General features: G+C 41.0%; 3 protein-coding genes across 11 annotated transcripts; 2 read left to right on the top strand and 1 right to left on the bottom strand.

Annotated features, from left to right (window-relative positions):
* Positions 1-3033: 3033 nt before the first annotated feature.
* On the top strand, positions 3034-18801 carry LOC308185155 (uncharacterized protein). The gene is given in 2 exon segments (XM_080572934.1): positions 3034-4026; positions 4028-18801. Coding segments are annotated over 2 exon segments (1344 nt in total). The 5' UTR covers positions 3034-3180; the 3' UTR covers positions 4526-18801.
* A 13221-nt stretch (positions 18802-32022) lies between these two features.
* Positions 32023-52571, bottom strand: RNF170 (ring finger protein 170). Of its 8 annotated transcripts, none has more exons than XM_080574159.1 (9): positions 52458-52528; positions 51485-51541; positions 45947-46017; positions 44373-44516; positions 39835-39910; positions 38601-38712; positions 37506-37579; positions 35086-35190; positions 32023-33413 (listed from the first exon to the last, which is right to left on the bottom strand). In XM_080574159.1, exons 4-9 carry the CDS (start codon positions 44507-44509, stop codon positions 33144-33146), a joined length of 774 nt encoding a protein of 257 aa, XP_080430285.1. In that variant the 5' UTR covers positions 44510-44516; positions 45947-46017; positions 51485-51541; positions 52458-52528; the 3' UTR covers positions 32023-33143. The 8 variants fall into 8 exon arrangements, with proteins under 8 accessions (XP_080430285.1, XP_080430286.1, XP_080430288.1 ...); XM_080574160.1 differs by having other exon boundaries at positions 38601-38709; XM_080574162.1 differs by having other exon boundaries at positions 44435-44516.
* Positions 52572-52672: 101 nt separating this feature from the next.
* Positions 52673-139889, top strand: HOOK3 (hook microtubule tethering protein 3). 2 transcript variants are annotated; one of them, XM_080574151.1, is made up of 23 exons: positions 52673-52831; positions 67441-67526; positions 76818-76890; positions 85509-85559; positions 89217-89349; positions 91500-91567; positions 98537-98599; positions 99671-99754; positions 101010-101173; positions 101777-101917; positions 105108-105309; positions 108719-108829; positions 111694-111781; positions 112370-112439; positions 114066-114206; positions 116195-116282; positions 120916-120950; positions 121781-121863; positions 123892-123992; positions 126831-126935; positions 127049-127120; positions 128382-128518; positions 137173-139889. In XM_080574151.1, the coding sequence occupies exons 1-23, from the start codon at positions 52775-52777 to the stop codon at positions 137186-137188; spliced, it is 2169 nt and encodes a 722-aa protein (XP_080430277.1). In that variant the 5' UTR covers positions 52673-52774; the 3' UTR covers positions 137189-139889. The 2 variants fall into 2 exon arrangements, with proteins under 2 accessions (XP_080430277.1, XP_080430278.1); XM_080574152.1 differs by having other exon boundaries at positions 128382-139889.
* Positions 139890-141673: the final 1784 nt, after the last annotated feature.

Below are 141673 nucleotides of genomic sequence, written 5' to 3'. Positions count from 1 at the left end.
TATATATATATATAACGTACAAAACATGTATAAAATATACACAAATACAAAATATACACAAATACAAAAATAAATGTTACTACATCCATAGCAGCTCTGTTGCATTCACTGAAGCTTGTCCCGCAGGTCTCTCACACCACCGAGTGTCAGACAACAATCTAAATAAGTCACTGTGTTAAAAAACAAAAGTGATTTTAAGTTTTTCTGAAGCAGCCGCTGCACCTCGCGTCGCTGTGGGAGCTCCCTTCTGACCTCGACAAGCCTGCCACCCGATTGCTGTTGCAGTGGGTGCTGCCTGTCTCACCTCACCTGTGTGCCTGAGAAGGGCTACGGAGCTGGTGAAGGGTCTGGAGCACAAGTCCTGTGAGGAGCGGCTGAGGGACCTGGGGGTGTTTAGTCTGGAGACGGGGAGGCTCAGGGGAGACCTCACTGCTGCCTACAGCTCCCTGAAAGGAAGGTGTGGGGAGCTGGGGGTCAGCCTCTTCTCACAGACAACCAGTGATAGGACCGGAGGGAACGGCCTCAGGTTGCGCCAGGGGAGGTTCAGGTTGGAAATGAGGAGACATTTCTTCTCAGAAAGAGCAGTCAGGCACTGGGACGGGTTGCCCAGGGAGGTGGTGGAGTCACCGTCCCTGGGGATGTTCAAGGAAAGGCTGGACGTGGTGCTTAGGGACACGGGTTAGTGGGTGACGTTGGTGGTGGGGCGTGGTTGGACCAGATGATCTTGGAGGTCTCTTCCAACCTTAATGATTCTGTGATTCCTCTGGTGGTGGCCTCAAGCCCAGGTGGACCTCTCCAGCTTCTTCTCTGCCCTCCAGCCTCCAGGAGGTCGTTTTTTCCCCCACTGGCCTCTCCTCAGCACTGTCCCCACGAGGGGAGGCAGGAAGGCTGCATAAGCCAGGGCAGGAGGCTGAGGCCCCCTGTGCCATGAGGCAGGGGAGCACACATACACATGCACCATCCTCCTCCTCTCCAGGTGAGAGGCTTTTACCTGGTGGCTTTCCCCCTCACCATGGTCCTCCCATCTCCCTTTTCTGGAGACCCAAGCACAGCCTGGGGGAGCAGCAATGGCAGGGCTGCTCCCTGGGAAGGGGAAGGCCAACGAGGTGCACAGGGGTCCCAGCATCACCGTCACGGTCCCGTGGCATCTGTGCCAGGCGGGTGCTGATAGCGGGAGCCAGCCGGCACGCCCATGGCGGGCAAGATGACGGGATGGGTGCAAGGTCCGCCCTGCAAGTCCTGCAGGAGATGGTTCCAGAAACTGGAAGGGAAACGGAGCCCCAGCGTAGGTCCAAGGCCTTCCCCGGAGGTGGGGCTGCAGAGGGGAGCAGCTGCAGTGCAGCTGGGTAGGGACCGACAGCCTCGGCTGCAGACTCGGTGCCCCAAGGTAGGCGAGCCAAGGCCACGAAGGCGTTGGTGCACTTGGACTCCTGCCTCTTACGGCCCCGAAGCGGCGTGTCTGGGGCAAAGTCCTTCCTCTCCTGGTATCAGCGTCTCTGCCTGCCCCAGGTCCTGCAGCAAACCCTGACACAGCAGAGGCACGACGTGGCCACGCAGGCGGCGAAGCCACAGCAAAGTGTGGCAGCACTGGGAGGCCCAGGAGGAGAGGGAGGAGAGGCGCCTGGTGTCCTCCTGCAGGGGCAATGGCCGGGGGACAGCAGCGGGCAGGTGGCTGAGGGGGTCACACAGCAGTGGGTGAAGTCACGGATGGGGAGAACTGGCGAGCGTGTAGGCAAGCCCCATGTCTGCGTCAGCGCAACGAGCAAGAGCTCTGCCAGGATCACGTTAGCATCCCGAGCAGAAGGGATTTCTAATGGACTGGGTGGGAAACGCTTTCCTCATCCTGTAAGAATTTTGGAGGCTTGGAGAGGGGCAGTGGGGAACTGGCTCAGATGGAGTAAGCAAACAGACCCCAAACCGAAAAGCAGAACGTGCACATTTCAGTGATGTTGACAAGATGTTTAACATCTTTCAAATCCCATCTCTAAAGTTTTTTCTCTTTCTTTCCTCTTTTCCTTTCTTTTTTTTTCTCCTTTCCTTTTTATTCTTTCTCTTTTCTTTTTTCTTTTCCTTTCTTTTTTCTTTTCTTTTCTTCTCTTTTCTCTTTCTCTTTTCTCTTTCTCTTTTTTCTTTTCTTTTCTTTTCTTTTCTTTTCTTTTCTTTTCTTTTCTTTTCTTTTCTTTTCTTTTCTTTTCTTTTCTTTTCTTTTCTTTTCTTTTCTTTTCTTTTCTTTTCTTTTCTTTTCTTTTCTTTTCTCTTTTCCTTTCCTTTCCTTTCTTTTCCCTTTTCCTTTTCCTTTTCCTTTTTTTTTCTTTTCCTTTCTTTCCTTTCCCTTTTTCCTTTCTCCTCTCCTCTCCTCTCCTCTCCTCTCCTCTCCTCTCCTCTCCTCTCCTCTCCTCTCCTCTCCTCTCCTCTCCTCTCCTCTCCTCTCCTCTCCTCTCCTCTCCTCTCCTCTCCTCTCCTCTCCTCTCCTCTCCTCTCCTCTCCTCTCCTCTCCTCTCCTCTCCTCTCCTCTCCTCTCCTCTCCTCTCCTCTTCCTTCTTTTATCTTTTCCTTCTCCTCTCCTCTCCTCTCCTCTCCTCTCCTCCCCTCCCCTCCCCTCCCCTCTCCTCTCCTCCTTTTTATTTCTTTTCCTTTCCTCTTCTCCCATAACAAAACCTACATTACGCCCACGTCCTGCACACGAGCAGCTCTCGCTCCGACAACCCCCTCCTCTCCCCGCAGCCGAGCTCTCCCGGAGCCCGCTCCCGGTGGGCGCCGCCCCCCTCCCGCCGCCCCCCTCGGGCCGGGACCCCCCCGGGGCACGGCTGCGGCACCACCGGGGGGGGGCCGAGCGGAGGCGGGACCCCCTGGCCGGCGGCGGGGCGGGCAGACGGCGGTGCCGGGGCGGGGCGTGGGGCCGGCGGAGCCGGGAGGCGGCTCAGTCCCCGCTGCCAGCCGAGGCCGCCGGGCCCCGCGGAGCAGGCGGCGCCGCGCAGCGCCCAGCCCGGCCCGCCCGCGCCGCACCGGAGCCGCGCCGCGCCCCAGCGCCGCCGCCGCAGGGCGGGCACCGGGGGACGCCGCCGCCGCCACCGCCACCACCACCGAGCAGAGCCCGGCCCGGCACGGCCCGGCACGGCCCGGCCCGGCCGCCCAGGGCACGGCGGCGCCCGCTGACCGCCGCCCCGGCCGGCCGGCAGCATGAGCGGCGGTCGGAGCGGGCGAGCCGCCGTGAAGATGGAGGCGCCGTTTTACCCCGAGGAGGGGCTGGAGCTGCTGCCCGACTTCGTGCCGCTGCCGGGCTTCGCCGCCGCCGGACCCGGAGCCGAAGCCGCAGCAGCGGCAGCAGCGGCAGCGGCGGCGGCGGCGGCCGGGGGCCCGAAGCTGCTGCTGGGCGCCGGCAAGAAGCGGGACCTGCCGCCCGCCGCCCCCTCGCCGCTGCCGGGGCCCTTCGCCCTGCGCCCGCCCGGTAGCGCCCGAGGCAGCGCCGCGGCCCTGCGCCTGCTGCCGCCCGCTCCCAGCGCCGCCGCCGCCCCGCCGCCGCCTCCGGGCTCGGCGGCCGGCTCCGGGGCCGGGGCTGCGGGGAGCCGCGGCGGCCCGGAGGCCGCGCTGGGCTCTGCGGCGGAGCTGCCGCTGCTGAAGCTGCCGCCGGCCGCCGACCTGGAGCAGCTGCTCATACAGGGCGGCGCGGGGATGGGGCCCGGCAGCCCGGGGACGGCGGCGGCGGCGGCGGCGGCGGGGGCCGGCGGAGGCTCGGCGGCGGCGGGGACGTTCCTGTACCGGCAGCCGGTGACGCAGGAGCAGGAGGGCTTCGCCGACGGCTTCGTCAAGGCCCTGGCCGACCTGCACAAGCAGAATCAGCTCCTGGCCGCGCCGCCGCTCTCCCCGCCGGGGCCGTGCTGCCCGGCCCGCCCGGGGCCCGCGGCCGCCGCCGCCGCCGACCCGCCGGCCGTCTACACCAACCTGAGCAGCTTCAACCCCGCCGGGCCGCTCAGCCCCTCGGGCAGCGCCTACCCCGCCGCCTCGGCGGCCCCGCCGCCCCCTCCGCCGCCGCCTCCCCCCCCCCCCTCCGCCGCCGGGGCTGCCCTTCGGGGCGGCGGGGCTGGGCGGCGGGCGGCTGCCGCCGTCGCGGTCGCTGGAGGAGCCGCAGACTGTCCCCGACGTGCCGCCGGCGGCGGGCGGCGACGGCGGCGGCGGCGGTAGCGCCCCGACGCCGCCGTCGCTGTCGCCGCTGGACGCCGAGAGCCAGGAGCGGCTGAAGGCGGAGCGCAAGCGGCTGCGGAACCGCATCGCCGCCTCCAAGTGCCGCCGCCGCAAGCTGGAGCGCATCGCCCGCCTGGAGGAGAAAGTGAAGGCGCTCAAGGGGCAGAACGCCGAGCTGGCCGCCACCGCCAACCTGCTGCGCGCACAGGTCACCCAGCTGCAGGGACGGGTCCGCAGCCACCTCTCCTCCGGCTGCCACATCAACGCCGGCGCCGCCGCCGCGCCGCCCCGAGAGCCGCCCGCCGAGCCGCCCGCCGCCCCGGAGAGCAGCGGCGCCTGCTGAGCGCACCCCCTTTCCCCCCCCCCTTTGCACCCGGTGTCCGGGGTGCTCCGGGACCCCCCCGCCCCCCACCCCCCCCGCGGCGTCCTTTCGGAGCCCCCCCGAGGGGAGCAGGGGCAGGTGTTGCTTGAGTGAAGTGCTTGAGGTCTGTGGAGATTTCGGAAATTAAGGTAATTCCTGTTTACAGAAAGACTGAGCTTTTATTTTCACGTGGGGATAAAATATATATATATATATATATATATATATGTTTCCTAATACACCTTAGTTTCCTAATACACCTTACCTTAGGAAGTGTATAGCGATGGATAAGCTTTTCACAGTTTGGAGAAAAACAAAACAACTGAAAAAAAAAAAAGGAAAAAAAAAAAAAGAATAAGAAGAAGCCAGAATCATACCCTTTCGAAAAGATGTGCGTGGATATATATATATATATTTAAAACACAACATGGCTATGTATATTTTCTTGGTATCGATGAATAATTCTTTTTTTTAATACCGTCTTTCTCTAGAGCTTTAATTTGCCATTGAGAGCTAAGACAACCAGGTGGGTGCTCTCGCACTTGAACGGCTGCAGGTCTAAAGTCGAACCCTGGAGGGAGGAGAATGGCTTGGTTGTAAACCTGAGGCGGGACGAAATGTATTGCCGACTCAGTCGTATGAAAATACTTTTCTAAACTGTTAGCTCCATATTTCTTGTGCCAGTGCAAATCTGGGGCATTGATAGTTATTTATTGAAACTTGAACACTTTTGGACGTTGCCTAGACCTTATTTTTATAGATAACATGTTAGTAGTGAAAACAGTTACCTTGGCAAGAAGAGCTTTACTTACTCTTTTTCTTTCACTGTGTACATTCCAGTAGTGTTTGCTCTTTGCGTAGTATAGTAACGATCCCGTGCTATACAGAAAAGGGCTCAGATTTGGGGTGGATTCGCTATGAGAACGGTAATTCCATTGTATTCTGTTTGAATAAATCACAGAAATACTACGGAGAAGGAGATTTATTTTTCGGTAGAAATCTGTATGCATTTCTTCTCGGTCTGCTTTGTTCTAAAGAAACTTTTTCTGCAATACGCAGGAGGCTGAAAGAGCCAGTGCTAGAATGTGAAGTTAATTTCTGGCTTGGAAGAACTGACGCGCTTTATTTCTTTGTCAAGATTTTACTAGCCGAAGAGAGCAGCACAGGAACTTCTTTTTTTTTTTTTTTTTTTCTCCTCTGGTCGATTAGACATAATCCTCAATAAGTTCTTTGAAAGCTGTAGATCCCTCGCTCGGTCCTGCTGCCTGCCTTGCTTCTGTGGCTCCCTCCCGCGTGTTTTGAGCATCCCCCCCGCCTGTGCAGCGCTGCTGAGCCCTGTGGATGGTGCAGTGGGAACGGTCTGTCGGAGCGTGAAGGTCACCCGGCGAGAGCACGGCTCCTCCTGAGCAGATCCGGCTGCAGAGCAGGGCCCGCTCCTGCTCCCAAGCCGTGCAGAAGGCTCTGCTGCAGCCTGGACAAGACGTGAGGCCGGGAGGCGTGCCTGTGCCAGCTGGTGAAAGCGGGGGGCCGCGTGGGGAAGCATGGGGGCTCGGGCATCCTCAGGTGTCCCGGCCCATCGCTCGGCTCTGTTGCACCTTTCTGCAGCTGCTGGACATCCGCGTCACTTCTCCTGAAGGCTGCGCGCCGTGCTTGGAAATCCGAGAAGAGAGCCTGGGATGGACTCGTCTTTTTTTTTTTTTTTTTCCTATTTTTATTTTTTGCTCTCATTAGTGACACTGTTCGAAAGGTTCAGCCGTGGTGGTCCTGCTCTTCCAGCACGCTGCCACCCAGGGCACACCTGTAACGCGGCGTGGCGGTGCATGGAGTTGGCGCCGAGATGCTCTGAGGAGGTTTCTTTTCTTAATGCATATGCAAATCAGGTAGAAGCCATATTAATCATTCTGTAACTGTTTTAATCACGTCACCGGAGCCTGTTTTCGGGGTTTTAAATGGTCGAGTGTCACGGTACCTTCTGCTGGCTGGTAGAGCTGCTTTAGAAATGCTGGTGAACAGAGGCAGAATAATTCTGATCTTAGCGTGGGTTTGAAGAGTTCTTAAAGGCATTCTGAGCTGGATAGCATGCAGCCTGTGGCAGTGCCTGCTGCATAACGACCGGGTACAAAGCAGTTTTTACTATGTGGCAGACATCACCTATCTGCAAAGTTGCTGCGAGGTTGGAGGAACTGATAAAGATTTTTTTTTTTTTTTGGCCACCCTTGATGTTCTTTCCCTGGTGGGAGAGGCAATGCCACCTGGGGAAATCCGCTGATGCGAGGTGCTTATCTTTACTGCACGTGTAGCGAGTATAATTTTTTTTAAAGCATCTTGGAAAATACATGAAAATTACGTGTACGGGCAGGACAGTTTCAGTTCTCGTGTTCGAGGATGAGTGTGGGGCTAGGTAAAGACCCTGTGGCAGGACATGGGGCAGGCTGTGCAGTACTCGGTGCTTGTTCTTCGCTCTTTGGTACCGCTTCTGGTCAGAGCAGGTTAGCGATGCCCAGGGAGAAGTGGGTGAGCCCCAAGACACAGCAGCCCCTGCCGTCCCCCTTCCTGACCCCCGGCGGTAACGAGCTGGCCCTTTCCGGCGTGTCGCTGTCGAAGCCAGCGAGTGCCACGCGTTGCCTCTCAGCTTTCAGCATGAGCAGCCCTGCATACGGCCTCTCAAAGATCCCGCCTGCAGACTTTTTTAATAGCCTGCTTTACGCCCTGGTTGGCACGTGTTGGGCGATGGAAGTGCTGACAGTCCGGCCCTGTTAAACCGGTGGCTGACAGGAGGCTGCTGCCGGGGCTGCCTGCTCCAGCCCTCTGCCAGGCTGGGGATGTGACCAAGATCTGAGAATAGGGTTTTCTTAATTTTTTTTTTTCCTACTGATTTTGCAAGAGGTTACTGATCCCCAGCAGGGAGGCGAATGGACAGCCTGAACACCTAGAGGTTTAAACAAATATAGCAAGGCTCAGGAGTGCTTGCTTTCTGCAGCTGTCAGGCTTCGTTGCTTCACGTTTTCACTTCTTCAATTATTGTCTTCTAAAATGTATCAGTACTCTGTCACCTTGTAGTGTGCCTAAGTCTTTAATTACGTCTTCTTTAGTTTGTACTTGTTTTTTTATTATTATTTAATTCAGTTCATTGCAGCGTTTTTCTTCTCTATATCCTTTATCTTTTGTTTTGATATTCTGACTGAAATTTTCATCATTGTGAAATGCTAAAAGTGTGATACCGGGTAAAATTTTTCCAGTCTGTTTATATGGTTTGGATCAATGTAGCTCACTTTCAGTAAGCGCAGGTACGTAGGGTGCGTGAGAATCACTGTAAAAAAAAAACAAACAAACAGTTCAAGTTCATTTGGAGCCTCAGTGCTTTTCCTTTTAGTATTCTTCTCCATCCTTCAAAACCATACCATGTTTTGCTACGCTTGTGTGTGTCCATGTGAAGACTTTCATAGTGCAGGCTACTCCCGCGCCCTTCTGATCTGGTTTTGTGTTCCAGGTACGAACCCGTGCCAAGTGAGCATTCCTCTTTGTGTCCTTGCCCCAGGTGTAGCCTCTGCTCTGGGGACTGTGCGGTCCCTTCCTGTATCTGTTCTGGTTGCTGGGAGGTTGCTGCTCTGCACATCTGGCTTGCTGCTCGTCAGCAGACTTTGAAGATGCTTGATGTCTTGGTCTGGATGCGAGTTGCCTTCCTGTCGAGGTGCCACAGCAAAACGGCTTGATTCATAAGTGACTTTTGTTTCCTTGAATCGTTAGTGGATCTCTTCTGTCTTGGGGAATAGGAGTATTTGTGGCTAGGGAAGTGTTGTTCACCCTTCCTGGGGAAGAGGCTTGGAGGAGCTACCACCAGCACTGCCCCTGCTTTATGTCCATGTGGGGAATGTGCCCTGCTGCCGCCACATCAAGCAAAGCCGTCACCAGGAGTTGATGCATTTGCTCCCTCCCTGGCGTCTGTCTGTGTCTCGAGTTGCCCAGGCAGGTCTGTGTGGTTGGTGAGTGGTTGTTACAGCTCCCACCACGGTTCAGGGGAATCCACCCGGCAGGCCTGGGAAGCAAAATCCCCAAGGACGAGTGCTTCATGTGCCCTGAGAAGTGTGGGTCTGTGGTAGTGCCGCATCCCCGTTACTGACTGGGCTGAGTCTCGTGGTGGTGGCAGTTTTCTCATGGGCTTCTGGTAGTCTCAGATATCTCAAGGGATTTGGGCTCTTCACCGCACATCATAAATCGCTATTGAATTTCATGCACTCTTGAAGAACAAAGAGTGGCCATACAACAGTCCTCTGTCATCTTGGTTTGTGTTCATGTCATTACTGAAACAAGTCATGAGATGCCCTGTTTTTTTCTCTTGTAGTTGCCCAGCTCAGTGTGTCCATCTGACTTCTGAGAAAGGAGCAGTCGCCCAAAGTTAAGCCTCCAGGCGATCTGCAGGAGTTTGAAGTGGAATTATAAATACCTGTTATTGCATAGCGTTGTTCTGTGGCGTTTGAAGTGTGGAGGCATAGCAATCCGAATTGCTTGTAGCGCTGAAAATAGTGACCTGGCTGCTGTAATGTGAGTCTGAACAACCTGAGTCCAGCAGCTTCTTAGGGAGTCTTTCTCTGTATCCAAAATGAATATACAAGAAGAAACTCATCTGCTTGTAACATAAGTCCGTCTTCAATGTGTTTTTGGCGTCCTGGTTTGTAAGGAGAAAAAGCAATGAGTTACATTTTTTGTTTGTTCTTGGGCAGCTGTAACTGCTGCCGAACAACTTTTGTTCCTTCCTTGCTTGATTCTCTAACTTTCTATGTTTAGCAAGGACAGAAAGTGGAATATGACATCTCTGCGTACATGCTTGACTTGTACAAAACCACTTCCATTTTCCAAGTAATTTATTTTCTATTTTGCTGTAACCGGGAGAGTGCTGGGAGAATTCCTCAGCTGTTTTGCCCCTCTCTGTTCACTTCATCTGGTCAGCGTTTTGTGCAGTGACTGTGTGCATTCCAGCACAGGTGGATGGTAACATCTGTCACGGACCCACTTTTTTAAACACTTTTCTGCATCAGCAGAAAAAGCCTTGAACAGAAAGGTTTCACTGTGCATCACAATCCTGCACATGGCTACTGATCTTTTGAAAGCCATAATTACTTGCTGCGATGCTGCACCAGGACTTACACTACCTGGTTCAGTAGGAGAAATGTTCATGTGAAAAAATCCAGAATCTTACATTTCGTATAAACCTTACAAAATCTTGCCACACATGGCGAAACTGTATTGAGAAGGTGTTGATTAGTTAAGTCTGAATTTAGGAAGATTTAGGCCGTTATGGTGCATTATGGTGCATTATGATGAGAGGTCTCGTTAATTCTCGGTTACTCCTGCCCGCTTGTTTCAAAGGTCTCTCTCTCTTTGGGCTGCTGATGAAATGGCTTGCAGCTGGTTATGCTGTGACACCTCTCTCTTCATGGTGGCTGTTAGTAACTCAGAGGTGGGACAGAGGTGACTTCTGCATGGAGTGGCCACGTGTGACAACCTAAATGTGGGTTTCAGAAAAATTCGGTGCACAGTAGAGAACCTGCTGCGGTCTGCATGCTGCTAACAGTATAAAAACCTCTACATCTAAAATTTACAGCGAGGGCATCTTTCCAAGACACCACCCTGTTGACTTGCAGCGTGCATTGGTCCCCACTGCCTGCTTCAGGCAGGAAGCACCGTTCCTCAGCTATGGCATGCCAGAAGGCTTGCTTTCCTCATCAGTGCAATTGCAGACTGGATCTCTGACTGGAAGTTCACACGGTCCACCGCACTTAGGGCTACCCGAATGCCATCTTCTAGCTGTTTCCAAATGCACATTTCTTTTGAGTAGTCTTGTAAAAGCGTGTTACCAATGTGAGAGTGCTGCATGAAAGCATCTTGTGTCTCCAGTAGACATGAGCCCTTACGCTGGGGTCCTGCTCTCTGTGGTGTCCTCTCAGCTCCAATACCAGTTCTCATTGTGATATGCCATGAGGCACCATCATTTTCGTTGCAGGGGCCAGGTTCTCCCAGAAGAAAACTAAGGCACAGCAATGTGTGTGATTGCAAGGTGATTTTTCAGATTGCCAGTCAAATTGGAGGGACTGTCAAATCCTGCAAGGTTAAATTAATGCACGAAGATCACCTACTTTAAAGTCACATTTAGCCATACTGAGATCTAGAGCACTGCAGTTCATGCGTAGTGATTTGTTGCAAAGTGAAGGGAAGGTTATTATAAATAATGATTGCAGGGGTTTGGCCCTAAATAATTACCTGCCTGCCGTTTGCTTTCGTGCCTGTCAAAAGGTCTGCTTCTGTAGCGTGGCTAGCTGTACACTGAACTTTTCTCTGGATTCTCTACTTGTAAGAAAGATGGTCCAAAATACTGTCAAGAAGCCTATGTGCTGGCTAAATACCTTTTCTCGAGGAATTATGATTTCTGGAGGAACGCTTTGGAGTGATGGTTGAATACGAGGCCCTGCTAGCACACAGAGACAATGGGTATCACCAGTTCTCTGTGCTCCAATGCTCTGCTAGATTCTGATATTTAGTGAACTACTGAGAAGACTTACTTCTACTGCTACTTAATGGTTTAAAAACAAGTTCAGAGTGGAATTGTAAGCCACATAAATAAGCTCCATCGAGTCTTGATGTATCCATAACAAACACTCCATCCCGTCCCAGAAAAATAAACCTTTGACTGCAGTTTTTTCCTTTTAAAAAAAAAAAACAAAACAAAACACAACAATTTAGCAATTTTAAAACATTTCTGCTAGGTACCTTCAAGCATCCCTTTTAACTGTTCGGTTACTCACCCTTTGCCCTCAGTGAGATTGTGGTATTGCTTCTCTCGTAAATGGAAAAGACTAAAACTGTTTAAAGTCAGGCTTCTCCTTGCAGCCCTGTTCTTAGACTGTGCACTGATCATTCTAAAAATCATAACCAGGAGCCTGAGCGTTGTAGAACTGTTTGGTAACATTTTCCTGTCCTCTCCAGAAAGCTTCCTGCCACCTCAAGGGGTGCACGGCCCTTCAGCCTGACACAGAAGGTTGGCTTTTAAGGATGAACAGCCTTAAAAAAAAAAAAAAAAAAAAAAAAAAAGCTTATACAGATAGTCTTGTGGCTCATGCTGAGCCTCTCAAAGGATAGCATGTTGCGCTTCACAGCCTTTTTCCTCTCCTCTGTTTCATAAACCACCATGTTTTCTTGCAGTGCTGGGCACAAGTGGCATAGAGTAAAGTTAATGGACTGCTCAGGAGAGCGTGTTTAGGATATCCTCCCTTTCTTCCTTGGAAACTTGAAATGAGACTGATAGAAAACTTGCCTCTCTGAATGAACAGAGTCAACAGCTGAACTCGTGTTCTTTTGCAGGTTTTACCATTCTGTCTTTCAATATCCATCACGGAAAGGTGCATTGTAGGGAAACAGTGGGAAGATAGTGACTTCTACTGAGTTACAACTCTTCTTGTTATATATAGTATGTCACATAGGCCTTAAGTACCTAGGACGCTGTGGTGGGTAAAACCACCACAGACACCTACTCTACTCACAGTCTGCAAGATGACACCTTCAGCAGAGCAGGGCTTTCTAACGTGCTGCCCAAACGTCAGAACGTTACCAGTTCAGGCCATTTTGTGCCGGTTACTGAAATGGTATTGTAACTCCCTGTGGTGTTTTAAAGCCCTGTGCACGCTGTAACTGAAATCACAGCACAGGCTGGTATACCTGTGGTATGTTTGTGGTATGCAGTGTGATGTCACGCTGCCAGCAGGCCAACAGTATGTAATACCAAGCACATTTTTTATTCCTTTCCCCATGGTAATACTTAGAGATGTTAGTTGGAGAAACCTGCAGCAGTGGGAAAAAGCAAGGAACCCAAGGAAGGAATAAAAGTTAACTACGAGAGATTATTTAATGTTGATATTTATTGTATGTGGAAGTGGGGGAGAATTAATATTGCTCTTCAGGATGCTTTTTATCTTGTTTTGTTTTATTATTACTGCTTAAGTGTCTTCTAACTCATCTTCTCTGGAAACCGTGCCCCTCCCTGTTTTGCCCAATGAGTGGTAATTTCACACTTATCCTTATTTATTTAAAGCCATGGTAACCACCATACTGAAATGTCATCAAGTAAAGTCCAGGTCTGAATGCTGGCTGATGATGCAAAGGTCTGCTCTCTAATAAAATGAGGCTCATGAAGGACAACTTCCAAGAGGCAGCTACGCCCTGGCTTCAAGCATTTGCTCTAATTTCAAGGCTTTCCCATGTGGTGTTGCTCAATATGTAGCAAAACAAGTTCTTGCGAGTCCCTTGAGCATTCCTCTCTATGTAACAGATTAGATATTCGCACTTCATTAATTTCTGTCCTCTGTCCCCCCCCCAAAAAAAAGCAGAAGAAAAGACCCAACACAAGCAAGCCTTAGAGAATTGTTTTGCTTTGTGACGATGCACAGTTTATTGATGGCAGAGACACCTTGCGCAGTGCTGGCACTGCGCTCGGTGTAAACACTTATTTACACGTGCAATTTTGCTTTGGTTGCAGTAGGGGACAAAGAGAAGGGAATAAGTGTTGCAATGTAGTATTGTGCAATTCCTGGCTTTCAAACTGAAAATGATGAGCAAGCCTGCATAGGCCTCTCGCCCACCGAAATCTGGCCGCTGCTTCTTACCACACCCACTCGTCTTAATTAGGAATGGGTCTACAGGCTTTTTAAGGTCAAAAGGAGAGATGTGTAGAGACATTAAGGGAAGGCAGTAGCAGAGGTTTTCTGCTACGAAAGCAAGGAGCAGACCTGCTGGTCCTTGAAACAAGCTCACCTGTTAAATTACCTCTAGTTTACGCTGTCTGAAGGTAACCCTTAAGATGCCCGTGCAGGTTCTTACCAGCTGGATCTCTCTTTCTGAACAAGTCTTGCTGGTGGGGTAGCTCTTCAGCTTCCTTGTTTTTCAGTATGGGGACTTGTAGGTCATTCTTCCAGGGCAGTTTCTCTTTTTTCTGGAGCCGCTCATCTGAGGCTTGTTTCTTCTTTCTGCAATTTCTGCCTAGACTGAAAATCTGTCTGAGGTGTAGGGGACCGCGAATGTGCCCTCGCAGTGTGGTGCTCGTAGTGGCTTGTCCTGTATCACTCAAAACAGATCCCTGTAAGAAAGGAGCAGCTCTGGACAGGTGCAGGCTAGGAAAGTAGAAATACATCCTTCTTAGAGAAATATGCTTTTAAGACCACTTGGCTTCATCAGTTGTATAGAGACCTTCCATCAGCCAAAAATGAGAGGTCTCTTGGGCAGTGGAACCCAGGTTTGAGAGCTCTCGGTGTTTTCTGGTGTCTGGTCCTTGCTGAACGCCCATGACGTAGAAAATAATGCTGCACAGTGCTCTGAGCCTCGCAATATCGTCTGCTGGGATAGCTGCTGGGGTCAGTCAACCCCCGTGGTCATCCCTTGCATGATCAACAGGCCCCAGGGATCTCTTGAAAAGGAGAAGCAGCCCCTCCCTGCTGGTTAGCCACCAGCATCCCCAAGCTCTTTTTCTGTCCGAAATGAGAAGTGTGAGCAAACTGTCACTTCCTACAGCGCTGAAATCCAAACTGGTTCTTCCGAGGCCCTCGGGCAGGGCACTGCAACTCACTTGTCCAGGATAGCTATTCAAAACGAAAGGTGGAGACAGAGCAGTTCAGATTTACCTCCACTCTTGCAGCAGCTTACGTGCAGATACTTGGTGGGTGGCTGTCTGCCCACATGCTTTGCTGGGTTTTTACAAGTTGGGTTTATGTGCACCTTCGTATTCTGCCTTATTAAACTAACTGGCACAGAGGAACCCTCTGAGAAACCCTTCCAAAATCTCTGCTTCAGGAAGAACTTTTGAAAATTAGCAGTATTTGGATAGATGAAAAATAAATGCAAAAACCTGCTTTGTATGGATTCAGAAATATTTCTGCTTTTTTCTTTTTTTTTTTAACTGATTATTTTGGGGAACTCTTCAAATGGGTGTGCTGGCAAGCGTATTGCATGCAGACCGAGGCAATAGTAGTGAAACAAAATTCAGTAGCTACTGACTGGCTGGATTTGGTCAGGAGAGGTTTATCAAGGACACCTCTGACAGCTTTTTTTCTTGATATGGTGATTACTTTTTTTACATAAACGGAAGCTACAGGGCTTAATAATATACTACAACTGAGGATTATGTCCATTGTATTTTTTTATGTTACTTTAAACTATGTAATACTATAGTCAAAATGCTTATTTCTGAGACAAAGTGGACTATATTTGGTTGGCAACTTGCACTTGATTAAATGTAAAACATTTTCTTAATTTAGTGATGTGTTTAGGAGAATACTGTAACTTACTGAATATACAACGGTGATAACTGTGTTTACAATAACTTTCCAATTCCTACTGTTCAGCGGTGGCCAACTTGTTTAAGAATTAAAAGTAAGGCATACTGCAACTGGTAATCTTGGAAAAATTAATGCAATCCTGCTACCACTAAATACTGTGGGGTGGATACCATGGATATAAATGGCAGCAGAATTGTATTCCAAGTCTCTGTCTTAAGTGCTTATGACTAAAAGGCGACTTGCCTTGTGCTCATTTATGTATTCCTGTGTGTAGTACATCAGTTATAAATCTGTTAATGGTTGATTTGTAACACTAGAACCTTTATGGGGATCACAATGGGATTTTTGTTTGTTTGTTTTTGTTTGTTTCTGATCAGAGACTTAGACATTTTGGAATGTATAACGTTTATCCTTGTGCTGGAATTGTTTACATGCAAAAAGGTATTTATGATTTTTTGCAAACTGCAATGTGCAATTTTGTACACGTGTTTTAAACTAAAGAGTTTATAAGGAAGATATTGTATGTACAATACTTGGACATGAGTATTATTTCTTTGATATAAATATCTAGAGGAAAATTAAAGTTGCTTTATATTCATATTTTTGGCTGTTTTTTTTTTTTTCATTATTTCAGCAAGAAATTTAAAAGCCATCTTAAGGCATAATTCTCACTTTGTCGGAAAATCAAAGAGCTGGTCCATCTAGGCTTTTCCTGTAGTATCTTTTTATCATGCTTAATGTGCTGCTCCTTTCAACTGTATCAGCATTTTGGAGTACAAGGAAGGAAGGATTTCTTTTGATAAAAACGCTGCACTTTAGGACAACTTCCCTATACACTAGTGCAGACGCAGCTCAAAAATTGAGCTTCTAAAAAGAGGAGAGGCAGAGAAGAGAAAGCCCCACTGCTGTGACATCAGATCCCAGGCCATCCTCCAGAGAAGAGAGCACTGTCACAGCAGAATGAGGGATGGCAGGGACTTGGTCTGAAACCACATCTGCAACAAATCTGTTGAACGAGGCGGCACTTTTTTCCTCTCCCGTGATCGTTCTCATGCCCATAACTACATTTCGACATATTCCCACGGGAGGGCTGCTTGGCAAACACTGCTGCATGCTAGAAACACCCCAGAGGTTCCGCTTGAGAACTCTGCTGCTCCGGGAAGGCAGCCCTGCCTCCCAGATCTGTCTTCCCAGCTGAGTTACGCGGGGAACGACGCAGTGCCAAGGCTGAGCAGGAATGCTCAGAGGATGCCAAGCTCAAGCAAAAGCTGAGAAGCTCAGCAGTGGCCATGGAGGTCATGACACCAGCCCATGATACAGCTGGATCCTGGCTACCTCTGCAGCGGTGCACGGGACAGAATCTGGTGTGCAAAAAGTTAGAGGGGAAAAAAAAAAAAAAAGGAAGCTGCGAGCATTGTAATTCAAGCTGTTGTACATAGCCACTTATGTTTTATAGCCACATAATCTGTTTGGTGTGGGATTACTGTGACTTCTAAATGGGAACCACGCCTCCTTTGGAGTTATTTAATGTGTTTTAATCTTCATGTTGTGCATGGCTGCAGACTGTATTTCACACGTGCTAGCCAGACCACTCTGTACAGATTTCCACTCCACTTCAGTACAGATTTCTTCCTCACTTCAATACAGATTTCTTCCTGAGAGAGTCCGTAGTACTCTTGTGATATACTTGATGCTTTCCAAATTAAGTACTTGAGTGCTTTGAAAGATGCTTCAGGGTATTGTTTCTAATTCTGGATGTCAATTTGAGCTACAGAGCCCACTTACATAAAGATATGTTTTTAAGTGTAGTATAGGAACCAAGCTACTTGTTCGCTCTAAGTGCTCAGTTTGGGCCTTGGGTGTCTCACAGAGGTGCCCTCAGAATCAGAAGAGCTCAGCGAGGAGAGAGCTTCGTCTGGTTGCACTCTGTTATCTGACAGGCATGGAGTAAAAGCTGGGTGCTTTGCATTACTTGCATGCTAACCTGCAGCATCATGTTAAACTTTATTATGCCTCTGATGGCCCTTTTCCCTTCACCTTCTGTCACCAGAGGCCTTGCAAGAGTGGAGCAGAGGTGGCTCTTGCAAGGCTTCCAAAAGCAATGTCCCATGGTAGTAACTCAACCCGCTACCAGATTTAGTGCCACTGCCTGTGTCCTAGACCAAGCGTCTTCTTCAGTCAGAGCTACTCAGGTTCTGATGTATGCCCTTCAGGTGGATCTGGCAATTGCATCAGTTGCCAGAAATCAAATGGCAGGTGACGCACAAAAGCTGGGGACCTCTCTCATTGGTCCTGGTGTGGGCTGATTGCTCCCTGCTTCACCTTCAGATGTGTGAGATACCCGCTCCTCGGCTGAATTACGATCATTTTCCAAAGTTTCCCCTTCCTTGGTGTGACGTAGTGAAGTGCAAGATATGACACACAAGTTGTGTTGGGTTTCCCCCCACCAACAGTAAATGAGATCAGGAAGTGCAAATGGCAAACCCTCAGCACATTTGGGCAGATATCTCATCATCCGAGCCACCCTGACACGTCTGAAATTCCTGCTTCCCTCACTTTTGCTCTCAGATGTCAGCTCAGTGCGGCCCTGGGAGGGTTTTGGCAAAGGGAGGTGTTTGGGTGGTTTCTTCCTGCCCCCCCCCCCCCCCAACATCGACCTGCGAGTCAGGCAGGCATGAGGGCCAGATTCCTGAGGGTACAGGTTACAGGGGCCAGCTGCAGCTCTTGGGGTGCCTCTCGTGTCCTGTGGTTTGGCTGTGGGGGCTAATGCACACACTCTTCCAACGGTTCAGTTTCGGAAGGTATCCAAAAGCTGGGGTCAGCTGTCCCCAGAGCTGCGCTGCGGTGCCAAGCGACTCCTCCTCCACTCCAGCCTGGCGTCTCCTCTGCGAAACCATCGGCACTCTCGCTCTGAAGGAGCTGCACTGCACGGCCTGAGCTGCGCCAGCCTGGGAGCAAACCTCCAGCCTTTGCTTTTCCTCGGCTTACTGGTTGTTCTTTTGTACCGAGCAAGTCATTTCCCTCTGGTGCCCAGCAGAGCAGTCTGTCTGCTAGTAAATTTCCAGTATCTGCAGTAAACACCTGACACGAGTCCACCTGATGCTCTGCAAGCCTTGAGGCTTTACACACAAACAGAAACTCTTTGCCTCCCTCTCCACCCTTTCTCCATGCCACATCTCCCCTTGGGGCACCTGTGTTTCTCTTACCCCAGTGCTTCTCCTGCCACCCCTCAGCCCTGCAGCACCCTGAGCACACCTGCAAGGATGGGAGCGCTCACCTCCACATTTTTCATAGAGTCATAGAATGGTTTGCATTGGAAAGAACCTTAAAGACTAATTCTGCCCCCTGCCATGGGCGGGGACACCTGTCATTAGACCAGGTTGCGCAAAACCCCATCCAGCCTGGCCTTGAACAATTCCGACTTTCACCTGTCATTTTGCAACAAAAAGAGGAAAATTTCCATTCAGTGAGTTAGTAAATGGATTGACAGCTGCATTTGCAAAGGAGAGACATAGCGCAACATGCCAGCACTGTGAGCATGCAGGGTCAGTGCTGCCTTGCTGCCCCATGCTGGGTAAGACCTGGGTACATCCACAGCAAGAACGTTGCCCTAGAAGCTGGGAGGGCTTTGCAGGTTTGGCTTTCAGCTCCAAGTTGCTCCTAGATGGAATTTCAGGCAAGGGTTATGCTCAGCATGATTCAAATAGGGAAAAAATTAAGGAAGATCCTGGAGAGAGAATTACACAAAACAGAGAGCAATATAAATGCTTAAGGGTTAAAAAATAAAATAAATAAAATAAAATAAAATAAAATAAAATAAAATAAAATAAAATAAAATAAAATAAAATAAAATAAAATAAAATAAAATAAAATAAAATAAAATAAAATAAAATAAAATAAAATAAATAAAATAAAATAAAATAAAATAAAATAATAAAATCAGCGTTAGGAAACTTGTAACTATTCCCTGAAACATACATTAGAAAATTGGCAACCTCCAGACAAATAATAATACATAACAAAGGTGCCAGATTACCTCTACTGCCTTTCCCTGTGCCCTTGCTCTCCAGTTTACAGCTGGAGATTAAACACAAGTTGCTGTGGCGAGGAGGTCTTCCAGTTTGTTTGCCTCCTCACTGAAGGTTTTTGGGGAGAGCAGGGTCTCTCCATGTGCTGGCCAGCTGGGCTGATCTCAGGACATTGAGAGCTCTCCCTCTTCACCTTCACCTTCTCTCCGTCACAGTGCAGTTATTTGTAGTGTCGGGTCAGCAAAATAGTTCCTCGTTTCCAGACGGTCTGAGAGCATGCCCTGTGGGTTAGGTCACTTGAACACCTTTAACCCCAGCATCCCCTGAGGATCAGCGCGTGCTGTCAAATGTCACTGAGGCCCCACTGATCGCTCATTCTAGGGGTGTCAAGGGACACTCTCACCTGTGGGTCACGGGCTAGGAGGAGCCAGGTGAGCTCCCTGGTGGTGAGGCTCCTGTGGATGACTCGCGGGGAGAACTTCCCCAGCGCTTGCCCTTTGCTCCTTTCAGTTTCTTCGGAGGAGGCACAGGGGTGGCTGTGACTCATTGCTGCTTTCGGGAAGTGGCAGGGGCTCACGGCTGTGCTGCTCATCGTCAGCGTCCTCCCCGGTAAGGCTGCACTGGCTGCAAGACTCCAGGTGGGCTTGGCAGGCTGGGCATCTCCAGGCTGTCTCTTCTTCCTCCTCGCTTGCCAGCAAGGCACACGTGAGGGTGGGATATGGAAGCCTGTGCCCCCGCAATGTCATGTATGTTCGAGCACCTCAGGGTATATGGATGGGGCAAGCGCGATGTTGAAGGCACTGAATAAAGAACCTGGGCAAACAGGAGTGAGGTAGCGTCTGGGACCGCAGAGCAAATATTTGCCTGCAAAGCACTTTGGCAGATAACTGAGAGGCAGCCAGCATGGGGCGGAGAAGTCCGGAGGAGACAAGGCACTGCTTGTTTGCTCAGCAGTGCAGAGGATGGGAATGCATAGCCCGGGTGACCCAGGCCTCTCAGGCTGTTGCAGAAGGTGAAAGACAGGAGTCGGGAGGGCACATGTGCCCAAATGCCCTCCCAGCACAGTTTGGGGGTGAAAATCTACTAATGTGCAGCAACACACCTGGCAGGGGGCTTACAGGCCACTCTGGAGGCGAGGAGGGGCAGGATCATGCACCCCAGCACCTCAATGGCTGAAGAAACACTTGTCCGTGTCCCTGAAGGACGTTTCACCCACCACTTCCCAATGTCGCCTCCGTGCAGCAGCTGCTGGAGGTAGGAAGGGACCCAAGACCTGCCCTGCTCCATGCCCTTCTCCCCACAGAGAGGACCTGCTCCTGCCAGCCAAGCCGCAGGAGTCCCCAGGACAGGTGGGTTCCCCCTGCAGACCTCCACCAGACACCAGGCACACCGCTGCAAGTGATGCCTGCTGCCCCCGGGACGTGGTGGGCCTGGTCTCCAGCCATACCCTGCCCTTGGTCGCAGGCCCTGTGTATAAATATCTCTGGCAGATAGCAGCAGTCACTTCAGAAGAGAATGAGGTGGGATAAAAGATCTTCCTCCTGCACCCCCTCCCAGCTGCTGTCAATGACCATTAGGAACTTCTGGAGGGAGAGATCGCTCTGGCACCTTACCTCCTCATTTAATATTTCTCACATAAATGCCACAGATTTGTTTAGAAGCTTTTGGAAACTGCACAAACTCCTGACTTCTTCAACAAGAGGTTAATTGTGCACCACGCGGAACAGTCTGTCCTTGGGCTGACTTTAAGGCCTATCCACGGCCAACATCATGAGGCACCCTCAGGCCTTGTGCTGCGGGGGCGGGGAGTGGTGTTTCCCTGCGCACATTTCCCGTTCTAGTCCTGGTTTCACAGAATCACAGAATCATTAAGGTTGGAAAAGACCTCCAAGATCACCTGGTCCAACCACCCCCCTACCACCAAAGTCACCCACTAACCCATGTCCCTAAGCACCACGTCCAACCTTTCCTTAAACACCCCCAGGGACGGTGACTCCACCACCTCCCTGGGCAACCCGTCCCAGTACCTAACTAAATGATGAAGTTTCTTAGACCTCTGCTATTTCTCCTCTGCTCTGCAGGTTAAGAGCCCTACTGTCTTTGCTGTGTCCTCATACACAGCTCTTCCAGTCATCCTGCTCCTCAGGGTCCTTCCTGGTTCCCCTACAGCCATTTGCAGGTGGGGAGACCAGAGCTACACGGAGGGCTCATGGTGCAGACGAACCAGGGACTTACATTAACAGCTCTGTTTTTTGTTCTTTATTTCATTCCTTGTACTTCTTGACCTTTGATTTCCTCTCCTGACCCCTCCTGAGAACACCAAGCCATTCTTGGCACCTCCCAGGTCTCTTCATGAGTGGTGACAGCTGGCATGGGATCAGTCATTATGCCACCACAGCAAGGGTTGCTTGAGCCCTGTGCACACCATTTTGCATTCACCAAAGCTGGGTTTCATCTCCCACTTGATTGCCCAGTTACTTTGACTTTGAGAGAGACTTGTGCTGTCATCAAGTAAAAAGATAGCTTGCTAGGAACCTGGCTGCCAAGTAAACCTTGGAAGTGTAAGCAAGGGAGCAAGGCCCATGAGTTTTTGGAGTCTGAAACAAGAGGGTAAAAACCTTACCCCATCCCCACCATTGCCACTTGTCAAAAAAGCAGAGAGGAAGGATTGACATGCAGAGATCTACCCCATCCAATCTTGCCTGAGTTGTTTTCGTTTTGAGGCAGCCTTTGGAGCAGGTTATGCCTTTGGAAAGCCAAAGGCTGCTCCAAACCCTGGATTGCAGTTCAGCACCCGATGCTGTTTCTGGGGAATGCTGACTTTCCCCACGGCAGATGGAGCACTCATGTGACACTCTGTACACTATGTATCATCTATTTACATCTTTTTTTACATTAGCAACAGATGGCTTGGCATAATTATTTTTTTTTAAATTAAGGGTAAAATACATCTAAAACTTAACACATTTTCTGGAGCCTATGTTTTTTACTTTTACAGCACCAATGCTAAGGTCTTCATCAAAAGGACTTCCCTTACCCTTCCATTAACTTCCTTGAAGAAGTGTCACACTAAAGATGAAGACAGAGGGCACAACAGTAAGTAAGCAGAAACTCTCTCAGTTGTGCAAGGGAGACAGGAAAAGGCAGCACCAAAGCAAGAAAGATGAAAGTGAGAAGAAACAGACTTAAGGGCAGTAATAAGAGAGCAGGGGAAGAAGAGAAGCAATAGTGCTGACAAACACTATCCTCAAAAGCTGATCTGACTCAGGTCCTTCAAAAGCATGAGACTACTTTATAAATACAAAACTTACCAGAGCATGAGTTCAACAGTTGGATTTTCTCTTCTTCCTCTTTTGGCATACAGGGCTGTAGGCACTGGTTCCTTGCTATCAAATTTTCACTGGAAAAATGAGGTTTGAAGAGGGGGAGGAGGGTTAATGTAAACCAGGACTTCCACACGCTCACATGACTCCCAAAGTTGGGGGTGTAAGTGAGCTGCTAGCTTGGTTTGACCTAGCAGTGCTGATGGTGTCAGAAGAAAAGAGGAGCTATACATGATAGACCAAGAGCAGCCAAGGTACTGAAATATCTTTATCAGGCTACATTTGCCTTGAAATCTAAAGGCCTTTGAACAGTTAGGGAGGAAAAAATTCGCCAAAGTTGCCATGTGGAAGCATCATCCTTTTGCATGAAGTCAAGCCTTGCACATGGACAATATGAAAAGCTGCTGCCATCTGTTGGGAGGTGACTGGGGCATGGTGGGAGAGGTCTGCCAGAGCAGGACCTGAGAATCCTGTTGGGACACAAAGGATTTAACTTCCATCCTCACTGCTAAGGACCACATCCGAGGAAAGGAGCTCTCCATGGGGTATCATACCTGCCCACAATCTCAGCAGGGCTGTAGTACTATGACTAGGCAAGGATCTGGTATGCCTGGTGTCGATGGGCTAATAGGAATGAGTACAGAGCAGTTTGGGATGGAAGGTCTTTTTGATTGTATGAAACATGTCTCAAGGGAAGGGCCATGCAGGGAACACCAGGATCTGCAGACAGAGTTCAGGGCAAAGGCTGCAGGACCTTTCAGTGACCAATAGGCCAATGGTGCACTGCATTTATGAATAGGTCTGTCCCAGTTTGGGCACGTACATCTTCTGGCTGTTATACCACTCTTCTGCTAGATTATTTTGACCCATGAACCTTCAATGCAGTAAATCAGATGATGCGCCTACTGTTTCTTGCTTGATGTTTCTTAGCAAGCAAACATGGTATGGTGGGTGGATGCAAAGCTAGTTTACATTTTTACGCTAGTTTTACTCCTCTGTAAATCCTACTCAGTAATGACTAATCCCCAAGTTGATTCCCCTTTCCCATTCGGATTATTTTATTTTCACTAGATTTTGATACTTAATACAGTTTAACCATTTAGAGCCTACCTGTTAAGATTTATCAAATGCTATAAGACTGGCTCTAGGGTAGGACCCCATTATTGCTTGTATGTAGTAGTGAATACCAGGATTGTGATAAAACCAAAGGCAATGGAAATAATAAGACACCAACCCTCTAGAAAAAGCAGAAATACTTGAAGGAAAATGCACAGAAAAAGCAGATTGCAAAAGAAACTGTGGCAAATGCCTACGAGAAGTTGAGCAAGTAACCGAGGCCAGGGAAGCCCACCCATCCTGGGTTTATTCATGAATCTTCCCATAGTGGCAGGGGCAGCTTGGGCCCTGCAGCCTCTGCTTAGCAGCTCTCATTTTTTCCAGGAACAGTGCTACCCAGGATTCATCGCACTGCACTGAAGCCAGGAGGATGCCAGCAAGGCAAAAAGCTATGCTACTTTGTGAAGAGTTGTGCAACTAATTCCTGCTGGGCTTAGGTCAGTCTGCAGAAGCTCAAAAATGGCAGTAAGTCCCCTGGGTACTGTGGGGTACACTCACCAACGCTGGGACATGTTGCCCCGGCTGCGTCTGCACCCTGGCTTTGCTTTTTGGCTGTCTCACAGTCCGCATGGGATCACCACAGGCCCCTGCTAGGATCTGATCTCACCACCCTTTGCAAGGAAGCATACCTGAGTCAGGGCTGTTCTTTCGGGCATTTTCTGGTGGGTTGGTGCTCCCCTGCCTCCCTTTCTCCTCCAAAGGGTAAGGATCTGCCCACTTCCTTCTCCCTTTCCTTGGCAACGAAACCTCTGTAGTGCAATCTCCTGGCTCGTGAGGAAGTGTTTCAGCTATTCCCGATGTCCTTCTGCCCTCAGATCTACCACGGCATCTGCAATGCCCCCAGCAAGTCGATGAGGGGCTCAGCAGGGTACAGCAGCCCAGACCAGAGCACAAGGTAGAACAGAAGGTCTGCGCTTTGGGGCCTGTGTGGCTACTTCTGCTGGTGAGCTAACATCTAGGCTTACTGCAATCAATCACCTCATTCTCCTGAGCAAGATGAAATAAATCAATAGCAAAGATCTGAATCCAGGAAAGGGTTTGCCTAGCAGGAGAGAAGGGGAAGTTCATGGGATTTCCAGAGAAGCAGCTTTGGTGACACCATGTTGACAGTCCTTGTGGTTTTAATCATGTGACTTATATGCTGATTTTATTTATTTATTTATTCTGGAGCTCTTGTAGTTGTAACATGATTACTGAGTTCTCCTTCTTTCCTTTTCTTATAGAGAAATTTCTGTATTTATTTATTTATTTGTTGGAGGGAGCTGTGAAAAAAATGATGAGAACAAAAACCCCAGGGGCTCAAACTACCCGTATGCAGATAAAGGGTAACACCACAGAGATTATTTTCAAAGCAATGTCTTGCTTTTCTTCAATAAAAGAAAGTTGCACCCAGCAGCCTCAGAGACAGAGAAAACCGATCTTTCCAGACACGACCAAAACTTTTTGCAATAGCTCCTCAGTGCGTGGGCTCTACTTCAGCCTCCCAGGTGCAAACAGAGCCCGGCTAACAGCAGGTCCACTTCAGTGCCGTGCTTCTGGTCTTTTCTTTGGTTTCAGTCATCAGACAAAGGGCATTGCTGAGAAATCTAAACCAAAACTCTGCTGGGCTTCAGGTCCTTCATCCTTCATGGGGAAAGGCAGCAGATGAAGGGTGCCCAGGTCCGTGAGCAGGGAGGAGACAGAAGGATGGGGCTGCCCAGAACTGTCTTCTCCAAGCTGCTGCATTTGACCTTTTAACGACATACATTTCTCACCTTCCTTGCTGATGCATCACATGTTGAGGGGTAGGCAGGAAGGTACGTCTGGGGATAAGGCGCTGAGTATTGTGAGATAGGAGCAAGTGATTCATCAAAATTTGCTTTGTGATATTTACTGTGCACCACAGTAAGAAAGTGGGAGGGGAGAGGTACAAAAATGTGCAAAAGAAGAGAGAAATGACCCTAAAGCAAATTCCGGTTGTTTTGTTGGATTCTGAAGACTTTAGAGGGGATGAAAACATTAGCTTGACCTAAACCAGCTCACTCATGAGGCATATTTTAATAGCTGGTTGGAGTCAGCTTGCATTAGACAGAATCCCATGAACTTCTGTGATGAGCCCAGGCACGAAGGCAACAGCAGCAGCAGATAACACAGCCCCTGGCACCCAGGGACCGAGATGGTGGCGAAGGCAAGGAAGACCAAAGTGTGACCCTGTGCTTTAGAGAGCAGGAACACATCCCGGGGGAGGATGGGAAAAGCATCTCTTTCAAAAAGGTGATTTAATCATAGGTGCTTACACTGCATACAATGTGGTACAGGTTGTTTTCAGGTTCTGCTAGCTCCCTGTTTTGATATTAGAAGAAGTAAGTTTCCAGAGTGAAGGCAGAAATAGGGGGTACAGGGAAAAATATTCTTGACTGTGAAGTACAACATATGCTAGTGTGAAGCTGAACAGCTTTCCATGTAACATATTCTAGCCAACTCATTCGTAACACCTGATATACCCATGGCTCCTCATTAGTTACCTGCCAACAATGAGCAATTGACTTAATATTATCAATTGTGTTCCTTTCCCCTCTCCTTCCCTCCCACCAATTAAGCATCTGTTAGTCATGAGAACTAATCCTCTTCTTGGAAAATACGGGACAAACAATGAGTTTTTTGTAATAAAATTGAATATTATTGTAAGTAGTCATTAAGGTGTCCTGAAATAAGGTGGAGCCACATTGTTACCTCAGGGATTTTAAGCACTGCAATTTTGCAAAGCTCCTAGGTAAAGGTATGCTGGTCAGGCCTGCTGGCTGTTGTGTACAGATGAGGTTTCTTAGAAACCCAAGACAGACTTGGTCGGATCAGGACTTCTCTTGTCCCATGTCTATTAAGGCCCAGAGCCAGCTGCCTTGAAAAAAAAAGCCTTTTTTTCATTCATCTACTTCTTCCTGAGGCAGGGCTAGCTGTACAGATGCCAGTCTCATCCAATGTGAATCTGTCTTTAGAAGCCTCACAGCAGAGTTCCCACCATTGTCCCAGACGATATCCTCTGCTGGTTCACTTAAGCAAGTTTGGTTTTTTTTCTAACCTAAGCCTCATTTGGTACAATTCAAGCTCACTGCCACTTCCTCTAGTCATGCCAGATGTATAGAATAGCATTTCCTTTTAACATATTTAAAGACAGTTCCCTGGTCGTCCTCAGTCTACCTTACAGACAAAATAACAGTCTCTTCAATCTGTCTTCACTGTTGCATTTTCTAGACTTTTTGTAATTAATGTCCTTTTTACCTAGTCTTACATAATGAAAGAATTACAAGATATTTACTTGTCACCATAGAGGGCTATAAAGTAAAAATAACAGTAGATCACAAAACTACTTTTTTTTTTTTTTGAGGCTCTTTTCCTCTTCACCCCAACCTTTGTCATCTCACTGTCCTTTGATTTCATCCACCCAACAGTGAGGCCCTGACACTTGTCATAAGAGTTGCAGTGGAAGTTCCCAAGGCAAAGTCTGAGATTAGCTAGACATGAAGAAAACCTAACTGTGATTGATAGACTCTTTGTGTGGATGCTGAAGAGACAGACATCTTACGTAGCACATAAGCACGCTAGATCTCAAAGAAACAGGGATGGGAGTGTGACTTTGTGCTCTGTCCCCTCGGAGCGAATGCCCACGTGGCTTCTGGGGCTGGTGACTAACAGGCACTTGTCTGTTTGGCTGGTGAAAACCAAGTAGCAGAAAACCTACAGAAAGGCAGAAAGCAGTTTTCTGTAGCAGAAAACCTGCCTACAACTGTAACTGTATTATAGGCCTTCGACAAAAGGCTCTAAAAGAGCCATCTACCGTGACAGCCTCGTCTGGGGAACACGCGTCTTCAGCCGAGTCTCCCACAAGCAATCATAAATGCAACAGACAAAAGGACAAGTGTGTACCATCACAATTTCAAGGTTATTTAATAGCTTTTTACCAGATACATAATTAAATGTGTTTCCATAAACATAGAACCGTGTACCAAAACAAGCTAAAAAGTCTACCACAGAGTGTACCCTCAGCAAGTTTGCAGATGACACAAAACTGGGGGGGAGTGCCAGATACACCAGAGGGCTGTGCTGCCATCCGGAGGAACCTCAAGGGGCTTGAAAAGTGGGATGGCAGGAACCTCGTGAAGTTCAACAAGAAGTGCGAAGTCCTGCACTTGGGGAAGAACAACTCCAGGCAACAGTGTATGAGGTGATCCTTCCCCTTCTCTTCTGCACCACTTAAGTCACACCTGGAGCGCTGTGCCCAGTTCTGGGCTCCCCAGTACAAGAGAGACGTGGGCACACTGGCGAGAGTCCAACACAGGGGCACAAAGGTGGTGAAGGGACCAGAACACCTCTCCTCTGAGGAAAGGCTGAGAGAGATGGGACTGTTCAGCTGGAAGAGAAGGCTCAGGGGGATCTCTCTGTCTGTAATGCCTGGAGGGAGAGTGCAGAGCCAGGCTTTTTTTCAGTGGTACTCAGTGCCAGGACAAAAGCAACAGGAACAGACTTGAACACAGGAGGTTCCCTCTGAACATCAGGAAGCACTTCTGTGCTGCGTGGGCGACTGAGCACTGGCACAGGTTGCCCGAAGGGGTGGTGGAGTTTCCCTCCTTTGAGATCTTCAAAACCCAGCTGGACATGGTTCTGGGTAACCTGCTCTGGGTGTCCCTGCTTGAGCAGGGGGTTGGACCAGATGGTCTCCTGTATTGGGTTTATGTGGCAAGGTTTTGGTAGCAGAGGGCTGAAGGGGGTGGTTTCTGCGAAAAGAATCCAGCAGCTGCCCCATGTTAGATAAGGGCCAGTTTCAGCCAGCTCCGAAAGGGACATGCTGCTGGCCAAAGCCAAGCCAAAAAGTGAGGTTGTTTGTGCCTCTGGGAGAGTACATTTAAGAAAGGGGAAAAAAAAAAAAAAAAAAGAAAAAAACCTGCTGTGCAACAGCAGCTGGTAGAGCAAGGAGTGAGCAGCAGCCCTGCAGCCCCCCAGGTGAGTGCAGCAGGAGGGCAGGAGGTGCTCCAGGCAGGCAGCAGCAGTTCCCCTGTGGCCTGTGCAGGGAGAGGCCCCTGGTGGAGCAGGCTGTCCCCCTGCAGCCCGTGGGTCCCACACGGAGCAGATCTCCACGCTGCAGCCCCCCCGTGGAGGAGCCCCCGGTGGAGCAGGTGGATGTGGCCTGGAGGAGGCTGCGGCCCATGGAGAGCCCCCGCAGGAGCAGTCCCCGGGCCGGAGCTGCAGCCCGTGGAGAGGAGCCCACGCAGGAGCAGGGGGTCTGGGGGGAGCTGCCGCCCACCCGTGGGGGACCCGTGCTGGAGCAGTTTGCTCCTGGGGGATGGATGGACCCCGTGGTACGGAGCCGTGTGGGAGCTGTTCTTGAAGAGCTGCTGCCTGCGGGCAGCCCCCACAGGCTCAGTTCGGGAAGGACGGCATCCCGTGGGAGGGACCCCACGGGGAGCAGGGGCAGAGAGTGACCGAGAGGGAGCGGCAGAGACAAAGCGTCAGGGACTGACCGCAGCCACCGTTTCCCATTCCCCTGTGCTGCTTGGGGGCAGGAGGTGGAAGAGGGTGGATGGGGGGAAGGTGTTTTTGGTTTGCTTTTCCTTTGTTTCTCACTGCTCTAGCTTGTTAGTAATAGTCAATAAATTGTACTAATCTCCCTACTCTGAGTCTGTTTTGCCTGTCATGGTAATCGGTGAGCAATCTCCCTATCTTTATCTCAACCCTTGAGCCCTCTGCATTGTATTTTCGTCCCCTTTCCCTTTGAGGGGGAGTGAGTCGTTGTGGTGGAGCCCAGCTGCCCACCTGAGTAAAACCACCGCACCTCCGGAAGTCCCTTCCACCCTCAACTGTTCTTTGATTCTGCAAGTCTTGTAGGTAATTTCTTAGCAGAACAGATCTCATCTTCCCAATAGCCAGGGGCCATTCGTGACATGAATCGTGAAAAGCACAGGACTGCAGCACATGCTGTTCTCATTCAATTTTTGTTTGTCCCACATTGGCCTTCACCATTCCCTTAAACCTATGGAGATTATTTTCTATTTTCTTCAGTTTAGCTTACCATCTAGATTCTATCTGCCCGCTTTATGCTTCTGTTTGCCTGGAGCATTGACGTACGAATGTGCTTAATAATCGTCTGTACTGGTTTGGCATCCCGAAAGCTCAGTGCCTATGGATCTGAAGGCACTAGTTGGACTGTTCAGGGAAAAGACATTTAATGTACCAATATAATTTTGGGACTAAAATCTGAGATTGTAATTCTCATAATGGAAATTAAATAAAGATGAAAAGCACTGAGTTACTGCCTGTGGACAGGATGCGCAGACATAAGAATCACTCAGCATTGGAGCAGAGCTACCACTAACTTTAGACTGGTGGAGGGGGAAAAAGAAGAATAAAAAAGTTCCCATCCAGAAAGCCAACAAAGTAAATCAAAAGAATCTCTCACTTTAATAGCAATTTATTATCATTAAAAGTAACAACAAGTAGGTTTAAATCCTTTTGTTTTAAAAATCTAGTGTAACACACAGGTCACTGTTACAGTTCTATGAAATCTATGGCAAAATTGCATCCCCAAATTACACCATTTTGCCTCATCTTCATAGGCATCCATGGTGTGTGTCACAAACAACATAGAAACAGACTGCTTTATACAGCGCTTGTGATAAGGATTATCATTAGGCCTCAAGATGCTACAAGTTATTCTGTAAAAACACTATGAAGTATAACTTTACTTTTCCTCTTTGTTAATATTGCTGAAACTATCAAATATTTCACAGGTTTTGGTGAAGCCATAAGAATCTTTTAAGAACTGTCTTTCCCCCTCCCCACCCCCTCCCCCAGTATTGCTTCTTTTCTTCTAAAGGCTTCCTCTTCCCCTCCTTTAGTGATACGGCTGCCCCATTCCACGCAGCAAAACCGCAGCAATGTTGGCAGTTGCTCCCCAGACAGCATTTCTTTCGCATTCTGAAGCTAGTGCTCAGGTCTAGCACTTACCTTGAACATTGCTAACAGAATAACCTGGCAGTATGTCGTTAAGGAATACTAAATACTCACGTATTTATCTCCAGCTTCGTGGGAGCTCTGCAGCTTCAGTTAAGCTCAGGATATTAGCATTACTCAAGATAGCTAACTTAGAGCTTATTCAGATTTGCCTGAAGGAGCAGCAGCCAGACACTGCTGGGCAGCTGCACCTGCACATTACAGCTGCTCAAAAGAAAAGCCTGAACAACTCATAATACTGTTCATCAGTCCCTTGAAGGAGCAAAAAGAAAGCCAAAAAAGTCTCCACATGCAAGCACACATGTTGGTGAAAAGGCAGGATGGTCTTTATTCTGTCAAGCATTTTCTGTGCTTAATTAAAGCTTACAGTCTTACTCAATATTCAAAAGTAAGCTGAGGCCTCTGAGTGAAATCCTGCTGGCTAGCAGCAGAAACGTGGTGAACAGGACACAGGTAAACTTTACGTAGTTACTCAAATGTGGCTTGTACATGATTTCGGAGACAAAGGAAGATCTGTTCTTTGGGAACAGACTCCTTGGAAGGGCTTTTCTGCGTTAACTTCTTCACAGTATCATGTGGAATTTGGGAGCTCAATGAAAAATCACTAGGCAGTTTCTATACCAACTTGATCTAGAGAGTCGTGGGAAAAAGTATAACCACAATCACAGGATAAACGCATGTAGGAGGTACCAGATCACCAGATTCTATGAACAGAGTCCAGTTATCCTACAACAGCAGTACACACTGTTCTCTAAGCAGACCCACAAGCTAAACTCTAGGAGAAAAAGGAGGTGTTACATTTACTTGATTATAAATACTTTTTTGGAGTTTGCTCTCAGCTGGATCTCTTGGAAAAACAAACAAACAAACCATGCTTAAAGCAAAACTGCAAAATTCTGTTTATTCTAAATTACTATCTTGCTTTGTAAATATGTCTAACAGCTTATGAATATCCCATACTTACTCAATAATACCTTAAAGACTTAACTGAGGTAGCCACCACACCATCACCGTACATTAACAATACCAAAACAGAGAGTTAAGCTCAGCTAATATGCTCAAGAATGGCTGGTTTGCTAAAAACAACAGGATTTGCTAATCAAAACATCATGTTCTGTTCTGCTCTTCTCCCCCTCACCCTTGTTTCACTTCCTGTTTCTCTCCTTGCCCATCTTTAACACACATAGCAACAAGGAAAAATTTAGCCTCCCAGTTCATTTGGAAAACATCACTGGACTTTCAATAGCAAATTTCCAAATGAAGAATCGGTCAATCTACCTGTAAATGAATGTAATTTAAAACACTGAGGGACAGTCTCCAGCACCAACCATGGAATGACACATCAGGTGCCAGTTATATCATCTTCCTGAACATGCCTAGGTACTAGAAGCTGTGGAAAGATGCCGACATGGGCAAAACACAGAAGTGGTGGAAAGGTCCCTTTCATTTTAAGTCTCATCCAATACAATGTAAACATGCAAAGAATCACCTGTCTAATCGCTGTCTTTCAAGTACTCAGGAAGTTAAAGTAAAATGGCAATTACCTTTCCTCAAACTAAGAAGTACATAGATATGGAATATTCTTGAGCTTTCTAGTGGCATTCCCTTACATAAAATGAAAGTACTTCCAAATGAATTCTGTAGTTATGATAGCCTATATTGAAATTCATCAGAAAAAGAATCAACTTTAAGGATAATTAATACTCTGGTAGGTTTGAAAACATTTCCAGATTTTTATTTTTTTTTTGGTGGTCCCTATTCACAGATCTTTTTCAAGTTAATTCAGAACACTCTCTGCCCACATCCAAGTCAACCAGCCAATCAAACAAGAAATCCTCAAGTGCAAATCAAACACCCCCATATCTAAGTTGTTTAATATTAGTGTTGCAAATATACCATCAGGTAAAGTTCTGTAAACATCCAGTTCTGAGTTCTTTTATTTGATCACTGCCTAAAATCTGAGGGTTCTTTCTATTGGCCAGATTCTTGAATGCAGTTACAGGGATGCAAACGTCCAATACAGATATACTGCATTGACCTAAAGCGGCACAAAAACGCCACTTTCAAGGTACATAACCCACCAAATAAACAAGCTGAAGATAAAAAACATGCTCCCATTGAAACACAGAGCACTAGCCAGTTTGGTGTGCATAATACTGGTTTCTCCATGTAGATCATCTGGTGTGTGCATATTACGAAATATAAAAATAAAATTGTACGAATTGCATGCAACCGTACATAGTGCAGCTTAAGCAATACTGAGGTGTTCTCCTTGTTTTTGTGAAGCAAGTGGACAGCAGCAAACTGCAGGCTGATACCTGTAATGCTGTCCTTGGGTTTCTTCTTCCACAGAGATACAACAAGCTACTTTGATTTTAAAAAACTCTAGCCCACAGCGGTGAGACATTAAACAATTTAGTCATGGTAACTGTCCTCCAAAGAGCTTCTGAAATTTCTTTATACATGTCTAAGTACCCAAATGTATTTTTTCTTGGAAGTTCTTTACCAGAGCTCCCTTTTCACAAATCACACCCCAAAAGAGGTGTTTTCTGCTTTGATTACATACAATTGTTCATTAGATATAAGCAGATGAAGGTAGCTTATTACATTATAAAACTAACCTCATCATTATGAAGCTTTTGTAATACACAAAGATTCCAGTTAAGCATCACCACATACTAATTGTTCATACTTGTATAAGATGATCAACTAGAAGCCATGAAATTGCAGTTACTGAAGCTGTGCACAGGCACCTTACTACTCCATACTTATAGTTCTCTTTTTAAAACCTTCCACAAACACCTGTGCATCTCAGAGATTTTCACCCATTTCATCTATTCAGCCGCTGTGTTACCACTTCTCGGTACATGATGGAGATGTATATCAGCAGGAGAAAAATGACAAAGAAATCATCCAAGAACCCCAGGATTCCAAAGAGGGCTTCAGGAAGAAAATCCAGAGGTGATGCCAGGTAGAGCAAAGCTCCAAGCAAGCAGAGGAATATTCTGATGCGAAACATCCAGAAGAGGCCCCCAACAGAAAACATCTCCCTGAACGCATGCCGCAGTAAAGTGGGCAGATCCATAATTCTTTCCATAATCTATCAAGAAACAAACCAAAGATTAATATTTTGCTTCAGCTACAGGTCCACGCTAAATGGGTCTTTTTTTCAGTATGAAGTTTCTATTACTACATTACAGCTTTGGTATCTCTTCATTTATAAGAATGAAAATAAAAAACAGTAAGATAAAACTCTCTGGATTTAATTTTACTAGGTAAGAAGTTAGTTTTAGAATATATATGTTTACAAGCAACAGTCAAACTGTATAACTCTATACAGTAAAATGTACATTTGCCTTACCACAAAATACATCATTATCTATTAAGAAGGGAAAGGAGTGACTATTAGAGGAAAACAAAATATGGAGAAATTATGAAACAGCAAACAGGGTAATTGGAATGATATATTGATCAGAAGGAAAGACAACTAGGGATTCTTGGAAATAAAAGAAACAATAGCTAAATTAGAATACATGGAATTTCTTCAGAAACACAACACCCTCTCCTATGGCATACAACCAGTGATTCTTATAAATCACCAAGGATCAAACTTTAAAGTAAACTAAAGAACCTTTAAATGAATCCATCCCTGGCTCCTTCCTTTTTTTCTTTTCTTTTTTTTTTGAGTATGATTCTGTCATCTTAAGTGAGGGACTGCTCAGTAGAAAATATTCAAGTATTTGTTGTGAGGCTTGGGGAGGGATGACCTTTGAATTTTACTTTATTTTTTTAGGTACTGATTCCATTTCTACTGTACACAGAGCCATGACATTAAAAGGACTTATCACCAAGGCTGAAAAAATCCCCTATAAAAGAATGTTGTACGTGGTTAAGGCAAAATACTGTGTATAAATCAAAAACAAATTATCTAATTCAGGTTAGGACTTTAGTGCAGACTTCTGGGATGACCTTGGACAGTTACTGAGGACCAGACGCAGAGCCCAGAAAGGTCCACTGGAGCCTAAAATGTACTTTCAATCTATTCTGGATAAAAACCATTCCTGTTTTGTGCTTTAGAACATGAAAAACAACAAAAATCCCTTCTGACAATTTTTTTCTTTTTGGACTGTAAATTTTCTTAGTAATGTTTTGTTACTATATCTAAATCCAATGAACAGGTGAAGACGAACAGTGTATCAGAGTTACTGGTATTCGTGTGCATGCATTTCACTTTCCAAATCAGGCCGTGCACACAGAATAAAGGGGTACAAGGTTGATTTTCTAAAGTTCATAGAACTTCAACCATCTCTTAGCTATTCATCAAAAAATCCTGTGTTCTTCACTCAGAGGGCAGAATAAAGACTGTAATATACTCTAGCAGGAAAAAATACCAAAACAGCATACAGCTTGAAATCTGAAGAAGAAAGGCAGTAGAACTTCAGATTTTTCTATTCGATTTAAACAGATAAATCAAGTGAGTATTCTTTCCTACAACTCACTTGTTTCATTAAGTATTAAGAAAAGGGAACTCAAGATTATTAGCAGTTCTCACTCACAACAAAAATAGTAGTTTCAATATAGCAACTACAAATATATGTTAAGCTTGTGGGCTTGTCTTAACCACAGAAGCACGAGTTTCCTAAGGAAAACCTGCATAGTCCCTATACATCACGAATAGAAAATTCACATTCCATGGGAAAAAGAAGTCACCAAAAATGCTGTTAATCTCCCCTGAAATCACTGATGTCCACCCAAATTTACCGCAAACTTACAGATCTGGGTTGTCCTGAGAATCTCCGATTGTAATCATTAACATCTTGCAATACTTGGGCTGCATCCTGCTGATCTTCACCGAAGAGTGGTAAAAACAATGTTACCTAGGCACAGCAGAGATTTTAGAACATGTGCAATTAAACACAGATATTGTCAATTACAAATGAGACAACAGTGACGTTCAGTTAACTATACAGGACAAACTTTGTTTTAGTTCAATACTTAGTAGCAGAATAAAATGAAAAATATTAATATTTAATACACGGATACTGCTTCTAAGTTTCAACAAATTTATTGCTTAAAACTATTTAAAGAATATCAATGCATTTTTTTTTAAAGTTTGCGAAAAGCAAGCAACAACAAACAACCCTCCTTCTAAGAGTAGCTTGCCACAAATTTTTCTCAACACCCAAATCTTTCATGTTTTAGAAGTGATTTGGATAATAAAGTTAGTTTCACAAATTAATCTAGTTTTGTTTCTTAAACTCAAAATCAAGTAAAGCATGCACTGAGGCCATTCTCTGCCACCTTTAGAAGGACGCTGCATTTCAGCAAACAAGCAACAAAATTCATGCTTCATGTTACAGACAGTTATAAGAAGACCAAAGAGAGTAACAGAAGACAGTGGAAAAAGATAATAGCCTTCAGCTCTCTGGTAAGTACAGAGAATTCGCTTATGTTCTTGGGTTAATTATCACGCAAACATAAACATATGTGAAGTCATATTCAAATATATTTTATTTTTCTGCATAAGAGTTTCTGGAAACCTAAGCCTTGCATTTGGAAGTATGTTTAGGTATAAAATGCGTATTATCAGAGCAAGCAGAAAAAGTCTTTATTTCAATTATAACTACTTTTGGAAGTTTCCTCTGTACCTGCCCAGTAAATATACATCTTCTAAGCTTCCAAAACCAGTGTATAGCTCCAATGGCTGTTACTACCCAACCCCATTTTGAATCAAAAAGAAAAAAAAAAAAAACAAAACAGAAAAAGCAACGTTCAGAAGGAATGCCCCCTCCTTTCTCCCAAGCACAAAACCATTACTCTGTAAGTTGTATGTTGAGCAATATTTATTTCTGAGCTAATACTAGATTTAAAATGAAGCATTTATTACATTTTGTGTCTAGATGTAGAAGCTTAAAAAACAAAGCTTCTTTAAGCTTTCTCATATTAACTCATCCGTATCTGTGGAATGCTTCAGGAGACTGGACTTTGAAAAGCTTTTCAGAGCATAAGGCAAGGGAGGATCCTGTAGGAGTTTTTACAGCAGTCACACTTGGCAAATAACAGCACAAGCAGATGTATATTCAACTTCTAGCCCTGCCACAAACCTTCTGCGTGACTCATGTCGTTCATGTATATACACTTCCATTCCCTGTTCAAGTGAGACCTCACTTTTCTTACCTCACAGGGGGTGAGAATGAATGCATAATCATGCAAGCAGTTCCACCCAATGTACTTATTACTCAGAGAAAGATAGAAGACCATCTATCTCCAGAGAAACATTAAAAAGCACTTAAAAGTATCTTATTTTCCTTTTTTCCATCTTTCTCACCCTTATTGTCTCTCTCTCTCTCTCCCCTCACTTGGTGTTGTCTAAACCCATTAATTCTCCCTCTAGCCATACATATTTTTCTTTCCTTCATCTCTCTTATGGTCACTTGACATGCTGATACACAGAATCAAAACAGGATATAATGTATGGGCAAGGGGGTGAAGCATGTTAGTAGCTTCCAATGAATTATATAACTCTGTAATTTTACTACTGTTAAAACACAGATGTACTTTTGCTAAAACAGACTGTGAGGCTCAGATTGAATGTTAATGAATTGCAAGGACATACTTCAAAATAACAATGTAAGTAAATTGTGTAGGAAGGAAGTAATATGCTTGCTCTATAAAGCTCAAATTAATAAAAACCAAAAATAGGAACAGAATAAGAAATTGACATGGATAGTTTTTGTTTTGGTTTGTTTTTCTGGCAAGGAGAACAGATGTACTTCTTAGAAACCAGTCATATTTTGACTACTGGCAGTCTTCCAGAACAGCCAGGTCTTTCAGATACAAGTTCTAGTTAAGAAGTTGTGTAACATCACAACTAGGAAGCAGAGAAGAACCATAGTTAAGGTCTCATGATTTTCTGTTTTCATATACTCCTTTACAGAAAAATGGCTGAGTTACCAGTGCTGTTCACTTAAATTTGAGTTGCAGGAACAGTCTTTATTTTTTTGATTTATCTGACAAAGCAAAATGTTTAAGAAACAATGTCCACCATCTATGTCTCACATATCCATATTCTTTCAGCTTCTCAGATTCCCTCTTCTGTCACTCTTAATACAGCAGTTCACATGTAATGCTTTTTTTGGTGAACTGTACAAGATGGCCAAACCATCGGGTCCGCAATTACTTGAATTATTACCGTTTGTCTGCAGATTGGACAACGGATTGCACCAAGCCACGATCCATACCTCCAGTATGCAATAATGCAGGAACCTGACAAAAATAAGTTACAGTTGTTGACATTTCTGAGCTGAAACTATTATTGTATGAAATGACAAGCTAAGCACCAAGCAAAACAACGAAGATGTGTATTTTTGTATACAGCACTCACTGAAGATACCAAGGACCATATTCAGCATGATTAATGAGAAAAATCCTGAACAGGTTCACATGCATTATTAATTTTAAGAAATTATTTCCTGAAATGACAGAAAACTTCTTAATCATTAACTGAAGAAACAAATAATAAAAAAAATTTCCAGTTTAAAATTCAGAAGTGACAAAAATATCAAGAGATGTAAAATTCATCCTGAAAACCTGGCTTTATCATCAGAGTTTCAATGGGTGAATCAATGTATGAAAATCTGGGTCCCCTTACTGTTTTCCACATTTATAACTTTTGTCTTTTAAATGACCAGGCATGGTAAGCATGATACATTCTGTAACAGTAGACAACCGCAGTGAAAGAATCCTACTGGGAAAGTGAAGGAGGGGAAGCAAAATGCTACATAGAACACTGATATATATTTATAAATTTCAACAGCTGGGCCTCAAAGAAAAGAAAATATTTTAATCATTGTAAGCTAGTAGCAACTCTTTAGGACTTGTAAGAAAAACAAACAAACACAAAAAACCACCTCTGTAATAATGAAAACACCAAGCAGATATTTTTTGTTCTTTCTAAACCAGCTTTTTTAATGGTACATTTCGAAGTGTACTTCAGCCTCTTCTGTTTTTCACTATCAGGAAGTAAATGATACTCTCTGTTCATAATATATTTAAATTAAATGCATTTCAAGCCTGATACCATAGAAAAAAATCCAGCACATTCTGAGAATGACTATTTATTAATATGCATTTTTTCAACACGTTATATAAAAAATTATTTCTAATGGACTTGCAGATAAGCAGTTAAAATCTAGCAAAGCTTTGCATTAGGGTAACAGTACCATTGCCAGAAGTTTGTATTTCTGTTCTGGTTTTATCAATGGGGTTTGGGGTTTTTCTTTCTTACCACAGAAGAGATGTCCACAGTTTGTTTCTATAGGAAATGTAGCTTGTTGCAAACAGACTGGACAAGACATATCTGTATAGAAGCGATGTCTGTCACCAGCAGAGGCATCCTGCTGGGACAAAAGAGAAATGGAAAATGTTAGAGATCCTATTTCTTATGAGAGAAGTCTGCTGAACTTCAAGTACATAAATAAATATATATGTTACCAGAAGTCAAATACTCAAATGCAAAACTATGTGAAATAAAATAAATTTCAATTCAAAAACAAACATACTTAAATGCAAAAGCTGTTTCACCAAGAAACCTTTTTTTTTTTTTCTGGTGACGAACACATTATTTTCCCCTCATATAAGTATGTGCTTCCATCCAATTAAAGACCACAAAAGAAGAACCTCCCCAATCCTTCACATTAAGTAGACCCCTTAGATTAGACACACTGAAGCATGAATAACAACTTAAATTCTAGACTTTTACTTTATTATTCTAAATAGCTCTGGTACCTGAACTGTATTGCTTACCAACTGCACTATCTAGGGTTCCCAAGGCCAAACAGGGACATCAGTTTGTTTATTTCACTGTGGTGAAATGTGTTTTCCTCCCCATTTTGCCATATTTTTCCTCCTCATAAATAAGCATTCTGGTCAAAAATCTGTCATTATTTCAAGTACTACTATCATTAAAGACTCTTCTGAACAGTCTCCAAAAAGTATGGGTTCTCTCATTTGAGGGCTGGGAATCAAAAATTACTGCTAACATGGCCTAGGCATTAGATTCTCTCCTACATGTCAGAATTGGGTGCAATTCCTGTTGCCCAGCTCCAGCTGTTGTGCCATTGTTCTGCTACACAGTTTATCAGTTTAAACATCTAACCCCTGTCCTGTGGCAGCAAGCTGTTCTCCAGATTCCTTTTCCTTAACACTAAGTTTCCAGGAACACTGCAGGAAGCACACAACACAATCTAACATACTCCACCTTGTGGCAAAAGCTGGTTTGAAAAAAGAACCAGTCAAATCTTCAATTGTAGACTTGATTTATCCATTAAAAAAAAAAAAAAACAAAAACAAACAAACAAAAAAACCTACATAACCTCATTCCTAGATAAATTTTAAGGATGCCTCTGAACAGTAAGTAAGGTCCTGAAACTTTCAACACTAGCTTCTTCCAGACCTTCAGAAGAGAAGTCTACGCTACCCCAAACCAGATAGGTGAACGATTTCAACACTTAGTAAAGTACCTGTTCAGTTTGAAGCTGCTGTCGAAGAGCTCTTACTAGCTCTTGATTTTCTGGGTGTATGTTCTGATGTTCGTTTCTGTGAGAGGAAATATAAGCAATAAGAAAAAACTGAACACTGTGAACCAACACTAAAAAATAATTGATTGGAAAACAATGAAACTTGAAAAAAGGGGGAAAAAACATTCTTTCCTGCTATAAGGGATTTTAAAGGAAGTACACAAATAATTAAGGAAACAGTACATTTAGTGTAGATCCTAAAATTACTCTGGCCACTTAAAGCTCTACAGCAGCAAAGTTTTTCAAATAGAGGCTCCATAATCAATCACTAAACCATATTAAAACTCAATTTTGTCATGAAAAAAAAAAATCAAGCCATTAACCTGCAAAAAAGCCAAGCTGCTTTAAAGATATTATATTCATCACTTAGAAAAAGTTTTATTTTTTCTCTCCATTCCAGTTTTTATGTTGTTGCTTTACTTATTTTTTTTCCCCACTCACTACAGAAGCTATCATCGAGTTGAAAAATCCTCACTATTTCAGATTTATCTGCTATATGAAAGATTAATCCACAAGATTTACATAAGAAGGGGTAGGCAAACTCTTAGCTTTAGAATGTTGACTTTATGTAACTATCAGCAGCTTGGATATAAAAAGAAATCACTGCAGACTCTACTGGCAAGAAAACTACAGGTTAGAAACACCAAGATAAAAAGGATTCAAAGGGAAGGGACTCTGAAGAAAGGAGGCTGGATATATTAAGAATTCAAAAACACAATGGGAACAGGATTGGAATTAGAAATTATGCTGACAACATTAAGAGATGTTGAGTTACAATAAATATGAGTCAACAACATGTTCAGAACTGCAAATTTCTGTGTTTTATTTATTCATATGGATTTAACTGGTGATAAATTCTGCTCAGCACTGTTGAAGTCTCAGCTGGATTGTGTCTTCCATTTTGAGCTAAATGCATAAAAACATGTAGAGAAATTGGAGGAATTCAGAAGAGAATTATAAGAACTACTGCCCACATAGTTCAAGCGTTAGAAAAAGACTGAAGAAATGGGAGCTTGTTTAGAAGACTGCTTATGGAGAGAAGAGGGGACAGGATAAGTCTTTTAATCTATAAATATGAGCAATTATTTTCCATAGTTATCCAAGGTTGGTGGAAAAACATTTGTAACTACTAAATGTACAAGGCCAGAAAACTTTACCTCAGGGTAAAGTGACTTATCTTTGACTAAAAGTTAAATTGAAGAACAGGTTACTCTGATTCTAGGGATGATCTAGGCAGGCTGATCCTGTGTCAGAATTAAATGGCTGAATTTTTAAGACCTTTTCGGGCTGCAGATCTATTTATGTAACTTCCTCAGTGGCTCCAGGCACATCTGCAATATTTTCCTTCATTTGATGTGAGCAATCACAATACTGCATACTGCTATCTTTAATGTTTTGCCTTCTTCATTCTTTTTTCAATGAGGAACAGACGAAACCCATATTTTCATGCTAGTAACAACCTGATTATCTGCAAAAGGTATATTTATTTAGCAGTTAAGTGGCTGACATACGAAGCTTATATGAGAAGAAGCTTACATTAAAAACTTTCTTGTTCTCCCTGGTTCTCCACAAATCACATCTTGTGGAAGTTGTCTGTTGTGCAAGTTATATGTTTAACAGTATTTTCCTGTTTAGACTCTACAAATTAGCATGCTTTGCACCTTCAGTTTGCCAGAACTTTGATATATATTGAAATTCAATGCAAATCACACACAAGTGGAAGGTGTGAATTATAAGCCAGTTTATCCTGAGTCCTTTATAAACAACTAATTGCAAATTTCTTACCAGATTGTTATCTAAAAAAAGTAGACAAAGTTACCAGGGCAATACTGGCATATCATCCTTATGCAAATATTACACATACGTGACTTTAGTCTGGTACCACATGCTGTGCTCAACATATGAGAGTGTTTGTAGAGGTACAGTGTCTGTCACCAATGCATAAGATGGTTCAGAAGCAGAATACTACACAACGTCCAGGAAGAGACGGGCATAGTTCAAGACATATCCCATTCAGAGCTTCTGTTGTGCAGTTAGTGTGAGAAAGTAAGTTGGAATAAACGAGAAACAGTATGGTGCTTTGTCAATTAAAGGCTTTTTTTTTTTTTTCTGGCCAAACTCAAGCCAGAAAAAAAATAAGTTTAGTAAGCACTTTTCCTCATTTCTGAAGTGTTAGCACTCCATAACTTGAGGAAAGAAATGCCATGAGGTGGCAAGATTTTGCTACGCCTCATGAAGGACCACACCAAACTATCATTACCAGGAGAGGAAGGCTGCCTACTCATTCAGTATGTGCTCTCATGTAGGCAAAGTGAAGGCCAGCACCTATGCAGACTGATTTATCACTGCACAATGATTGCCATTGTTCTTTTTCCAAGGACTAAAATCTGACTTCTGCTGACAATACTGACAGTTTTATAAACAAACCTTAAGTTGGAATAGAAAAAAATAGACCAAAAAAAATCAAAAACTACAGATTCATAAACATGGGTTTGCTAATTCCTGTAGGACATGCTGGGAGTCTCTGATACAAAACACTGGAGGGTCAGACTCTCTTTAACATGTTTCATAAAATAAATGTTCACAATCTCATTTGCAAAGTGGTAATCTACTTATTTTTGAAAGATGATGGAAAAAAATTGACTGCATTTTATCAAAATGTACAACTCAGAGACATTAAACAAAGTATCTTAAAGAAATACTGAACTGGTATCTCACTGAACTAAACACCTGCAACTTGATACATATGTTAGTTATTGTTAATAGATTTCAACACCAAAAGTTCAGAGACCTTCAGCTCATGCCCTGATATGATGCCTCATTGCATTTTCCCTGCTACAAAGAAGTAGAGCAACCGTATCCTTCAGCAGTTCTTTTCATATTCCATTTTTCTCCCCTCCATATTTATCTGCGTTTTCTCCCCTGCCTCTAGTTCAGTGCTAAATAAGTATTACTGTTATTTTGTACTGTACAGATTTTCCATCGTACTGTACAGATATTGATGGTGACAATACAAAAGAGGTATGGGGAAAATGCTGCTTAACACAGACAATTTTCAAAGGTTCCAGAAGGCACAGTGGGTATCTAAGAAGATGCTGGTAAGACCTTCAGTAGTCAGTCGTACTGTGTGGAAATAAGCTCGTTTCTAGACTTCTAAACTATTAAAACTTTGTGTTCAAGTTTGTTTGCCATTCCAAATAAACTGTCAAGGTGTGTAACAGGATCCACAGATCTTGTTACAGCTCATTCCACTGCACAGGTAAGATCTAACTAGCCATTTTCTCCTCCCTCAAGTAACTCTTCATCATCAATGTATCATCTCCCTGAATGCCCATCCTGAGTAAGCTCCCACTGCTCTTGCTCACTCCTGACCTTCCTTGCTTTACTCACTTTTTTTTTTTATGTTAACCTACTTTCCATTATGAAGTTCAAAAACAAAATGTTTAGTATTTAACTAAATGCTTCAAATTCAAGTCACATGTGCTATAAAAAGTCAACATAAGCACAAGAGGACAGAGAAAAGGCAGCTGAGGGAAGAGAGGAATCCTGAAGTCATCAGAATAACTGAAACAGGCTTGGCAAGAAAAGCACTTTGATGTGCATTCAATCCTCTGAGGTTTCTGTGCTATCTCCTGGTCATGAACAGTAGCACTGCCTTGTACTTCAACCAGGCTTTTCCAGTCCTGGTATCTTTCATGGCCTGCTCTCAAACACACCTTGCCCCACTAATACTTCTCACAAGGACACGTTCTCCTCGGTGAGCTTCATAATGCTGATGCATCATTAAAATTTAGTTATCTCAGATATTAAAACCGCTTCTGTATTCAGAAGTCCACAGAAGTGTTAAAAAAAGACATACAACAACAACAAAAAAACAAAGTAACAACAAAAAAGCCAATGTGAAGCTCAGATTTATTCTCCCAAAAACACACAGGCTAAGGTATTTGTTAGGTTGCAAGGAAAAACATTGGAACTACAAATAAGCTTTTATTAATTGACCTTTAAAATGCTTTATGGAAATGGAAAGCATGGAAAAGCATATTAAAGTCCATTGTTTTTCAAATACACACATTCATAAATAAATCAGTCTGTTCTTTTCTTTTTTTTTTTTTCCTTTGAGACTTCAACTAGCATGTACATTGGAGGATTCCATTTAATCTTATTTGTGGAGTCATTATTGATAAATCTCTGCTCAGCAACCAAGTATGACACAACAGCCATACAGACTGTGAACTCAGTCATTTTCAGTCTTAAGAAATGATGAACGTATGAAAATTTTACTTCACTTTTGAGCAACGCATCATTTAACTCTAACTGTGAATTAAATTACGAACTCAGACAGGCAGTTAGCTAAATAGAGTAAGTGATCAATCATTTCCTTAACGTCACAAAGTAAGTTTTGTATATGCAACAGTCGGTTGAGAAAGTTAGAATTTGACAAACTCAAGTACGTTGATTAATTCCCATCAACATATTCTCACCTTAAAAGCGTATATACCAGAGCAGCAATGAAAGTGAAACTGAGCACAACTGCCACCAGTACCTGGTCACTTATTCCTTCTATGACTGAATCATTATCTAGCTTCAAACTCTGAACTTCTGCCTGGTGACTGGCCATCACAGCTCTAAAATGTAAAAAGAAATATATATGTATACATGTATAGAGAGAGACATACACACACTTACAGACATACATTTTTAAACAGTTACAAATAATACGTATACGTATCTTTTCATATGAACAATAAATTCTTGAAGCAAAAGATTACTCATTGCTGGGAGAAAAATGGTAAACGAAGAGGAAACAGATGCACTTTACCAAACGGCTTGCTGCAGAGGACTACAAAACATTTGTCTTGCACAGTAGCAATAACTGCATTGTGATATAAGGTCTTCTTTTTTAAAAAAACAACAAAATCAGTCACATACTTTACCTGAAAAACTTTATCAGATATCTTGCTTAGGGACAGGATACCCTGCTGCATTTGCAATATTCTAAGGATAGTCCATTTATAAAAAGCATGACTCAACATTATCAAGATTTTTTGTTATTATATAACACATCATTGCTGCTAGGCTAAAACAATGTACATTTTAGAAACCTAATTTATTCCCCTTACCTACATGAATAATAAAGAAAGAGTAATATTTGCATCACAGGTAGTTTTAGAGTGTTAAATGGCCATTTGTATGCACAAAAACTATCTGATGAATTTCGTATTTTATCTGCTTTTTCTATGGTTTCAGCTGGAAATATGGGAAAAGCTTGAAAGAAAAATAGTACTTTCAGGCTTCCCTATTTAAACTTATTTGTTTTATACTCATTTCACATATACAAAAATCAGAATGACTTGCCAGCACTAATGTTCATTAACCTGCAGCTGAAGACAAGGAAAATAAAATAGTCTGCAACATGCTGCTGAATCACTCCTGTTGCAATCAGGAAGTGAAATGAACTACAGCTGTGAATATTACAAAACCAGGAAAGTGAAACTAAGTCTAGGAAAAGGTTAAAAAAAATGCCATATTAAAGATGTGTCCATACACACTGGAACTATTTTTCATACAGATTTGACATAAAAGCTCAGCAGCATTTTACAAGGTCAGGGAAGACTGGTGTCATTTACTTTACTTCCTACTCCAGTGTGGGTGCTTTAAGCCTGCGAACTTTCATCAGTGTCTCTTCCTAGTTCACAGCTTGTACGTGACTTTTGAATTTGAACCCTGCAGTCTAGCAAACATCACTACAAAAGACATTGTCTGGTCCTGAATTAATTGCAAAAATGAAAGGGAACACAAGCCATGGGGATTTTAGAACCTAGCTGTAATGCACTACCCTGGCAAGATTTCAACACACCAGTCTACTGCTAACAGAAAAATGTCATCTTTTCCATAAGATGACTACTCTCACTCTCCAGATCTGTTCTTGTAGGAGTTGTAGAGCTTTTTCCAAGCTTTGTTACATTTGTGGGAGCCACCTCTGCAGCAGCAAGGCAAGAGAAGCTAGTATATTCTAACATTACTATAAAAGGGGTAAGTGGGTATAATTAAGTACCATAATAGCAGAGAAAACATGGAGCATGAAGGGTAGATTCCTTTCATTGTTCTTATGTTTTTGGACTTCCACTGCGAAAAAACAAAATGAAATAATGAAGCATATATGAAGTTGAACATAAACTAAGTTACCTAACCTGCATCTCAACATGAACTGAGACTATTATTCCTGTAACCATAGTCATAATTTTTGCTAATGACAGCTTTTCACCCGCAGCTGTGTCATAATCTAACTACTGAAATGTTGATTAATATTTAGAAAGAATAAGTTTTCCTAAAGGTAGAACACCTATGACTCATCAAGAACCATGTTTGAAATAGGTCAATATTGACCCAGATTTCATACATACTAATGAATAAAAGGCTGTATCTTTGTGGAAAGGTCTTACGCAGGATCATTACCCTACACACAAGGAGCTACAGCATTTCTCTGTGTAGCTAGTTACACAATTAGATTGCTATAGCTAAAGCTGTGAGGCTAAGGTATTGTGAAAGTCTTCTGATCATCAATTCCTTGGCGCTGAGGGTCTGGATTTCTAGGCGTACTGTCATGCCTCAGCTCAACATGCCCAAACTGAACACTTGATTTCTTTTAAATATTCACTCCTGAAGAAGCATCTCTCTCTTACAATACATCATTCTGGGACGCCCATTTTCCACAGCTGTGTCTCAGGCAGAGTGCTGTTATTTTCATGTTTTCTCTCCTTAAGTACCATCATCACTGCACTAACCTTTACTGTCACACTGTCATTTCTGGGTTGACCACTCCATATACTTACAGACGTAAATGGCAAGGAACTGGTATGTGATGATTTCTCCACAGTCCTACAACAGCTCTGTCAGAACAGACCAACACACTAGTAACACCTACATTTTGTTAAGCATTAATCATTTTTTCAGAAATATATATTGTGTTTGAGAGACATACAGATGCTCTGATTGCCCAGCACCTTTAGAAGGTGTTTCTCTCTCTGACACCTGAAAGGCTTCCTGTATCAGTGCTTGCTTGGTGTACTCTGAATCCAACACACGAATTGTCAGTATCACACAAAATGAAAGGAATTTTCCTGAACAGCCTCCAAGGCTTCCACTCTAGAGCTCCCTCTCCTTCTCTTCACGCTCCTTGCAACAACATCCTTAATTCTTATCTGTTTATCGTTACACTGACTACATCTTCATTTCTGCTCATGTACTTTTACTGAAATACCCAACTGTGGTGCCAAGGTTAGCAGGAGAAAATGAATATGGAACAGAGATTCTCACTTTCTCTTCCTCACCACACACAATCCCAATTATTTTTCTCTGCTTCAGATGTTCACTTACCACATATGACTTTCCCAATGCCCATTTTAACACCAACTTACTGCCCAACAGGAATTCCTGCACAGTTTTGCTTTTCTACATAAAAGGCCGCTCCTCAAAACACTTTGTCTTCACTAATGTATCACTACTGTCAAGATATATAGGGGGAAGTGGAACCTCTGCCTCCTAAGTCTCTCTCCCTGCCGCTTCTATTACTAAATTCTAGAGAAGATGGGCTATTAATGTTTAGGACTCATGTTCATGTTTTAACTTTAACATGTTTTACTTTCTGCCTCTGGACAGCAAATGAGTGCTGTGCACATTCCCCTCATTACCTCTAGCACTTCTTCTGAATCAAACCATTGCACAAGAGGGCTGGCACAAATTGTGTAGACTAAGAAATATAAAGAGAAGCTTTTCAGTTCAAAAGATCAATACAGGCTTTCTCTGATGAGTCATTTAAGCCTCAGTAGACACAGCAACGATCTCCTCCTACTTTATCTCTGTGTGAGCATGTAAAAAAATGAACAACAATGGCTCCAAGGAGAACACTGCTGAAATATACAATGTGGAAACTGTCTGGTTGAAGGAGGAAGGAATTTTCTGATCTCAAGCCTGTTTACAACATTTTCCAACAAAATGCACAGAACTGCAAGCTTGCAGTTCACGTTTCTTCAAGTGCAACCACAACAGCCCATGAACACATCTGTAGTGGTTTGTATGCATAACAGACTAGCCAAGGCCTCACATAGCTTCTAAAGAATCTTGCCTTCCAGTGAGTGAGTAGGTCTAGCAGCAGTGGTCTTTCAGTCAGCACAATTAATAAACAAGCTATAGGAGACTTAGTCTTAAATGATATAATGAAGTTATCTTTTGTGACAACCAGTGCTGATGAGGACTAAGGACTGAAGTTCACAGGGAAGACTTCTACAAGAAAAAACTCTACCTATCTCTCCCAAAATAATATGCACTAGTAAGTTGATGCCATATAATAGCAACTTGATGTAATTTGCATTGAATTATTTTCTTCAACCCGTTTACTTTGATCCATTACATTTGTCTGGTTGTGCAAAAATAACTGTATTTCCTCAGCCTGTTCAGATCAGTCTTCGAGACCACAGGCTCTTCAGGCATTAAATAAAGTTGTTCATTCTTCTCTATATATGTATACTACTTTTTTTTTCGTTTTAATAATTACATAGGTTTGAAAATTTTCATGCTGTGTCTCTGTTCTTTTATACAATAAATTCGTTCTTGTCTATTCTAGCTTTTTATGAAAACTGTCACGTTAATAGAATGACTTCAGTTAAAACAGGCAGTAATAAGAAATAAATTAAATTTTAAGAATTGACTTTTGCTTACACTTGGAATTATTTTCCTCTTTTTAACCACTTAGCAGTGAGGTAGCTTTTTTACAAGGGAGCATAACCCCACCTTGTCTTCCAATTAAAGGAAGAAAAACAAACATCTAACATCTAAAATCATCTAACAATTTCAATCCCATTAAAATTGGATGGTATACAATCAATTTCAGAATGACAAAAGTACAGGTTGCAAAGTTTAAAAATCCAACAAAAACACTTGGCCTTTTTCCTACATTCAATGTAACAACAGTAACAAAACAAACAACAAAATTTCCAGTTTAACTTTAAACTAGTGGCACTTATTTGAAGTAAAACAGTAGGACTGCCTAGTAAGGAAAGAAAGACAAGTAGTTATTCCTCTCTTCCACTTGGCTTAGCTAAACTACAACTGGACTTTGCAGCACAGTGCTTAGATGGGGATCAGATTTATCTGCATCAGGATTCTTTATGGTTACAGGATGTAAACAACCTGAAATAGACTCATCTGACCACAGAATGCTTCAAAGTAGAAAGGAATGAAACTTTGTAAAATCATGCTGTTTTGTTTGCAAAACAACATTTCAGACTACCCACCTGCACATAAAATCACCTTGCTTGTCCTGTGTTTTGATGACTGATTACAGACAGAAAGCAATACTAATTTACAAACATTTCATATAAGAACCTGCAGGGCTTGAAAGGTACATTTCCTCCCACCTGATGGTTATGTATGAACAATACATGCAATTTTATGCAAAAGAAGCAAAATCATGAAGAGCAACATTGCAATTACGGTGGTAGCTTTTATTCCTGGAAACACATACAGATAATACTGAAATGTGGGGGCACAAAGACCCATAATAATGTGGATGCATTACCTCTTTTTTTTTTTTTTTTTTTTTTTTAAGATTTGAAAAATATTTTGAAGGCTTTCGTGTACTATATACAGCACAGTTAGAGCAATACCTACACTATGGTCTGCAAACAAATGAAAAACATGTTCTCTTATGTTGGCCACAATACATTACGTACTTTTTGTGAGCTAACCAAAATCAGAATATCCCCATAGATTTTCTACAGGAATTGTATTTTCCAAGTTCAACACGGAAGTACTACATGCTCATATACTCCCCATAAGACAGAGGACCCACTACCAAAGGAATATGCTATCTTAGAGAACTAAGAGGCTCTCTTCATCTTGGAGAAGTAAACAATGAGATAACACACAAGCAATACTGCTGTGAAATGCTGATTAGTAATCACGAGCAACGTTGACTTTGAGAGCAGGGTACAATTTGCTCACCATCTGAAAAATATGTTGGGTAACAACATGCCCCTTCAGGGATGGGCTGGGAGTGAACTGAGTAAGAACAACCATTCTACTTCATTTCTATTTCTCCTACTTTATTCTTGTTGCAGTACTGACAACCACCCTCGCTGCTTGAAAAAAAAATTATAAAATGAAGACGTCGGTGGTGCCCACCACCATTGGAACCTACAATACCGCTTGCCTGTTGTCTTTTAGTAGTAGAACCATTATTCCCTTTTTCCTTGCAAATGCTTCTTGTTTTAGAGAGAATAAGTGTTCTCCAGGATATGCTAATTCCTAACTAGTAAAATACTACTGAGAAACACAGGCTTATAAAATGGAACTCTTGGAAAGTACAGGTTATTCCTGTGATTCTGATTTTTGTTAAGTCTCCAGAATTTTATTCCATGGTAAAAGGAACTAAAACCAAATAAATTGATTTCATTTGTATCACCAGGTTTCCAATAAGTGACCTGCTTTAAATAACAAAATCAATGTTTAATAGTTTGAAAGTAGTAAAATGGAGCATATTTATCCTGTAAAACCCTCCCCCATGCGTATCAGCTTATATTGAAATCTTTAAGGCATGAATTTAGCTCTTTTGGTTTCACTGAAGAGAAAAAAAGACACAAGGTCCCCCAAATAAAGACAAATTAACAATTGCTAAGTAACAATTGAGACCTTTCTTGTCAGAAGTTATCCAAATACTTCCAACTTCATGGTAGTAGTAGCTCCTGGACATTGTCTGTAGTTGAGAATAGGACTTTGCTAATGGATTTGATCCACCAAGCTGGATCCTACAGTTATTTTCACTCTCTTTCACGCAGGATTGAAGGGCATGCCTACATTGCATTCAGGAAGCGTAATGACAGCAAGTGTTACGGATGTCCAACGAACATCAGTGAACATACAAATAGTATTGAAAGTACTTTAAAGTTAGTATACTGAAGCCGGACTTTGAAATAGCAGTGGACATATGAAATGTTTTAAAAGAGAAATTTGGTAATGACGGTGGGTGTACTCAGAAAAAGTCGTTTTGATGACGCAGGATTTATTAGCTTTCCATTTTTGTGAACGCACACTTACTAGTAAAAAGCACAGAATAATCTCTAGTACTAAGTATTTCCGTAAGTTTCAAAAATCAGGAGGAGACAAACCAAAAGGCACAATTAGTGAGGCAAATAAAAAATAAAAGTGACGTACAAATTGACAAGATATATTCTGAGAAGGTTAAAACAAACTCGGGAATATTAGAGTAGAACTTCATGCAGTCTGTTAATACAGCACTATTATGAGTTAGTGGCTACTTTGGAGTCATGAATCTGCTTAGCTGGTACAGCAAACTTATAGCCCAACTCAACCATATTGTGTTCAATTATGCTTTCGTCGTCGACCACCAGTACTTACAGGGTTATGCTGAATACATTTGTGTGCGAACGTAGTCATTGCAAAAGAGAAAGAAAAAAGCTTAAACAGTCTTGGTAGATTTAGTATAAAGCCAAAATAGTGGACAGAGTAATTTTAGTAGGGGAATAACACACATTTCTTCATTATATGTTAAGAACTGCCCAACCAAGGCACTTGCCTGATAAAGCAGGTCTCTGCAAGGTCAGAGGTCAGCAGCGCCTGTGGCACATCTTCCCTAAACAACAACAACAAAAAGTAGATATTTTGCTTTTCCTGCTGGAATCCCACCTTGCAAGTTAAAGATGCAAACTCCAGATGCAAATTCCGTACAGGAATCTACTCCCAACAGAGCCTCCAAACATTTTCCTATGAGCCTGAAACCGTGAAGCATTCCTATTTGGAGTATCTGGATGACGCACGATCTGTGTCAAACAGCCCCAAACCATGTCTGGAACTGCTGCATAAGGCTAAAAGAGACGGAAAGGTATGGAGCTCTAAGAAACACAGAGGGTAGAATGGGGTTGACATGAAGATGGGAATTTGAGGAAAGGCCTGTCAGTGCCTTCAGTTGGACAACTAACTTCTCTGGGCAGACAGGATGAGAAAGGAAGTAACGTTGCTTAATTATAATAGTTTACTGGAATATGGTAGTGTTTCAGCTAAGGCTGGAAAGGCTTTTTTTTTTTTTTTCTTAATTTAAATAGTTTGAAAGTGCCCAAGAATTGTTCATGGTGGAAAGCAGTGCTTCTGTACGCAACCTCACATCCCCAACAGCACGACAGAAAGCATGACCCTGCCTGCTTGCGTCAGCGCCACACAAAACTGAAGTTGCATGTCGCGACAGCTGACAAACCGGGGCGGGGCACCGGCACACCACGGGGGATCACAGCCGTGAAACACCGCTCGCCCCCCGCTCCAACGAGAGGAAAAAACCCCCAGAATAAACCCCGAGGGGAATAAAAACCCGTCACGCGGATGCTGCTGCGGGCCGTGCCGAGCCGCGGGCCCGCTACCGAGCGCTGGGCCGTGCCCCTCAGCCCGGCCCGCCGCCACCAAGCCCCCTCTCCCGGCGTCTCTCCCTCCCTTTCCCCCCCCCCGGGGACCGGCGCCCTCCGCCCCCACCGTCCCGCCCCGTCCCCTCACGGCGCTACCTCAACTCCCGCCGCTCGCCAACGGCCGTCAACGGCCGCCAACGGCTGCCCCGCCCCGCCCCGCCCCCTCGCGTCGCGTCTGGGCCCGGGTCCGTGTGGGCTCGGGGCGGCGCAGGGCGCATGCGCGGGCGGGCAGCTCTCCCCCCTCCCCCCCCCCCCCCCCTTCCTCCCGTCAGGCGGCTCTGACGTGTCTGCGCCGCGGCGCGGCCTGGCCCGGCCCGGGACAGGAGCGGACAGGGCGGGGCGGGAGGGCTGAGGGAGGGAGGGGGCCGCTGCCGCCGCCGCCGTCGTTGAAACCGACCGGGCCGCGCCCCGCCATGTTCAACGTGGAGAGCCTGGAGCGGGCGGAGCTGGGCGAGAGCCTCCTCACCTGGGTGAGTGCCCCCGCAACGCCGCCCCGCAGCACCGAGCCCCGGCGGAGCCGCCCGGGTGCTGCCTCCCCCCCACCCTCCCCACCCCCGCCTCCTCCGCTGCCGTCCCCGCCGGGGCGCTGCAGGGAACAAAGGGCCCAGCGCGGCCTCCTGCCCCGCAGCCCTGCCTCACCCCCACAGCCCCCCCCCCCGGGAACCGTGGGTGCCCGGGATTCGCCCCGGTGTGGTGCGGGCGCAGCGGGTGGCGGCTCGGAGCCATTGTGCGGGGCTCCTCCTTCCCCTTCCGCCGGCAGAGCCGCCGGGTGAAATGCCCGCGGCGTGAAGCCGGGCTGCTGAAACGTGTCCGCCTCCTCCCGAGGCTTTTAAATCGTGCGAGGTCGCGGCTGGGCAAAGCTGCGGCGGTGAAGTTACCGAGAAGCGGCAGGGTACGCTCCTCTCCGAAATCCCAAGGGAGAGGAGCAAGGGAGATATACGGTGGTTAGAGGTGAGCAGGTGGCCCAGAAAGTACAGCAGCCTGAGGTCGTGGGCAATAGTACAAATATATACATATTTATATACATATATATGTACACACACAGATCCCTGGCTGCCCCGCTGCGTTACGCGGGTCGGAAGAAATAACTAACTCCTTCTCTGTTTCCTTCCTTCACGTCCCTGCCAGCCTTTGTGTTTCCACCGTGGCTGGCCCCCTCATCCTGCTGCAGGCTTCCCATGCTTTGCTCTCTCAGGCGCTGGGAACGAAAAGTCCTCTTAGTGGTAGAATTTACGAGGAAGTGGCTGTCTGTGAGTCCTGGCAAAGGAGGGCTCAGAGCAAGGAGAAAGAGGTTGGCGTACCGGGGGCGATGGAGGAAGGTCCGTCGATGTGTGCTGCTAGTTTATCTGTGTTTTTGTTTTAGCCATTCTAGATACACTCCACTGGTGCGCTCTGGCAGTAAAGCAGCCATGCTCCTGGGAGAAGCGTAAGCTTAAATGCGTGCCTAGCAAATGATCATGTTCCCAACGCCTTCTGAACTCCCCAGATTCCCGAGTCGCCAACAGACCAGATCTTTCCTTTGAGCATGAGGCTACTGTGCCAGAAACACGTGAGCTGCTGCAGAATTTTCAGTCAAAGAGAATGAATTTTCTCTTGTAGGGTATTGGTCAGTGGTGATTTGAACTGTTGATCCTACCCGTTATCCAGTCGAAGACTAGACAAAATAATTAGACTTCAGAATGTTTTTGAAGCGTAGCATCTCTCTAGAAATCCGTGTCAAGTCTGAGAAGATTTTAAAACAAAAAATATTCCGATTTGCAGTTACGTAAGTGTGCCGTTCAAATTTCATCTTTAGGTGTTAATATTTCGGTGGAATTACTTCTAAAATCTCGTAATGCTAAGGTATTGGCTAGCTGGCAAGGGAGAGCACAAAATGCAGAGACACAAGGCAGCGGCTGCTTCCCTCCTCCCCAAAAGAATTCTTTGTACAACCAAATATGGTACCAAACAGCGGCTCGTGTGTGTTTTGAAAGCCTGTCTTGTCAACTTCTGCACGTGTTCAGATCCGGTGGGAGCTGGATTATTTACTTTGGTAGAAAGTAAAGTAAGAGCCACCAGCTCTTGTCCGTGGAGACCAGGAGGACAAGTATATTGATACAAAGTCTGTTCCACATTAGTAAAAGTTAATATTGATTTTTTTCTTGCATTATGGTAAAAAACAGTGAAAACAGCTAGCAATTTCTTTTTCCATGCTATATTTGATAATGCCACTTAACAAATCAATTGTCTCAATTACAAAACTTCATTGTTACCCTTGAAAATAATTTGCACTTCCTTTAAAATCTAAGCCATTGAAAACAAAATTACCTTGGGACAGAAAACTGCCCTGAAAATGTAGACATTTCTCTCTAAGCTTTCCATTTTTACCACAACAGTGGTAAAAATAAAGGTCTTGTGGGGTTGACCATCTATAGGAGTTATTACTCAGCCATATGGCCATATGACATATTTGGGCAGTAGTTAGCGTTTATTGTCTTTGGCCCTGAAACTGCATCTATCCAGTGAAGTCTGTGGTAATGGTCCATGCAGATCCCTTTACATTTCCACCCTTTCTACCCCATTAAATACTGGGATGTTCAAGAAACTAACTGCTGGCTTTTTGGTGAACAGAAACATTAGTAAATACTTCTTAAAAAGCATTGGAATTAGTAAGCGCATTTCTTAAAGGAGCGTATGGGATTGTGTTATTTTTTTGCAATTTCAGGATTTTCGTATGAATGTGACATTTTAATTGGCTCTGTTTTAAAAAAAAAAAACCATATATATATATATATATATATATATAGTTTCACTTTCTTCCAAGACAGGCAAAACTTGCAAAAAGGAAGAAAAACCGACGAAATGTTTAGCCCTCAGTGAAACTAGCTGTATAAACAATGACTTTTTTGCCTGGCCTTTCTCCCAAGTCCCATAATGATGCTTGGGAAACCACTCATTTAGATGGGAAAATAGATCTGTCTTAATTACCATTTACGCGTACCTCAGATGGCCGGTCTTTTCCATTGTGCCAGGGAAGTCGTCTGTTCTTAAGAACTGGTTTAACCTCCCAGATTGCTTGCTTCACATTCACACAGAAGTACTTGAACTGGTTTGTCTGTGTTTTAAGTAGAGCAGATAAGGCTTTCCACAGGTCTGAGAACCTGTTCAGCTTAAACTGGATGTTTGCTGGCACGGACACAGGTGAGATGAAACTGCTCCTCCCGCTGCCAACCTATGATTTTAAAGACTGGGGATGTCCTTCACGTCTTTCACCTTGTGTGGCTGAGATTCCTGTTGTGGTTTCTTTAAGCTAGACCAAACTGTTTACCTGTAAATATGTTCTGGTTTATTCTTTAATATTTCACTCCCACCCCCTTTTTGTGTTGCAGTCTAGCTTGGCATGTAATTTTCAGACTTCTAGCTCTTTGAGAGCTTTGCCAAGTGTGTTCCTGAATCGCTTTTGTTCAGAATTTTAAGCCAGGAGAGTTTTTGCTTCCTTCCATTTCAGCAGGTGACCATGATGATCCTTCAATGCAGCCAGGGTAGCAGCAACTAGGGTGAAGCCGAGTGAAGGACTGGGACCCAACTACTGGTGTCTCAAAGTTGGTATTTATACTTCAGCAGTTTTTGCAGCCTGCTGTAATTGCAGAACTGTTACCCTACCAAAAATCTCCCAGAAGCCTCTTCTGAGACTATTCTAGGCGCTGTGGTGTAGTTATCCAGGCAGTGCTGCAGCCAAAGCAGTCTAGAAAAATGTGGCTGTGAGGTAAAGCTGCAGTGATTTTTAAAATTGCTTCAGCGTATCTAATACAGATTCACACCACCTTTTCTAGTCAAAACTTGTGACAGGTCCACGTGAGAACACCTGGATTGTTTTGCGTTCTTTGTGGTCCTGGGAGTGCTTTTCACTCCGATGCATCACTGAGTCATGTCTTAAAACACAAAGAGCTGTCAGACATGCATGTGGCAGTTGCACTGTAACATGCCTGTAGCTGAAATCAGTGTGATGGGTACAGGCTTTTTGCTGCGGAATCTGGTAAGTTTTCTTAAACGCAGAACTGAGGTCCGATACTGAAAAGATTACTTAGCATTGGTATATAAACAGCACAACTCCCCAGAGAGGTCGTTGTTGGGTGGTTACAGGTAGCAGGTTGCTGTAAAGGTATCGTGAACTTTCTTTCCTTCATGATGGTAAGTAACTATTATTTTGCCATACGCTGCCTCCACCAAGCTGCCAGCTTGCCTGCTTTCTTTCTCTTCTCAAGGCCAAATAGATATGCTATCTATGTGCTGGTAGACATGTTAAAGCCTTATAAGTGTGAGTTTTGTAAATACTGTACAAGGCCACTGTTTTCGTTTCCTGCATTTTAAAAACACATCTGGCTCCTTATGTGGTATCACTTCTTTGACCTTTCTCCTTTTTGGCTGAACTATCTTCACAGTACAGTGTATCTCTGTCTTCTGCCTGTTGCCTTTTCCCCAGCTGGAAGGATTTGCCTGTGCTGGTTGGAAATCTAGACACCATGTAAACAAGTGCAGAAACAGAGATTTTGATTCTTCAGGAAGGCTGCTGGTAAACGCTGTTTAGGCCTTCTTTTCAGAGAGGATCAAAGCTGCCAGAATTTGCTAGTGAAACTCTGTTTTCCCTTCCTGTTCAATTATCCCTTTTTTATACTATGCTGTCCTTGATCCTTGTGCATCCATGCTTTTAAGTACTCATCTGATTTCTTATGGATGCAAAGATCGTTGGAAACAAGTTCAGCCTGTTTAAACTCTCTTTCAACCCTTGGTGATTGACCACAAAGCTGTAGGGTTTAATTTTCTTCTGATGATATCATTGCATCAGCATCTCTTACCTGCTGAAGAAAAACCATCATAGTTCAGGGGCGGTTGGTTATTCTGGTGGTGACAGCAGATCAGAAAATAGTTGGTTTTGAAGATGTTACTGTTCGGGCAGAGGAAGAAAACATTGAGCTTGCCTTGTCAGCATTTGTGGAACACAGGCTGATCGCAGCCCCTCTATCTGCTGCAGTAGACCAGTAGGTTGGGCTGCCTTTCTTTCTTTTGATGACCTCTCACTAAGATGTCAAAGAGTTTGTTGTTGCACTCTTTTAGGTGTGGTTGTCTGAGGGGCCAGTGTTCTGAGCATATCGTTTACTGTGTTTGAAGGAGCTGGGGTATCTAGCACTGTTGCTGGGTGATAGGGATTTTTTGACCTGTCATCGAGAGGTCAAGGAGGGGCAGAACAACTTCCCTTAGAGACTGCGAACAACTGATACAAGGCTGATAATGCGTGAATATCGTAATTAAAGATGATAAAACACATTCTCTATGTTATTTTTTTCGTCTCAGTCTCAGATGTGTCAACAACAGGAAGACAGGGTAAACGCAGAATTTGGTAACTGCAGACATTATTCTTCATGTGTGCGTTTTTATCAGTGTTAGGTTCTGGTTCTTCATGGCCTTGTCACAAATTCTGCCTTTTTTTTCAATTCACTCCTTTCTGAAGAGCCATTGTATAGTGGTGGCACATTCATAACAATCAGTGGTTCTCTGGAAGTAAAAAAAAAAAGTAAAAAAAAAAAAGGTAAAAAAAAAATCAAAACGAAAAAAAACAGCATTTTGATGTGATTCAGCATGTGCTCAGTTTCAGTTCTGCCCCCTCACTTTTCCAGGGGGATTGTGAGATGCTGCCAGGAGAAGAAGCAGGTTTTTCTGCAGAGAACCGTGAACCTTAATCAGTACAAAGGAAACAACTGCTAGCTTGTTAATCTTGAAGTGGGAGGTGAGGAGAGGAGCTTGTTTCCATCTTTTTGAAATAGTTAAACAGTCAATCGGTGAATATTTAAATTGGGAATTTGGCACAATTGTCATTGTCTTTATTCTGAGACTGTTTTAAGGCATTTGAACTAGAATATGAATATTCTGATGCTGTGTTCTTCCTGGACCGTCAAAAGTCTTTGCTGTGATGTGTTCGATGTTGGTAGAGCAATTGCAGACAGAAATTGTGGAGCAGGGGAGAGAGAAGAAAAAGGACCCAAGACTCAATTGCACTTATTGCTGTCTGTGTTTTTGAGTGAGCTGAGGTGCTGTGACAGTTCAGAGAGACTTAACCAGCTTTGGTTTTCCTCCAGCTTCAGAGAGACTTAAACAACTTTGGTTTTCTTCCAACTTCAAAGTTCAGGGTTGCTTGAGCAATTTAATTTGCAAGTCCAATTCACGAATTAAAAACAACCAAAAAAAAAGTTTGGCCATACAACAGCTTACGCTAGTGCAAGGTTAAGGCAAGAATGCGTGGCTGGAAGTGAGGGGAAGAGGATAGTAGTGTCCTTTTTGTGGCTTTTGTTGCCAACAGCCTGGTGGGTCCTGCCGCACAGGGAAGGGGATTAACTCCTTTCCAACCTGCTGGTGATGGTTTTCTGCCATGCAGAGCATGCACGTGCTGTTCTCCTGGCTGCCTCGCTTTGCCATATGTGACTTATGCATTCCCGTGAGTTCCCTGGTGCTTCTCGTTCATGCCAATGAACACAAGATAACATGGAAAGGAAGAAGAGGGCTTTGATGGGGAGAGAAGCTCTCTAAGTTCGGAGGAGCTAGCGTTACACTCCTGCAAGTGGCAGGCAAAAGCTTTTGAATGGACACAGAGCTGGAGTTTGAATGAGCTAGCTTGGGCTGTAAAGCAATGGCAGCTCTTCAGTGGAGGCGTGCAGGAAATGGTTCTGGGGTGCTGCGTGTAGTGGAGCAAGTATTGCACAAGTGGATGCAGTATAAAGCTGATGATAATGTGCTTCAGCCCTGAAATTGGTAGGGCTTTTCCACATCATTTAGCTGCAAGATTATTTGCAGTGCTTTGTGTCCTGTAGAAGTCCTGTTGACTGTTCAGAGCTACATCTCTCGGGATGGCTAAGTTTAGACACCTCAGCTAGATACTAGCTGTGCATCCATACCATGCATGAGAGGCATTAGAAGATCTGGGAAAATAATTTAATTGATTCCAGAGCTGCAAAGTATTAAATAGGCCTTTCTTCTGTTCTGGGGTTGCATAAGACAATCCTTTGAATGACCTTATTTGCCACGGTGTCAAGGTATCCATAGTTTCATTTCAGGGTAGAAACGAGTACCAATATGTTTACGTTTAACTGCAACAGATTATGGTTGTTTTATGAATTTTAGTGTCCCTTTGGTGCTCAAGGGAAAACAAACAAACAAGCAATGGGACTTCCACACTGCAAAGTGTTTTAGCTGATTTTATTGTATGGACAACACCGAAGGATGGCAGCTTGTTCCACAGTGACTCTGGTCTTTCTTGAGGGATCATGGAACTGGCGCAACCTCTGACAGTACTTGTTCTGCATACCTAAACAATCTCCGTGAAGTCCAGGAAAAAGTTTGCTGAAATAAAAATCCTAGAAATGGAAGAGGCTTGAACTGTAAGATATGCCAATTTTAGTGGTGTGCTATACATCTGTGTTACCAGCTGTAGAATCTGTTAAGTCTGAAATGTTAGCTTGATGAAAACTTACAGCAATCTCTTTCCGAATCCCATCTTTTAGGTGCTAAGTCACTCTTGTGATCCTGTGAAGACTGTGTGTTTCCACACTGATCAGAAAGCCTGTGCAGATGATATTTCAGTCCAGCTTGGTACTGTTGAATTCATCCTCTGTGCCTTTGGAGGAGAGCTCTTTATTCCACTTGTCAACAGAGACAGCACTTCTCATTTAAATTATAGCTGCAAGAAGGTGGAGTTGTAGGCTTTAAATAGGTATTCTTCTTTCCCTGTATCTTGCAAAGGGAAAGCTGTCATCTATGTTCATCTTTTTTTTTTAAATAATACTAGAAATGTGTATAAATCTGGACTACTGGTATGCTAAGTTCTTTTGTCTAACCATTGTCCAAGAAGCTAAAGGACTTTGCCTTGCTGCTTGTGCTTTATCTTAGTAGGGGTCAATTTGAGCATTTTTGCCTGATGTTATTCAGGTCTCTAGTAGTCTAGGAGTCTTCATTTAGAAAACAGGAATTTTCTCTTTTGTTCACAGAGCATTCTGCTTTTAGAGAACAGTTTCATTTTCCTTCTTTCACTAAACTTAACACACCACTGTTCTATGGCTTGCATCATCATACAGGCTTCTGTAAATCAGAGTGCTAACGACAGAAGATATTCTGTGCTTCCTGTGTTTGCTTGTTAATGCTGTATCACTTATCAACTAAAGGTGGTACAGATGTGAGTCTTTACACTGGCAGAAGAAACTGGTGGCTGGACTCCTATAAACCTTGCCATTTGTGTTTTTCCATGAGAAGGTGTTTCTAGTCTTAAGAGGCACTTTTTTTTTTGAGTTTATAAGGTTCATTGGTGCTTGGTGGAGTGTGAATGTGTGTATCCTATAAATCTGTGTGTTACGGTCATGTTCTGGCAGTTCCGCACTTACTGATAGCTTGTATTTTGAGGAAAATAATAAAAAGCATAAATGGGTAAATATTACTTTTAAATAAAATATGATTAAGTTGGTGGAAGCTCAAAAAAATGTTGATTTAGTGTACAACGTTAGGCCTTTGTGTTAGGTCTTATATTTTAGTTTATCATCACAAATGCTCTCTAGTATTCTTTTTTATCTGCTAGCATATCTGGCTTTCAGCTGAAAACAGGGATATGTTCCTTTTCTCCCTGGGAGTTCATAGATTAGTTTTTCTTCTCGTGCATGTTTCTGAAATGGTTAAACCAAACATCATTCAGACTTGAGTTTCTGTTCATTGTGTCTTAATAATGTGTCAGACTTGAACATTTGAGTTCACAGTATTTTAATGTCAGTGTCAATATAGTGCAGTAAGAACTGTTTTGTGATATCATGGCTCTCCCATCTCACAGTGCTTTAATAAGTTAGCTTTAGCCACCAGGGTATCTCACCTACTTTCTGCACTGTTTCCCCCTGCCCCCCAAAAAAACAGTTTCTGTGTAAAATGTAAGCTGTGAAGGGAGTATTTTGAGTGAGTTCTTTCAAAGCTTTGATATGACTTGCTCAAGTATTAGGCATCCAAAACCGTACATATAAAATAAGTGAATTAATATAAATAATATCCATCTCCCTGGAAGAATCATCATTTTGGCCAGTGTACTCGGTTTACCTGACAAGGTTTTGCTAGCAGGGGGCTGCAGGGGTGGCTTCTGTGAGCAGAGCCCAGCAGCTGCCCCGTGTCAGCTCCAAAAGGGACCTGCTGCTGGCCAGAGCTGAGCCAGGGTGAGACGCTGGTTGGGCCTTTGTGAGAGCAGATTTAAGGAAGGGGAAAAAATGCTGTGCAACAGCAGCTTGGAGAGAGGACTGTGAAAGTGTGGGAGAAGCAGCCCTGCAGCCCCCCAGGTGAGTGCAGCAGGAGGGCAGGAGGTGCTCCAGGCAGGCAGCAGCAGTTCCCCCGCGGCCTGTGCAGGGAGAGGCCCCTGGTGCAGCAGGCTGTCCCCCTGCAGCCCATGGGTCCCACACGGAGCAGATCTCCACGCTGCAGCCCCCCCGTGGAGGAGCCCCCGGTGGAGCAGGTGGATGTGGCCTGGAGGAGGCTGCGGCCCATGGAGAGCCCCCGCAGGAGCAGGCCCCGGGCCGGAGCTGCAGCCCGTGGAGGGGAGCCCTGCAGGAGCAGGGGGTCTGGGGGGAGCTGCCGCCCACCCGTGGGGGACCCGTGCTGGAGCAGTTTGCTCCTGGGGGATGGATGGATCCCGTGGTACGGAGCCGTGTGGGAGCTGTTCTTGAAGAGCTGCTGCCTGCGGGCAGCCCCCACAGGCTCAGTTCGGGAAGGACGGCATCCCGTGGGAGGGACCCCACGGGGAGCAGGGGCAGGGAGGGAGCGTGAGGGAGCGGCAGAGACAAAGTGTCAGGGACTGACCGCAGCCCCCATTTCCAAGGGAAGGAGGTGGAGGAGGGTGGGATGGAGGGAAGGTGTTTTTTGGTTTGCTTTTAGTTCTCACTGTTCTAATCTACTAGTGATAGGCAATAAATTATATTAACCTCCCCATGCTGAGTCTGATTTTCCTCTGGTAGTGATTAGTGAAGAATCTCCCTGTCTTTATCTCAAGCCATGAGTTTCTTTTCATCATGGTTTCTCCCCCTGTTCATCTGAGGTAGGGAAGTCAGAGAGCTGTGTCGTGGAGCTTGCCATCAGTGTGAAATCACAACAGCCAGTACTGTAAAGACCTTGTCATTTCATTGTTTAGCTATTTGAGTGCCTAACGTAAAGTTGGTTTGCAATTAAATCTTTGAGATTTTAGTAAGGAGAGTCCAACAACCTCATAATCACTAAAAACATCCCAAGATCTAAATCTGTGAATAAAACTGCTGCTTGTCTGAGAGCCTTGTCTGCTTTATGCAGTCTGCTGCTATCTTGGAAAGCAAGAAAAGATAGTAGTGTATGGCAGAAGATAGCAGTGCTGCCAAATGGCTGGAGAAAAATGGACGAATGAAAGAAACCTTGCTGAAGTGCTTCTGAAGCACTGTATCAAGTTACAGGATAGGAATCCAGTTCCCATTCTGACAGGTATGGGTCAGTACAAGAATTTGGAATTTGAGGAACAGCTTCCTGTATCAGGTAGTTAGCTTACCATCCCGAGAAGTATTAATGGTCTGTTTTTCTCCAGGCATTGAGGCTGAGTGAAATGTGTTTTAGTGGGGTACTTGCAAATCTCACTGACAGTACTAGGTGAATGTGTGAGGAGAGAAATATCCAGCCCTCTTACAAGTACTCTTGGTACTGGCTTGTAGGGATTTGCATCCATGCCACTGAGATGGGTTCTTGTCTTCCTCTTGCTCATTTAAGTCACTTTTTCCATCTTAACTGTGCTTTGTTTCATTTGTGGTGACAGAGCACTGATGTATGCTCTATAGGGCAGCTAGTTGTAATCTTGCACAGGTAGTTCCAAAAACGTAGTTTTTAGTGGATAAATGATTCTAAAGCAGTGTTGGAGAGTACTCTGCTCTGAAAAATAACTATCTGGAAGCTGGGGATTACCTTTTGTTGCCTTTATATATAAGGTAACCAGCGTTTCTATGAGCTAAGAACCTCTGATACAGATTTCAGGTATTATTACAAAAGAATACATGACAGATTTATTGTGCAGCTGTACCAGCAATAAAAAAACAAGCTATGGACAGACTGTGCAAAGAACAGGTCTTTCATTAACTCTAGCCTTGAGAAGTGAAGGGTGGTAGAGAGCTTTTTTGTCTTTCTATTTGGTTTGTTTTTCTGGTGTTCATCTTCTTCCGGCTTCATGAGGTGCTGGATATCCCATCACAAATTTTATTCTGGTCTTCAGCTAGGGTGTTTGAGAATAGAGTGTTTGTTCAGTTCTCTGACCTTCGTATAAGATTATTTTTTCATGAAACATGTTTCTCCCTCCTATCCCTAGTAGCTAACAAATCCTCACTAGCTGTGTGTGTAATGTGGAACTGTAATTCAGATCGTCCAATGTCCTGAGTTCCTGCAGCAATTACTCCCCAGTTACAGACCCCTTTGCGTTGAAACATTCACCTGCTACTCTTTTTCAGTTTTGTATAAAAATTGACAGCACATGCTCATGGCCTAGTGAATTGGTGCCCTGGATTAATATTTTAACAAATGAAATAAAACAACTACCATGTAACAAGAGAAAAGGGTTATGGAAAATGTGAAGGCCTTGCTGGGGCAGCAGCTGTGATACAAGTGGTGGTTTTTTGTTTGGTTGGTTTTGTTCATTTGGTTTTTGGAGGTTGTTGTTGTTTTTTTCCCCTCAGTGTTTTCCCCCATCTGTCTTGCCAGTTAGTTCATCTAGTTTGTCAAGGTTCCTCATAGTGGTACAAGATTTGGGGGGGGGGGGGGGGGGGAAGGATCGTAATAGGGAGTGGGAATGAATTTACAGCTTTGGGGAATAGGAAATAAGGGCAGTATTGCAAACACTCGAGAAGAAGGAACAGTTCCAGCAGGGTGAGAGAGAAGCCTTCCAGGGGAAGCACGTTACAATGCACAGGAAGGGCAGTGCGTCAACAGCCATTGCTGAATAGCTCTTCAGAGGCACACAAAAAATTACTTGCTACTCTCTCTCTCTGCAGTTGGACTCCGCTTCAGCATTGCCGCATTCTTGTCATTCTTCTCCCTTCTGGAAAATGGATTCTGCTGTTTCTTAAGAGATCCTTAGCTTTTTGTAGAACGATCTGAGAATGGACTAGGAGTTTAAATTTGACACAAGTGTTTAAAATTTGTGTAGTTTTGGAGGGAAGAAATTGTTCCTTTCATGTATCTGAAGGATATGAAAAAGTCACATGGCTTTTTAGAGCCAAATAAAGGTTTTGTAGTATGGAATGCAAGCAAAGACATTTCTTACAAAATTAAAATGTATGTGAAGAACTAAGTTGGGAAATTATTTTAAAATTTTCTTTCTGTTCTGTGTCATCTAATAAAAAGCATTATTGTCCTCAGTTCCAGTCATGCATGTGTGAGTGTGAAATCAAGAGTTCAGACTGGTAGCCTGAGCCGTTCTGCTCCTTGCTGACAGTTTTGACCTTTTTTTACTTATAAAGTATGATGATAAAAATTAGTTACAAAACTGCAGAGATTATGCACCTTGTTGTTCTGTGTCTTAGAAATAGGCTTGGCAACCTCCCTTCTTGGCTCAGTGTAGTACTGTCTCTTAACTACACTCCTTATTTAGTCAAGGAGATATTTCATATGTCAAGATGCAAAATAAATTTCAAGAAACTGAATTCGTTTGCAGTACATGTGAAGACCACCTTAATGTCAGTATTTCTTTATTTGAAAATAGCATTTTACTTTGTTTTTGAAAAAACAGAGTAAAGTTCTTAGGTTAATTTTTCATTTGGCTATTGTTCAGCAGACTAAGTGATTGAAATTATGGTAATTTAAAGGAATAGTATAGAAAACTTGAAGTAAGTTTTCATGTTTATGCTTGAAATTTTTACCCTTATAGCATCTTGAACTTCTTCAAGCATAAGCATCCACACTGTCATTACAACCTCTTTCACTGGAGAGAAAGTATTGTTTCCTGTTTTAAAGTATTTGTGGATTTGGCACAGAATTGGCTCTGTATTCCTTTGACAGTATTGACATAATTCAGAGACTATAGGTAAGTTGAAGTTTCTGGCAAAAGAGCAATTTGATTTTACATCCTGTTCTGTGGTGTTTTTCATGTTTTTATTTTGTTGTTGTTGTTGTTTTTGTTTTCCAGCCCACCCACCATGATTTTTGCCTCGTGTCTAGTTAATCTATTAGGGCTTCTAGATTCTCTGGAGGGCAAGTGACAAAATGTTTCCTTAGTGAACCTCAAACCAAGCTACACATAAATTGACTTGATCTGGTTACTTTGTCTGTTCTGGATGCCACACAGTAGATTTTGTTCTTGTACTCTTGGATCGTGTGCATCATTCATGACTTCATAGGTAGCTGCTTTGCCTGGTCACTGAACATGTTTCAAGAGTTCACTGGTTTTGGCCATTCATGGACATCATTGCTGCTTTTTCCTAATGAAATGCTAGGGTTTTTTCCTTCCTGAGTAAAGGGAAGAAAGGAACACACGCTGAGGGGCTCCTTCTCCAAATTAATTTTAAATGGCAATGTTGCTGAAGTGCTTATTTGATGTTATGAGAATCTGGATATTGTGCTTTTGATTTTTGAGAGCTTTCTCCACAAAAAAAAAAAAAGGTCATACACAATTTCTTATAAGGTGAATTGCAGTGTATAGTAAGATATGTATTCAGAGGGCATTTATTGGGAAATGGCTTGTACCAACATTAATATTTCAAGTACCACTGAAGTGGGAATGTTGTACAATGTGTTCACAAAAAATGGTTGGTATATCTAATGTTTATGTAGCCTGAAGTTGCAAGCTGTCTTGTAGGCTTTCTGATCTCTGACACATGCAAGTAGTGCTTCCTACTAAGAAGCCCAAGCTTCCCTGGAAGGAGAATAACAGCAGAGAGCACTAAGCAGATATTCTCCAAATGTCATGTCATCAAAACTACTTCCAGAAAACTCATCTGCATCCCTAAAAATTATTGTTCGTTTAAAGTAAGTGATCAGGTAACTTAGACCAGTTGAAAAGACTGTGCTGAAGCAGTGTCTTTTCCACATCATTGGAGAAAGAGAGAAAAGAGCTTTCCCTGGCATTTTTGTACATTTTCTGCTGCTGTGGTGGGGGGGAGGGTTGCAGATAGCTTGTAGGCTGTATGGATGTAAATGGAGCAGAAGAATAGAAACCATACAGAAATTAAGTGTATCGATGAGTGGGTTTTTTTGTTAAGAGATTGCTCTTGCTCCTGCATAATTCCTTACTTCTAGAATAATACACAGCATCCTTACAAAATTAGATTTGTCTCAGTAAGTGTGTTCAGTGCACAGTCTGTAGGGGCTATTTGTTATAAACTAGCTCATCTTTAGGCATAAGTAATTCTGTCATCAAACAGCTCAGTCATAATGGCCTTGCCATTCCCCTTTTATGCATCTGAATAACAGCACTTCTGTATCATTGCTTCCATCTGAAGATCAGAGGCTTCTCATGATATGGACTATAATGCCTGTCACTGTGTTAATTAAATGCACTGAAATAATTAGAATGCTAGTACTCTATGGACCTGCCAGGGCTTAGCAGCATTGTGCTTTGCTCCTTTATCTGAATATTTGGGAGCAGTTAAGTTTGGAGTATGTGTGTCTCTCTGAATTTGGTCTTGTGGTTGTGGAGAACCTGTGAGAATTTTGTGTAATTGGTGTTACTTTTAAAATATGAGTTTCTTACATATGTTCGTTGGGAGGAAGTACTTGAATATATGCTCCAGAAGTACTTAAAGGGGAGAAAGTCCAAGTAAAATGCTGTGGGAAAAATGCCTTTTGGGGAATGTCCTGTTGTCAAGCGAAGTTTACAGCATTTGTGCTTACAAAAACAAAGATGATAAGCCATGTCAGTAGTTCATTTCTTTAATTGTGATTAAACCTAAAGTTTCATACTTCTTAATATATACACCAAATGTGTTGAGTTTACTCTGTCTGTTTGCTCTTTGGTAGCTTTTTTTTTTTTAGTTTTAAAAATTTCTTGACATTGAAGTGAAAGAACGTAACTTTTTTTGTTCTCCCTCAGATCCAGACATTTAATGTCGAGGCACCATGCCAGACTGTGGAAGATTTAACGAGTGGGGTTGTGATGGCCCAGGTTCTTCAAAAAATGTAAGAAATAATTTATCTAATTATTTAAATACACACAGATTTATTTTCTGTATAAATTTGACTGATATTAATGTATTTTAGTTCAAACGTGGCTGGTATTTCATTAGGAGCTGTCTATTCCTTTGTTTAGATAGTAATTTAACCTGGAACATGACTAATACGCTTCTTCTCCAAAGTTTTCAAATAACTATCTTAAGGGCAAAAGAAAATATATTAAGTTTTCTTTTAGGAAGGTATTTATTCAATTCTAATCTTACTGGAAAGTAAATTGGGTTAAAAATAAGCTTGCAAGTTCAAAATACTTTTTTGGGGGGGTAAAAGTTGGAACCAGTGCAAGGTAACGTATCGACTATGATCATTGCTTGAAAAGCAGTGTACTGGTAATGTTAGAGTCAGTTTCAAGCAATAAAACTGGTGGTAAACTGAATAAAACTGTCGATTTGGTTGTTTGCAAAGATACTGCATTCTTGAGAGTAAGTGGAAAAAATAATAGTTGTTGCACTAGATAATGGTTTTGTTTTCTTGAACTGTAAGGGTCACAGGATAAAACGCATTAGTTCAGCATCTCACTGTAATGTAGGATGTGTTGGGGGAGTACAGGTAAGCATCTAAAGCGTAGCAGTCTATATCCAGATTTACTTACTTTCACAGAAACACAACTTCTTATTGTTCATCAGAAGCTTTAGCAGCACTTACCAAAGACAATAGTGCAAATTGAGTATGTCAGTCCTACAGACTTTTTGTTCGTTTGTTTTTTAAAAAGATACGCTTTATTTCCTTCAAATGTTAAGATGCTATGGTGGTTTCAGTCTAATGGACAACTGAACTCCACCACAACCATTCTCTCACTCCCCCATCCTCAAAGAGAGAGGGTGGGAGAAAATATGGTGGAGAAAAAAGGGCTCATGAGTTAAGGATAATTTAATTATGGAGAAAAGAAAAAAAAAAAAAGCGAAGGCTTTGTGGGAGCAAAAAGAGAAAACAATTATTCTCTACTTCCAGTCAGCAAGTGAGGTTTGGCTATGTCTTGGGAAACAGGGTCTCAATCTGCGTAGCGGTTGTTCAGGAGGACAGACATTGTCATAATGAGAGCCTCCCTTGGGTTACATCAAAGAGTCTGGAACAGGCAAAGTTGGAAGTCATCTCTGCAGTGCCTAGACCGACCCTGCTTCTCAATGCAGAATCTGCTAGAGGAGGCTGCCCAGGACTGTGTCCAGTTAGGGTTTTGAATGTGTTGAAGGATGGAGACTCCAGAGGTTCGCTGTGCAACCTGTGTAAGTATTCGGTTGTCCTCACAGTGAGAATGGTAGCAATAGCAACAAAATGAAATAAAAATTCCCTACTTTTAGATAGAAGTTACTGTGTTTCACTGCCTCTTGTCTGTTCGCTGATGCCACTGAGAGGGTTCAGGTTCCTTCTTCTTTAAATACGTCAAGTATTTATATACAGGATTGATAAGATTCCATTGACCGTTTTCTTCTTGAGGCTAAACAGATCCAGCTCACTCAGCCTCACCTCCTATGACAGATGCTTCAGTCCTTTAATCATCTTAATTGCTCTTTGCTGAGCTTCCTTCTATGTCTCTGTCTCTCTTACTGGTGAGCCCAGAAACAGTGCTTCGGATGTGGCCTCACGTTGTGGTTTAGCCTGGCAGGCAGCTAAACGCCACAGAGCTGTTTGCTCACCCCTCCACCCTCACCCAGTGTGAATGGGGGAGAGAATTGAAACGTGCAAGAACTTATGGGTTGACATAAGGACAGTTTATTAAGAAAAAGAACAAAAAAGGAGAGAAAGAAAAGGTGGGAAAGGAAAAGCAATAACAATAAAAAGAAGAAACAAATGCACAACGTAGTTGCTTGCCACTGGCTGACCAATGTCCTAGCTAGTCACCAAGCAAAGGCAGATCCTTGGGCCAAATCCCCCCACTTGTTCAGCATGACACCACATGGTGTGGGACATCCCTTTGCCCATTCTGGGCCAGCTGTCCTGGCTGTGTCCCCTCCCAGCTCCTGGTGCACCCCCAGCCTCCTTGCAGGCCAGCACCAGGAGCTGAGCAGTCTTTGGCTTTGTGTAAGCACTGCTCTGCAATAACTAGAACACTGCTGTTATCAAAGTAATTTTCATCCTAAATCCCAAACAGAGCACCATACCAACTAGTAGGGAGAAAATTAATTCTATCCCAGCTGAAACCAAGATGTCTCACCAGAGCTGACTAGCACTTCCCTTAACCTGCTGGCAGTGCTCCTCCTACTGCTGCTTAGGATGCCATTTGGTCTTTTTTGCCACAAGTGCACACTGCTGTTATGTGTTCAGGTCGGTTTCTTCCAAGCTCCCTTTCTGCAAAGCTGTTTTCCATCCAGTTGGCCTCCAGCAAATACTAGTGCATGGGGTTGGTTGTTCCTCCCCACGTGCAGGACTTCACGTTCAGTTTTGTTGAACTGCATAGGTTCCTGTCTGCCCATTTCTCCAGTTTGTCAAGTTCCCTCTGAACAGCAGCACAACTCCCCAGGTCTGTCAAATGCTCCTTCCAGTCTTGTGTTATCTGAAAACTTGCACGCTGTTCTGTCATCTAGGTCACTATTAAAGAAGTTAAACAGGGCTGACCCTTGGGTGTGCTGCTAGTGGACTGGCCTCCATCAGGGGTTCATGCTCATTCGAGGCTGGCAGTTCAGCCACTTTTCAGCCCACCTTATTTCCCACTTACCCATCCCATGCTTCATTAGCTTGTCTATGATCTAAGTATCCTGATCAGGTGGCCTGTAACAAGCATGTATAGCAACATCACCTGTGGTGGTCTGCCTGGTCATGTTAACCCATAACCTTTCAGCTGGCTCATCGTCCATCCCAAAGCAGAGCACATGCATTCCTGCTGCTCTGTCGCATTAAAGGCATCTCCCCCTCATTGCCTTCCAAACCTGTTCTTCCTAAAGAGCCTGAATCTATCCATGGCAGCAGTCTGGTCGTGTGAGCTATCCTACTGTGTCCCCATGATGCCAATGAGACTGTGGCCTTATAATTTTCCTGTTTCTTCCTATTTGTTTTCAGTGCTGCATGTATTAGGCACTTCACATTGACATGCAGTCATGCTGATTCCCAAGAACGAGTTTGAGAGCTTTCACTGTAATTATTTTCTGTAGACACTTTATTATTCATGTGATTGGAGTGACCCCACCTCAGCCCTGTTTTGTTGACCACGAGGTCTCTCCTGTTCATGTTGCCCTGCAGCCTTTGCTTGCCACCAGATGTTCGATCATCCTTTACCTCCTACATTGTTTCTTGTTTAAAACTGTTACCAGTTGCTAGCCCATCAGCAAAGATGCTTCTTCCCAGCACAGACAGGTGGATCCCATCTCTTCCAAGCAGTTCTTGATCCCTCAGAGAGGGTTCCATGGTCACAGAAACCAAAACCCTGCTGCCAACACCAGTTACACAACTGGTTGTAGGCCTGCAGAATCTGTCGACTTCTGAAGCCCTTCCCTTTAACTGGCATGACAGAGAGAAAGAACACTGCTTGGGTCTTGACCATTGCTTCCAGAGCCGTGTAGTCATGCTTGGTATGCTCCAGGTCTTCCTCGCTGTAGAGTTGGTGCCCAGGTGGAAGAGTAGAAGGAGTAACAGTCTGAGGGCAGGATGAGAATGGGCAGTTTTTTATGCCCTGGATTCAGGCCCACAGCAAGCAGCGCAACCTTCATTAGATGACAGGTCAGTCAGGAGATGGGGAGGGCCTCTATCTATTGCAGCAGGGGATTGCACCTGCTAATTAATGCTTATCACATCCCTCTGCTGCTGCTTTGTGGGCCATGTGTACTGGACACTCTCAAGTAGTTAATTGTCAAAAGACAAATTTACTGCCTAGACTGGAGAGACAAAATTTCTTAAACTATGTTATCCTTATTCCATTGGGAAGAGTAAACTCGTGTTTCTGTGCAGCATGATCCTTGAAATTCAGGTGTTTTTCAGCATAGCTGCTCCCCACCTTCCCCCACCTTTAGGGTTCTCCTGTAATGTGTGTACATAAAGGGGAGAGGAGAGAATTTTGGCAAGTTTTATAGGAAATGTCCTGATGCACCCAAAAATCAGTGTGTGAAAAGTGACTGAAATACTGGATTAATGCACCCGTTGAGAATTCCTCCCTAAAGTTCTCAGGGAATGAAGAAGATGCAATTGGTGAAAAACACAAACTGAATGAGGCAGAGCATTGACAAAAACTGAGGGATGTTGTTCTTGTCCAGTCATATGGATATACTTCCATCGGAGAGTAAGGATAGCTTTTCATCTAAAAAATCTAAAAAAAAATTCTAAAGTTTGAGGGTCTAAACTCACTGTTCTATTTTTCAACCTCTACCTTCACGGAAAGTTTCCATTGGTACTTGTGAGGGCAGGCAGTAGTGGAAACATGACAAAGTCACTAGTTTATGATGAGGAAGAGTTTCAGGGAATAATAATAAAAAAACTACCCATACCTTGTGTCATCTGTTCAGAAGAAGCCAGCAGTTCCTTCCATTTTGAAGTATGTTTTTCTTAATGTTTTTATGCTAAAGGTAGTGTCCCATGTTTGTAAGTAGGGACCATTGAGCAGAAATGCCAACTTACATGGCAGATTTTTTTTTGTAATAAAACTTCTGGAAGACACTGTGAGAAGAAAAGGATACAGAAAGACAATTACACCTTCAAAAGCTTTTCAGGAATGTAGTGTGTGATAACATATGGCAGACATTTGAATTATGTAAGCAAGCACAAGCATTTTACTTACAGATTCAGGTGTTAATAAACAGGTTGTGATTTAAAAAAACACAACAAACACTGGAAGACATCATTCTTTTTATCATAAAGCCCTTATTGTTGAATTTCAGGTTAAAGTGTCATTGAATGGAGTTCTCCAGTGCTAATAATTTTCTTCTAAGAAATACATTCAGCCTATGTTTTAGCCTATATTTATTGTATTATTCCTTAATATTTACTGTTCATTTGAGTTCAGATAGGAAAGTTGCTGTTCCCTCTGATTAAAATTGTACAGTAAGATAAGGTAAGTAAAGATTGGAAGCAGAAGCGGGTGTTCAAGTTGTCTGAGTAGGCTGTCTGGCTAAAATCATGTTGCTTATGCTGTTCCAAGCAGATAGAAGTGCCATAGCTAGCTTCCAGATTGCATCATCTTTTTCTGTGTGGATTTTTGCATTTACCACTAATATTGTTCATCTGTTTCTTACTGTCCACTGGTATCCCCATAAAAGCATATTACTCTGTTTTATACTATAGTTTTAAATTTTTCTTTCATCTCTCTCTGGAGACTGTTTAGTACCCGGTGTTCCTCTTCTTTTAGTTCTTTCTTTTTTCAGTCATTTGGGCCTTGGTAGATATGGAAGATGGTATTTGTTTTCATTTGTCATCTGAGCATTTTGCCCCCCTTAATGAATTATTCATTTATAATATTATACATTGCAGCATGCTGTGTATGTTTTGACACATGCAGAAAGCAAAAGCCATGCTTTTATGTGTCCCTAGTGGAGAGATCTCTTTGTAAACAGACATCTCTTAAAGCAGCTTACTGTACCACTGTTAAAATGAGTAATAATCATGTGTTATACTCCATGTTCAGTGGGTTGGTTTTCTTTTCTTCAGAAGAATATTTCTGTCTCTTGGCATCTATGATTTGGAGAGATGATTGCTTAAATAAAGGAAAATTTGCATACAAAATAAGATGGATGTGGTATAAATGAGAACTGCTGAAAGCAACATCACATGAAGTGATACACCATTGACAACAGGATAAGTGTCTTGTGCTCTGAAGAAAAGTTCCAATTACCTGCAGTGCTATTCAGAGACTAGGCAGCAATCAACTGATATACAGATGCTTTTATAACCTTGAAAGTTACCAAGTGCAAGAGATTCCCCAACTTTGAATATAGGCTGAGGAACTTCATCACTTCAGAATGCTGAGTTCAAGCAAGCCATCTCAATGTATTGATTATGCTCCAGTCAGTTTTCTGCTGACCTTGTTTCGTGCAGTACTTCTTCAAAATGAAGTGGAAGGTTCTGTAACCACAGCTGTTCAGTTCTCAACCACACATTTTCATATTTGCTTGGGTGATGCTTTTTCAAGCATTACTCCAAGAGATGACAGCATCTTTCCTAGTGACGTGGACAAAGGGAGTTCAAGAGCTCTGAGAATGTGGTTGAGTCATGATTCCCAAAGGTTTAGTAGAGGGAAACTTGTTTGCAGCAAGGGCTGTGAATGAACTAGTGCAGCTTTTGGAGGAGGGTCTGGAAGCTCTTTTAAAATGTATTTCTAGAAATTCTGGTGGAAAGCTTCTGGTTTGAGATGATTCATTCCATTGGTTCAATACGGAGAGAAACTGTTGCAGTTAATATAAATTCTGAACCTTAATAGGGCTTTTGAGAACAGGAATTAAATTAATCCAGTGCTCTAGGAATGATTCTGAGGTGACTTTTACATGAGGAAAGGGTGGTCATTCTAGATTTGCTCGGTATTGATGCCCACCTTGTTGCTTTTCTGCTTATATTACTGACAAAATATTCTTTGCAGTATTCTACTAGTTATTGTGTAAACACACTGAGATGCCCTAAAGAGAACTGTTGGTATTATTCTGATCACTGCTGTGTGTTAATGGTGTAGAGTGGCTTGCTTACCGGGTGCTGAACCCTGGATACTTCTGTGAGATTTGTATACTTAAAAAGAAAAAAAACTGTGAAATCTGTGGAAAAAGGCCGCCATACTTAGTTTAGGTTTAATTCTCAGCAGTCTTCTTTGTCTGATGATCTGTATAAAGGTGCAGATAGCCCAGGACTTCTATCAAGAAAGTGAGGGGCATTTTCTTTTCCATGTGTTACAGTAATTGCAGTAGTACCTGAGAAAAGCTTTTTATGTGCTATCAAAGTACAAGCATCCAGAGTGGAATTATTTGGAGCTAAACCTGAAATCTGTTTCTTCTTCAGTTGATGCCCTTATTATTGAAATGGGGTATGCAGCATTAGCCTGCCAGTTGGTCCAGAGTTCTGCCTGTGGACAGTTCCTCATGCTTAGTTATTTACAATCAAAATAGTAAATCGGGAGTTGTTACATTGATGGCACTGCAGCCTTGAAGTAGCTGAAGATGTTCATGACCAACTGCAATCTTTAAAATAAGATATGGTCCTTAAGAAAGTCCCCATGGTCTTTTTTGCTGGGGAGGCACAGATAACTAGTTATACCTGCTTTCTCACTGAGCTGGGTAGACACTTGGTGAGCAAGTCTGTGAGACACCAGCCTTGGTGACGTGAGTCTGTGAGCAAGGCTCGCTTGTGTTTGGCAGAGTGCCCATCCAGAATATACCAGGCTGCTTTGTGAACTCCAGACTTCAAACAGAAGCAGTTCAAGTGGGTCTCCTTGTTTTCAGCTAACAGGTGTTTTTTTTCCACTGTTCTCCGGATGATTTTGTTCAGATTGGTTGGAAGTTAGGCATAAGTAAGACCTTTTGCAAGGAGAGACTATTTAATGTAAAAACTGAATGCGAACTTTTTTTTCATCTGTAGTTGATCTTGTATGTACTGGAATCAATTTCTTGCTCAGATTTACCTGCCTCTGAGAGCAGAAGCTATTTGACAGCTATTTAAAAAAAAGTCCATTTCAAAACCAGTTAAAACTGTGGATAATATGTTGCTTTTTCTGTTTCATGCTTCAAGATTTTGTCATCTGTGCTAGAACTGCACTGTTTTTGAATGGGAGCAATTTGGAGTCATCAGCTTAACTAGTAATTAAAGCTGTTCTTCCAGCTATATGTTTGCGGATGCCATGTCAGAGGAAAAGAAATATGCCATAATCTTCACCAGTGTCTGTAACAGAATGTGTAAAAATAACAGTTAAAATGTTTCAGTAGAGAAATGTTGGTGTTTATGATCCTTCTCCCCTCCTGTGTATTGTATCATGGGCTGCTTGCAGGCATTGGAACATTGTGGAGAAGATATTGTGGGGAAAATGGAATACAGGAGGGATAATGCATCAGGAAAAAATGTGGGTACAAAGAATATGCCCTACTATAATTGCTGATACAGTTGCTGGCTTGCAACATATATGACTGCAGAGATGTCACTTTAATCTCCAGACATATTCATAATTTTTTTGAGCTTTTCCCATAAGATTTCATACAATCTTACCTTTTTTTTATTATATTTCAAAAAGGAAGGGTTCAGTTCACAACTCTATCTTCAAAGGATACAGCAGTAAATCTAATAGTACTTGGCAGTGAATGCAGCAGTATACTTCTAGAAATTAGAGTACTTCCTGTGAAACTCTAACCGGGCCTACCATGTTGACTCAAAAGCCTTATGTTTATAAAAAGTTTTTCTTCCCTGACAGTATGGGCCTTTCCTTATATTGTGTTGTCATTCTCCTTAAAACCAACTAGTTATAGTGCATTCTCTCTCTAGTTCTGAGAATAACGTTGTTGAAATTCTGTATGGTAGAGGAGAGATTTTACCTGAGTGTACAGTAGAAAATGTTAGTCTTTAGGTGATAAAGGAACTGAGGGCAAGAGAGTCTTAGGAGTTGTGTTTAACCAACAACCAAAGGAAGGTGCTTGTGAGAAAAAGGAAGAGAGGGAAGAAGTTTAGAGAAATAAAGGTATACTCTACAAAAAGTTGGTGTTTTTATTCTGTCGTTATCTTGATTGCCTTGTCAATAGTGCAGAAGATACAAAAAAATGTTAAGGAAGGGTGTTCGCAAAAAGATTTGTCAAAGATTACTGTGAAAAAATATTTGCAAAACCTGATAGTGTTTGGTAGATTGTTTTCTCAGTAGAAAACACTTAGCTGCACTTACGCTTTTTGATCATTCTCATTATATAGAGAGAATATATATTTTTTCAGTCTCAAGCTTCTCATTTAGCAGGGGAATGTTTGTAATCAGTGTATAGCAGTATGATTCCATAACATGTGAAAAAGTAATAAATTTTTGTAACACTTTCAAGTTATGCAAACATACTGCTCCAGCAACAGCTGATAAATTACAGGAAGAATTTATAGAGAGGGGAAAACTGACAAAATCCATTCCAGCAGCTTCTTCATAATTATTAGCTACTCATGGCACACAAATGAAGCTGTGCTGTGAACAGGGTGCAAGGACTTAAAGAAGTGGGTACTAATGGGATTCTGAACTACTGTGTACTGGCCGTATATAGAACAAAGATGTAGTCATTTAAGCAGCCTCAGCTTGAGATAGGGTCTTAATCACACTAAAGTATCTTCTTAGTTTCTGGAATCAGTTTTTAACAAATACTCTTTTTTTTTCTCTTTCAGAGATCCAGCTTACTTTGATGAAAACTGGCTAAACAGGATCAAAACAGAAGTAGGAGATAATTGGAGACTAAAGGTATTTGACTTATCTGCTTCTCTGCAGATCTGTAGTTCTGTCCTTAATACAATATTGTGTTTAAATATTAGCGTATTTCTAGATTAAGACCTTGCTTTATAGTACAGTAAGTTAAATTTAAGACAGTTTTTAATTACACTTGCTTATTTTTTGTTATTATAGTCCTGCATAGTTTAGCGAAGAAAACACATTTTGAGTTTTAAATGGGTTTCAACAATTTAAAAGAAAAATATTAAAATAAACATCATGCTTAAACTACCATCTGAAAAACAAAGAAATGTGAATGAAACATCTTTTGTTTTTAATGCAAAGTGTGAAAGTATGCTTCCATATAGAGGAAAAAAAGCTCCAACAAACAATTGTGTAATAATAGCAGACGAATAGACAATTTATTTAAATAAAAATGGTAAAATGTTATTTCATTTTACTTTGCCAGCTCTGCACAGCTAGTGAGTTTTAGGAGAGGAAGTGATGCTTTTTCTGTGTTGTTTGTACTCAGCATGTTTTTTAACCACAGCGTATTTGCTGGGTCATTTATGTCACTTGGTATTCTAGTACTTTCTCTGCAGATCTTAAAGGCAACAGGATTTACGCTGGTACAGCCATGGAGCATTTTGGTGTATAAAACCTGAAAAACACAATTTCATGTGCAGATACTAGTGTAGTTTCCGACCAGAGAATGATATATGTACCTTTCTGAATTGCTGTTTCCAGCCTGGTTTCTTCCTGATGATTTTCATTAGATAATATTGCATAAACACATTTTGTTCTGGCTCCCAAAAGCTTTTCTAAACATCTGTGAAAGGGCTACAACTGTGGGAAAAACTCAATGTTGCTGACTGGAGCGGGGGGAGATACGGTTAAGTGCTACCTGAGGAAAGGACGGAGGGTGTTGTTGTTGCCTATGTTGTTAGCAGATCTGTCAGCATGTTTTCTGCTGCCTGGCCAGTATGTACGAGTCTGGACTGTCTAGAACAGCTTGTCTAATAGCCTTACCAGCAAAATGTGGGAACATTGTTGAGAATATATTGATAGGCTGGTAAAGAAAAGACATGGCTCCTAAAAATAAAAAATAAAAATCTGCTGGTAGTAGAGCAGTTAATTTAAATTATTTTTTTTCAAAGAAGCTTATGAAATTGCAAATGAACAGCTAGATGCAAGGTTTCATTTTTCCCTAAAATAATACTGTGGCTTTTTTTCCTAAGGAATATTGAAGTCTTGGTTGTTAAACTAGGAGAACAACAGTCTGACAACTGTTTGTTATAATAGTATTTCAATCGATTAAAAATGGAGCAGCAACTTCTGTAAATCTTACAGAGCTTGAGGAAGAATTATTTTTTTCCTTTCTCTCCTGCCAGTGTGGCAAAGTCTAAGGCTTAACAGGTGTGAATAAAACAGAAAGACTGAGCAATCTAGTAACTTCATTATGTGATTGAAGTCTGGAAAAACATCAGCTCAAATTTCAGTTTCTTGCTGATGTCGTTCCTTTTTACTTTTCATGCTTCCGTGTAAATAAGAACTGAAGACTGATATTTTTTTCTTGTTTAAAACAAATGCATGTTACAGCTTTTTGTATATGTTCTTGTATGCCCCTTCCTTTAAAAGTCACAAATGTGGTATTTCTACTCCCATTCTTTAACCGTGAAAGTAATCTTCTACTATGCCAGCCGTTCTTCTTCTTTTTGTGTAAATAAACACCATTACTAGTTTAGTTGTTCAACTGTTCATCCATCAATCAGTTATTCATAGTCTTGCTCATAGGAGCATTTTCAATCCGTGCACTTACGTTGGTTTGTCACTAGATTATAAATGTAGGCAACATAGTCATGTGTGTCTCCTCAATATGATTTCCCTTAATATTTTAAAAACCACCATGAGAAACTATAATTAGGTTAGTTCAGTACTTCACAAGTCATGATAATGAGCTGAAGAACGTTCTTGTTGCTAAACATGGTTGCTCCTTGCCTCCAATATTGTGTGGTATAATAGTCACCACTTGTGCAAGCTCTCAGTATTATGAAGCGCATAAAGGAACAAGTCTAGTAGGGGAAGTAGGTTTAAAACAAAGAAAACATAATGTGCCTGTAATTCTTTGTGAAGCAGTGGTTAGGAGAGCTGTATCAGGCCCTCCTAACCACTGTTGAGAGAGATACTCAGAAAATGATGCACTGCATCATTGGATGCTGTCCTCTGTGGTATATAAACAAGAATATATGGTTGAGCTTTCATTAATTTTCTTGTTTAGCAGTTCATGAAACTTAGTTTACTTTTGATAACTGCAGGAATGCTGTCCTGTTAAAAATATTTTTCCCATTGCTTTACCAGTTCAAAACAAAAGTAAAAATTCACAGGGGGGGTGTTATACTCTTGGTTTTGGGGCAGGTTGTCTGACATTAGAGATTGAGCAATGAACAGGATAGAGAAAAGGAAATGTTAGAGCTCTAGGGACTTGCAGAGTAGGAAGTGGTCAACTAGCATTCTGTTTATTAAAACAGACCAGATCTGTTTGCCTACTGTGTTTAATACAGAAACATTTTGTTACTTATTTGGGGTTAAAATTTCTGGGGCACAGCATATATCAGCATGCTTCACAGTCTATTTTTTCTGTTGTGCAACAAAACCCACTATTTCTCACTCCTGGCCTAACAGCAATTATATGTTGTGGTTTAAGAAAAATACATAAAAGCACAGACTTCTATTTCCTGATATAAAAATGAACACTTTAAAATGGTTGGGGTTTAAACTGTGTACGCACTAGTGCTTCATGCTGAAGAAGATGACATTTTGAAGACAAAACAGCCTTCACTGAAACTGGAAAATGGTGTGGAAAATAAGTTTATAGCCAAAATTTTGCAGGAATGAAATTCCCTAATCAAGAAACAAGAATAGTTCCATATTGAGTAGTCCAGTAATATCAGTACCGAAAGTTTAAGCAGTTAATCACTTGCTACACACATCGTTTATTTTATCCATGTTTGTAGTAGCAAGCTGTGTTTGTTCCATTCCTGAATAGCACATTTAAACAGCATGTGCCACTAGATTTTCTCCAACAAGTACAGTTTGAGTGCTTTCTGTTTGATGGAATATTGCAAAGTGGAATAATCAGTGAAATCAGAGTACAGGCTATTTAGTGTTGTAATCCAAGTGAACAAACCTTCTTTGTGAGGATTAATTTTGACTCTAGCAGTAGTGCAGTTATGCTCACACTGATTTATTCCAGTGCAGGCTGGGTTGACTTGTATAGTAATGGAACCTAGTTTTCTGTGTATGGTATCATCCTTCTGCTACTTTTATATTCTCTGTAGAGAAGGGAACACTTATTCATGAAAAGCCATTTAGAGTTTGAGGGTTTGGTTGTTAATTTTTTTTTTCCTGATAAAGATAGAAGCCTATCTTGTGAATGTTCTTCTACAAGCAAGAAGTGGAGATCAGGCATTCTTAATAGTCAGCATGTATTTCTGTCAAAAAAAGATACTTAGCAGCTGATACATTTAATTCTTTTTTGTATATACTTAGTTCCTAAGTCAGCAATGTCTCTGAATATAAGTTTAATGTGGGAATACTGTTTGTTCACAGCCACCTTTTAATGATTTTTTTTTTCCATTTAAGTCAAGGATGTGTCTCTGTCTGTTTTTCCTGGTATTTGTTTTTGCAGAAGACAAGTTGGAGGGGGATAACTCCAAAGCTAATAGTACAGCCTCTCTCTAGGCCCCATTTATAATAGTGAAGAGACAGAATGCAGTTCAGAGCAGAAACCTAATGTAATGGGAACTACGCATACACACAGTCTCTCTTTTTTTTCCAATTTATGTACTCTTCTTGGCTGCACTTAGTCATATACCTGAAGCTGAATGATTAAGAGTTCTCTCATCACTGCAAGCCTGCCCTAGCAACACTTCCAGAGGTTATAAGGTTGTTAATTATAACCTGTAGGAAGAGAAATAGGTCTATGCATAATTACCCAGGGAAGATACTGTAGAATAACATTTCAACATTGGGGTTCCCATTTAGACACCTGAGTACCTGAAATGTACAAGGATAAATTAATTTACACAGGGTATTCTGTACAAGCAGGATTTCAGTCACGCATGTGATAAAAGGATAAATGGAAGAATGAGAACTGTCTGTTTGACAGCCATTTGACTGGTTGTCAAAATGTTAAATGAACAAGTGGTTATATAACCCTTGGTCCCTTTTTGTCAATCATCACAAGCTGAAGAGCATTTCTGCTGTCCATTACATTAGGCTTTCCTTTTGTTGCTCAGGTATATTCCTAAAGAGAGAAATGTAGACAAACTGTTCTTACAGACCCTCAATATAGAATTGGTGTTTGAGCTGCAATTAAATAAAAATAGAGATTTCATATGACGGGTGAGGAAAAAAATTTAGAGCAGCCCCAGCCCCCCCAGCATTAAGGTTTACTGTGCCAGATCGTGTGTTGTCTTCAATAAATCGTATCTCCTTTCATTCTAGTCCGTTTATCAGGTTAATGCTGTAGAGTACGGGTCAGTCTAATCAAATAGCAAGTGCTAAATATGTAGAATCTTAGAATCATTATAGAAATATAGAGTCATTATATCAATATAGAAAAGACTTCTGGTAATATCAATATAGAAAAGACTTTTAATATCATCTAGGCGAACATTTAACCTTGTACTGTCAAGTCCACCACAAAACCATGCTGCGAAGTTCTACATCTATATGTTTCCTGAAGACCTCCAGGGATGGTCACTCAACCACACCCTGGGCAGCCCATTCCAATGCCACACAGCCCTTTCAGTGAAGAAATTTCTCCTAATATCCAACCTCAACCTCCCCTGGTGCAACTTGAGGCCGTTTCTCCCCATCTTATCACTTGGTGCGTGGGAGAGGAGCCTGATCCCAACCTCGCTACAACCTCCTTTAAGGTAATTGTAGAGAGCAATAAGGTCTCCCCAAGCCTTCTTTTCTCCAAGTGAAACAACCCCAGCTCCCTCAGCCACTCCTCGTAAGACTTGTTCTCTGGACCCTTCACCAGCTTTGTAGCCCTTCTCTGGAGACACTCCAGGGCCTCGATGTCCTTCTTGTGGTGAGGGGCCCGAAACTGAACACAGTACTCGAGGTGCGGCCTCACCAGAGCTGAGTACAGGGGGACAATCACCTCCCTGGTCCTGCTGACCACACTTTTCCTGATACAAGCAAGAATGCACTTGGCCTTGGCCACCTGAGTACACTGCTGGCTCATGTTCAGCCATCTATTGACCAATAACCCCAGGTCCCTGTCTGCCAGGCAGCTTTCCAGCCACTCTTCCCCCAGCCTGTAGCACTGCTTGGGGTTGTTGTGCCCCAGGTGCAGAACCCAGCACTTGGCCTTATTGGACCTCATGCAATTGGCCTCAGCCCATCAGTCCAGCCTATCCAGATCCCTCTGCAGAGCCTTCCTATCCTAGAGCATATCAACACTCATGTCTAACTTGGTGCAAACTTACCGAGGGTGCACTCAATCCCCTCATCCAGATCATTGATAAAGATATTAAAGAGAACTGGCCCTAATAGTGAGCCCTGGGGGACTCCACTAGTGACTGGCCTCCAACTGGATTTAACTCCATTCACCATGACTCTGAAGGGGAATGATGGATGGAAAAGGTACTGAAAATGAATTGAGATGATGTTGAAAATTAATAGAGATTCATCTAGAAACAATCAATTGTGAGTTGTAAGTGCTTTAGCAGTGCAATAGAGTATAGTTGTTACTATTTTTTCAGTAGGTTTCATGTCTTTTCCAAGTGGGTATGGATGTGCAGAACGGATTATGAAAGGGGTTGGGAGGGTAGTATATGTGCTATGTATAGAAAAGGAAGAGGTCAAGTTGCTGATGCAACCAAATAGGGATCCCATGTGCTGATCTCCAAAGGATTATGGAGCACTCTATAGTCATGATCCATATTGGAAATTATATCTGTTGTGTTCTGCCATTGCACGACTTAATGGTCTTTGTTAACTGGTTGTAGTTATTTTTTTCCATGTGCTTAAGAAAAAGACAAAAACATCCGATAAACCATCACCTGCTGTGTTTTAGAATTCTATATGTAATCAGTTGTCTTTAACAATTTCCTGTGCTTTTCTCTGTTACATCTGTTGTTCGTTTTCATTCATCTCTGTTTGAAGTCTTCCTTATAAGAATTTATGCTATGACCTGGGAAATGCTAATGGATCCTCTGAGCTGAATCTGAAAACAGACAACGTTTGTGGTAGTTTCCCAGGATGATTCTCTGCCACTGGCAGTAGAACCATCTAAGTGTATTCACTGCACACTAGTGAAAGAGAACTCCCCTAGTAATACTGAAGGTTGTTGTTAAGTTTAAGCCAGTCTATAAAGATGCTGCTTTGGCTTTATAATTGTCTGATTGTGCTCTCAGTACAAAGATGGTGCAGTTAATTCCTGAAGGCAAGTTATCCCAACACTGCTGATTGGCAGTGGTTGACAAAAAAAAAAAATTGGACCTCAAAGACAAGATTATTTCAGTTTATTCGCTGTTATCTTTTTCTGAAGATGCTGTCCTATATGGTGTTTTTCTTGACAGATTCTGATCAATGCTGATATTGTTCCAGCATCTCAGCTCTAAGTTCTATGAAAGTTATATGGAGGAAGATAACTCTTTGTTTTTAAGGGATTTTAATTCAAAAAATGCTCACAAGAAAAGGGGAAAACAAGTATTTTCTAGCCTAGTACATCCTATTTTGTTTCTCATTTCTGGGATTGTGTTCAAGTTCAAGGTTCCTCACAATGTTCTCATCGGTAAACTGGACTTAAATTCTACAGCATGGCCCTTGGGTTTCTGTGAAACTTTCTGCAGCAGACGCAGGTAAATTACAGACTGGAAGATTTTAATGAATCAAGTAAGAAAATTATATTCCAATCAGTGCAGTATTTGTTATGGTGATTTGATATAAAAATCAAATGATTTATATTTCTTTAAAATCTTAAATCCGTTGCAGACTTTGGTTATGATCGTTCATAGCCCTTGAAAGATGGTGGTGATTGCTTTGGGGCAGACAGCTAGAATGTTATTGTAGATTTTAGAGATGTATTAAGTGGTGTAGCCAGTTCCTTTGTAGAGTTTCCTCCAGAAAAGGAACTGTATTTTTCTTTCCTCACTTCATTTTGTCTGTTGGCTGTTGGAGTGTTGAGTCTGTCGTTGGGCTTCAATCATGCCTCCAAACTGTTTTCTGCAGTGTTTTCTTAGGTCTTTTGGAAGGTAGATAGATTCTGTCTGCTGCCAGAAGTTCCTTATTGGATATTTTCAGAATAATAAAAAGTATATACGTAATTGGAAGTTTTAAGGCAGCTGGGATTTGAGAGTTTTGTTTTGATTTGTTTTTTTCCCTCTCTCCATTTTAGTGTCATGGTTTGCAACTGTGGCTACTATTGTCAGCAACATCAGTTCACAAATCCTAGTCTGAATCCTAATTCTTACACTACCTGTGTCTAAGATAAGATGAATAGAATTGGGAAGTGATTACTTAGTTCTCTAACCATCCTCTCATTTCTGCTCAGTCTTTATAGAACCCGCTTATAGACTTGCTGTCATAGGGGACAAGTGCACTGCTTCTGTTATCTAAATTTCTTGCATATATACATTGTTGGGAATCTATACCATTTGGTGGGAATCCATCGCAGTTATTTTCAAAAAAGATATCTTTTTTTCTAAGCATCACCTATAAGATCCACTGGCCTTTTTTTTTTTTCTTTTTCACAGTTTCTTAGAGACTTGTCCTAAGTCGTGGCTTCTGTGGTGGTTTGTTTTTTTTTTGTTTGTTTTTTTGCCAGAAGGGGAGCTGAAGAACTGTGACATAGACTCTATACAGTAGGAGACGTGTAACTGATGTTATTGATTATGCAGGAGGAACAAAAACTATCTTTGTATGGCATTGAAGAAATGTGAATTTTGCCTTGACACTATAAGACAAGCATTTGATTGTGAAAAACTGGGTTAGGGGGTATCAAACAAAAATGAAAGAACCAGGAGGATTAATTAGTGAGAATGTTAATAAGTTAGCCTTACGTAGGCTTGGTATAAAAGATGATACCAAGCAGTAGCTGGTTTCAGTTTGGAACAAAAGGTTTGCTTCTACAAACAGTAGATCACTAGCATATTTTATGACAAGAAGGAAGAAAAAGAATGTTTCAACTTACAGATAAAAATATATATATATATGTATATGTATATATGTGAAAATATATATATATATATGTATATGTATATATGTGTGTGTGTTTGTGTGCGTGTGTGTGTGTGTATATATATATATACATAACCAAGTATTCCAAAGAAGCTTGGTGCTTTAGAGTCTGATCTAGAGGCCATCTGAGAACATGTGTTGATCTTCATAAACTTAAATGGGTTATGTGAATTCATAAAGATTTGTGACCAGGTCTAGCAGTCTGATCACAATGGACTATTGCATAATTTCCATAATTCTACTTCAAACTGTTTAAACAGAAATTCTCATCATGCGAATTGATGTGATTGTATGATTCTTTTATGTGATTCTTCTGTGATTGCCTACTTTATGATCGTGTTTCTGCAATTTATTCTTTGCATTTATTTTATTTCCTTCCTCTTCTTGTCAAATAGGTAAGCAACCTGAAGAAAATTTTAAAAGGGATACTGGATTACAACCATGAGGTAAGAATATTTTAAAGTAATCTACATTTATGTTCTTTTTGTAAATATTTTAGTTAACCTATTTAATGTAAATTATGTTCTACTGATTCATTGACTTCGGACTTTTTCTTCAAAAATGTTTGACTCAGGGTGTTTCATGACCTGTTCTCAGTCTTTAGCCTGCTCTAAAACTTCTTACCTGCATTACCAAACACTCTAAGCTTTTAGAGGAATATGACCTGCAAATCCTGTCATACAAACTGTAGATATCTTTGTTGACTATGTTCTGATGATGGCCTTAAACAGTACCTCTGTTCAATATTTCTCTTCTGCTCCAGCTAAAAACTACATCTTTTTTTCCCCCTTTTCTTTGAAGAGAGAAAGAGAATTTCTATCATCTCCTTACATTACTGTTTTTAATCAATTGCTTTAATCCTGGGATAATAGAGTCTGCACATGTTCTCTGTTATGAAACTCGGAAATTAACCACTCTGGAGAAGAAACAAAACAGTATTTTTCAGTGGTGAATTTTCTGTTGAAATTTGCTTTTAGCTTCAGTGATGTTTTGAAGCAAATTGACCAGTACAGACTGCAGCACAAAATCCATAACTTGTACATTCTGGACATTGCTTGTCCCTCAAAAAAAAACAAAAAAACAAAACAAAAAAACCCCACAGTATTAGCTTCTTGGAAGTACTTCTGTGAGGAAGGTATTTGTTAATAAATGTAAGTATTTAAAAAGAAACAGATTTTCAGAACGAAAATGTTATACTCAGAAGTTCAGATTCAGTAAATGGCCAGCTGTCCGAGCTGAAATTAATTTTGAAAATTGATGGTGTGGTGGGTTGACATTGGTTGGCCACCAGGCTGCTCGCTCACTCTGTCTTCTCAGCAGGACAGGGGGAGAAAATACAATCAAAAAAATATCGTAGATTGAGATAAGGAAAGAGAGATCATTCACCAATTATAATCACAATCAAAACAGGCTCCATTTAGCTAAGATTAATCTAATTTATTACCAATAATAACAGAGTAGAGCAGTGAGAATTAAACTAAACAACTTCCTTACACCTCCCCTCTTCATGGGCTCAACTTCAGTCTCAGCTCGTCTACCTTCTTCCCCAAGTGGCACAGGGGCACAGGGAGCGGATGGAGGTTGTGGTCAGTCCATGAGGATTTGTTTCTGCTGCTCCTTACTCCTCCTTCCTCTGCTTCAGCCTGGGACTGGTCCTTCCTGCAGCATGTAGTCTCACAAGCTGCTCCAGCACATGCTTCCCATGAGCTGCAATTCTTCAAGAAGTGCTACAGCACAGGCCCATACGGTCCTTCAGAAAGAAAGCTGGTTCATAGCAGCCCGTTTTAGAAATAAATAAATAAATTGTTATAGAAAATTAATATCACTATGGCAAAAGTGATGCCAGCTTCATTTTGGATAGTTGGAATTTATGATGATTAAGTTTCTAGTGTGAAAACTTTACTGCTTCGATAAGCCAGCAGGTTTTGACCTGATTTAAGCTGATTAAGTACGCAAATTTATAAGTTTAACTCTATTTGGTTTGGTTTCTTTTTTTTTTCTGCTGATGCAATGCTTGTAGTGATATTGGGGATTATCTGGATTCTGCTACGAATCCTGGTTATGTTTTTCTTGAGCCTGATTTCCCCCTCCTAGCAGTCATCTTCTTTGCAATATAGATGTGAATATAGAAGAATTTTACCTAGTTAGCTGAAAATCTTTGAAATATCAATATGCTAATTTTTATGATTTTAAAAATTTTAAATATTCATACCACATCCAGTAGGACAGTCTTTCAATAGCTATCATACATTGCTGTCTTTATCAGTTACAGTAAGGAAGAACAAGAAGCTAAAGGTACCTATTTATAGCTTGCATGCTTTCTGATGCCCCAGTAATTTTGCTGCAGAACTCTGCTGCTTTAGAATAGAAGCTTCTATTCTTTTTGTAAAAGAATTTTTACAGTATTTTTAAAGTATTTTTGTATTTATTTGGAAAAAAAAGGAAAAATGCCTATTTTCATCTCATGATATTTATTCCAGAATTAATTTTTATATTTATTTTGTTGTTTTTCTTATTGCGTTATAATTGTATCTCATGGTTATTGCAAAATCTTCCTCTGTTTTCACCTTTACTTTGCTTGGTTCCTTTATAGTGTCCGCTGATACGCCTCTTCTCTTCAGCTTTTTCTCAACAGAAATTATATTGTCCTTAACTATAAAGCAGTTATGTTATTATTAATGTTAATCTGGCACTGCATTTGAAAGAAATTCCAGAAATACAGGTCCATACGTAAACACGTTATCAGACTTGTATCAAAGAATATTGTGTTTTACTGTGTTATCACAGTCCATATACAATGGTAATATTTTCTGTTGTGCTTAATGCATTCATAGAATTATTTTCTCACTAGAAAGACCTAAAGGAAGTCTTTTCATATAAGATTATATCAAGAGTTCTTTACAGTATACAAAGATTTTAGTTGTGTTGGTTCTCATTCTTTGAGAAGGTTGTTAATAATAAACAACCATATACACAAAGAAACACAGACCCCCAAAAATACAAAATAAGAACAAACTCAACCACAACTCCCTAGCCCTGGGAAACTTTTTAATGGCTTGATTTCTGTGTGTTCTTCATATATATATCTGTTGAATGTTTTTCATAAATACCTTTACTTGCTTTTCTGTTTTTCTCGAGTATTAAATCAAAAGGAGCATTCGGCAAACAAATGACTGATTCCCTCAGTAGTCATTGTTTCTTTATTGCACCCTGCTTAAGAAATGACAGTTTCTTTTTATCTGCAATTAATGTGTCAGAGATGTGTTTAATTCCACATTTCATATTCATATTTTCAGCCCCCTGAAAGTTCTTGGAGAACAATCTAAGGGAATTGTTTAATTCCTTCTACTGACAATCATTAATGTAAATCCTTCTTAATTATAAATCAGATTACATTAATTATAAGTCACATGTTTTCTTTTTTCTGTTTTTCAGTATTTTTTTTTATTTCTGTGTGTGGGCTGTTTAATTATATATTGTACTACTACCTTAAATTCTTTTCCATTAAGCTATTTTTTTTAGCTCTGGGAATTGCTAAATATGCTTGAATTTTCTGGAAGTGCGAGGTCAAGTGATCAAGTGTTTTACAGTCTTACATTTGTCATCCATCAATGCTAGACACATGTTTTGTAAAAGTGAAATATCTTAATTTCTACCTTTACAGTGGTATGAAATATGAGACTTGTACATAGTATTTTATGCTAGCTAAAATGTTTTTAGGTATTAGACTTTTTTAATGGAAAGCTTTGTTTAAAAAAAAAAAGTTATCCATATGCTGTTGATCATCTTTTGAGCCTGCCTTTGTTACCTTTCTTATCTGGAAAAATACCATACTAAGTTTGAAATGACTAGCTTCTTGTTAATTGGGACAGGTTTGTGTTTCACCAAATATTAGTTGTACCAAAGAATATGGGTGACTTACTACTCGGAGGTCTGTATATAAAATGGTGTTAGGCATTTTTGTTTGTTTTAAAGTTGGAATGAAAACTGTACTAAGGCGAAAAGTGAACACTTGTTGATTTCAGATCATGTTTGTCTGCTGAAATTTGTGGATCTGTGTATGTGTAGTGATACAGACATGTATGTACTGGCTTTTTATGCAGATTTTGGGGCAACAGATTAATGACTTCACGCTTCCTGATGTTAACCTGATTGGAGAGCATGCTGATGCGGCGGAACTTGGAAGAATGCTCCAGCTTATTTTGGGATGTGCTGTCAATTGTGAACAGAAGCAAGGTATTTAATTTTGAAAGAATGTTTGCTTCAAGACATTGAATGAAAATCCAGCTTATTGTGTAATCACTTAGGGGAAAATGATATTTCTCAGGTTGCCATTAGAGACAAGTAAGTATCGTTTTTATAAGTAATAACGTTATTTTGTCCTACAGATAAGAACTACTGTTTTGTTATGAGTTTCAGTAGTTTTGCACTCTCAAACTGTGGAATTGGTTTTGCTATCAACGTATGTAGTTTCAATTTTTGTTTGCTGAGCTAAAAAGGAATTCCAAAAAGGAAAATTCTGGAGCCCTTGCTCTCACCATTTATGAGGTAGCTCTGGGTAGTTAGGGATCCAAAAATATGATTGGTTTTAGGAATGCATTCCGATCACCTTCTTATTGCATGGCAGAGAGCCACCACTATGACTGGAAGCTGTTTTGAGATATGTTTGGTGTGATCTTGGAGACTGTAGTTTCTGAGAGTTTTTCATGAGACTGGCAAATAGGAATAATGACTGCTGGTGACCATGGCCTTCTCAGCAGATGCTGAAGACTAAGCATCAAAGACATCCAAAATGGCACTTAGGGCCCCTGTTAGGCAATTGAATCCCACATCAGCAGTCACTGAAAGACAATTCTGATTCTCTTGACTCCTGTGGTATCAACTGTCTATCTGACATGCACAGTTAAAATAGGGACCCTTTCATTTTTCCTGCAGATGCTGCAGAGGGTGTATTGGACAGTGGATACACTAGTTAGTGTCCCAGATCTCTTGCTCTAAACTAGCTATATCCTTGGGTGCTGCTGTGTGTCTTATTGTTAGACAATTACCTTAAATTACACTTATTTCAAGCCGTGTTACGATAACAAAGCAACCAGTTTATTCTTAATACTTAAAGCAGGGAGCATAGAAACATAGTTACTAAATACACAGGTGGATAAATAAAATGATGTTTATTTATTTACATTAAAGTTGCATTGAAGATCTGTCTCTTTGTGATTTAACTTGTTGCAGTTCCCTTTCTGTCAAAATGGCAGCTAGGCTTTCAGACCTTTTGTCTTCCTCTTGCATAGTGCATCTTAGCTTTTTAAACTAATTTACTTGTTCTAGTTTTCTCAGGTGTCTAAATTACTTTTATCTCTCACTACGAAATTGCTTTTATACTTTCCTTGATCAGGAGACAGTCTGGATACCCTATTAATTAAAGTAGAGGTGATTTTCTTCCACAAGTGCAGAAATAACTCCTTTATTAGACCGTCTGTCTTTTCTGTCTTATGTAAGATTCTTTCTTCCTTTTGGTGATAATTTGGCATCTTCAAGTGAGAAGTATATCTTATTCCTGTATTTCTTTTAACGTTCAAACTGACAGAGTAAGAGCATAAATAATCAAAATATCTGAGCAGTCTAGTTATGTGTTTTGAATGAGACTTGGCATTACATAATTAATCACTTTGAGGTGACTGATCCCCAGCATCTTCCTCTTTGGCAAAGAATGTAGGTGGCATGTAAAGGTGATCATCTCTGACTGGAAACCATACGATACTGGGCAAATTATAAATCCCTGACTTGGTCTAAACATCAGGATTTGTCATTCTAACTTGTCTCTTTTTGCAAAAATACTTACCAAGTAGCTCAAATGGACTTACAGGTGAGCGAGGATAAAGTGGAGGGAATTCAGTTGTGATATAGCACAAAAATTAAAACAGAAACTAAGAACAGATATGGAAATGACTTGAAATGAGGATGTAGAAAGGACATGAACCTTAAACTCACAGAAAAGGACAGTCTGTCCTTGGACTGTGTACTTGTGTAGCCTGAATAGTTCGGGAACAAAGTAAAAAAAAAAAAAATTAAGAAAAAAAATGAGTATAGGTAGAATTTAGACGTAAATTTCAGAATTTACATCTTTAAAGAGTGACATGCAAGAAGGAAAAAACAAAGGATGATAATCGTGTACTTTTTTCATTGTTGCGGTGTTCCAGTGCGCCTGGATTTACATCTGATCAGATTTTGTGATAAAGTCTTGTGTATCTTCTGGGGGTGGGACTTAATTGGTGGTTATGCATTTCTGTATCATCTGTGACACCTAGTCAGTTTGTAGGAAGGATACAGCTTCTGACCTCATGTTTTGTGTGTAACATTCCAGAATGCTCTTTTTTTTTTTTCAGAGTACATCCAGACCATAATGATGATGGAAGAATCGGTTCAACATGTTGTCATGACAGCCATTCAGGAGGTATGCCAGAGTACCCACAGTGTGCAGAAGTTCAGCTTTTCAGTGTATTACAAACATACACCTTTTTTTTTAACTTGGAAAAAAAAACAGTTAAAAGTAAATAAAATAAGGGGAATAGGTTTTGCCATTTTGCATTGAAAAATATTAAATTTTAGAGACACAAAGCACTAAAGTTTGCTTTATGTCATGGAACTCTACTTGAATGTCCCACTTTTCTTTAAATCTAGAAGATTGCAACTTCTAGATGTTTTTGATACTGGGTTCCCTTTCCTATACCTTTCCTACCCTGTGTGTCCTGAAGTACACTAGACTGCTTCTGTATGAGTGACAAATATGGTAGAATTTCATCAAAATTTGTACCTTGTAATCACAGAACTCCATGAACTAAAGGAGTTAATGTTTTCTTTACTGGACAACAAAGAGAACTGTATAGCAGAGTATTCTTTTGTCAGCTGTAGTGTTATGAATAAGGTAGTGAAGGTATTTGTGATATACGTTTTTACATGTTGGCAAGTATACTACTGTGTATTTTGTAAAAGTGCTGTTCAGTAGTAGGAAACTTGATTTGCTTCTGAGACTGCGATGGTTATGGTGGTTAGCCTGTAGAGTTCCTATATGCAATGAAGGATTTCATGCTCATCTGTCAGTGTTGAATCACATCAAAAATACAGATGGGCACATCAGAGAAGTAAAGTAAACCAGAGTGTTGATCACTACTGCCAAGAAGCTGCTCAGTGACTTCTAACGTGCCCAAAGTGCCTAGAAGAGATGTGCCTATTAGTCTTTACAGATGCACATTTACTGCCTGGAAGGCAAGTCAGGTAAGCAGGAAATCATTGGTAATAACCTTTCATCTGAGCCTGAATGAGAGAAACTACATTCTACATTGAAAACCAGGGTAGTTTCACTTTAATGCCTAAATACAGAAAGAGGTATCATTGAGCTTATGGGAACTCCAACCTCAATTATTACTTCGATTAATGCTGCATCCATGCAATTCTAGATCTTGCTGGCTGTTTATGGACTCATGTATGTAATTTTGCAGACAGGATTTTTGAAATGGGCGTTAAAAGAATCCTTATGCTAAATCATCTTCCAGTCACTGCTGCCAAGAGCAGGCAAGCACCAATTTGACTGAAATTTGAGATATTTTACTTTAGCTTTTTTTTTTTTTTTCAAACTATGAGATAATGTTTTGGTGGATTTTCTTACCTCATCTTTTATTAAACTTAGCTTTTAGGAGCACTTTATCCCTTATTGTCTTAAGATAGAAAAGCCTCTCTTATCCTTCCTCCTGGAGAGGAGGTTAAAAATCTCCTGGATGTTAACTTAATTTGATAAAATAGCTGGATCTGAAGTAGCCTATAAGTCTTGGCATTTGACGAATAGGCATTGAACTTGTTTGGTGTTTGTGCTCTGTCTCAGAGATTGGGAGTAGAATTGGGGAGAAATCACAGAATGATTATCTTGTCTGGAACACATTTTGAAACTCAGTGAATCAGAAGGTTTACTATTCATGGACTGGTCAGATTCTGAGTGATCTTAATGCTGCCTTCCAAGCTGTGATTAGAAATGTAAGGTATTTAGACCCAAATGAGGAGGACCTGAGGTGCTTAACCAAAGAGGTCAGAAAGTATCCTCAAAAACAAGATTAGGTCTGAGGAGACTTTTCAGAGCTGCACCTTCAGTCTTTGACTTTGGAGGGGTGAAACCTCATTGTATTTAAGGAGTTCTTCTGTTTCTTGGACTTGGAGCAGATCTCAGAATCCAAGTGACTTGGACTAAGCAGTATGTAGGAGACACCAAAATAAAGTGCTTAGGAAAGTAGCTATATATGCATATTTGAAAAGTTGATATGTCACCTAATCCAAACATTTCAAAGCACTTGACATGCAGTTACACTTTCTTCAAAATTAGGTGTTTAAAAAGACCTCTATAGGCTTTACTGATGTATTATGTAATTCATTTTTCTGTTTCAGTAAAGCATATATAAATGCCTTGATACTTTATGGGTTTTCATAGATCATCTTAGTCAAGAAAATAATTTTGAAAAGAATCATCTGCCTTTTTTCTCTTTTCTCTTTTTTTCATGAAAAAGCTGTTTTTAGATGGAAAAATGAGCATTTTGTTTTAAATTTTATTTGGTAAATTTATTTCATTTTTTAATTACTAGTGATTTTTCAGCACTTCTTTTCTTTGCTTTCTTATGTTTAAAATAAAAACATTTATAATAAAACATGGCTAGCACTCCATAAAGGTTTTATGAATTTAAGAATGCTTTGTTGGCACTTTATCAGTGAGGTCAAATTGATTTGGTTTATTACCACCGCCTAGTTCCTTAGATTCCAATCTAGAGATGTGCATTTCTAAATGCAGACAGTGTACGAGGTAGAGGAAGAGCAAGAATTATGTATCTATCAAAAATATTGGCAAAAAAGTATTATATACAATTATATATTATGTGCTATGTATTATGCAATATATTCACATATATTCCATTTGTAGTGTATTTTATTTTATTATTACTTGCAATTAGTATGTTATATTGTGTATAATATGAAATGTATTTTTAATTTCATAATTGGCAGATTTTTTTCTGAAGGCAAAAAATCTTTCCATACAGAAATGATTTTGGCTATTCTGTATTTTACTTTCCGTGACATCTTTGCAGAAAATAACAGGAGAATTTCCAAAGTCTTCTGCTTGGACTAAAGCAAGTGTGTTTTCCCTTTTCTGTGCAGGTCAAGTTGAAAGTCAGAATAGGCTCTTTACAGCAATATACTAGAGATTGTCAAAACTTGTATGGGTGCATAGCAAAAAGCCCTGCCTGTCTGGATTAATAGTGACTGTGTTGCTTCCACAAAACAGAAACTTTTGTCCTTTAAATGTGCAAAGGTATCAGGGGATTTTGAATAGATAGAAAAACATGTCATTGGGTCTGTTAGCAGGAAGGGAAAAGTCATGCTGCATTAAGGAGTACACACTATATCATTCATAGTGTTATATCTTTAAAAAGTAAATAAACAAGAAAGGAAAGCAATCCCCTGAATATAGAAGTTTGTGTGAATTGTGCAGATTTCACAAGCAATAAACTATCAGTTCTACAAGTATTTTTTTAAGACATTTTGCAAAGCTATGAGCTTGGAATTGTATAGATATAAAGGATTAACATGAACAGAATAGGAAATAACAACTGCTTCTCATAAAAACCAGACTAAGAGTTGTAAAAATTGTCACAGTGCCCAGGTTAGTGTGCCACATAAAATCCAGAATAACCTCTTTACCACAGAATAAGCTCTTTTGTATCTAAGTAACATTTTGATTGTTTGAGCTTGTGCTACTTTGTCTTTATTCTAACATCATAAAATAAACCAGAGAAAAGCGGGGAAATAAATGTTAGATGCTTGCTTTTTTACCATGCACAGTGCTTAAGAAGACTGTTCTTTTACTGTAGAGGCCTAATGCCTGTTGCTGGGTTTTGCAGGCAGTTTATTCATTTGCCTTTTTAAAACCTTTAAAATCTCTGCACATCATTGTTCATTAAAGGTAAATATTAAAACAGATGAAAATACTGTATTTAAGCTAAATTATGAGGTGAGAGCTGAAAGCCAGTTCTGGAGCTGCAAAATTGAAGACCTTTGTGCCTATCTGTAGTTTGCTTGTCAAGAAAATAAGACTTGCAGCTGTGGAGGGAGAATGAGAAGGCCACTTTCCACTGCATTTTGTTCTCTTGGGTCAGCCAGTTCAAATACTTGAAACAAATAAAATATTAATGGTTTCCACACTAAACTCAAAGTATTGGTGCTGACTCATACATAATAAGACCGTGTGTTCTAATACCACACTTAAGGCTGGATGTGAAGCAGTAAAACTACAACAGTATTTCAGGAGTTAGACTGAATGTGAGCATGAAAGTAAGGGAGGTATGGCAGAACACAGTAAGGATGTTTGCTTTTAAAATTAATAACAGTGTATTAGTAATAATGAATCCAGAAATGTTTAATATGCCATCAAGCAGTTAACTGTTAAAATGACCATTTAGGAGCACTGAACTTCTGTACTATCAGAGATTGATTGGCTAGAAACAATGTGGAGAACAGGGAAAATTAGGCAAACCTGTTATCTTATATTTCTTTAGATAGACAGAAAGTGTAGTATGCATTTTGAGTTGACATATGTAACTGCATGAAGTCCTAAAAATACAGCATTCAGTAAAACCTATCCTGAATTTTTCAGGAAGTCTTGTAGTAGTTTGTATAGGTGGGTAGAATGGTACTGTGCAAGATGTGCTGCTTATAGTAAAATGTTTGCTTTTAAGGGGGGAGAAAATAGGAAGAGGCAGTCCAGAAGCAGAACATAGCGAGGACATCTGCTTATATATACTGTTGTCCTCTCCTCTGTGTGGGAAAATGTGTTGTGAAAAGGTAGAAAAGCTCCTTCCTCATCCCTATTTACTTTCCCTTTTCATTCCACTTTTCCACCCACTTCTTAACATGAGTGTATTGTTAACTAATGATAAGTCAGATTTGTATATTATTTGTGAGTAATCTGTTGGTCTCATTCCCATTTCTTGTCTGGACACAATCCAGCTGCATAATTCCTTAGATTTCATCTTTAGAACACCCACCATGTCACAGATCAGAATATTGCAAGAATGCTTCCTGTCTTTCTGTTGTGTTTGTTCAGTCTCCTGTTGCGTTTGCGTGTCTCCTATGGCCCTTGACTTCGGGGCCTCATGTGCACTTCCCATGACATTTTTGTGCCCCAGATCCATGATGCACTCCATGGAATTCACTTCACAAATTTAGTTTAACATTCATCTACACACATACCATGTACCTCCAGTACCTAATTCTTCTCTGATCTGTCAGCTAATGTAGTTAACGTCACCCCTAAGTCTCCCTAATTTTCCCCCTGATTCTCCCTCCTTGTAAAGCCGTCTGGATGTGGCCGTGAGCAGGGAGGTTGGACCAGGTGACTTCCAGAGGTCCTCCCAACCTCAGCCATTCTTTGATTCTGCCCTTTTTTTTCTGGATGTTTCTGCAAGGGCTTCTCAAGTGTCGGAAGTTCTTGGAGAAGTGGCAAAATGTGCTGAAGAATAAAGGGATTGCATTTATTGGCCTCAGCTTGTTTCCTTTACAGTAATCTACAGAAGGGAGCAACATCACAGTGGCCACTAGTAGGTTGTACAGCCTCTTGTATTGCTCCTGCATAAGTCTAGAGCAGGGCTGTAAGCTGGGTTTCTGAAGTGGTAGTTGTACTGCATCCAGAAGGGGTATGTTGAATGTCAGGGGCATGTTACAGGCTGCGTGCAGCCTGGGACTTGCCAGCTAGAAAGTAGTTAAGGGCTTAAAGGGTAGTACTGACACAGTGTCTGGAGCACGGAGGGCGCGTGGTTGTCAACAGTGTTGTTGGGTATGCAACAGGGTGAATAGTTCAGCACATGGTTAGTCTTCACATCCCTATTAGTCATCTGGAAAAGCATTTAAACAATAGCTAGTGAAATGGAGCAATTAAAACAGGCATAACAACGCTAAGAAGAGAAGGATTGGAAATTTTTGTTTTGGATGGCAAAACAGCTTCAAAAACATGGCCTTGAATTAAATAGAAATTTGTAAAGCCACTATACATATGGTAATGAAAAAAGCATGTGATTTCATTTTTCAGGACAGCTCTGAGGCAAGAGACTTTCTAATTACTATTCCAGAGAATCTGGGCTTCATGGAAAGCTTCATTTCAGGATAGTTTGTCATTGTAAAGATAGAGATAAAATGGAAGGAATTCAGCAGTTAGCAACAAACATGGTCAAGGTCTGAGGAGGACTTCTGATGACAGATAGATGAGTTTAAACACACAGTATACAGCTAAATCCCAACTAAGGAGATGGGGAAAGGGAAAGAAATGTAAGTGTATAAATATTTGAGGAGTGTAAATGTCAAACAGAGATTTGCTCTCGCATACAGTGGTATAAACAGAAAGGATGCGGAGGTAACACAAGCCCTATGCTATATACCAGAAGAACTTTGCCAGTGGAAAGTTATGCAAAAGGCACTGGTTTCTGTAAGGAATAAAGGAAGCCCCGTCTTTGGCAAGAGCAACCAGTCTGGACAGGAGGCCTTGAGAAAATAGGGGGGAGGGAGAGGATGAAGGGGAGGTGGGGGGAGGTAAGAAATCTTGTGATTTTGGTTAGGTTCAGCTTCTTTTGTTTGTAACTTCTGTGAGTTGTGCCATAGGAGAAACGATAAAACATTTCATGTTTGGATAGAATCGCAGAAATGACAGTTATGTTTCTGTAATGCCTCCTTTTGAGATAGTTATGTAGTATTTCTTATTTTTTAACTTTATGTCATAAGTCACAGCTAAAAACAATGTATTCCAGACTAAAATTACTATCAACCATTGATCACTCAGTATACCAAGAATTTTATTACTCGTTCTCAAGAATACCATTTGTAGATTTATTTATTTACGTATTTATTTTGCAAATTGCATGTGACTCCAGAAAATGAAGTTTGATTGTTTTGCACAATTAACTGAAATAGGTATATCCCCAACTTTTGTCAGATAAATAAATAAATTGATACAAACTTCTAAATGATCAGAAAATGAAAACTAGTGGCAGAGAACAATTTATGGCAAGTCTTTCAAATGGTGATAGCTTCCATCATTCAATGGCACTTTGGTAAAATGTTCTGCATGATATACTGCAGGTTTCATTGTAGATAAGAATGCGCTTTTGCAGAAGAAAATGAGATGATGTAAGAATTTATATTGCTTTAAATATAATAAATTTCAAAGATTACTTTCAGTAGTTTTTTCTGAATGTCATATAAAAATGAAGTGGAAAACTTCATTGTTGTCAGAACGAAGCTCACAAAAGTTGAAATCAATCTGGTATTTCATTGAAGCTTAGGTTTTAATGTAAAAGTAAATCTTTGCTTTTTCTAATCCACTGTAATCTAATTGCAGTTGATGAGTAAAGAGTCTCCCGTCTCTGTTGGAAATGATGCTTACGTTGACCTTGATCGGCAGGTATCTAAGACTAGATGTTTCTTTTCCTTCAATCATAGCATATCAGTGCCCAATCATTTTGCTTTATTAAGAAACCTGTTTTTTTATAAGAGTCATGAAAGAATTTTGAGGGAAATTCATGTAAGGAGCAGAAAATTAAATTTCTGTATTTTAAGTCATTTTGCTTTATAAATTGAGTTTCCCATTTTGAGTATTTAACAGAAAAAAGTCATTTTGGAAAAAAAAAAGAGCTATATGGCATAGTACAGCAAAACTGCAGAACTGCAGATTGGTGTAAATTTCTGGGTAATGAGAAAGAAGAATAAGAATGTTTGTAATATTCATCAAAACTTTTTTTTGCCATCTCCCACTTCTAAAATTGGCTAAAACAATGTATAGATTTGGTTCAAAATCCTTAAAGCAGTCCTGAGAACTGTTACAACTTGTAAGAGAGTTAACTTTACAGCATTTGTATAAAAACATGCAAGGTATACATCTTTGAACATAAAGCCCTTTATGGGGATTACCTGAATACTTCCTACTACTTATAAGATTCAATGTCTTTTTTTTTTTTCAGAAGGGAGTAGGGCTCTCCATCACCATGTTAATTGTATTCCTGTTGTGCAGTTTGAAGTGACTAGAGAGGTTTTACCCTAATTGTCCATTCCCTGTATTCCACCTTCCAATCCTTTGTGTATTTAAAAAGTAGATTCAAAACTGAAATTACCCACTCTTCACATCCGTAAAGAAAAGTGGTATTGACAATTTTTTCAGTGTGTGCAGAATTGACAAGGTTTTCAGACACAAGTTCTTCAGGATTTTTACAGTCTGTTCATAGAATAAATGTGGTAATTGTAATGCTTTTTTGTAAGACCAAATACTCTTAAATATGTTTACTTCTGTCACACAAATTAAACAGTGCTCATATCTGCTTCTTTGCTTCTTCTTAAGAGCAGAATTGCCTCACTTTCAAAAAAAAAAATTCAATATATTACCTACATGTAGAAATAATTGTGCAGTCATGTAGTTCAGAATTTTTCTACCTGCTTTACAGTGAGTGATTAAGCTAAAAATATTTGTTGTTTATGGTAGCTGAAGAAAACTACGGAAGAATTAAACGAAGCACTGGCAACAAAAGAAGAAATTGCCCAAAGATGTCACGAGTTAGATATGCAGGTAGGTTGTCTATATTGTATCTATTAGTAATTACTGAGGAGGAGACTTATTAATTTTTAGGTAACTGAAGACAAGATGTATAGTATGGAAATCTAATTTGTAAATTGGAGAAGAAAATTGCACAGTAATTCTTTTGCTTTACCTGTGCTAGCAGAGTGAAGTTTATGTTCTCTCATTTTGATGCAATGTTGCCAGTACTAAGATGATTCATTCTAACAAAACTTTTATTCAGATAGGAAGGAGTTGAGCTCTGTGGCTCAGTGCTTGAGTTAGAGAACTCCTAGGAGCAGTGCAGCTATAACAATTACAGTTTCAACCCCAGTCAGAAGTTACTCTTGTCTACCAGCTCTGTATGGGTTTAGATTGAGCCTTACTGTAAAATTGAGCATACGTAATCTGGAAGACACGAAGAGGGTAATGAGGGAGCCCAAGAAGGCATTGTCAGTGAAACTTCTTGGTGCTGTAATTCAGCCTTTTGCCAAGCTGTTCACTAACTGTTAGAATTAATGAAGTTGTTTGCCTTGATTTGTGTTTCATGGTGGATTTTATTTGATGATGCAAGCTCTTAATGAAGCATTTCCTTCTGTTGAGATCTTCATATTTCTTCTCTTGCCCTCCTCCTCCTCCATATTTAATAATAGCTTCTATGCTGCTTACTAATATATGAACTCATGCTTCAGCTGCTGTTTGCGGCACTTCTGGTTCTCTCTGCACCAGTGCTTGTTTTCACAAAACTGTTGTAAACTGAGCCATCTTGGGATTTTGTTCCTGTTTCAGATCTGCTTACAGTTGGCTGCTGGATGAAAAAAAAAAATCAGAAGGGCACAGCCATCGCTTGGATATCCAGACTTGGATATTCTATGGGACTGATAGGCATTGTTTCATTTGGAAGTCAATTTTAAAAGCTTTCATACAAAGTGCTAATTTTACGTGTTTGGAAAGTATGCAGACATCAATATACTGAACTCATTTTCTGTGATAGCTAAGACTTTTTTGCCTGGATGCTTCTGAGAAGTACAGTTAAAATTACATTTTATGGGTGGTAAATTCTACCCCTAATGTTGCCGTATGTTGGTTACATCACATAGCAATTGAATACCTATTAAAATTACAGTTTGTCCTTTGTGAAATGTGATTATTGAAACCTGTAAATTTCCATTTGTGAGTTGTGTTTCTACTTTATTATGCACACAAGAAAATTACTTTTTAGAGCTGGATAGCTCTGTTATTCCAGTTCGTGTATCTGTTAAAACAGGTTGCAGCCCTTCAGGAGGAGAAGAGCAGCTTGCTTGCCGAGAACCAGATTTTGATGGAACGTTTGAATCAATCTGATTCTATTGAAGATCCAAACAGCCCTGCAGGTCGTAGGCACTTGCAGCTGCAGACACAGCTAGAACAACTCCAAGAGGAAACATTCAGGTAGAAGAGTTGCATGTGGGTAGATGGTTTGTTTGTAGCTGGCAGCAGACATGACTATATGTTTGCCAGTTGAAATTCAGGTAACTACATGAATGACTTGGTAACTAAATGAATGTACTGGACAGGCTTTAAGAATAAATAAATAAAAACCACCTCATTAGGAGCTCCACAGCATTTTGTTGGACAATTAGGTTAGTATTATTGAACGTAAATAGCTGAAAAAAATCGTAGGATAAAGATGTCACCTTCAAACCCTGTACAACCCAAGATGAAAAAAGGTGGAAATTTCTGCTTGAACATTGATTTTTTTGGATTATTATAACAGAAAAAAGTCAGGTTATCTTTCCATTAAAACATCACAACATTTTGACGTTCCAAATAGAAACACTGACATCAAATTGAAGGCATCAAAAAACTTGATCTGCTTCTATATTTTTCAGTAATCAAGGCATTTGGGAGTGTCTGCAATGTTGCACATTGGGCTTCTGTTTTCCTTTCCTGCATAAGAAGTCTGTTTCTAGCATTCTTAGAGAGGATGATGGTGAAGAAAGGTAACTGTTGCTCAAGCTGAGAAATCTTTTCTGTTTCACTTCATTTCTACAGATTAGAAGCTGCCAAAGATGACTACAGAATACGCTGTGAAGAACTAGAAAAGGAGATTGCTGAATTGAGACAACAGACAGAAGAGCTTACTACATTAGCAGAAGAGGCTCAGTCTCTGAAGGATGAGATAGATGTACTCAGGTACACACCACAAAATTCTGCTTAAATAAATCAATTACTTATATGCCTAATCAGTAAATATTAGCAAATTTAGCAATTTTATACCATCTTATGGCCATAACAAGTCATGTACTGGTCTCTGAGTGTAGACTATTCTATGATCATCATCACCTTCAGGATGTGGGTGTCCGTTTCTGTTGGGGAACCAGACCTTTTCCTTTCATGGGATTGTTCAGACTTGTGCTTTGGTTCATAATCATATAATATGAACATCATCTGTTACAGCTGTCTTTCCCACTGAATTTTTAGCACCCATAGCTGTAATGACTGACAATGGTAGGGGTTTATAAGGTGGGACAGCCTCTTTTACAACAGCATAGTCCTTCAATGGTGGTATCTTGCTGCCATGGATTATTCAGAACTAGTTATCTGTCACTCAGCTGTATCTTTTTTTCTACCAATTCTAACATGACTTATTTTAATACTGACTTTTCTAATTCACTAGCTTTCTACCAAAGACATTCATCTTTACCTTCTTTGTCATTAATATACAGAATGAACCCATTGTGCTGCCCAATTTTATAAATTATCTGTGTTTGAAGTTTGGGTTCAAAGAGTAATTCCTTGCCCCAGAGAGAGTCTCTGTGCTTTATTGGGGATTAGGGAGATTTGGGTTGCCCCAGGATCTCATAAATTGACCACCAGTAGGGGATTTTCCAGACTACATAGGAAATTGAGTATGTAAATAAGTTCTAAAATGAAGCTGAGGAAACAGTAATAGTTGGGAATAGGGAGGAGAGAGGGCAGGGCCAGTGCCATCCTGGCAGTGTACCAGGTTGTTCTAATTTCATTATGGGTGCTACTATGTGAACTTTGTCATTCTTTGAATCAGAGGGGTTTATTATATGGTGTTCATTTGATGGGGGTTCAGCACTCTGGATTGTGCCATGTATCTCTGTCCCTATCATCATCATACATAGCAGTCGTAACTTAGGGTCTGTTCTGTCAATTTGTAGCAGTTGTTGCCATTGCTACTAAGCTTCAGCAATGAGTTGGGGTTGTAATTTATTTTGTAGGTATTTACTCTGTGCTTACACTTTTTTCTGGTTATGTGTGTCATACTGCTTTTGGAAAGATTTTCTGTCTCAGCTTCTAACAAATAATTTTTGGCTTGTTTGTCTCTTATCATGTCTACCATAACCATCAAGCAACTTCAAAGAAACCATCATGATCCTGACTTGCTCTTTCCTTTATATGACTTTTTTTTTCTCTCTCTCAAACCCTGATCAAATTGCCATATGTTCAGTGCAGTTTTTCCCCCACCTATTGAGTAATTCAGTGCAGGTTATCATATCCTAACTTCATAAGCTTTTGCCTTCCATCTTTCTATCCAGCACATACTCCACACTTAAACTCCATGTTAGTGGTCCCAGTAGTACTGGTCTTATGGCTCCCCAGCGTTACTTCACCTTGTGAGTCACACTAAGCACTTTTATTGCTGAAGTTATGTTGGTCTGCCAGAAGGAGCATATTGTGAATGCCACTTCAATGTCACAGTCCTTTTCAGATCCTTCAAATGAGTGCACAGACCACCACTCAATTCTGCTTCAGTAAATTAGTTACTAATTACATATCTAATCAGTAAATGTTAGGCAACTTAGCAGTATTATGCTATCTGATGGCTGTAATAAGTCACTCAGCGGTATCTTGAGTACTTTCCACTCACCTACGCCACAACATGAGTGTCTACTGTCATCAGGGAGTTTGTATACTTGTAGCCTGGTTACACGTAATACAGATTCTCCAAATGCCCACTAATGGTTTTGTTTATATTTTCTAGTTAAGTGAGGGTGGCTTGGACCATAAACTCTTATCAGATCCCTTGCTGTCCACGTGAACAGTATGCAGTATGTGCAATTTTATGCTCCAGTTGTTGTCCTGGAGTTTCCATCCTCTGTGTTCTGGAACACCAGGATTTCTGTATTTATCTGTACCAGATAGTGGAGGGACTGAGACTCCATTATTTCTACTAATCACAGAATCATAGAATGGTTTGGGTTGGAAGGGACCTTAAAGATCATATAATTTCAACCCCCTGCCATGGGCAGGGACACCTCCCACCAGACCAGGTTGCCCAAAGCCCCATCCAGCCTGGCCTTGAACACTTCCAGGGATGGGGCATCCACAGCTTCTCTGGGCAGCCTGTGCCAGTGCCTCACCACCCTCTGAGGGAAGAATTTTCTCCTTATATCTAATCTAAGCCTACCCTCTTTCAGTTTAAAATCATTGCTCCTTGTCCTGTCACTACATGCCATTGTAGTAAGGTCATGGAGCATATATTGCAGTAAATACAGAGGAAACAAATGTGGAATGTGAAGAGGACTGCTGTGGGATACGGTTGCTCTACTTCTTTACATCAGGGAAAATGCAATGAGGCATCACATCAGGGCATGAGCTGAAGGTCTCTGAGCTTTTGGTGATGAAACTTATGATAACTAACATGTATACCAAGTTGCAGGTGTTTAGTTCGGTGAGATACGAGTTCTGTATTTCTTTAAGATACTTTTGTTTAATGTCTCTGAGTTGTACATTTTGATAAAAATGCATGTCAGTTTTTTTCATCATCTTTAAAAAATAAGTAGATTACCACATTAAAAATGAGATTTAAACCTTAGTTTATACAACATGTTAAAGAGAGCCTGACCCTCCAGTGTTTTGTATCAGAGACTCCCTGCATGTCCTACAGGAATTAGCAAACCCATGTTTATGAACCTGTAGTTTTTGATTTTTTTGTCTATTTTTTTCTATTCCAATTTAAGGTTTGTTTATAAAACTAAGTCAGTATTGTCAGCAGAAGTCAGATCTTGAATCCAGCAATTGGTACAGCTTGCACGTTTGACCTTGATGGAGAACAGTTGACCACACTGAACAAATGTGAAATGGGTGCCATGGCCTTCAAAATAATACAGACCTGTGTTCAAACAGTACTCTTTAAATGTGCTTCAGCAGCTTTTTGAGTTAACAAATGGTGGAAGGGAAGCAGACAACTTAGAAGTGAAAACATCTCGTAATGTGAGAATATGGTCATTTTCTCATGTTCCTCATGATGTCTCATAATGTCTTCTGCGTGAATTCAAAATAAAGGAAGCTTCAGGACATTTGATTTTGTTAGCTTTCAGAATATAAATCTGATACAAATCTGTCCCTCCAGGCATTCTTCTGATAAAGTAGCCAAGTTAGAAAGCCAGGTGGAGTCATACAAAAAGAAATTAGAAGACTTGGGTGATTTGCGGCGGCAAGTGAAACTCTTAGAAGAGAAGAATACGATGTACATGCAAAATACTGTGAGCCTGGAAGAAGAACTAAGGAAGGCCAATGCAGCACGCAGTCAGTTGGAGACGTACAAGAGACAGGTAAGAAAAGAAATCATCAGTGCAGCAGTTTTCTGCATTGTTTAATAATTCCTTGTTGTAACACAGCTAATATCTCAAAGTAAAAAAGAAAAGATGGACAGACAGCTCCATGCGTTTAGGAGAGTTGCTTGTTTTGTAGGCACTACCTTTTTTCTTCTTTTCTGCAATTCTTATCATTGTTTGAATTTTACCTTTGTTTGCCAGTATACAGTATTTTTTTCTTTTCAAAAAACCAACAGATGTTAACATTTTTTCTCAAATTATTCCTAAATCATAGTCAGTATTGAGGCTTGAGTTACAGCCTCTTCTTTAAGAAGTGTCCACTTTTCACTTAGAAATTTCCAGCAGTGAGGAACATAACATAGCTGAGGTAAGTTATTCCATTGGTTCATCAACATTTTTATCTGAGGTTCTAGTTGTGCGTAGATGTGAAGAGAAAAGGATGTATACCATCCTTGTTGTTTATATGCACTCAGCAGAGTACAAAATTAATCACCATCACTCTCTCTGAAGTGAAAGGCATTTATCTTGCTTAACAAGGCACCATGTGATCATGTTTCTGTAATGGTGGAAGATGCGCTCAGTCTTCTCTCTGCTTCTGCACTACACTGATATGACATCATTCTTGGATTCTTGTTACAGGATCAGACAGAGCTGGGTTTGTTAAAGCAGTAGTGCCCACTCAGTATTCCTATCTGATTGTGAACTCCAAGTGGTAGTCATGGTACAAGGGTCCCTATACATCAGCTTACAGCAGATTAAGAATGCAAAAGCCACCACCAACTACAGTGCAAGCCCTGATGCAAAGTGTGGCCCTGAGACTTGAGAACTTTTTTCATGCATATGGCCATCTTGGTTATTAGGAGAGTGAGCTTCAGCCTCTGTGGGCTAATTGTTAATACAGTCCAAGTGATTCCACTAGTAAAGAACGTGGGCAAGAAAAACACTGAAATAACAGACAATCAAAGGGAAAAGTAAATGCAGAAAGCAATGACCTTTCATATGCAAGTAGTGTTATGTTTACTAGCAAGAAATATTCCTTGCCTTTGAACAGTTCAGCATGTGATATAATTGTGTAACTTTGACAATCTGCATTGATTGTTCTCATTTTACCAATGGTAAGGATTTTAGAAGGGGCAGTCCTGTCATTTGTTCTGCAAGAAGTACTCCTCCTTTTTGCCATCATTCCCCATGCTTTATAGCCGGGATTTCACATCTAAGGAGCTGTTGATTTGTACAAAGGTGGTCTGCTTTGTGAGACTGAAATGAACCTCAAGTTTCTCATGTGACGGGTGTGAGTTTGTTTCATCTAACCACAGTGCCTCAGAATGAACACAGAGTGTATGTACCTTAATTGTCTGTTTGTTTGGGCTCCTTTAGAGATCTGCCTTTGAATCATGAACTGTCATTAAATTAATTCCTGTGAATCCCAAGTTTTGCTCTAAAAATTAAGCCAGATATAAAAATTCAGATGCTGTACCCTTGTTGAGCAGTAGCGTGCCACTGTAGTGCAATGTGTCTGGTCTGGTGTGTGGAGGGATCCAATCTGATTTAGAAGGATGTCATCAGAGGAGTTATTTCTTTGATTTAGAAGCTCTGTGCTGTGCAGATGTTGTGCAGAAATACAGTGGTATATAGTGATCTGCAAGGAAATTCCATCTTCATCTTACCTACTGGTTTCTGTGAGATGAGGTTGGTGATGGTATATTGTGCTGGGAGATGCAATAGCATTTACTTAGGAATTTTTGTTCACTTTTCTGGAAGTAAACACAAACATTTTCTAAGAAACCTTTTATTGCAGCATGAAGAATTAAAATGTGCAGATTCCAGAATTGTTTTCTGTGATTTTAATTCAGTCCCTTTGTGCATGTGCATTCTGGTATATTTTTAACAGTATGTCCTTCTTTTCTTTGCTGCAAGATGCCTGCTTTACTCATTCCACATGTCAAATAATGCTCAGTAAATGTGTTGGCAGTTCTTTTTTTTTATTTTATTTTAGTTTTCTGCATTACCATGTAGCTGTGTATCTGTCTATACACTCCCAAAATCTGATTCAAAATAATTTCCTGCTGTATTTTTCTACATAATTATGGCATGAGTGATTACAGACATTAATGCATTTATTCCATGTGAGGTGGGAATATACCTACTTTACAAGAGGGGACAATCAGCAGGTGAAGGTGAAGGCCTTCATTTTTTAATATCCTGAGTGATGGAAGTCAAATCTGAGAAATTCAATATTTTCAAGTCTAGCATTTTGATTTATTTTTCTGATAATCTCAGAAATAGCAGGCCTGTGTTTTTTTCGCAGCCTTTATTTTAAGTACGACAACAGCAGTGTCCTTCATTCTAAAATCTAAGACTGTGCAGTTTTTCTGGCCTGGTAGTTTTTTTGTTATAGCTATACGCATTGAAAATAAAAGGCAATTGGAACCACTAGATAGTCTTATGTAGGTACGGCTGCTGTTTTTTCTTCAACAATTTGTTAGTCACTCTCCCTGTAATCTGAAAGTCATGAAAAAGCCTTCGTATGAATTGCTTCAGAAGAAGCTGTATGTCTTCAGCTGAGTCATCATTCAGCTTACATATTTTCAGGTCAGTCTTTTTGTATCATCTTAAATCTTTTTGGATTAGTTGCTTCCATGCTCTCTGCATTATGAGTGTTATTAATGTCTGGGGATGAGCTTTTGCTAGTAAAGGTTGAGAGCTTTGAAATGGCAGAACTTCACTGATTTGCCTTCTGCTCACTGATTTTTTCTGCTCAGCTTTCAGATTTCTACTCATTTCATTAATTCCGTACTAATTTGTAGTTGAAAGTATATATATGACACTGTTAGCAATGTATTTCCTTCCGAAGTAAAGAAAACTAGTTATGAGCCTATGGGTGAATCTTTATATTAGTGTATTAAAAAAAGATGAGGAAAATCTCAGGTCAAGAGACATTGCCTGACTACATAAACTGGTGTTTGAGTTCTGAGCAAGACTTGTGAAACAGAGTTAACAAAAGGTTAAAGTTAAAGTGGATTTCTTCAGAGATTTTTCTTTTTTCTACACTTCTCAGATAGCAGGAGGATTTTTCTACTTTTCCTAAGCTCCTTGATCCATAGAAATATATAGCTTCTTTTTTTTCCCTGTAAGTCATGCTTGGGCATAAATTCCTGGTTTTAAATATACTGAACATACTTTACAATTTTTGCTCCTTTTGTTTATGGTGAAACCTAATATTTGAATGCTGTTAGTTTTGCTGAAGCTCAGAACAACTGATGAAAGGTTTTAGTATGTCCTATAGGTAAATATTTCACTTGTTTTACAAAATGACTTGTGGTGCATGGTAATTGGCTACTTTGTCTTGTGCATTTTGTTTTAATATTAATATTTGCAGACAAATTATTAATTCTTGTTCTCACAGGCAGTTGAACTACAAAACAGGTTATCTGAAGAATCCAAGAAAGCTGATAAATTAGATTATGAATGCAAACGGCTGAAAGAAAAAGTAGACAGCCTCCAAAAAGAAAAAGATGTAAGTGCCAAGGTGTTACTTTTTTGGTAGTAGTAAAAGCAACTTTGTGACTTTTATAACACAGGGATATGATAATGAAAACTAGACATTTACAGCAAGCTTTTTAAATTAGGAACTCTTTTTTCACATAACATTTCCTCATGTCTGATTCTTTTTAAATCTTAGAACTGTACAGCATGGAATAAAGTGACTGTACAAAAACATCTGCAACACATTTCTAAGAGGAAAAGCCTTCACAGTTGTGATCTGAAGTTGTTGCTTGCCCATTCACCATGGGAACGTTAATAAACACCCAAAGTAATTGTAATGTTTTCTGAATGACTATTTAAAACAGGATTTTTTGCAGTATTGTCCTAGTACTGAACTCCTGTTACTTTTTTTCAAGAGCTTTCTTTGAGGTACTGTCTGCATGCTTCTCTTTGTGCAGTCACAAACACTGCAGCAAGTCTTTTAGCAATCTTATAGGACATGTCCTTTTTCTTGCATTCTTACCTTTTATGACAGTTCCTCATTGATCTGTCTTGTAGTGTCAACATGGAAGACAGAGGATGGATACCAGTCCATTCTATTCCTCTCTGTCATTTGCTACTAGTGATTCTGAGATCAGTTGCTCTGCCCTCTTTTACTAAGACCAATCCTTCAGATTTTTCTTATTCTTGCATACTCTTGTTTATCAGCAGTTTGTTTCTTAGGAATGCATTTGCAGGTGCTTTAAAGTACCTGAAAGCATGGCTGGCACTTTTGAGTTACAGATTTCTCAGGCTTCTTCAAAGTATAAATCCATCTGTCCATCAGCCAGAATCTTTGTAGGCATTTTCTTCAATATGTCATATTTCCTATTAAATCGTGTCCAAATTTTCCAGCCCCTGCACTTGAATAGCACTTGAACTGAAAAATCTCAGTTATTTTCTGTTCACAGGTCCTTGTTTTCCATATTTTGTTAAATTTTCTAACTACTGTGAACATTTGACCTTGATATCACTTCCATGTGCTCTTCAGCTGAGATTGGAATGCTCATAGTAATCATTTTCATATTGTGCTTTGGCTTTCATCCCCGCTCCTTATTTAAAATTTGCTTTTCTAGTTTTGTTATGTTTTACAATGGTAAGATTGTGTTTGTGGCTTACCTGTTGCTTGATGGACCATTTTTTCTTGCACAAAGGATCTGAATTGCAGGTCATTGTCATACAGTTTTCTGTTTTACTGCCTGGCAAATAGCTTATTTTTTTTGGTGGATGTTGGTTTCCAGTACATTATTCTGAATTGACATGCACCTGTGAGAACTAGTGTGCAGTTGAAGAAGAATCTCAACATTTGGATTAGTGATTCGCCGCCTGTGTTACGTACTCTTTCTTTTCCCTGTTGTCACATACATATCACTAACATTGCCCATCACAGGTCACAAGCTAAGTAATGAATGGTATTTTGTCAGTAATATTTTGGAGGTAGCTACAGAAATCAGTTTTGGCCTTGTCTTTATATTCTGGCTAAGTGTGGTAGTGCATTTGATATCTTCTGTAGCTTGGAATTTCACTTCTGTGGTCTGTTGTTTGATAAGTGCTAATACAATTTGTTGAGTTGGCTTTGTCTTCAGTGTACAAATGCAGACCTAGAGCTTCTTCTATTCATTAAAATATTCTGGCATTTAATTAATCAACTTGATGTTTTCTGACTGACAGTAACAGACTGCTGAATCCTTGCTTTCAGCATCCGAGTTTGAGCACTCCTCTCTGTGGCTATTTTTCTGTGGTATTCGTAGTAAAAACAGTTTTTAACCTGTGGGGTTTGTGAAATGGCTTTCTGTGCTAATAGAATGCATATTTTACCCAGGTTGTAATAGTTGCACCAGAGTTCACCATGCAGGATTCAGAAATACAGCAGAAGCCTCTGTCACACCTCAACAAAACATTCTTTGTCAAAGTTATTCGAAGTTATGAATCTATTTAGGCTGAAATATAAAATATATTTGAATCAAACTGTAAATGGAATCAAATTCAAGGAGCTTGATAGCTGATGCCAACACAACTGTACATACACAGAGCTGAGGTCTGTCTCAGACCTTTTAGTGGCACTGGACATTTCTGATATTGGAGCAAATTACAGTTTGGATCTTTACATAATTGCTGTTCTCTACTTTCATATTTGACTCTTGGGAACCCTCTGGACTAAGACTTGATGTTACCTGTAGATTCCCGTTTTTTGCCAAAAGGAGACTTCTGCAAAATGGGAGAGTATTTACCTGATGGTACTGCGGAGCCCATCTGTATAGATCCCCCAGGATGGGCCTGTCCTGTTCTTCAGTTCTCTTTGGACTAAGCCTCAAGCAAATAGTTTTCTTAAATATCTGAGATGCTGGTGACTGGCAAGGCCAGTTAACACATGTCAGGAAGAGGTTGTAGATCTGCTGCTCACCCTTGCACTGTTGACAGAGAAACAAAACAAAGTTAATGCAGTTTGTCTGTTGTATTGACTGTATCCACCTGCCTTTTATTTCACTCTTGGCTAAATCTTGATTTCTTGTTGAGAGAAACATCTACACTCTCCTATCTCACTTCACTTTCCCTTGCAACCAACCCATGGTGAGGGGAAAAGGAGGGTGACTTAGTGGTCCCAGTACCTGCAGTTTACTACCTGGTACCAGAATTTTGTGTCAATAACATATCAATTGTGTAAGCTTATACCCTGGTATTTTTGCCTCTTTAAGTATATTGACAGAGCAGCAACCCTTCACAAAAATAATACTGTTGGTGTGGGATATTTGAAAATTATTTTTATTCTGTTATAAAATAGACTGAAGATGCCTTAATTTGAAAAATAATAAGGTGGTGTCAAGATTCATATTTATTCTCTTTCCAATTATTCAGAGATTAAGAACAGAAAGAGATTCTTTGAAAGAAACTATTGAAGAGCTCAGGTGTGTACAAGCACAGGAGGGTCAACTCACCACTACAGGTAAAGGACAAATAAGGAGATTAAATGCATCTTTTCTAAAGTTCACAGGACTTCTCTAAAGAGTGCTGAATGTGCTTTTGTGTAGCAGGGAATAAATTTAAGATCTTCTGAGAACAGCAATGAAAAGCTGCTTCTGCTACTCATAACTTTGGAAGTATTTGAGAACTTTAAACATGATCTCAGTCTATCATAAATTTTAGTCTCCTCCCCTGTGTGGTAGTTTTAGAATGTATTTCTAATGTCTATGTAGTTGATCTCTGAAGAAAGTTATGTAAGTTTTCTCATGTGTATATGATATTTCATGTGTTGCAATTTATTTTTGTTGCATTGCACAGCTTTTTAGATAAGCTAATGAGTAGAAAAGAAAATACACCATAAAATCACTTTCACCAGAATGGATGAAGACAGAAATAACGATTATTCGCCAAATGAAACTGCTGTTGCCTGTCTTGCTGTAGCCTGACTGTGTAATTTTCCATTTACTAGCATTACTCTAAAATTACAAGCTTGTAGAACAAAGTTTATTTCTGATCTTTTAAAATAAAGTAACTGGTCTGCTTGTTAAATTCTTTACTTTTCCTGACCCAGGATTGATGCCCCTAGGAACACAAGAACCTTCAGACAGTTTAGCAGCAGAAATTGTTACTCCTGAAATAAAGTAAGCTAATGTGTGCCTTGTTTTACTCATCCTTACAATGTACCCATAAATAATTGGTTCATTTCTTAATCAGTGCTATAAAGTTTCTACAATTAATATATACATATTTTCTCTTTTTTTGGATTTCTGCACAGTAGGAGTTTAGAACAAAATTAATTTGACCTCTTAATTTTTGTACGGTACTCCAAGACAACAATAACAAGAAACTCTTCATGCTCATACTGTGCCTCTTCTTTTCCTGCAGAGAGTTCATGTAACTGCACTTTATATCAGATTTAAGACAAAATTCCAATGGAACTTGCAGTTGTACGAGGAGAAAATGAATAAAAATGACATAGAAACAGTTGATTTTATAATTCAGTCTGTATTGTTGCAAATGATTACAGTCTATGAAAGGGAAGAACAGCCACGGCAGAGCTGAAAATCGTAGTTTAAAAGGTTGCAGGTGGTGCTTATCCTTGCCAGTATGCTCAGTATCACTGCAACTTGAAATTAAAGTTACTTAAAGGCAGTCACATCTCAGAAATCTATTGACCCTTTAGGAATTTTATTCTTTCACATTTCTACAAAAATTGACACAGTTTTTTAACAATTGGAAAGATCCTTTTGGGGTCAGAACATAATTTAAGTGAAGAAAGCTAACAGTAGAAAAGAGTTCTTTTCTTCCAGTTCTGTTGCTGCACCTTACTACAAGAGCAATTCTTCTAGATTTGTTCGGGAACAACAAAAGAATGCTTTGACGTAGTATTAGTGAATTATGGAATTATTACATAAACCTTTGACATGACTGCATGAGAGAGGACAGGAAGCATAAATACTGTAGATACCCAAGGTTAGACATGTGGTTTCATTATCTCTTCCATCTTCAGCTCCTGAAGATGAAATCTGGATTTTATGCAAGCATGCATCTATGCAGTCTGTTTGCAGCTGCTAAATTTGGCCTTCGTGCCTACCTCACAAAGATGGACTGTAGCAGTGGCTGCTGTAAGAGTACAGCTTCCTGATCTGAAGGTCTGGGCTGCTGCTCCTGCTGATGACAGGGGGAGACTGTAAGAAGCAGCTTACCCACTGGAGTAGCTGCTGCTGCTCTCTAGTTCCCTGTGAGGTGACAGAGCGTGGGTCTGTGCTCGAGCACCTTTCTCGATGTCTAGTCACATGGATGTGACTAGATGGGGGATTTTCATCAGGCAGGTCTGGGCTGCGACCTGTCATTTGCACCTGAGTAAATCAACAAGTTCAGTGACATGAGGGAAAACAGACCAACAGGGTAGAAGTGGCTTCCCCAGATTCATGCAGTAGTTCCATGACAGCTGAGATTACAGCCTCCCTTGAAACTTGTCACCGAGCTTTGCGTTCTCCACATTCTACCTATAAACCTGTCCTTCTGTACTCTGAGATCTAGTAGGGGCATTCAGGCAATTTTTTTCTGTTGTGCTTTCTACAATTACAGCTCCTTTAATTGCGTTTGAATTTGCGGGTTTGAAGACTTAATTGTTGTTTCATCTGTCTCTCTTAAATAGGTAAAGATGATCTTTATATTATCTTTACACCTTCTGTTTTAAACTGCTTTTTTCTTTAAAGAGATTAGTATACTATTTTCTATAAAACCGTGTTTCATGTCTTTAGGGAGAAACTCATTCGCCTTCAGCATGAGAACAAGATTTTAAAATTGAACCAAGAAGGTTCTGACAATGAAAAGATTGCCTTGTTGCAGAGCCTTCTTGATGATGCAAACTTACGGAAGAATGAATTGGAGACAGAGAACAGGTAAGAAGTATTGTCTTCTAACTCCTCTGTCCTCTGCTCCATTGACTTTTCTGACAATGCCATACACTTTTGACAGTACTGTGCCAATACCAGGTTCCCCAGCACAAAACAGACATAGACTTAATGCAGTGAGCTGACTGAAGGGCCACAAGGATGTGATTACAGAACTGCAGCGTCTTTCAGAGATTCTTTGTAGGCAGGAAGACAGGAGACTTGGGGGGAATGCTATCAATGTTTGTAAATATCTGATGGGAATATCTAAGGGAAATGGTCTCAGTGGTGGGAAGAGGCAACAGGCGCAAACTGTAGCACATGAAATTCCATCTAAATGTATAAGAAAATACTTTTTACTGTGAGAGTTTCTAAGCACTGGAATAGGTTGCCCAGAGAGGTTGTGTCCATCCTTGGAGATATTCAAAACCCAACAGCACGTGTTCCTGAATATAGACATACATGGCACCAGACTGCATCTGAGGGTGCTAAGGTAGCTGGCAGATACTGCTGTGTAGCTGCTTTCTATCTAAATCTTGGACAGGTAATGTTGATTGGTGAAGGTTTCTGAAGCCTGGGAAAATGTAAATGCCACACTCACCTTCAAAAAGGGCAAGAAAGAGGATCCAGGCCTCTACAGACTGGTCAGCCACAGCTCATTTCCTAGGAAGCTCATGAAGGAAATCCATCTGGAATGAATTTCCAGTTGCAAGAGGGACAAGAAAGTAGTTGGGAAAGGCTGATATTAATTTATTCAGAGCAAAGCGTGCCTGACTAAACGGATTGTCTTCAGTGAGATGGTTACCTGTGTGGAAGAGGTTGAAATACCTTAGATTACCTCAGATTTGGCAAAGCCTTTGGCACAGTCTCCTTTGTTATCCTTACGTTCAAAATGGTTACTTATAGGCTAAATAAGTGGACAGTAAAGTGAGTGAAAAATTCAGTCACAGTGAATAGTAGTGCTGTCAACAGTGTAGAGAAATGAGCAGATGGGGCCCTGTCCGTGTCTGGGAGGAGACCAGCAATGCAGGCTGGTGTTAGACTGGGGAGCAGCTCTGCTGCAAAAGCCCTGGGTATCCTGGCTGGGCAGTAAAGAGGGTGTCTCCGCTGGGAACCCTGCAGCCCAGGAGGCTGACTGTGATCTGGGCTGTCCTCACGAGGCTGTGAAGCAGCCATTTGAGGAATCCCATAATAGCATGTCTGGATATAGCATTCAGTTTTGGACATACAGGAGTGCTGAGATGAGGGACACTGGAGCACATGATATGTGGGGTAATACTGAGGACTAGGTTTGCTCAGCTTGCAGAGAAGATGGCATGTGGGAGATGGTTCTGCGATGTACATCTGCATAATGTGAATCTGTCAAGAAGACAGCTGGACTCTTCTCAGAGATTGACAGTAGAAGGAAAAGAGGCAGTGGAAACTGGAGTATGGGAGATTCTGACTCAATACAAAGGAAAAAAAAAAAGCTAAGAAACTTCCAACCTCTAGAAGAGAGGCTCAGAGAAATTGTCAGACTTTATCCTTGGAGGTATCTAAACCTCAACTGAACATGGTTCTGTGTTACACAGCTGCTCTAAGTGGATCTGTTTAATGGATCTGCTTCACAAAGGAAGTTGGATTAAGATGATCTCTGGAGATTCCTTCCAGCCTATGGGTTTTTAGGGTTCTGTGGCTGTGTAAAGGCAGTAAGCTAGTAGCTGTCTCATAGTGAGTCAGAACAAGTTAGAAACTCTTGTTGTACCTATATGGAAATAGTTTCTTATGACTTGCATCTATGCTGTCTTGGAAAAGTATCAGACTGTTATGGGAGACTACAAACTTTGATCTCTGGAGCTGTGGTACCCTCTCAGTTCCGTTGAAAATTTTTAGTGAATAAAATACAGCATTGCATCTCCTGTGTAGATGACCTGAAAACATTGGACACTAAAAGTCTCAGGCATTGTCTTGCAGTTTTTTATTGTTTTCTGAAAAACAAAATATTATCTATTTCCTAGATTGGTAAATCAAAGACTCCTAGAAGTGCAATCCCAGGTTGAAGAACTACAAAAATCTTTGCAGGATCAAGGTTCAAAAGCTGAAGATGTAAGTAGAAATGTGTATCAAGCTCACATTCAAGTAGTTTTGTTTCTTGGATCATCCACTTTTTGATAAAAGTTTCTGCTTGTTAAGTAGGGAAGAAATATGCAAATAGAGGTTTCTGGTTGTTTTGCATATTCACTGTTATGGTCTTAATACTAAATTATGCTTCTCTAAATAGAGTATAAGACATAATAAGACATTTGTGTAGAAAAAATATAAAAATCCTATGCAGAGAAAGTGTCAAATTTTGCTTAATTGTGTCTATTCTAATAGTAAAGACAGCATTGTTTAAAATTATTTAATTAGAATAGAGACTTTTGAAAGGCATTAAGAACATGTTAATTCTCCACATTTTAGTAAAATATCTGAAGCTATTTTTGTTTTGCTTAGTCGAAGGTAGGCCCTTTCCCGACAGTGGAAACCCTGTAATTCCTAGAGTAAGTGTATCTTGTAATGCCAGGCAGGCCAAAACTAAAAAAGGCAAATGATTAGTTGATTAACATATGCAGCAGTTTCTTTTTCCATTCACAGAGTTAGCTTTATTTTTAATAGGAGAATACCCATCGTGGCAGTTAGTGTGGAGAACAACTTTCAGTCTTCCACTCAAAAATTACTTTTGCTATCTCTTGTGTTTGAGACAAGAAGCTCTATAACTTTATTGAAAGCAGTGATTTGCAGGAGGGTATGTGCACAGTGTACACTCACAATACCAGTGTATTTCCCTGCTAATTGGCAACAAGTTGTAATGCGTTGCTTTCTATTTTTGTGTTTTTGTTTTAACTAATTCATATAAAAAATGAAAACTATTACTAGCTGCTTGTTTTCATTTAAGAGTGTATTTAATTTAGCTTGTCCACTTAATTTTCAGAATAAACTGTATAAAACTAAAACAACATAGTCAGGTTCAGTTAAGATTATTTTCCTAAGTAACTTAGAATGTGTTACAGAATGCATTATAAAATCATTTCATACTATTATGTGATTCTGAGGTGTTTCTAGGTTATTGACCAAAATCAGATCTTCAGGGTGAACAAGAATATGAAAAAATATATATTCTCAGGCATTAAGTATTGTAAATGGTCTCTATCTAATTGCATTCAGTTTTATTTACTGAAATTGTAATTCTGTCCCTTTTTATGGCTCTGGCTTGGGCTGTAATTTAGGATATGTCTGTAGCTCACTTATAAGAGCGGTTGCAGCCTGTGTAGGCATCATCTGGGGTGGTTCTGCTAACAGCAAAATACCACCGTCACAACACCGTGGTATAGCCTCTTGTGTATACCAGGCAGGCGTTGTCAAGCACAGCTGAAGTTCATGATGAAGTAGCTGCTTTCTGGGCTTCTGTGTAGGTCTGACAGTGCCAGTGGTGATTTATATGCACAAACCCCATGGCCTGTTTTGCTGAGCTTAGTGTGTAGGCCTTGATTTACTCTTAATGAAGCAAGTTAAGTGTAGAATCAGAGATTGAGGTTTCAAGAACCTCTGAATGGATGGGACACCTCATCCAAAATCTCACACAAATCAGAGCAAAACTCAAAGTTAAACCCGACCTCAGAGGTAGATCAAGTTGTGCAGGGACATCCTGAAGTTATCTTCGATCTATCCTTAAAAAGGGTGATTCTTCAGAGGCACGATAAAAAGGATAAGGAAGCACATGGCATACAGTTCATTTCATCATTTTGACCACGTTTTTTTCACTACTTTTCTGTAACAATGCACTTTTTCATATTTACAATGTAAAAGTGAACCACTCTGAAAATTGAAAGTCCTGTTTGTATTTTGATGACTTTTTTGTTTTGTTTTGTTTTTGTTTTCAAAGTTGAAGGGATTTTTAGACTTGCTCAAAAAGCAGTAAAAACATTATTGTAGCCCAGACGAATGTCCTTACCAAGATCTAAATGAGGAATGGATCAGTTTCATTTTGCAGTGAAGTTGCAGTGGGAGGAGGATGTTAGGAAGATGTCGGTGCCATTAGCCCTGTAACATGCACTGACGCATCATGTTGGGATGCATGATTGATTAGTCAGTCCATCTCGGTGTTGCGTTGCTAGACGGGGAATGGCCTCCTACCCTTATTTTCCAGACTACAGTATCAGGTCAGACATGAATGGTGTGGTCAGAACAGTAGGTTTGATTTGTTGTCCTTCAGAATGTGTTCATGTGTATCAGCAATCAACAGGTACCCCAAACAGCTATGATTGTCTTTTGCATGCCTTATTATCACTTCCTTTCTTCATGCTTTTCTCCCTTTCTCCACCCTAATGTACAAGTATTCCTAAACAAAAAAAAAAAAACTGCCTTTCGTTACTTCTGCCCCACTGGACATAATCCTGATAAATCTGTAGAAAATCTGGAGTTTCTCGTACCATTACATAGGCAATCTTGGCCTTATATGCTATTCTTGGTACAGCTAGTATGTCCCTCTGACTTGGCGTCTCCCTAAAAAGTCCCCAGAACTCTGTTACGTGTTCTGTTTCTTGTGAAGTTCAGCTGCTTTGCTCATTACTCTTAATGTGTCTGTGAAATCTGGCCATCTCTTATGGTGCTGTTTATAAGTTTTGTTAGCTACTCACATCAAGAAATTTTCTCAAGACACGTGCTATAGTTGCCCTCATCCTGTTAAGTTAGCTTAACCACAAGCCAGAGTATAGCCATCTGTCTGCAGCTTTAACATGTAGAACAAAACCAAGCTTTGATCCCCAAAGGGGGAAAAAATATTCCTTTTATCTCCTTTAAGTATACGAGAAATTTTCAATAAAAAGACTATTTTTGTAAGTTTTTTTGATGCAAAGGAAAAATAGCAATTAAATACTGAAAAGGATATCTATTTTCTAAAGCCATCAGTGGTTTTGCTGGAGTTTTGTAAATTGAACTTGTTAGCACTGGGGGGAAAAAAAAAGGCAAAATAGCCAGTATGCATTTGCTGATATTTATAGTTTTATTATAGAAGTACTTGTCTATTATGAACACATGAAAGATTTGAATGAATCTCAGTGTGAAGCTATCTCAAAATTAGATAAAACCTGCAGACCTGCAGGTCAAAACCTGCAGATACTTAGCTGCTCTAAATTTCTGACTTTGAAATCAGTGGAGTCATGTTGGATTATTTTACCTACTTCCCCCATTTATTCTACTGCAATAGGGAAATCCAATTTTGAAGTTGGTTTTCAGACTTGAATTTGGAAATCAAAAAAAAAAAAAAAGTGACCCAGGAATGTGGTCAAAGACAATATTTTGAAGTCTTTACGCCATGACAAAGCTAAAAAAAAAAAAATGGGGTGCACAGTGAAATTGTCCCTATTGGCTAGGTGTCTAAACCTGTGTTGAAAGACCACTGGAGGAAAGGCAATGAAGTCATTTTGTTAGTGATATTATATTTTCATGGTGTTCTGGAACATTAGTCACATGCTAGAGCTCCACCATGATTCGTATTGGATAAATACAAAACAAAAAGGCAGGTTCTGTTTTAAGTACTTTACATTTGTCTTGTATTTGATCTATGTGAAAATAAGACAATTCAGAATCACTCCACAAAAACACATGCATCTCTTTATTATGGTTGTAGCCCAATAGACTGCACACTTTCTCCTGTTTGTTACTTGTATCATTTTTGTCTTAAATGACTTTCCAAAACAGCAGTTGTTCTCCTTTGAAATTCTGGTTTAAATACGGTGACTTACAAATGTGCTTCTTTACCATTTTTATATTTTTTTTAGTGATGAGTTTTAGAAAATGTTACAGGATGAAACTGCTGATGAGAACAGAGGAGAAAAATACGCATGTCTGAAAATATGCATAGCTTTAACTTTTTCTGTTCGTGACTTTCTAAAAAGTTTCTTCTGTTGGCTGCTGTTTTGCTTTATACTAATGTCATCTCTGTTTCTTGGCATGGGCTTCTGCTCAAGGCTATTGTGAGTATGGCTTTCTATTTACTTAACACTACTTTCAGTTTAAAGACATTATTGGTATTGTTTTTTGAAAGATACTCACTGTGTATCAAGTGAGTTTAAGATTAAAATAAAATTTACTTTGAAGCTTTTATTTAAAGAGCTTATCTAAATGTGATTTAACCAGAAAGTGGAACACTGTAAGTTGTATGATATTTTTTACATGTCTGTAGTCAGTAAAGATGAGAAACAGAAAAGTGGTAAATGTTCTGCTATACTCCAGTCTAAAACACTCTATTCCCTCTAGTTTCTATGGGGACAGGAATTTGCTTCAACTAATTTATTACACATCTTGATACAAATTGTTTTGCAATATTGGTAAGATAGCTCTTCTAGCAAATTTTGCTGCATTTTCTAATTTCATATTAATTTATTAAGACTAATTACAAAAGTACTGAATCATGAAGAAATTAAAACTACCATAGAGCATTATAATTTATGGATCTTGCCTATATTGGTCCAGTTCCTGGGGAAATATTTGTGAAGTTACAAAGCATTCTAATTTCAGGATAGTCACATGGCTATGAAGGAAAGGATTGCTACCACAGAGGATGGATTTACAATCTAAAACTGAGTGAAGTAAAAATGTGGATTTGGGTTTGAATGTCAAAATTGTCTTAAAAATAATTTTGAAATTATATTAAAGCACCCCAATATGTTAAAATAACACATTTAACTTTTTGTTTTAGTCAATTCTTCTGAAAAAGAAACTTGAAGAACATCTGTAAGTATTTTTTCCAATATTGCTTGCAGTTTGAAATTACATGTTTTCCTTATCATACGGAAGGCAGACACTCATTAATAATGTACCTAGAAGATACACAACTAAGAGAAATGATTTAGCACAGAAATGTTAGGGAGTCTGCTATTCGGATCTTATTTTCATTTCATAGAAAACCTTTGCCAAGTAATAAGAGCTGTGAATAAAACATCATTTTGTGTTAGAATACCTTGCCTAGCATTGTATAAGAGTTGAGAGTAGTAAGTCATTTTGTTCTGGGGAAAACACTTGAATTTAAATAAAAATAATCTGTTTACTTTTTAGGTAACTTAGGGCATAATACATAACATTTTAGGGAGTGTTACCATTTTTTTCTATTATTCTCTTCTACTTCCTAAAATGCAAAAGACTTCGCTTTTCAACTGTCTTACAATAAAAAGTGTAGTTTTTGTTGCTTGTGGGTTTAGCAATTCTTTTGTTATGTAATCTCAGTTAAAAGTATTCATTTTAGGCATGCATTGTATAATTTACTGTAAGTTCTAAAGTAAATTTGTCATTTTGGACTGAGAATGAGGCTGTTTGCCGTTACAGTTCTCCATGTACTGTAATTCTTTGCTGTAGTATGTTACAAATATTTCCACAGTGACATTAATAACACTTGTCTTTTGTCCTCATCCCACAAAGGAAAAATCAGTAATGCTATTAGAAATATATTGCTATTTGAGTTGTTTTGTTGTTGTTGTTGTTTGTTTTTTTTTAATATCGCTTAATGTTCATTCAAACTCAGTAAGAATATTTGGAAAACAATATGTGCCTTTTATGATTTGTAACAGTGAGAAACTCCATGAAGCTAATAACGAGTTACAGAAGAAACGAGCTATTATTGAGGATTTGGAACCAAGATGCAATAACAGTTGTGAGTTTACTGCTGTGCACTCCATTTCTTTTCTTTGTAAAGCATTTCATGTGTGAAGTCTTTAATTATAATAGCTATAGAAGGTGCAAGATAAACAAAATGCACATTTTAAATGTCAGTGATAGGTGTTAATTTCTCTGAAACTATGGTGACCAGAAAGATTGTTCTAATGCTTGAAAAGCAGGAGATTGCATTTTAGAGACCACCATAGTAAGAAAAGACAATGGCCATAGAAATACCTAGTCATTATCATACCTATCATTGAACCTCAGCTGTTCAGAACTGTCATGTCTCCTACCACCTTAGTTTAGAAGATCCTTGCTGCCATCACCGGGTTATCTTTTACTAACAATATATATTCCTTCAGTATGTTTTCAGGTAACAGAGTAGAACTGTGTTGTAATTTGAGAATATTTTTGGGCGATGGTCAACACAGATGTAGGAGTTATGTTGTATAGTTATAGGTCAGATGGTTTCTAGAGCCCAGCATCTAGCTGTTAATGATTGATTTTTAGCATGGTAATACTATTTATTTCTTGAGAAATACTGCAGGAGCCTGATTGTTGGTTTTGAAGCTTACTCATAATAGAACAAGGCAAAAGCTTGGAGCCGATGTCAGCTTCTCTGGTTTGTGCCAGAACAATTTCAACCATAAGAGATCCAGGAAGACTAAAATGTAGTTTTACTATTCATTACATAAATTCTGTATCCAAAAGGGATTTTAGTTACGCTGAGCTAAAACTGCAGGGTATGCAATAAAGTTCTATGTCTTAGAAAATGTTTGTACACCTGGAAATGAAGGTTAGGGACTTAATAAGCAGCTAATAAACACATGATCCTGACAGTTTAGATAAGCCTCAGTGTGAGTGTAAGAACGTTTTTCTGACTCTCAGACTTATTAAAAAAAAATAGTCATGTTAAAGCTTCTGTAGTTGTCTTACTGAAATTACAACTTGCTTTTTACAACCTAGGTCTGAGTTTTGTCTTGATAAAATAAAAATGCTTGTACTTCTTCCTTTATTCTCATAGTCAGCATAAAAGGTGTGCGAATTATTTCTTCAGATTCTTTTAGCTGTCCTGAGAATGGCCAAAAGGATTTGGTATTTTACAAGAATCACAGAACATTTTGAAAAATTGATTCTTGTATTCTTGGAGACAATCTGCTATTGACTCCATCACTGATCAGTGAAGACTTTCGGCAGGTCTTACTTTGTTGTGTTGAGTAATGATCAAGATGACTTGATCCTGTTTACTAGCTTAGTGTTTTTGAAGAGCTTAGAGAGAAAAGTGTAGGATAAACATGAAAGAACATTTTAAAACAAAGTTGCAAAACAAATGGACTGAGGGTTTCCAACTGTCTCATGCTGTATGAGAAATAGACACAACTGTTACGTGTTATTTGATCCGGAATGATGGAATTGACCTTCTTCGAAGATGTATAGTTTGTGCTTTAAGTGATAGTGGCTCAACATATTTTTGTATCAACACAGGAAAAGCCTGTGTGAAACTGTCCTGCTGATCTGCATTGCTGCTTGAGAAAACGTGGAAAAAATGAAATTGACTATATTCATGTTACAATTCTGATAAATTATGTCCAGTGTTAAAATTGAGCCAGTCTAAGTAAGAATTGTACCTCATGAATCATTCCTCTAACACAGAATAAGTAAACTCATTTTTATCTGAGTTGCAATATGAATGTAATTTGAAATTTGTAATGCATTAAGAAACTAGTTTTCTGAGTCTCTTCAGTAATGGCAATGATTTATGATTCCATTTCTCTTTATTTCTCCATAATTTTAAAAGCAAAATTTGTGCACAAAAACCAATCTCTTGATATTACATGAGTACATGTTTTTTTTATGTTTCTGAGCTGTTGAGCAATTAAAACTATGGTATCTGCTATATCACATTCCTTATGTGATAAGAAGTGCGGTATGTTCTACCTGTGCCTTAAGTGTCTGTTTAAACACACAAAAATAAACATAATATAATTGTTATTTCCCAATGTGTGCACCTCCTGACATAAAGCACTCAAAATTGAAGAGTTACAAGAAGCCTTACGGAAAAAAGAGGAGGAAATGAAGCAAATGGAAGAGCGTTACAAAAAGTATTTGGAAAAGGCCAAAAGCGTAAGTATATATGTTCCATGATAATTATCATAGAATCAACGAATGGTTTGAGTTGGAAGGAACCTTAAAGCCCACCCTGTTCCAACCCCTCTGCCATGGGCAGGGACACCTCCCACCAGACCAGGTTGCCCAAAGCCCTGGCCTTGAACACCTCCAGGGATGGGGCATCCACAGCTTCTCTGGGCAGCCCGTGCCAGTGCCTCACCACCCTCTGAGGGAAGAATTTCTTCTTACCATTTAATCCAAATCTTCCCTTTTTTTTGTTTAAAGCCATTACCCCTTGTCCTATCACTACATCCCCGACAAGGAGTCCCTCCCCAGCTTTCCCGTAGGCCCCCTTTAGGCACTGGAAGGCTGCTGTAAGGTCTTCCTGGAGCCTTCTCTTCTCCAGGCTGAACAACCCCAACTCCCTCAGCCTGCCTTCATAGGAGTAGGTGCTCCAGTCCTCTGAGCATCCATACTAGGATTGGTAATGGAGAAATTACCGAAACAGCTGTGCTGCTCTGTTTCAGAATCAGAGAACCACTTATGTAAACCAAGTCAAGGGAGGGAAGCTCGATAAACAAAAGTACTCCTTAATTGGCATTTTTGCTGAGGCTTCTGGGGACTTCCAGCACATCTTCCCTGAAGAGTTATGCCTCTTTGTACATGCAGATGTGGCTTAGTGCCACCAAGTGCAGGCACAATTGGACCAACAAACAACAAACCAACAAAAAGCTTTTATCAGCTTTTCTTCTTTTTGTTGAAGAATAAGAGGCAGAGAGGGAAGAGGAAATTTGGGGTTCTCTGCCTCACGGGAGGCTGGATCTATTTGTGTGTGCTTTCGGATGGTGTAGGCTTCTCACAGTGCTCAGTCAGTAATGTCTCCCTTACCTGAAGCAGATAATTTTGATACACCTTTTTATCAAGGTAGCTTTTAGCTGCTTCAGATTTCACTGAATTCTTATTGCTCACATAAATTGCTCGTCTTTTTTTTTCTTTTATGGGGCTTCTGACAAGTTCTCTCAGTCGTAGCCCTTAGAGTTTACAGCCAGAGGTAATTACACACGTGGCAGAGTCATTCTCACCAATTTAAATTGGACTTTGCTTTCTTTGTTCATCTTTTGCCCCTGGTTTCTTTCTGTTCATGTCTTGGTTTAGCTAACTGGTTTAGAAACCATTTTAATGTGAACTCTTTTAACAGATGCTTTTTCTACGTAAAGTAATATTTTTGACTGAACTACTTACACAAGCTGTTAGATTCTCCTACTGATGTTTAGTATTGCTTTTCACCTTTACTATTTAATGTATGCTTCGGGCTAGAAGGTGGCAAATATTTGAATATGGTATTGAGGGTGTGGGTATACTACCAGCTTTAAAATGGCAGTATTGTGGTCTCAACCATAACCCCATTTCTTCTATACTTTCTATATTTTATTTGAGTTTCTTAAAAGCATGCTAGCATTTTCATTCATCTGTTTCATGTGTTCATGATAACATCAAAATCCCTGCTGTGTCTGGATTGAGTTAAATGGGAATCTGTAAATGGGTTCCTAATCTGTCAGAACTCTAGGCTTCCTTCCTTTATTTCTATGTAGTTTTCTCGGTGACTACTTCGAAGATGTTTTAAAGGCCTTCTGGAGAACTAAACAAATCTTTTTTTTTCCTTTTTTCTGTTTTCTGTTCTGCATCTTATATTCTTAGAGTATTCTGGTGAAAGACAGAATCCTGATTTCCCCCTTCAATAAGATTTGTTTGTATGTACTGTGTTACTTTATAGGGTGCTTTATATAACAGTAACATTAATTTTTCTTCTTAGGTTAGTTTTTTGTGATCTCATCAACTTTCACTTTTTTTTTTGTGAAGACTAGTACAATCATTACAGCCTTCCACTATAGAAAGTATATCTAAGTCTAGAGTATGTTTTCTTAGAAACTTAGTATACTTCTATGAGCCTTCTTCCATGAATACTATTCCGTAAAAACAACTTAGTAAAACTGAAAGCATTGTTTTATTTCAGCATTTATATATCATTCTGAAATGGTTAGGAAGACAAATGAGAAGTCTCTTCCTATATATCCCCAGCATGTTAAAAACTTGTCTGCCATTTTCTATTACAGAGAGCTTAGGTATCTAAGCATTTTGCTGGATTTGTTCTTAGCTGAGCTCTGTGGTTGATAGCACTCAAATGCTGCCTGCGATGGATGCCACACATGGACATAACTAGGTGTCTGTTCATCGTATTAGTAACATAGTGATCGTGCATGTGCCACAGGATGCTTTTTGGTGTAAGTCTTCTAGAAATAGCAGCACCTGATACCGCAATGGTACCCCATGGCACCAGGTGTAGTCTTTCCAGATTGAAGTGGTCCATAAATTGAAGGGGAGGAATTAACAGGGAACATGTAAGTAAACCTGAGCTTTTGGAACCTCGTAAAAAGTATTTGAGAAAAGATTTCCACCACTGTGGCCCCAAGGTAGTGTAACCAGAGAAAGGACCTGTATATGTGAGTCTGGGATAGTGAATTTCTTAAGTTCTACTTTTCCTATTAGTAGTTTTGTTTCATGGTCACATAGAAGAGAACCAGTTCAGATTCTCCAACATACCATGGCTGATGTTCAGAGGCAGAGCCTCTGTCATGCTGTTCAGCAAGATTGTTTCACGGGAGTCAGCCTCTTAAGACTGCACATCCCTCTACTCCACATCTTGGAGTATCTTTTCTTACCATTGATATGTTTTAAGTCACTTTTTGTTTTTTAATCAGCTTTGCATGGTGATAATTCTTTGATTTTTTTTTTTCACTTAATTAGATTGCTTTTGCAGTGTTTAATTTAAAACAATCTGTTTTTCTCTTACAGGTCATCCGCACCTTAGACCCTAAGCAAAACCAGGGTGCAGCTCCTGAGATTCAGGCTCTGAAAAATCAGTTGCAAGAACGGGATAGAATGTTTCATTCATTGGAGGTAGTAATCTTCATGTTTCCTGGTAGATGTGTGTTATTCTTGTGGTTTTTTAGGTATAGACTAACACTTGTTGTACTTTGTTTTTAAATGTATGCTTTTTTTTTTTTTTATAGAAAGAATATGAAAAAACAAAAAGTCAAAGAGAAATGGAGGAGAAATTTATTGTTAGTGCCTGGTATAATATGGTAAGAAAATCCCAAACTTTCAAACAAACAAAGAAAAAAAAAACAAAGGGATTAATATTAGTTATTTCAAGGTTGTTCATGGAATTCTTCATTTATTTACTTTTTTTTTTTTTAAATCATTTTCCAACACACAAGACAGAAACAAATGCTTTTTAATCATTCTAAGTTATTGTTACATAAGACTATATTCCTATGTTAACCTTGGGGTAAGTGAGAAAGAACATTTTTGTTATTTTTCAAATTTTAAGACCAGAAATGGCATTTTATAGAGGGAAGGAAGGTTCAGATTGAAGGACTAGAATTTCAAGATAGCAATTATGCTGACTTACAGTGCTCAGATGTACTTTGATTCTGCAACCGTCTCAGTGTTTCAAATGAAGGGGCACAAAGCTTACTGCTGCAGTAAGCACTCTGAGAAGCAACCTCTTTAACCTAGGTACAGGTTTAGCCCCAAGTGAAGGGCAAACACAGGTGTGTGGCCCTCCCATAAAATATTCGGAGTATAAAAAAGCAGCCACACAGCTTTTGCTGGGCATGTGTGCAAGGAGATTTTTCACCTTCAGCAAATGTGTTCAAGACTTCTCTTCGGTAGAGTGTGGCTGCATTGAGTCTGCTGTCCTGGTAGAAGGAATCCATGACCCGTGTAACGTTCATGTTTCCTTCTCCTTCACCATAGAGTTCAAATTCCTCCTCACTGTCTTCCCTGGGCAGGGTCTTTCTTGTAATTAGCCTCTGCTTTTGTACACAACTATACAACCCATCACAGCTTTTTTTTATTTCTTCAAACTCTCATTTCCTCCTTGCATTCATTCCTGCTGAAAACATACTTTCTCTCAAGGTGTGATCCTGCCATATGAGCTAGCGTAGAGATGGAAAGAATTTGGTTTCAGAAGAGAAGTACTCTTCTCACTCAGCATGCTAAAGGGATCTGGGGTGACAAGGGGAGGCAATTTTGAAAAGGTTTGTACAGTCGCTGTGTTTATGTGGGGAAGCATTTTGTCAGATGTGGGAAACCGGGGGACATGCTGCTCAACAATGTATTCCAAACTGGACAATGACTGGGGGAAAAAAAAAAAAAAGCACATGGTAAAAGATCTTGAAGGATGTTTTTGCCTTAGCCTTGAAAATGTGATGCTTTGTGTTTGAAATTCAAAACAACCTAGTAAGTGTTGGTGAAGAAGAGGCAATAAAATGTAAATGAATGAAGTTGTTGAATGTTAAATGTTCTATTTTTTTTCTAAGAAGTTTCTCTTTTCCATAGGGAATGACTCTGCATAAAAAAGCAGCAGAAGACAGACTAGCTAGCACAGGCTCAGGACAGTCCTTCCTGGCTAGACAAAGGCAAGCCACGAGCACAAGGAGATCGTACCCTGGTCATGTCCAGCCAGCAACTGCAAGGTAGAGAAGCCTTGCCCTTAGAAAGAAAATTGCCCTATGATCAAGGCCACTTCTGTTGCAAGTAACACCGTTCAACAAAAAGCAACCAGCATCCTTTCTCTTTCTCCCTTGTTACCACCATTATTTTACAGTTCAGGAAAGGGTTTTATTATGGTTTCCTCATCGTTTTGTAATGCCCTTTGTTTGTGTTTTTTGAAGTCCATCTGTCCCTTTTTCTCTCTGCATTTTTCTGAATGTGCCAAAGTTTTGAAAACATCTAGAGGAGTGTTGTACAATAATGGAATCTTTTAAATTTGTGTAAAGCCTGGTCCCTTACAAAAAACCTGGTATGGGCTGTGTAACAATGTGAATTTCCTGTCACAGTTGATACATTTGTGCCTATAAGGGTTGTGATGCTTTACAAGACTGCCTTTGTTAAAAGGAATTAGGCTTTTGATTTTTGTGCCAACCAGTTGCTTCAAGGAAAGGCTGAAAACTCATCACAAAAATGCAAAATTAGTATATAATATTATTGTAAAATATATTTACAGCTAAAACACGTATCGGCAACAAGAAATATCTTTTAAAAGAAGAAAAATCTATGTATAAAGTTTGCTCTTATTCTTGGCATTTAGTAGGGAAGCAGGATGATTTTTAAGGCTTTTGTTTGTCTGCTGGTTTTACCTGTTGCTGACAGAACTGAATATTTTCAAATGGTTTGTCCCACTCTTCTAGATCAAGTGTGTGGTTAATATATAGTATAAAAAGATGGAGAAATATTTGAAATGCTACTATTTGAAATGCTAATATTTGATATGCTACTGCATCATCCATTTAAAAAGAAAAAGCGTTTGTATTAATTTTTTATAATTATGGACTAACAGTAGATAATGGATCGAGGCCTAAATTAACGTTGTTGATGTTAACATGCTTCAGTTGTCATCCCCTACTAAGCAACTTGCTTTTAATATATTGATTCAGGGTATATTTGTATCAGTTGCCTTACTAATGGTACCAGTGCCTTCAGGTGAGCATGTTGCTGACTGTTGAAAACTGGCTGTAATTTGTTGTACTACCTTCTTAGCATGTAGCTAGTTGATCATATGTCACTCTCTGTAGCACCTTCATGTTGATCAGTGGGGTGGCAGATGGTCCCTAGTATTAATTTAGGCCCTGGTCCTATAAAATTCTGCTTTTTCCCTGATCGATTCTATGTTCTGGCTATTGTTTTTGTCAAAGAATTGATGGACACAGGGGACCTGAGTATAGGTTGAAGGCTTCAATCTATTTTGTGGTGATTCAGTTTTAAACATTTTTCATTTAGAGACTCTTTGGTCCCCTAAATGCACGTGCAGTCTGGTTTCTGCGTTTATTCTTTTACCTTATTTTGATGCCCTTCCCAGTGAAGACATTTCTTCATAAATAGCTTCAGAGAAAAGGCATATTAGCATTTAGTAAGCATCTGAAGACCTGTATTAATTCACAACTTCAGTGGGTTGAACAAAGGATAGTTAAAGTGATTACATCTAGATTAAAGGGTAAGGAATAGGTGGATGGCACTTGTAGGTACTCCTTTATCCTCAAGTACATCATCTGTTTTAATCTAGGCTAAGAATGCTTTCAATATGTGTCTGAAAAATGTAGTTGTTTTTTTTTTTTTCCCAGTAATACAAAAACATATGAAGTTCATTAACATCATATAAGTTTGTCTTTTACGCCCCACATTTGGAGGAAAAACAATTTTCTAAAAATTCTGCTCTTTAATTCATGATGTGAGAAGTCTGGGCTATACTTGCAAGATAAAACTGAGACAGCAGAAGTATCTTTTTGTGTGGAGAAAAGTTAACAATGGCAGTTAGGCAACAAAGGCAGTTTAGGACAATTTCTGTAGTTCAGTGAGCTGATCCTCGTTTTGCTGTCTCTTACTGAGATACCAAATGCTAACAGATCAAAGAAGTTTTATATATTACGTAGCAAGATGACCACAGTTTTTCTGTGAAATCCTTTACTGATCTTTTTGTGCAATCCATTCAAGTAATTTGAAGAACTCTTTACTGTATGCCATGTGTGAACAGGAGCACATAACCAAATTCGATGTTCTTGCTTGAGAGTAGAGCATTATGTGTCACCCAGAGAACACTGAAAACTCCATTTTTATTCTAATCTCACAGCCTTTGTCTGTTATCAAACTGCCAAAGCCTACTTGTGAAAGAAAGGAACACCACGACCTTAATGGGAGGGTTTCTCTCTTAAATTTATTTAATAATTTCATTTACTGTTGCTATTAGTTGCATGTCTAAAATCACTTGAATGCAATCTGCACACTAGAATAAAACTACTTGCTTTAATTATTGTAACATATATTTTACTATTTTGCCTCCAAAGTTCTGATGACAGACAAATGCCCCTGATGGCTGGGAGATGTACAAATGCTGATTAGAAGCTTTGTCTTTAAGTTTTCTCTGTCATGGCTTCTCTCCCTCCCCTCTTTCTGGTTGTTGATTTTTATTTTCTGTTCTGTAGTTTCTCCTCTTTCTGTTTGGACTTTCCATTTTCCCGTAAGACACTGAAGCGTGTATTCAACAGAAGCTCAGAGCTTGTGTTGAATACAAAAATCTAAAAATGTATTGCAGTCTTATACCTATACATCTAAAGAGCATCTCTCTCTGTCCAGTTCCAATAAGTCATTTCTTTGGATTTCTAATGGTAGTCAACGAAATTTAATTCTGCGTTATTTAGCATTTTCCTTTGATTATCTGTTGCATACAGCAGTTCTTAATTGTTTAGTGTGGGTGGCTCTGAAGAAATCTTGCTTGTTTTGTAGTTTTGGAAGTAGCGTGCTATTACAAAACAAGGGCTGAGAGAGTGACATGAGGTAATAAGCACCTGTACAGAGCTAGCCGTGAATGCTGTCTATTCTTTGTATCTTCAGTAAAAGAATATAGCAAAAAAGCCCTGTAAAACAGAATTCTCTTAGTACAATACATACTTCAAAGAAACTTCTAGGAAGACTTTTTTGGAGGCAACAAAGACTATTGACATCAAAACTGTAGTGACAATTGTTAAATTATAGGCTGTCTTGATACACTACAGAAAAAAAAACAAAAAGCCTGCAGACTGGTCTTAAAAAAAAAAAAAAAAAAGCTCTTCAGGGCAGTGATAAAACAGCTAAGAAATTCATGAGAATACGTTCCTTAAGTACTGTGCTGAGGATATGCCCAGAATAGTCCTTCTGGGAGATTTAAATTAAATGCCAACAACATGTAACAGTTAAATGCACATGCATCTTCATTGTTTAGAGCTGAAACCTAGTTTCTGGTCTTACAGGATGTGTGTGCAGTCCAGTTTAAGTATTTCCATGTTAAGTTGTTAGCATGTGTGATCAGACATTACAGAAAAGAGTATTCATGTTCCCCCAATTTCCTTACAGCAACACTTAACCAATTGGATCCTAACATACATTTTCCAAGCGTTGTAATCTAATTTAAGGGTTATGTGTCCCATCCACAGTGCAGAGGAAAACAAACTGTAGCACGCAGCTGTATATATTGTAAAATGAAGTACATACACATTGGCTACAAGGTGTTTTTCATTATCTCTTTGGAAATGACCAACTGGTAATCCTGTGCTGTTCTGATGATGTCCCTTGAGGTGGTAGTATTAACTCTGCAAGTTCTTTGTGGCCTTCTATTCATGTAGACAGCACTGTCAATTTTATATTCAATGTGTATGAAAGAATTAATATTGACCAATCCTATTGCTGCTTTATGATATCTTGATAGTAAGTGGTATGTGCAAGCTGTCAAGAAAATTTAAGGGGATTTGTAGATTTTAAAGCCCTTGGTATTTTGACTTACGCGCGTAGCCTTTGTTTTCTCAGTTCTCTAGTGTATGAGGCTGTCCATAGCTTCCTGGATGAGCTGTAGTGGGTTTGATTATCTTGATATGTTGACGTTTTCTGTAGATATGATAATTGGAAAATATCTTAACTTCAGAACTTGATTTTCTTCTAGTTAGTGATTGGAGGAAGACCGTATTGAATGTGGCTAGTTTTTCTTTTTCTTACAAAACAAAACAGTTCCTGAATTTTATTCATTTTATAGTGTTTTTCCCCCCCCCCCCCCCGGACATTTTGACATTTTGCAAGGATTGATGAGGGAGCTATTTTTGCACTCAAAGTCAGATATGTAATACTGACTTCTTGTGGTTTTTTTGCACGTGTTTTAGGTAGAACGTGGACTCTGTTTTTTGCAGTAATACTATGTTGATAAGCTTTGACATCTCCCAACCAAGTTTAGCAAATTTTGGAGGCATTTTCTCACCAGTATTGTGCAAATAAATAGCTAAAAGAGGCTTCCTTTACAAGAAATAGTTTCAAGCGATGTTTTTTCCACTTGGAAAAAGTAGTTGTACTTCAGGTGTCACCTGCAGAATAGATTGAAAGCTGGATTATGACTGAAATGTGATCTCAGGTGATATGCTTAGAAGGAAACCTCATCAGAAGCCCTTCCTTAGAACAGCTGTGTTAGCTGACACTGGCAGTGTGATACATGTAGTGTTCTGTTAAAATGAAAAGGTGAATCATAAACATAAGAATTTAAATGCGAAGATCGGGTAAGCATGGAATTTGATGAATGAGCTCTTGAACCACACAAGCTGCACACAGCCCAGGCATGTCCTCTCTCAAATCTGAGCAGTCCAGCTCTCCTCTGCATTGGCAAGGCTTTCCTACTTTGTGCCTTTCATCAGGAGAGAGAAGTGTACTCTTACATTATTGCATATGCTGATAGAGGAGCCAGGAGTGGCAAGGAATGAGTCTCATTTGCACTCAGAACATCTTCACAAACCAGATCCTGTTCTCTGGGGTCAGGCAAAGGCAGCTCTCAAATTCTGTGTCAAATCCTAGCCACATCTCCAGTTAGTCACTTCCAAGGAATCCAGAAAACTTCCTGACATCACTGATTCTGTAGCTTTGCTCCTGTGATGCTTCTTCCCTCTGGAAGACCAAAAAGGGAGCAGAAGCCTGTCAGTAGTTTGCAGCATGTAAGTAAAAATAAGGGTTGATTTCTTCAGTTTGAAGGTGGAGAAGACAGACAAAAGCAACCATTAAATACAGAAATCTGAAGAGCAGTGCGTCTTTCACTGTTCTGCCTTCTGGTGGTAGTTTAAAAGTAGTAAAATGAAATCTGAGCCTTTGGAGCTGTTTGTTTTTCTAATTAACTTTGAATTGTAGTTGATAAAATATTGGAGGCTTTTCCAATGTCAGTAAAACAGAAACTGTCACTATCAGCATCCTCAGACTTTCTTTCATCTTCTATAGCAAATCCCTGGAGATTTTGTCTCCATTGACAATCTCACTGCAGTATTTGGAGATGCTGAGGATTTCCCTAGTCCTGTTCTCTCTTTTTGCTTGATTTTTATTTTAGTGGATTCACTGAAATACTGGGATTACAAAGGTCATTTTTTAAATATATCATCAGCTTATTGAATTGATACCTAGACCAACTAATGAATGTAGATTGAAAATGAATGAATGTAGATAGAGAAGTCCTAGAAAACTTGACAAATCATACAGTCCTACAGGACATTGTACCAACTCGTGGCACTGTAGCCAAGGCGGCTTCCCAAACAAATCGTTCTGGTGTCATAAAATACTTGCAATATTATAACATAGTTGCAATAAAACCATTAGGTTATTTCTTATTGTCATTATTTGAATGAAACATTCCTTATGTAGTACAAATTTTATAAAGCAGAGACTTTAGTCCTCAGTCACCAAAGGTTGGTAACCAGGAGAATAAACCTGTTTCTTGAGGGTGTCAGTGGTTTTGAGGGATTTTTATGTTTGTATTTAGCAGTATCAGTAAAATATTGAAATAGTAATAAACGTGACATTAAAAGGCCGTGCTTCTTATAATTTATAATCCACTTTGTATTCTGTGATTGTAAGAATTACAAAAATTTGAAGTGGTGTTAACACAGTTCTGAAAAGACGCTATGTTAATAGGTTCTTTTAGGCCTAAAATCTAAAGGAAACGCCATGAAGAAAGGAAGAATAGATGCAGGAAAGAAAACAAACGTTAGCAGTAGAAGCCATTAAGTAATTTTAGAAAATCTGCAGGAAGAGAAATCTGGAGACAGTTAACTTAAAGCAGAAGCTCGGCAGGAATATTTGGGACGAGTGTAGTGTTAGACTTTAAAGTAAGAATAGTACTAAGTAAGTACTACCCATACTTTCAGGTAAGTACTATCCTTGTTTGCAAGTAAAGATGCATTGCCCTGATGACTTTGGTGATTCTGTTACAAAATACTAGTTATAGACAGCGGATAGCTACAGAAAGCCTTGTCTCTCTTAGGACTGAACATACACTGAATATAAAAGCAGTTCCTTAGAAAGAACATGGGGTTGGGTTGGGTTGTTTGTGTTTTTTTTTTTTTTTTTTTTTTCATCAGGTTTGGCTTGTGTGAGCACTGTCCTGAAGTAAGTGTGCTGATAGGTGCCTCCAGAGCTGGTCCTGTGAGTGAGAAGGAGAGGTTCCCATCCCTTCTGAGGCTGTGACGTGCAGGAGTCGTCTGTCATGTCTGCATGTGGAAAAAACACAGGATGACAGAGAGAAGTTAAGGAGGTTTTAAGTCACTAATTAACCACTTACAGTGAAGTGGAGCTAATGAGATCTGGTGCTGAATATTGAAGGGAGATGTCTCACCAAGAAATAATCCCCCAGGCTAACACCAAGCCATCAGTTACATATAGCTGAAATATTTTGTACTGGTAAGAAAAGGAAAAGTCACTCCTCTACAGGCAAGTCATATGCTGAATAAACTATCTCATTCTGAAGGTGCCACAGGAATAATGACAGGTTATGCTGAGTGGATTTACGCTCACATTTCTGTCATGTTCTGGAGAGCTGCTGCAACAGGTAGCTTCTGAAAGCATTGATTCATTTTGAGAAGTTCCTCAAGAGAAAGAAATTAACAGACAGTTATTTTAGAACAAGATAAGAATTTCAGGTTTGATAAGGGCACTCTCAGATGAACCGAGGTATTTGTACGTCCTCAGAAGAGAAGAGAATACACTGTCCAGAATTTACAAGTCCTCTTTAAAAGTACTAATGTCCTGAAGAGAAACCTGTAATGTCATTTCTGTTTATGTGCATCAGGTCACTCAGAGCATTACAAAACAGTAAGTCTGAGCTGTGTAATAGCCAGGTGAGATTAAAGGAGTAGCCTGTATTCATTTATGCATAATAGAATAGGTAAATTCTTATGTAGCTTGAACTTTTATTTTTTTACTGACTAACTACAGTAATCTTCATATAATTAATCCTGAACTCTGTAACTTTCTGCATCCAGGCAGTGCAAAGCAAGTATAACAGCACATCTCAAACAGACAGTAATTACTCCACATACTCTCCCAAGGTCTGCTTTGAATGTGTTCTTTTTAAGCATTTTCTGTTTTTATTCCATTTGATTTATGTATGTATCTTTCTGTTTGTTTTTTCAACTGTTAGTTGATCAGTATTCTGAGAAGGAAAAAAGAGGGACATACAAGCTGCAGGACTTGCAGCAGAAAGACCTTTTTTCGCTCTAAGACCTTGAGTTTAGTTATAAGTATTTTTCCTTGTGTATGTAACCTGGGTTTTCCTGTCACAGGAGCTGTTCTTAGAACTGTGCTTGACTAGTGCAATACTACGGAGTTGGAAATGGGGAGAGAAACGGTTTGCACAGTGCAATTTCAGTTGGGTGAAGCTACTCTACTCTTTGCGTCATCACAGTGAGAAGTGACAAGTGAAAGTGAGAACGAGCAGTTAGTGCTCTACCAAGCTGTGTAAGGGTATTTGTGCTGCCTGGGGAACCTGAAAGCACCGTAGCTGTGTTAGTAAAGCATTCAACCTGTCAGTCCACTGGCCACAAGGGAGAGTGTATCAGCAAGGATGGAGCAGTGTGCAGCCTGTCCAGTTGTCCTCCAGACTTAGGTTCACTTAAGCAATATTGTGATGTGGTCTTAGGGCTCCTACTTGGTGTGTTTTTACAAGGATATGTGTAACTTCCTTGTGATTAAAACCTGCATGCAACGAATGAGTAGCGCTTGCCAGTGTAGTATGACAGTGATGTCATTTTAGTGTCATGCACAGAATGATCTTTGATGAAATATAAATGCTTGAAGTTTATTTGCGGTGCTCAGAGCTTGAAGTCTCAGGCAGAGTCATTTTGACCTTGATGATTGTCTTTTAGTTTGTAACCATGCACAGTATTGGACAGGCACCTTTCACTTTATATTGAGTTTGATTTTTATTTTTTTTTTCCACTAGTTGTCCTCACAGACAGCAGGAACGCCAGAGATTTTCATAGCTGTGTAAACTTAGTTTCCATAGCTATGTTAGCAGAGAATGGTGGCCTGCAGGACTTCACTCAGAAGTGTTTAAATTTGTCCGAACTGTGTCTAAATTTTGAAATTGTTTGAAGCTATTTTGTTGCTGTTCCCAATTTTTGGCATACAATCTTCCTGTTAGTTTGAAGAGCTGCTCTGGCAAAGATGTTTTTCCCATGAATTTGCACAACTCTAAGTAGAGACGGCCTTACTGAACTGCTTTGAAAATACTTGTTCTGTTCTCTGTTTTTTAAATGGTGATGTTATCTGCTTTTTAACTTTCTCTTTATTCTTTTATTTGCAGTGATGTGGTTGCATGACCTGCAGCATTGTTATAACAGGGACTGTTCAGTGCATGACTTGCTTTTCTGTCCAGACTGCATAACCAAAACTTAACCAGTTCTACACTTAAGACTCATGGGCATCTGATTTCAAAGGGAGATCTACTTGCAGAGAAGCCTACCATCTTGGGAAGTGGCTTTCCCACTTCCTGCTTCCGTTTACTCTTTCTCTTCACAATAAGTCTCCTATGAGGCTAAAAGAGAGGAAATCCAGTATTCAGAGCTCTACAGGAGGCGTTCTGCAAACTGACAGAGCACTGTCAGCTCTCCATTTTACTTCTGTCTGTCCACTCCATTTAATTCTGATTAACAGCATTAACACACAGACCTCCTGCAACATTTTCATATACTGAACTATAAAAAACTAGTCTTAATGAGTTCCTAAAAATGCCTTTTGGTTACTGTTAAAATTTTAAAGCACCTGCACCCTTAAAGGATATACTTTGAATCTTTAAATAATTAAAAGTAAAGCCAAGGAGGTGTTTTACCGGGAGAAATGACTCATGAATTGCTGCTTGGCCAGCCCATCTTCCTTAGAAAACCAGGCAAGGTTCATCAGATAATCTCTGAGACAGGCAAACTACTGTGCAGTCCTTTGCTCACAGACACTGCCTGCTTCCTTACTATGTATATATGCAGTAGTTTGTGGCTGTTGTATTTTTCTCTCTATGTTTTAGCTGTGTTGTCTGTTTCTTTCGGAAACATTTTTTTTTTCCAATCTGTGTACAATTGTTAAACAATCTGAGGAAAGAATGTGAATGGAGATAAGTATGAAAGCTGTCTACACCTTCAGTATTATGCAGATTGTCCTTGCCAGTTTATAATTTGGGTTGTTTATATTTTACCTGTACTATTTCTTTTCTCATTATTGCAGTCTTAGCTATTTCATTTCCAATTGCACTAGCTTGGCTGTTTCTTTGTATTATGAAGTTTAGCTATAAGATTTGCAATATTTAGACAGTATAACTCAAAATGCTTTGTGCTGACTATATTAATTTAAAGAGCTGCTTATTTAATATTCTTAAAAATCTGCACATTTGTACTACTGTATCTTTGTTTTGTATTGGACATCCAGTACTGGCAAGATCCAGAAGACAAGGGGGTACTGTAGTGGTCTAAGTTAAGACGTTCGTTGTACAGGGGTTGGTGTGTGAGAGGTGGGAAAAGAGGGCTGCCCAGCCACAGGCCGTGCCGCAAACACCCAACAGAACCTGGAAGCAGAGTACCCCGAGCCGTGCGGTTTAAGCCCAGTTTTAGGGAAACCCCGTTCTCGCTCGCCTGGATCCTAATCCTGCAAAAACATCCGCACGCACGCTCTCCGGGAGCGGCACTCGTCTCGGGGCAGCGGCGCTGGGGAGCGGCACCCCGGGCCCCGCAGCACTCGGGCACAGGGCGCCCAGTCCTGCTGCTTGCAGCTGTGGGCACGGCTGTGTCCGAGTGTCTGTGTCCGTGTGTCTGCGTGTGCCTGGGGCCCTCGGGGTGCACGGTGCCCTCGATGCCCCTGCCTCAGCGTGTTGTGCCAAACCAAGCCGCTCGGAGAAAGGCAGAGCGAGACCCACCGGTCTGTGCAGCGGGCGGGTGCCCCTGCAACAGGGGACGGGACCGGGGGGTTCCCGGGGCTGGGCTGCCCGTGCTGGCGGTGCTGCTCTGCCTGACAGCGCCTGGTGGGTGAGGACCTGTCCTCCGGGCCCGGCAGCGCCTGTGGCAGCGCAGCCCGAGGTGGGCTGCAGGAGGGTCCGGGCAGCGGCACTCCTGCCGGCCCGAGTCCAGCAGAGCTGAGAGGTTTGCGTCTTTCCAGGTCCCAGCCATCGATCCCTTTGTTCTGTGTCAGGGCAAGCTTTATTAGAAAAAAAAAAAACTTACTTTCCGTTGTGTGTCCCAGGCATAGTTCGTCTCCCATTTGCTAGTGCCGCTTCTGTCAGGAGCGCGCCCTTCTCCAGGCCACGCTGGGCGCGGGACCGCCGAGGACAGCGGTTCCGCGCGGGGTGTGAGGGGATAGCTGCTTTTGTCACACCTGCCTGCAAGGGCGCCCCGAGCCGAAGCTTTGCTGTACCTCATTTATCCAAGTGGTCTGTGCAGTTTAGAAACTATGTATCGGTTGTTCTTGAGCCTAAGACATTTATATGTAACTGTGTTTAGCTTGACAAAACTTGAGTTCACTAATGCAACAGAGAAACTTAAGGTAGCTTTCAGCAAATGAGCTGGCTACTTTAATTAGATTAGCGTAGCATCTCTGTCACGAGGTGATTGCGAGCTCACAATGCAGAGGTGATCTCCAGCATGTCTCTGATATACTAACTTCATTTATGCTGCATAGAAAACTCTTTTACTTTCTTAATAGCAGCTTGTTTGACAGTCCAAAATTAAGTGTTGACCAATTATCAAAGTAACTGTTTGTGAAGTTGACAGTGATATATTTTCTGTAAGAGAATGGATTCCTAGAGTGTCAAAACATCAATTTCCCATTTCGGTTCATCTATGAAATGTGTAACTACCAGATTGTCATGGTAGCAGTATTTATATACATATCTGTATATAGACAAAAAAAAAAATACCCGGTGATGACCATTAGAATCAAAAGGTTTAATATTTTTTCCCAGTCAAATACACTAATGCTTCCAAGGTTACAGAAGAGTGTACAGTTGTTAAACAAGTTGTAAATAAAGGCTTATATAAAACACGAGTGCTTGCTTTGCCTTTGTTCGGTGCTCGGTTTTAAACTGAAGCCAATGCACAGTTGGCGTTGAAGCTTCTGGTTTGTGTACATGAGAACACTTTTGGTGTCAGCTGGTCTGCCCGATTCTGAGATATACCAGTGGCATCGTGCCTCGTTTCCCAAGGGCTGTGTGAAGTAGAACGAAGGGAAGGTAGGCAGCAGCAGGAATTCAGCAGAAAATGTGAACCTCCTCCCTTCTCTTGGAAAGCATCCACTGTGGCTGGCCCATCACTGCAAGGGTTACCTGCATGCTTTGCCTCTGGAAAGACCAAGGCTGCTGAAGTAATGAGACTTCCTCTCGCCGGTGGAAGTTTAGCTATAGAGGTAGCTGTATGGGTATGGACAGGAGCAACTGTCCTTCCCTTCTGCATTGCTGAACAGCTTTGCTGTTTGGGGAGGGGATGCAGGGGGAAGGAGCAGGCAGGCAGCATTAACACGGGTAAATTTTGTTAGTTGCGAAAGAGAGGTCAACAGTCAGCAAGAGATACTGAGCCTGCAACTATCCTGTGCGAGGCTGGGGGTAAAGGGATGCGCAGAGGCCCTGTAGGAGCCTTTCAGGGCTGCTTTGTACAAGGTTTAGAGGGAGTGCAGCAAGAGAAGGGCAGCATGCCTTGTCTGCATCCTCTGTCAGCGAGGTGCAGCCCTGCTGTGGCAGTAAGGAGTCCTTCTTGCACTGCAGGCACTGAGAAGACACCCCTGGGCAAGGGCAAGGGGAGGGGGCGTGGAGGGGAGTGGGTGGGTGACTGGGAAGGGGAGGAATGGGGCACAAGAAACCCAGTGAGTATTCAAGGATCACCTCCTCTAAGAGCACTGCATCACACACGGTGAATAGGAAGTCAGGCAAAAATGCGAAGGCCTGCATGGTTGACCAAAGGGAGGGAATTGAGGCCTGTCCCACACGAGGAGCTTCTATAAAGCCACGGCCAGAACCATGGGTGAGGGAGGAGCAGTGGGTGTTTGTCTTCCTGGACTTGCGTAAGGCCTTTGACACCATCCTGCTTATGAGAGCCACAAAGACAGGCTGCTGAAGTACGGACTGGATGAGCAGTGGGGTGGATCAAAAACTGCCTGAACTACTGGAGCCAGAAAGGGGAACAGCCCCAGGCTCCAGGACACGTTGGGGATGCCCAGGTGGAAAGCAGCTCCGCAGAAAAGGCCGGGGGGGGGGGGGTGGTCCTCATGGACACCAAGTTGAACGTGAGCCAGCAATGTGTCCTAGCTGCAGAGGAGGCTAACGGTGTCTTGGGCTGCATCAGGCAAAGTGCTGCCTGCAGGTGGTGGGAGGTGATCCTGCCTTCCTCCTCAGCACTGCTGAGGCCACACCTGGAGTAACATAACGAAGTGCCTGCTGTTCTTCTCAGTCCCACCCCAGTCCCTCCCATTCCCCCGATCACTATTTCCACCTCTCTCCTGCCTCAGGCCATCGCGCCCCCCCTGCTACCCTGTTGTTTCCCCCACTGCCCATCACTCTTTTTTCACCTCCTCCCTACCCCTGCCCTGTGACCCAGGCTTCTTCCTGCCTCACCCCCTCCCGTCACTTCACTGCCCTGGGGCCCTGCTTGGCCTGCAGCACCCCCCAGGTGGGCATCGGCCCTGTTCTCCAGCCCCCGACACTCTGGTAAGCACGGATCATCCTTCTTAGGAGCCAAGAGAATGAAGTGACCTCAGAACAGCAGTGTGTCCTATTTATTTGGCAAACAGCGCAAATCAAGACGTTAAACTCAAGTGTGCCAGGGTAAAGTACAGGA

This window comes from Anser brachyrhynchus, assembly GCF_964034855.1.
Source record: "Anser brachyrhynchus genome assembly, chromosome: Z".
Classification (NCBI taxonomy): Eukaryota; Metazoa; Chordata; class Aves; order Anseriformes; family Anatidae; genus Anser; species Anser brachyrhynchus.
Note: the sequence above shows the minus strand (reverse complement) of the source record. Positions and strands in the feature narration are given on the sequence as shown.

Coding starts and splice junctions, on each gene's coding strand:
- RNF170 (XM_080574157.1), bottom strand. CDS start 44,509: ATGGCCAGTCACCAGGCAGAAGTTCAGAGTTTGAAGCTAGATAATGAT. Junction 39,911..44,372: donor CTGGTATATACGCTTTTAAG/GTGAGAATATGT, acceptor TTCCTCTCACAG/AAACGAACATCAGAACATAC. Junction 33,414..35,085: donor TCTCAGGACAACCCAGATCT/GTAAGTTTGCGG, acceptor GTTTCTTGATAG/ATTATGGAAAGAATTATGGA.
- HOOK3 (XM_080574151.1), top strand. CDS start 52,775: ATGTTCAACGTGGAGAGCCTGGAGCGGGCGGAGCTGGGCGAGAGCCTC. Junction 114,207..116,194: donor GAATTGGAGACAGAGAACAG/GTAAGAAGTATT, acceptor TCTATTTCCTAG/ATTGGTAAATCAAAGACTCC. Junction 127,121..128,381: donor TTAGTGCCTGGTATAATATG/GTAAGAAAATCC, acceptor TCTTTTCCATAG/GGAATGACTCTGCATAAAAA.